The sequence below is a fragment of the Chanodichthys erythropterus genome, chromosome 22 (assembly GCF_024489055.1).
Source record: "Chanodichthys erythropterus isolate Z2021 chromosome 22, ASM2448905v1, whole genome shotgun sequence".
In the NCBI taxonomy this organism is placed as follows: domain Eukaryota; kingdom Metazoa; phylum Chordata; class Actinopteri; order Cypriniformes; family Xenocyprididae; genus Chanodichthys; species Chanodichthys erythropterus.
In genome coordinates, this window is record NC_090242.1 from 7,790,411 (window position 1) to 7,934,589 (window position 144,179).

Genomic DNA, 144,179 nt, shown 5'->3' on the forward strand with positions numbered 1-144,179 from the left:
TTAAATTATGAGAAAAAAGTTGTTAAATTATGAGAAAAAACTCGTTAAATTTCGAGAAAAAAAGTCTACATAAAATGTTGAGAATAAACTTGTTATATTACGAGAAAAAACACGTTAAATTTCGAGAAAAAAGTCGAGAAAATGTTGAGAATAAACTCGTAAAATTATGAGAAAAAAGTTGTTAAATTATGAGAACAAATTTGTTAAATTATGAGAACAAATTCGTTAAATTATTCTCATAATCTAACGAATTTGTTCTCATAATTTAACGACTTTTTTCTCGTAATTAAAATGAGTTTTTTCTTGAAATTTTAACAACTTTAATCTCGAGATGGTTTTATTTTTTTATTATTGCTTGGCCCTAATCCTGTTCCGCATGGAATACACCCCGCCTTCTAAGTAAAATAGCCAATTGCTGATTGATTTCCCATAGAAACTTCGTCTAGCTTTTTTAATGTTATTTGAGCATAAGAAACATTATTTATGGGACAGTTAATGTCAGATTTTGTTGCTGATTTTGAAATATGTTATTTAATTATGAGTTTGCCAAGCAGTTTTTGAGATTTCAGGATTCTCCCATTCGAATAGATAGGACTTGGATGCCCAAAACAACTGGTCGGAGGCGTTGCAAATGTGGCCGCCGAGTGAACAGATTTTCCTTGAAAGGGATTTTGGGGAGTAAATGATGAAAAAATATTCATTTTCGGGAGAACAGTCCCTGGAAGTGGACATGGCTGTGGCTTCCATATAATTAAATAAATTATTAAATATAATTATGTAATACAATTCATTTAAAATGAGTTTATATTATAAAACTGACCAGAGATCAGGTAAACCTTAGACTCTTTCATTAGTTCATTAAATTACTGCCATCTATCGACGAACAATCGGCATTCAAAATAGTACAAATCGTTTGCATAAATCATGTGAACTTCGAAACAAGCTCCAAACCACTTCAAATAGATTTATAAAGCATAAAAACACTTTCACAGCACCAACAATTGTAAGATTTAGATGTGGCTCTAACCCAAAATGCTCTCAAGGGTCATTCCTGGGATTCGGTAATATTCCAACTTTGATTTAAACTACATATAAGTAATTCATTTTCTAAATGCCACACATCATTAGGCACATATCACCTCACGCATTAAAGACCTTATTATTTTCTTTTTTTTTTCTTTCACATTTGATTTAAACACCTTTTATTCTCAACCCAACAGACAAAATTAAATTGTTTTAAAAGGATTTTACACAAAACTTGCTATAAAACATACATCTACCTACTGCTCATTATCCCTCATAACAATTTAATAACTACAAGAGTAACATTTATGATAATTATTTTCACATTTTTATGGGACTGAAGTTAAAAATAGATAAATTGTTGAAAAAAAATATTTTATACTAAAACCAAAATTTTATTGTGTTAGTCATTAACATGTCAGGTGGTAATCAGCAAGAAATGCCTTAATTTCTAATTTCTATTTTTTCTAAAAAAATATCTATTAATGTGATATGTTTGAGAATAGTGTGATGGGGTTGAAGACTGTAACAGGTTTGAAGGGACATATTTTATTTTGTCTCTCATATTGTGCCCAGATCTGCATAGACAACACAGTCTTTCTGCTGCTGATGGGCTGCCATTTCTGACATGCTTGTCAATGTTTAAGTGCACACATTACATCAAATATTCTATTTTGTATTCTATAAAATGAGTTGTCATGACTATGGTAAGTATATCTTCACTGAAATCATGACTGAAATCATGACATGGTATACGGTCATTAAAATAATAGATAAATGAAGTGAAATCTGTCTTGAGGTTTTTCGCTCAAAATGGCCACTGCTCCTCTTGCAGTGTAGGGGAATAGACCATAGATGGTAGCAATTAATTAAGTACATTGTATATGCGTATGGATTAAAATAAAATTTTGAAAAATAATAATTTTCCATCTTAATTTTATGTGATGTCGTTGAGTTGTTAAGCTTGACAGTACCCTCCCTGACTATAATACGCCTCAAAAATATGAATAAAAAGTATGATAAGCTTACCATCTGTTAAAGAGACCTGAATGATGGCATTTGTGGTAAATGATGTCACATACGGGTGAAGTGTAAATTATTATAGGCGTGACGGGGTTGAGTTCAGACTGAGGGATATAACTTTACAGTGTTTTTTACAAAAAAAATAACAGAAATAAACACAATATTGCCCAAAATTATAGTCACTTTGCACATTTTGTTAAATATTTTTTTAAATATAAATTCACTGCCTCAGGTACATGACAAAATGCTTAGTGTACGATAGAAATAAAACATTATTTTATTATAACAATGATTTAAATGCAATAATTATTTGTATGAATTATAATGGACATACCAAAGTATTGTTAAAAGCTTTTAACATGTATTTTTGGTGAAATTCATTTTGGTAAACCACCAAAAGTTTGGGGGAATAAAATATTATCGAATCCCAGGAATGACCCTCAAACGGACCCCCTGCCAAATGCCATCTTGTTGACAACACATACAGCAAAAACCTCCTTGAATGATTTATTTATTTTTCATTTATTTATTTTACAAATTGATCACTGCTTGTATAAAAGTAAAACACACAATTGTGCTGCTGTTTTGAATTTTTAGCATTGCTGTAGTTTAAACTGACGTATTTAAAGGACAAAATTTTAATACAAATAAATGAAATAAGTAAACTAATTAATTAAAAACATTGCAATAACAGTGCTTGTATTTTGACAGGTTACACTTTTTACGGAAGAGGATTAGGGCCAAGCAATAATAAAAAAATAAAACCATCTCGAGATTAAAGTTGTTAAATTTCGAGAAAAAACTCTTTCAATTTTGAGAAAAAAGTCGAAATAAAATGTTCAGAATAAAGTCATTAAATTGCTAGAAAAAACTCGTTAAATTTCGAGATAAAATGTTGAGAATAAAGTCATTACATTAAGAGAAAAAAAGTTATTAAATTATGAGAAAAAAATTGTAATTTAATGAATTTTTTCTCATAATTTATGTTTCTCAACATTTTATCTCAACTTTTTTTCTCAAAATTTTACAACTTTAATCTCGAGATGGTTTTATTTTTTTATTATTGCTTGCCCCTAATCCTCTTCCGTACAATTTAACATGTTTTTCAAGCAGTGAATATTTCATTTGAAAACATGTGAAAAATGTCAATTTCACATCATTAAAATTAATAATTTGCCTTCCAAAATTCAGTTGTGAAATATATTTAGTTTTTATTATTATTATTATCACTTTATTATTCCACATGTAATAATTGGTCCAGAATTTTTTTACAAATTTGCCTCCACAATTTTCACTGATTGAAATTTACGGAGCTGCGGACATTAGTAGGCTAAATCGAGCGCATGATTTATTAATTTGTTCCCTTGATTTACTAAAATGTGCGTGCGATTTATTATTTCGTTCCTTTGATTTACTAAAACTTGCGCACGATTTACTATTTCGTTCCCTTGATTTACTAAAACGTGCACACGATTTACTATTTCGTTCCCTTGATTTACTAAAACTTGCGCACGATTTACTATTTCGTTCCCTTGATTTACTAAATCGTGCATGTGATTTACTATTCCGTTCCCTCGATTTACTAAATCGTGCGCGCGATTTACTATTTCGTTCCCTTGATTTACTAAATCGTGCATGTGATTTACTATTCCGTTCCCTCGATTTACTAAATCATGCGCTCGATTTACTATTTCGTTCCCTTGATTTACTAAATCGTGCATGTGATTTACTATTCCGTTCCCTCGATTTACTAAATCGTGCGCGCGATTTACTATTTCGTTCCCTCGATTTACTAAAACGTGCGCGCGATTTACTATTCCGTTCCCTCAATTTGTAAATCATGGCATGATTTATAAATCGAGGGAACAAAATAGTAAATCGTGCACACAATTTCATTTTTTTTCCCTTGCATGTCATGTCCGGGACTCCATAGAAATTCAATTGGATTTTTTTTTTTTTGTAAAAAAACTAATTAACAAAAAACAAAAACAAAACACAACGTTTTCACTACTCTCAACAGTAGGTGGTGAATTCATGTATTGACTGAAGATAATAAAGGCTAAAAACAGCAGAATTACGTATTTTAATGTAACCCGAGTGCTTGTACTCACACTGTGCATTCAAATATATATAGTATTAATATATGTATATATGTAATATATTTAATTACAAATATATTTATATTTTTTTTAAACGGTGACTTTTATTTTGACATTAACAGTGATGAAATGCTGCTGAACTCACAGTTTTCACAGTGTTGGTGGTGCTGGAGTCTCTAGGCTGCTATGAGCGATCGGTTTGTTAAACCAGGTAAGAGCACAGAAACAACAGTAGTTCATGTATATAAACCATTTAATTTATAAGCTCACATATGATGACATTCGTGTGAGTGACAGCAGAAGTTAATGTTAACATCGCGGTGTCTTTCGTCCATCTCATTCATTCCCGGATACGTTAATTAGGAACTTTTCGTGACATATTTCCAGGGAGTTATAAACAAGGACAGGAGAGATGGCTAATGCAGAAAAGTGTGATAGAATAATAATCAACTTAATGCTAATTGACTATTAAAGAAATTTGTATTAGAGTGTTAGAGTGTTTGCATTTGACAGCTCGTGACGTGGCATCTGGTGTTTAATGTCTCTGTTAAAGATACACGACCATACAATGAAACTACAAACACAGCCTGAAACCAAACCCGACCAAAGTGATCTAACCAGCCCAACATTGTAAAGTTCAGTGCGATTCACCCTGAACACAGAAAAGTGTTGTTTTCTTCTGCTCTTTCTTTCAATGCATATTTTGCTGTGGTCCTGCATACTGTGTACTTATTGTGTTACTTTGTGAGGGTTAAAAATGTAAGATATAGTATGAATGTGTGTACTATGATTGTAATTCGGATGTACTACATCCGTCATGTTGTCATTGTCATGTGACTCACGTGTCACTTCACTGTAGGCGTGTGAAGATATCAGATATTGCTGAAGCTTTTATCATGGTATACGGTATTATCGCGGTATTGAAATAAGTTACAAAAATAATATAAAGTCATAATATAAAAGTATGAAGGTATCAGATATTGCTGAATCTATCTGGAATATCTTCCCTCAACAAGCTTTTTCATATATTGGAGGTATTTTTATTGATGTGCAACTGTAACTTATCAAAAATTCCTATCAAATGTTCAAATTTCCACCAACAGACTTTTGGCATGGGATTTAATATATAAACATAATTTAATTTCCCATAAATTCTTTATTTGGGACAATCAAAATATTTTATACAAAAACAGAACTTTATTTTTTGATCAGTGGTTTAATAACGGATTACTTTTAGTTTGTCAGCTTTTTAACAACAAAGGTTCACTAATGACTTACGTTGAATTTCTTTCTACAATGTACCAGTTACTCCCAAAGAATTTGCCATAGTTATGGGAGCGATACCAACAGTAATCTGTATGCTTTTTAAGAATTACACTCACTCTACTACTATAACTACTACTTTCCCTGAGCCTATAGACACTTCTATAGGTAAAATATGTTTTTCAGGAAAAAAAGATAGAAACAAGAAAGTTAAATACCTGTTTCTTGAAGATATTATCTCAGTATCTCCTGCAAGCTTTACAACTTTACAACAAAAATATTTTCTTACCAATAAAGTAAAAGAAGTGTGTTTCAAAATAATAAATATATTTTACCCTGCTAAATATTTTATGCTTAAATATAAAACCAATATTGATACAAGATGCTCATTTTGCCAAGTGCACACAGAAACTGTCTATCATTTATTTTGGTCATGTTTCTATACTGAACAACTATGGAAATTATGGATATTGAAACATTCATTAAAGTTAATATCCAACATGATATATCTGTAACTTTTAAAGATATTATTTTTGGCCACTTTGATTCTGATTCTAATAAAAACAAAGCTTGGTTTGTTATAAATTTAATTTATTTTCTTGGCAAATTCTATATCCATAAATGTAATTCACTAACAACAAAGCAATTTTTCTTGTTTTTTTGAAAGATTTTAAAATGTACCTTAACACTATTTCATCCTCTGTAAATAAGAAAGCAAGAAGAACAACCTAAATTTGTAATGACTTTAATTTGTATACTCTAATCGAAATGTAAATTAATATCTTACACTTTTTTTTCTTTTCCTTTCTTCTGATAATCTTTCTTTCTTCTTTATCTTTTTCTGTTTGCAATTAATGTCTTATTTTTTTTGTTCTATATTTTCAGATGACATTGAACGTAATGTTGATACATGTTGTATACTATATACAAAATTATATATCATTAATGTCATCTTTGTAATGTTCGCAACCATAATAATAAAAAAAAACTGTCTCTTAAATTTTGTTTCTAAACACTCAAATCATGACTAAAAACGGTATTCTTCAGGCTGGATCAGGCTAATGTGCATGCGCAGACCTAAATGCGCGTCTCTTGTGCCTCTTTTCGGAGGCGCACGTCTGACTGTTTCTATAGGAACCGGAGCTTCTAACGGCCACGGCAGTGACGCGATGACTTTACCAATTGGTGATTGGCTCTTATTTATAATGCGGGACTTATTCCGCCATATTGCGTGTTGCACTTTCTCCCATTCAAAACAATAGGAGTGACACGTCTTGTGTTATTCTATAGTCTTCGGTAACACTTCACAGTTAGGTCTCAGTAGTTAACTTTTGTTAACTAACATTAAAGATGAGCAATAGCTACATTTGTTATAAGTTATTCTTAGTTTTAGTTATTACATAAAAATACAACTGATCAATGTTAGTTCATGTTAGCTCAGGTCCATTAAATAATACAGATACATCCTTTGATTTTAATAATCTATTATTAAATGTTGAAATTAACATTAAGTAAGATTAATAAATGCTTTAGAAGTATTTTTCATTGTCAGTTTAATTATTTAAATATTTGGTGGTGATCTGAATGTTCAATTAAAACATTTGTTTGCGGAGGTTACGGGGTAACCGCTGCATTTCTGCTGTTCCGTCAGTGGCATCTACTGCCAGAGATTGAATGTGCATTTTCTTTCTGTGTGTCTCCGCTTGTTCCACCATGAGCTTGTTTACATCAGTGTGCACATGCCTGTGTATTTTGGCGCTCAAATTCAGTGAGTGAAACGTTTTTTGTGTTTTTTCTCTCTCACTGAAACTTTGATGCACATCATCTTGTTTTATTAAGTCAACACAACAAAAGATGTGATAGGCTACTCATCATAGAACACACAGGTAAAAAGGCATGCAAATTTTTTTTTAAAATTTGTAGTCTTTAACTCAGTCACTCTAGCACCACCAACTGTCCAAATTTGCACTCATGTTTATGCTACCTTTTTAACCATAAGGGCTTGAAACAAAATTTTTTTTTTTCTTCGATTCCTTGGCTCAAGATAATTCGATTGCAAAATTTTTCCGCCATTTTGCGTTTTCTGAAAAAACAACTTTTTTTAACTCCTCCTAGACCGTTCATCTGATTTTCATGAAAATTGAACCAGATTATTCTCACACCATGCCGACAAAAAGTCATGGAATTCAAGTTGATTCTTTAAACCGTTCTCTAATAACTTGCGAACGAATTTGACAAATTTGTGCACACCAAAATAGACACGAGGCTATATCTCCGCAACGCTTTAGCTTATTCTGACTAAACTTGGTTTATGTTATGACAGCGATGACCTGAGGGTACATGCACGACCCTAGTGGTCAGGAGATATGAAAAGTTTACATTTACATCTTTAGATTTGGTGCAGCATGCCAAGTTGAACGATACCCAATTGTCCCATATTGCCCATTTTGAATTTTGTTGTAAAATGCTATTTAACAAATGCATTGGCATAACATTACAAAACTCGGTATGTGTCTTTGGCACCATGCCCTGAAGTTACTCAAAATGTTTTGGGCTGTGCCACCTTGTGGTCAAAAGTTATAATGAAATTTACAAAAATGCTAATGACTTTTGCCTATTGTAATGAAACTGGTCTAACATAGATTCCTTGGGTCATGCCGAGAACAAAGATACCAATTTTGCCATAGTCGGCAAAACTTCCTGTCCACCATTTTGATTTTCGAACTCCTCCTAGAGCACTTGTCCGATTTTCACCAAAATCAAATTGTATCTTCTTCGGACTATGCTGGAAAAAGTTATGGATTTCGGGTTGATAGAAGAAATCGTTTTTTATATGCCGCATCAACAAATTTTATGACATGATGCCAAAATGAATCTGAGGCTGTATCTCTGCAATTCTTTGACACCAAACTATGCAAGTGTCATTGTCACCTTACTCTGACCACACCACATGAATTTCGTCACAGCGCCACCTATTGGTAAGAATAGCCATTTTGCCTAAAATCATTTTAATATGGCTTTAATTGCTCATAGTTGCAGTCGGTCTGATGCTCCCAGCCATGATGGCATGGCTTATCATGCCGCCTTTGTTCTTGGCCCCTTAATTGTTGCTTGCAGCTATATTTTTGTATTGTCGCCAGTGACGATCTTAGCAAAAATATCACTTGCATTAATATTTTTGGTCGCAAATGTGACCATTTTAGGCGTAGTCTGGAGCCCTGCTTAATACAGCATGGAGAAAAATCTTGTGAAAAATCAGGCAGAAGCAGTGGTGGGATGAGGGCACCGTAGCATGATGAGCTGGTGTTTGGGCTTGGGCTTTATTTTTTTATCTTTTTTTGTGAAGCATAGATGGTAAGATATGCAAGCCTCACTCACTCATCATGTTGTTTTCTGCACAGGTAATCAGGAGCATGGATGGAACGACCCACCGCAGTTTTCCTATGGCTTGCAGAAGGAAACAGGTGGACCGAAGCGGAATATTCTCAACAAGAGGGTTCATGCACCCCAACTTACAGGTCAAGCTTATCCTCCATATTAAATGTTGTTATCTACATCTTGATACACCTATTTACATGTTTGATGACTAATGTATTTTTGTTAAACTTTTGTACTGTATGAATTGTTTAATCTTTTCCAGGCCTTTGATTTGATTAAAAAATGTGACAAATTCATCAAAAATGTATCTGGTTAATCTTGATTAATAATAATATTATAGGTGCAATCAATCTCAATTAATCTTATCTTACAATAAAATGTGTAGGGGCAGTCCATCTCAATAATTGTATAATAAATAATTAAATTAAGAAGAATTTTTACTCTAACCATTACAGCTCAAAATATTAACAAAAATGTAAATTAGCTTAAAGGGTTAGATCACCTGAAAATGAAAACAATGTCATAAGACCAAAGCCATAAGACTTTTGAACACAAATGAAGATTAGTAGATGGTTAGGTATTGAGGTTTTGGTTAGTAGAATACGTTGACATGTAGTTGCAAAGTGTCTTATAGTCAGTAGAATGTGTGTTACGAGCATCAAAATAAAGTGTTAGATATTAAGCAGACAGTCTACTAATACTCTTATGAGAGTTAGTTGACATGTAGTTGACAAGTCACTAATTACTAATAGAAAGTCTAACCGAAATAAAGAATGACCTTCAAAATAAAGTGTTACCTAAATTATTTATGCCCATATAGGTTCAGGATCAGAGATGCAATCCACACCAGTGGCGAGTGTGACCCCTCCCCGGGGAATAATTCCTCCTCCGATGGACAGCGTCATTCCACCTTCCATGTGTCCAAGAATTCCCTCAGATGGAACGGCAGAGGCGGTAGAGCTGGAGACAGAGCCATGCATTGAAGATGTGCAAGAACCTCTGTATTGGGCATTGAATGCATGTAGACATACTGTGAAGGTAAACTCAATGGGAAACCAATGGGAAAAACAGTCAGAATGGAAAAAAAATAGAGTAAGAAATATTTATGGTTCTGCAGTTTCATAAGGAGGAAATTGATTGTTAGGGTTTCAATAATAAAAAACACGAAGTTTGGAAAAAGTGTAAATAAATGGAACAATTGTATCAATCACAAAACATATAGCAAATATCTAGAGTCTTTACAAGAAACAAACATCAAAAACATTTTCTCAATTTTGGTCCAATCCTGCTCTGGAAAACTTTAGCTCCAACCACAGTTGGGCTAGAAAACACTAGAAACATCCAGGCAGGTGTGATGGAGCTATGGAGATTTATGTTCCTGTTGTCTTTTTCTTTCAGAAACAGATCTGTGATGATGTAGAAAGGCGTCTGAAGCTTTTTGAGGACATGTGGAAAAGTGGGAAACTCTCTCCTTTGGTTAAACATAGAATGCATAGATTGTCCCAAGGTGAGTCAGAGTTGTTCACTTCCATTCACTGGTTCAGTCGTAAAACATTGCAGCACGAGGGTTGAATACTTAGCCAGTCATGTGTGCAGTAGTGGCCTAAAGTGATGTCTGGAGGGGATATTTGTTTTCAGTGACTCTCTAAACTTGGTTGAAGTATTCATCTGACAAATTTTTTTTAGTCAAAAGGCAAAATTGACTACCGCATGATCAGTTATTAATATTTTGTTGGTTCTCTCTTGTTTTTGCATGTGTTCATAATTTCCTTGTATGACAGCCTGGTCAAAAATGATGTCCGCACAATTTCTCATATTTCATTGCGTTATTATCACAAGCCAGTGATTATAGTTTATAAAGTTTTAAATATGGACATTTTTCTTACAAAAACCCATCGCTTCACTTCAGAAAGCATTTTATTAACCCCCTGGGCCTGGATTACTTTTATGATGGATGGGTGAGCTTTTTTAGGCTTCAAAAACTCTGTTACCATTCACTCCCATTATAAAGCTTGGAAGAGCCAGCATATTTTTAAATATATAACCTAGGATGGCTTGAGGGTGAGTAAATCATGGGATCATTTTTGGGTGAACTATCCCTTTGAGAAGTTTTCCCAGTGTTTTAGAACATTATTGAAGCTCATTATTCATTTATTTAGACTGCTGTTGTATAGCTTGGTAAAAGTTGACAAAATAGAGGAAAAACCTGCTAGATGTGCTTCGTTTCAGACCTGAAAAGAAAAAACTGGGATGCAGCTGATGAGATCCACAGAGGCCTCATGGTCGACCATGTTTCTGAAGTCAGTCAGTGGATGGTGGGAGTCAAGCGTCTCATCGCTGAAGCTCGGAGCCTGAACCCAGAACAGATCAACAACTGCACTGATCCAGGGTCTTGAGGACCGTATGATATCCAGTACTTCTCGGAAAACGCATGAATTCATTGGACAAGTTGCCGAAGTGATTTGTCTTAACTTATGTAAAGTTTTGTATTATCCATCTTTAAAAAACCGCCCATTACCATCTGGTTCATCAAATATTACATTTATTTTTGTAGGGTGGTGCTGGGGAACAGTTCTTTTTTCTTTTCTTTCTTTCTTCATCATAAATTTGCTTTGTATTTTGAGAGAAATTGAAAATGTTGGTACAGTAAATGAAAAGTATTTTACTACTATCTATAAAAATCTGCTTTTAAAAGAGGGTTGATTGGCATCTATTTCAGCCCGAATAAAGCCCATAGTTTCACAGGCTCAACTGAGATGGTATTGAATTATGTAAAAATATAAATATATACTGTAAACTGTATTGTATGCTTTACTGTATATAGGTAAACAGGATTTGTACATACTGTAATAGGTAAACAAATCAGTAGCTGTCCACAGATTTGATCAGTAAAGTTAAGATGTGCAATAAAATAGATGTTGAAACCTAGCCTCAAATTTTTGGCAAACTGCCTGTTGTAACCATTATAACACAATATCACTTAAAACACTTAAAATGTATCTCTTGGCATTATACATTAAAACAAAGAATGCCTTATTACAAAAAAAAAAAAGACGGTTTCATGATTTTAGACCAAACTATTAGAATATTATAAGCAAAGAGATATTTTTCATATTTTTTAACCAGTAGGTGGTGCTGTTCTGAAACTGCGTAGGGCTTGGCATATCAAAGAAACCTCTGGATCCATACATAGGAAAGTTTGGCAAAATAGCGGTCTAACATGCCATAGCTGATTTGTAGTCTACCACCATAATTATTTTATTTTTGAGTTATTGAGACTGCAAATTTGTTATGGTGTAAGATTAGACAGATTGCTAAATTCATAACTTTCCTCCAAAGAGTTCTATGGGCTGTCATAGACTTCAGTCCAAAGGAAGAAAAAGAATAAGAAGAAATTAAGCTGCATGCAGTAATTGAGTTTGAGCGCTGTAGGGTGTGCAATATGCATCTCAATCGGAGCCCTTGTTCAGTAGTCAGGGATTGATGATTGATCCCACAATCCTTCCAGTGCTGAAATGTTCACTCCCTAAAAAGTCCCTCAATGCATTGTGAAAACCAACAAGCACTGATACTCAATATGTTCCCTTAACGGAATTTCTGAAGTGCTAAGCGTAAATGAATACACACAATGACACGCAAAAGGATTAAGAGGGTCTTTACTGGGTCTTTACCAGTGTACACAAAAAAACCCAATTCGCCACCTAGGGAGCTCGCGAGCCGATTGAGACGCATTCAACGTTTATTGTGCCATCTGTTACCTCTGTTTGGAAACACATTTTAGTTACAGGGGCTGTTCACCATTTTCAACTAAAAACTGAAAAGTTTGTATGCGTTTTGGCCATTTGTTTACTCAACAACAGCATTTTGGGGGCCTGAAAAAGCATAAATTGAAAACCAGTTTCAAAGTGCAAGTTTCTCATCTTTCTGTAAACTACATAAAATGTGAATTTGTAAAAATGGTGTCCAGTCTATAGCCACGTAGTGTTTCTTTACAAAGTGACATCGCCAACTACTGGCCTGGCGGCAGAATACAACATTTTTAATCATTTTAGCAGATCCGTGTGAATAGGGATCATTTTGACAATGTTGTCATCTGTACGTGTTTTTAGTTTGTTTGTTTTTTGTTCAAATTTCATTCATACGGAAGAGGATTAGGGCCAAGCAATAATAAAAAAATAAAACTATCTTGAGATTAAAGTTGTTAAATTTCGAGAAAAAAGTCTAAATAAAATGTTGAGAATAAAGTCATTAAATTACGATAAAAAAGTTGTTAAATTATGAGAACAAATTCATAATTTAACAAATTTGTTCTCGTAATTTAACGACTTTTTTCTCGTAATTTAACGAGTTTATTCTCAACATTTTATTTCGACTTTTTTCTCAAAATGTAACGACTTTTTTCTCGAAATTTAACAACTTTAATCTCGAGATGGGTTTTTTTAATAGTCCACTGTGTCATTTTTTCGTCATACTGTTTCATTAAACTCACTATGAAATCAAAATCAACAATTCTTATTTCTATAGTATTCATTAGAAATTATTTATCAATGCACATAATTTAAAATAATAATAATGTGCACTCGTAATATTTAGCAAATGACAATAATCCTATTAGTTCCCAATCAAGTTTTTTTTTTTTTTTTTTTTTAAATAAGCAGTTTCATTGGGATGAGCATCACAATAGTGAAAAAAAGACAATTTCCTTTTCCGGTAACACTTTATTTTGACATGTTACACATTACATGTACTTACTATAGTAATAACAGTAAATAATTAATAATTACAAGCAACTAACCCTAACCTTAAACCTATTGTGAGCACATGACGTTACTTAATGTTGCTCAGTAGTTATTAGTGCAATTACACTGAAACAATGTAACTAACTAACACTTTAAATTAAATGGTTACAGGACATTGTTACAGTGTAATTACAAAAGTAAATACCGAGTAACATTAAGTAACGATGTGCTCACAATAGGCTTAATGTTAGGGTTAGTTGCTTTTAATTATTCGTAATTTACTGTTAATACTATAGTAAGTACATGTAATGTGTAACACGACAAAATAAAGTTAGTTGCACTTTATTTATGCATAATTACAAGCAACTAACCCTAACCCTAAACCTATTGTGAGCACATGTCGTTAATTAGTATTACTCAGTACTTAGTGTAATTACACTGTAACATTGTAACTCTGTAACAAACACCTTAAAATAAATGGTTACAGGACATTGTTACAGTGTAATTACACAAGTAAGTACCGAGCAACATTAAGTAACGACATGTGCTCACAGTAGGCTTAAGGTTAGGGTTAATTGCTTGTAATTATTCTTAATTTACTGTTGTTACTATAGTAAGTACATGTAACGTGTAACACCAAAATAAAGTGTTGTTACAGTTTATTTATGCATAATTACAAGCAACTAACCCTAACCTTAAACCTATTGAGAGCACGTTGTTAATTAATATTGCTCAGTACTTAGTGTAATTACACTGTAACAATGCACTGCAAAAAAATGCTGCTCTTACTGAGAATTTTCGTCTGGTTTCCAGTCCAAATATCTAAAAATTCTTAGATCAAGAAGCATTTTCTTGACAAGTAAAAAATATTTTCTTGTTTTTAGGAAAAATAAGTCAAAATTAAGTGAGTTTTCCCTTAAAACAAGCAAAATAATCTGCCAATGGGGTAAGCAAAATAATCTTAATCCAAACTGAAAACAAGATTATATACTTTATTTTTGGTTTGAAATAAGATTATTTTGCTTACCCCATTGGCAGATTATTTTGCTTGTTTTAAGGAAAAACCCACTTAATTTTGACTTATTTTTCCTGAAAACAAGAAAATAATTTTTACTTGTCAAGAAAATGCTTCTTGATTTAAGAACTTTAAGATTTTTTGACTAGAAACAAGACAAAAACTCTAAGTAAGAACAGCATTTTTTGCAGTGTGTAACTAACAAACCTGAAAATATAGGGTTACAGGACATTGTTACAGTGTAATTACACAGATAAGTACTGAATAACATTAAGTAACAACATGTGCTCACAATAGGTTTAAAGTTAGGGTTGTTTGTAATTATGCATAATTTACTGTTATTACTGGAGTAAGTACATGTAACGTGTAACTGAAACAATAAAATAAAGTGTGTTTACATTGTATTTTAAGGTCTTTGTTACACTGTAATTATACATTGAAGTACTGAGTAATATTAAGTAACTACATGTACTTACTATAGGGTTAGGATTAGGGCTTGGTTTAGGGTTAGTTGCATGTATAGTTATTACTATAGTAACTGCATGTAACATATGTAACAATGACACTGTAAAATAAAGTGTTACGAAATAAAGCATTTGCGGAAACATGATTGTGATTGTCTTTTCTTCTGAGACGAGTACTTACTATATAATTAGGGTTAAGGTTTGGTTTAGGGTTAGTTGCATGTAATGATGCATAATTCACTGTTATTAATATAGTAAATACATGTAAAATGTGTAATAGGGACACTGTAAAAATAAAGTGTTACCAAATAAAGTTTAAGGCCGTATCATCCACAACAAATACACAATATCAACAACAACACTTTGTAAAGCACTTTTATTTATAAGCCCGGTTGCATTAGAGCCAAACTGCAAAAAGTACATTTTACTCTGAAAACAATATCGTACCCACCCACTTTTTGACAATAAAAACAGCATGCCTCAACAAAACACAGTATATACGTCAAAAAACTATCAAAATGCTGCTATGCCTTTCATAAACTGTACTGAAACAATAGAGAAGACAAAAACATCAAAGAGGCCACAAAGCAAGTGTCTTTCAGTAGCCGTTTACAATGAAACATGTTACTAGAGGACATAGAAAAGGTTTTCCATGCATTTTATTTTTCAGTTCTAAATGTCTTTCTAAGAAGGTAAATAAAGAGGAAAGGGATTGAGTTCTGTAATGACAGTTGAATAATAATTCACTCGTTCAAATATTACGAGTGGATCTTTGTCAGATAAAATTGTGAAGATTGCAGGTGGTTTTCTGTTTATGGTAGTATATCACACAATCAAACCTGATGAATAGCGGTTTTATACAGCCATGGCCAAACATTTGTACACCTTGTTTTGATAAAATGAATCAAATAACCAAAAAAATCGTGCATACATTCATCACATCAACATTCTTGTTTTTCAAAATAAATACTAAGCATTATTTGACAAATCTGACTAATCAGCTCATACAGTATTACTAATAAAATGTAAATGGTTTAATAAATCTGAACATACATTAATCTGTGCATATAAGATGCAAAATGTGTTAATATACCTTACAAATTTTTAGATAAGACAAAAAGACTGAGTTGACTAGCCCAGAAACTGCAATAGTCTGAATACAATATCAACAAGTTAAAATGCTGAGCATCACTATGTAGAATTAGCAATGTCCACCTTCTTTCTTGAATCATTTTAACAACTGTGATTCCATTGTTCTTGATAATAAATATGAACGCACATTTGTGAGCGATGAGCGCCTTCTGTTGTCAAGCAAATAGAGCGTTTTAAAAACAACACCAGTAGATTAGCACTTCCCTCACTGGTTACAACACCCATTATTGAAAGCTCTCTCTCTCTCTAACAACAACATGCTTCCATTGAATTTGAATAGACGTTAAGCCTAGACATCAAACGTAGAGCTTCTGTGACTTCAAGAGACTTCCTTTTGTAGTGAAAAGAAAAAATCCCTGAATCCTAAGATACAAAAGGAAGAACAAATATACCAGCTCTACTGGAAGAACTTTATCAAAGTGCTCTGAGCACACCACACCAGACCCAGGCTCTGGAAAACAAAAAATCTTGGAGCAAAGGTCTCACATGCAGTTACTGTAGCCCCACAAAGCATAATGCCACCATCAGCATCATCTTTAACTTTAAGCAACAGTTCGTTGAGTGGGTTGCTCAGCCCCCTTGATCCATCTGTTCTTGCAGTGCAGATTTTTTTTTTTTTTGTGCTATCCGTGCAGCTTTGATTTCAAGGGCTAAACGTATACTGAAATTCATTGTTGTTCAATGTGCTTAACTACAGTAGAAAGAGTTCTGAAAATTGGTTGATATCTATTCACATGAAAAAGTCATTACAATAGTCTTACCTAGCAGTTAAACATTAAATGTAGATGTGGAATTGACTTTATTTCAAATATCTAAACATGTATTGAAGATTTTGTTGTCTCCTTTTCAATAGGATTGTTACAATCGAGTTTTATTACAGGCATAGGAGAGAGAGATTGAAAAACTAATGCCTAAATGTTTACTGCATTGAAGAAAAGTTAAAAAGAATATATCGAAACACCCGTGTCGTTTTTATAAAACACAGGCAACAGGATCTCTTTTGGTTGGAATGTAGTACTTGCTCCATGCTTGTCCCAAATAGCACGTTTCTGCACACTTATGGTCGAAACATGGTGGCTGATTTTGTAAACATACCCAAATATACTGAAAAAAATTAATACCACACAGCACAAAGTGGCTTCATCATAGTTTATCCATAAAAGAAGTGTTCTGAGCAATGAGGAATAAATGCTGATGTGAATGTGATGACACTGTAAAGCAGAGGGCCAATGAAGTTCAAGGAAAAGATGAGAAGCTCGGAGCTTGTACATCCTCAAGCGAGTGATCCTGCAACTCTGATGTTGACGACTGAGACAGAAACAGAGAGAAAGGTCAGTTCGCAAACTGTAATGGAGTCAGAATACTGTTATGTTTAGCCTCATCCCTCATCAAACACAGCTTCCTGTCATTTTTCCAAGTAATCCTGAAGACTTTGCTCAGAATTTTCAAGCATGTTTGATTTGGAATTGAACTCTGCAGAACCAGAATTGTCTGTTCACAAATAATAGTCTAATTTCTTCGCCATCAGCGACACCAAACAAGACATGTTAATATATGATGATGTTATCAAACCAGTTTCCCCAAACCCACCCTCCTCCTTTCATTGGTCAACCAAATAGATAGTCCCGCCCTAAACTCATGCCTGCCATAGTGTAGTAATTAATCTGTAATTTCTTTAGAATATCTGTACACGATCAGAGTATTTTTTACTTCACTATAATCAAAAGCATAAATACACTATATTGCCAAAAACATCCCATTCTTAATCCGTAGGGTTTATTATGGAGTTCGCCCACCCTTTGTAGCTACAACAGCCTCAACTCTTCTGGGAAGGCTTTCCACAAGGTTTAGGAGTGTGTTTATGGGAATTTTTGACCATTTTTCTAGAAGTGCATTTGTGAGGTCAGGAAGTGATGTTGGCGAGAAGGCCTGGCTCGCAGTCTCCACTCTAATTCATCCCAAAGGTGTTCTATCGGGTTGAGGTCAGGCCAGTCAAGTTCCTCCACACCAAACTCGCTCATCCATGTCTTTATGGACCTTACTTTGTGCACTGGTGCGCAGTCATGTTGGAGCAGGAAGGGGCCATCCCCAAACTGTTCCCACAAAGTTGGGAGCATGAAATTGTCCATAATGTCTTAGTATGCTGAAGCATTAAGAGTTCCTTTCACTGGAACTAAGGGTTCAAGCCCAACCCCTGAAAAACAACCCCACACCATAATCCCCCTCCACCAAACTTTACACTCGGCACAATGCAGTCAGGCAAGTACCGTTCTCCTGGAAACCGCCAAACCCAAACTCATCCATTGCCAGACAGAGAAGCGTGATTGGTCACTCCAGAGAACACGTCTCCTGCTCTAGAGTCCAGTGACGGCGTGCTTTACACCACTGCATCCCACGCTTTGCATTGCACTCGGTGATGTAAGGCTTGGATGCAGCTGGAAACCCATTCCATGAAGCTCTCTACACACTGTTCTTGAGCTAATCTGAAGGCCACATGAAGTTTGGAGGTCTGTAGCTATTGACTCTGCAGAAAGTTGGTGACTTCTGTGCACTGTTAGTCTCAGCATGCGCTGACCCCGCTCTGTGATTTTACGTGGCCTTCCACTTCGTGGCTGAGTTGCTGTTCCCAATTGCTTCCACTTTGTTATGATACCACTAACAGTTGACTGTGGAATATTTAGTAGTGAGGAAATTTCACGAATGGACTTATTGCACAGGTGGAAACCTATCACGGTACCACGCTTGAATTCACTGAGCTCCTCAGAGCGACCCATTCTTTCACAAATGTGTGTAGAAGCAGTCTGCATGCCTAGTGCTTGATTTTATACACCTGTGGAAGTGATTGGAACACCTGAATTCACTGATTTGGAGGGGTGTCCCAATACTTTTGGCAATATAGTGTATCTTACTTTATACTCTATGACAGTTCTTAAAACCATATTGTGCCTTGTTATTCAAAGCTAAAGAAACCATTTTTTTCCCCTTAATGAAGTATTCAAGGCTTTGTTACACCATAACTGTTTCTAAACATTTCAAATTTTCAATCTTCACAGAGCAAAATACAAAATTTTGTACCATTCAAATGAAGTAAAAAATTCGGGGGAAAAAACAAAACGCAAAAATTTTCAGTCCAAAATGGCCGAACAGCACCAGAGGGTTAAAGAAACATTTTTTAGATATTGAACATTTGTTGCCAATGAACATGAAATATTCAACGCTATGTCAAGACCAATTCGTACGGATTTTATGAGGTGGCTAATTTGTATGAATTCGTACGATACTAAACCCCATTGACGGGTATGTTTAGGGGCGGGGTTAGGGGTAGGTCATTCGTATTAATTCATACGAATTTGGCAACTCGTAAAAAACATACGATTAAAAAAAAAAAAAAAAGTACAAGTGAAGTCATACGAATTCGTATGAATTAGCCACCTCGTAAAATACATACAAATTGCCGTGAGATTGGGTTGAGAGATCACTGACTAAAAAAAGATGTATCATATAAGCCCACCTGTTTTTTTGTTTTTTTTAAATATAAAAATGTTAGAAAGCAGGAAATTATTTGTTTCCCAGCAACTGCACAAGCTTCTTACTGCTATGTTCGGTTCTATGTGCTACAGAAAAATAAGAAAAAGAACTAGAATACAATCATCTTCAATGATTTACTCCAATAATAAATGAATTTTAACACATCTTACCTGACTCTCTTATTTAGTGATGGCAGACGGAGAGCCTGACCGATGGAAATGGACTATCTGCCACTTGCCATCTTTGCGATGCCAGATTCGCGTCTCCTCTGACTGGGCAGTGCATGGCATTCCGTTCGTGTCCAGGTACTGCGTGATACGAATGTAGGCGATACAGGCGGCATCCTCTCCGATCAGATGGATATGAGGGTTCAGGATGGTAGTGTGAACTGGCTTGCTGTTCTTTGACCACACTGTTAAAAAAACAACAAAAAACATTACCTTTTCAAATAAATAGTGCCTCAATAGTGCTGTATGGATACAGATTCTTAGAGGATCTGAATCTTGAGAGTGTGCAATGTAAGTAACTTTAGCACAATACTCAGCAGACATTTTCCCAAACCACAGTTTTTTTCTTTAAATATCAAGGGGGGAAAGAGAACGCAAGTGCTTCCTTAATTGTAAAAATACCACTTGCCTTGAAGGTCTTTAAAATAATGCAGAACATTCAAAATGTGCCACAATGCATGTTTCAACAACATATGATACGACCAAAAAAGTCATGACTTGGTGCATAATGCACTTGATCTGACACGTGTCTGACTTTAGCTAAACTTTCAATGCAACTGTTGCAACATCGAAAAACTTAGTTTAGAAACAAGATATTGATGAACAACAGTGGCCTTTTTGGATGTGATCCAGTCATTTTAAGAAAGAAAGGCTTCTATACTTCAACATATGGTGATGCAGTATGTGAAGTATGCAAAAAGGCTGTCATCTGATTTATGTCCATGCTGGATATTTTCTTATTTTTCTGTATTATTTTGAATTCCCAAATGTTGTGAATCATTGTCTGGATGTCACGACTGAACACCACATCACATACTGCTTTGACAAATTAGAAACTTCACTGATATTTTGGATCACACAATAGCAACTATTTGATTTATAAGGTGAATATACAGAAAATATGCAGCCTTTGACACCAGTATGAATGTAACACCCTCTGAACGGGTTGCTTCCCCTGAGCACCACCAGAGGTCTCCAACCCCTGAGTTTTGACATCAGGCATGATTATTGGACATGATTATTTTTGCTTCTTCCCTTGATTTGGATTGTTTGGACTGTTTATACCCTAGCCCAGGGGTGTCCAAACTTGCTCCTGGAGGGCCACTGTCCAGCAGAATTTAGCTCCAACTTGCCTAATAAGACCTTGATTAGCTGTGTTTAATTGGGGTTGGAAGCTAAACTCTGCCGGACAGTGGTCCTCCAGGAGCAAGTTGGACAGTTTCACTTTCTCGTGCCTGGACTTTGTGTGTTGGAACTGTTACACTTTATTTCGCTGTATGCACTGATGTTTGTTGCATCACCTCTCTGCTGCCGTTATACGCACATTCTTTGTCCTTCTGATATCCGCAAACAATGATCTGCACTTTGATCTTAACTCTCAAGCCTCCTCGTCACGAAGAAATATAATGCCAAATATAATATAATTGGTGAAAATTAGGGTTGGAAATCCTTTGAATTTTCTTATTGATTCCGATTCTTAATTTCTATTCCAATATGGTAAAAAACAAACAAACTTGGATATTATTTACATTTCTTATTCTTATTGCAAAATATTTTATTGCAGCTGAATCCCATGAACAAAAAACAACAGGCTAAAGAACACTTACACAAGGAACTTTTGCCTATGGTTTAAGAACACCATAAATCAACTAGCCTAACTAACATAAATGTCAAGCATTATTAAAGAGAAGTAAACGCTAGAAAATTAGCAATCGCACAAATAGCCTAAATACAACCGTTCAAAGATACGATTGAAATAAAGTGTTTTCGGGTATTCAGGTTCAGAAACTGAAATCAAATGTAAAATAACATTGCACTTTATAAATAAAATATACATTACAAATATAGTCTGAAAAGTTATTCAGTCAAGAACAGCGAGTGAATTTTCTCTTTGTCTTTTGTTGTTTGATTAATGTTATTATAGAGACAGCAGCAGGAATATTAGGCTGCTGTCACTTTAAGAGCTGCACGGATTCAATATACTGTTACACATGCGTTTTCATGGTCAACTGGTTATGTTCACTGAAGACATAACCGACTGTGTTTATGAGGATGTTTTGACATATTTTTATGTGTATTTGTCCGTTCAAGTGCAAAAAGTCTGCAAACAAGTCTTCTTGTGCTTGAATGGTTTAAAGTCATATTAAAATGCAGACAAAGGAATCTATTAGAGGAATCGAAATTTTAATTTTATAACAAGTATCCGATTCCTGACCTGAAGTATCTGATTCCAGAATTGGAATCGATTTTTGATTCCCAACTCTAGTAAAAATGTTTATAACACACAGAATAGATTACTACTGATATTCAACTAGCGTTATAAAAATTGCAATTAGGCAGATGTTATTTGGAATTTTGCTTTTAATTCATTTGTGTGTGTGTGTGCCCGTTTTTGTGATTTATGAGGACATACATTTGTATAATGACATGGGTATTACACTGGTATTACGATGTAAACATGAAATATGAGGATATTTCATGAGTCCTCAGGGGTAGGGGTAGTGTAGGGGGATAGAAAATACATGTACATGTACAAACGATTGTATAAAAACCATTACGCCTATGGAATGTCCTCACTTTGATAGCAAAAGAAACCTGTGTGTGTGTGTGTGTGGGGGTGAATATAAAGCTTACAGTTTTCAAAGTAGAAGCGATGGAAATCCAGTCCCTCCACCAGATTGCCCAGGGCCTCAGGCTCAAATGCTGTAACGCTGGGATCACACATCTTCCTGCACACAAACATCACTTATTGGATCACTGAAAAAATGACACACTTCTAAAGCTCATTAGATTGACACTAATGAACAATGGTTCTTTTTTTTCCATCCAAGCATACAAATATACAGGATTATTTGAAGTAATTTGGTAGTCAAACTGGCTAAACCATTATCCTCCTGCTGCATGTCTCGGACACAGCCAATTAATATGATAATATATCTTATTGAATGAAGTCTTGGCATTGACTTATTGGTCGTGGAGCTCTTTAAAATCTCATTTTATAACCAGCCTAGGAAGTTAGGCTCACCAGCATTCAGACAGGAAAAGAGATGCAGAATATCTGGAACCTTGAAACGATAACTTACTCCCTCATGAGCATGACAGGAGGCCATCTGCTTTTTAAAATCACAATTTCCATTTCAGGGAGGCATTTTTTATGTAGCTGACAGGAAGTGAGGCTGTATCTTGGCATCACTGGCACCATGGCCTGACAAATTATACTGAATTTATTTTTGCAATCAAATCTATATGGATATACAAATGGTCCAGTTTGAAGGCGTCAGTTATTGAGTGAATGTTCAACCACAGTAGAAGGAGAAAGTTTGACTTCTGCTTTAAATGCTTTAGCTCTTCATGCAGGAGGGTCATGCAAGAGCTCAATCAGGTGGATTCTGTTTGGCTGTCAATGGTTCAACATCATTGGTGTGAACAGGCCTTTACAGACGTTAAAAAAAAGTGTTACAACCGTTCCCAGTCTCCACTACAGTACATTCATATTTAATGATTAGCAAATGCAAATGATGAAGGACTGGATGTAAAACAAATGTTGCCCAAACTCACGTGTAATTCTCAAAGTCTCCATTGCTGATGGCTTCAATGAGTTGCTCAGTTACTTTGATGATTTCTTGCTTCCTCACTGAAGATAAAAACAGAAAGATAAATATTTTAAAGGTTTTTTCAGTGGTGCAGATTGTGGTAGATACCACAGTATAAGGGTCATTTTTTTAAACGATTATTTTCACTTACTAAGTTCAACTTTTTTGTAGTAACCAGTGTAATCATTATCATGGCTTAGTATGTCACGTTTGATAAAAGTACCTGCTTAATAAATGTGTAACCAACCAATGGTCAATGGACACTATTTGCAGTTAGGACAAAAAGATACTAATATTTTCACTTTGCTATTTACACTCTGCTATGAGTATATCTTTTCTTATTCTTATTAAAAGTTCTGTCAGGTTCCATCAGTTGTTGGTCATCAGCAGTTGCCATATATTCTCAATGGGACAAAGGCCTGGGCTTTGACTGGGCCATTTTAAGACATTCAGGTTCAGTTTCAATACTTGTGCAGGGTTTCCTCTGGAATTGTCCTATAATTGACTCCATCTATCTTGCCCACTTTCCTGTAAAGTTTCACAGTCCCTGCCCATAAAAAGCATCTCCACATTAAGATGCTAACACCACTATGCGTCAATGGTGTTCTGATGGACAACATTGAATTTCTGTCAGACACTGTTTTCTACCAATGCTGAAAAGGTGCAATTTTTGACTCATCAGACCAGAGAACACATATGTGGACTCCATCCAAATGATGCTATGACAGGGCAATCACAGCAAAGGGTGAATACTTGAATAATAAAAAATGTTTTGTTCTTTTAAACGGTTAAGGCATATATAATTGTAATAATAAAAATCCCAATTAAATCCATTTTAATTCCAGGCTGCAACTCAACAAGTCAGGGGTTATGTGAATACTTAGATATGAGAGGAGATCTGGAAGTGGAATGGATGGATGGATATCTATTGGAGATGTGAAAGTGGGATGGACGGACAGATATCCAGGTGGATGGACAGATATCTATTGGAGATGTGGAAGTGGGATGGATGGATGGATGGATGAATATCTATTGGAGATGTGAAAGTGGGATGATGGATGGATGGATGTGTATCTATTGGAGATGTGAAAGTGGGATGGATGGATGGATGGATGGATGGATGGATATCTATTGGAGATGTGAAAGTGGGATGATGGATGGATGGATGGATATCTATTGGAGATGTGAAAGTGGGATGGATGGATGGACGGATATCTATTGGAGATGTAGAAGTGGGATGGATGGATGGATAAATATCTATTGGAGATGTGAAAGTGGGATGGATGGATGGATAGATATCTACCAGAGATGTGGAAGTGGGATAGATGGATGGATATCTATCGGAGATGTGAAAGTCAGATGGATAGATGGATGGACGGACGGACAGGTGGATGATATCTATCGGAGATATGAAAGTGGGATGGATGGACGGACAGATATCTATCAGAGATGTGGAATTGGGATGGATGGATGGACAGACGGATGGACAGAGATCTATTGGAGATGTGGAAGTGGGGTGGATGGATGGATGGATGGATGGATATCTATTGGAGATGTGGAAGTGGGGTGGATGGCCGATATCTATTGGAGATGTAGAAGTGGGATGGATGGATGGATGAATATCTATCGGAGATATGAAAGTGGGATGGATGGACGGACAGATATCTATCAGAGATGTGGAATTGGGATGGATGGATGGACAGACGGATGGACAGAGATCTATTGGAGATGTGGAAGTGGGGTGGATGGATGGATGGATGGATATCTATTGGAGATGTGGAAGTGGCGTGGATGGACGGATATCTATTGGAGATGTAGAAGTGGGATGGATGGATGGATGAATATCTATTGGAGATGTGAAAGTGGGATGGATGGATGGATGGATAGATATCTACCAGAGATGTGGAAGTGGGATAGATGGATGGATATCTATCGGAGATATGAAAGTCAGATGGATAGATGGATGGACGGACGGACAGGTGGATGATATCTATCGGAGATATGAAAGTGGGATGGATGGACGGACAGATATCTATCAGAGATGTGGAATTGGGATGGATGGATGGACAGACGGATGGACAGAGATCTATTGGAGATGTGGAAGTGGGGTGGATGGATGGATGGATGGATATCTATTGGAGATGTGGAAGTGGGGTGGATGGACGGATATCTATTGGAGATGTAGAAGTGGGATGGATGGATGGATGAATATCTATTGGAGATGTGAAAGTGGGATGGATGGATGGATGGATGGATAGATATCTACCAGAGATGTGGAAGTGGGATAGATGGATGGATATCTATCAGAGATGTGAATGTCAGATGGATAGATGGATGGACGGACGGACAGGTGGATGATATCTATCGGAGATATGAAAATGGGATGGATGGACGGACAGATATCTATCAGAGATGTGGAATTGGGATGGATGGATGGACAGACGGATGGACAGAGATCTATTGGAGATGTGGAAGTGGGGTGGATGGATGGATGGATGGATATCTATTGGAGATGTGGAAGTGGGGTGGATGGACGGATATCTATTGGAGATGTAGAAGTGGGATGGATGGATGGATGGATGAATATCTATTGGAGATATGAAAGTGGGATGGATGGATGGATAGATATCTACCAGAGATGTGGAAGTGGGATAGATGGATGGATATCTATCGGAGATGTGAAAGTCAGATGGATAGATGGATGGACGGACGGACACGCAGATGATATCTATCGGAGATATGAAAGTGGGATGGATGGACGGACAGATATCTATCAGAGATGTGGAATTGGGATGGATGGATGGACAGACGGATGGACAGAGATCTATTGGAGATGTGGAAGTGGGGTGGATGGATGGATGGATGGATGGATATCTATTGGAGATGTGGAAGAGGGGTGGATGGAGGGATATTTATCAGAGATGTGGAAGTGGGATGGATGGATGGATGGATGGATGGATAGATGGTCTCACCTCTAGTATCCTCATCCTCAATTGTGGTGTTGGTACTCTCCGATGATTCCTAAAAAGGATACATTGAGATTCAGGGTTTAATTGTTAATTTCAAAGCCAGGATCACATAATGCATGATCATAGTTGACCAGCTCCTTTCTCTGTGACTTCAAGAAAGAAAAAGTTAGTGAAAATCAGAGGTGTCAAGTTGGTGACTTGACATCAGTCCTGCAATAACGAATGTGTCAGATTTGCATCAACTTTACAGATGTGATGTAACATCAACATCAACAAAAAGAAAGTCCAGCTCCATGGCAGCCATATTTTGCTCATTGTTAGGTTGCCTTTAAAGGTTGCCAGTTGTGGCAGATTGTCAACAGGATTGAGCCTGTTTCACACTCACCATCAGCTGGGTGCTGGAACTGGACTTCCTTTTCTGGAAGAGAAATGAGAAGAGGTTAGACAGGAACAAACAGTATGAAACTGACAGAGGGAGATGAGAGGAACAGCCGTGAATATGTGAATAATGTGCTCCTGCTTAAAGTCCAAAACAGTCCTCCTCAAATAAGTCCATCTTAAATTAGGTGTCTATTCCTTGCATTAAGGAAGCATTCGTAGGAGTACCTGTAGAACTAACCTACCTGGTTTCTACATTTTTGCAAAACATGAAATAATCGACTGCAGGTAATATCACTGTAGTCTACATGTGAAATGACCACTACTGGCAATAAGTCCAAATAAAGTGGGAGATTTTCAGCATATTTCAGTCTGTTCCATACACGATAGCAACTGTATGGTTTTACCTGGAATATAGAACACAATTTGTATGGCAAAGAGAAGCCTGTGTGTAAGTGGATATGATGGATTTTACTTTGCATGGACTATTGCAGTAATTGCAGGTGATAATGGATTTCTGGGGGATGGAGGGATAGTCAGGTCTAAGGGACCCCCATGGTGGCACAGGAGGAAGAAGTAACCATGGAGGAACAGGAGGTATGACAGACGACGGTGGAGCCAAGGAATTTACGAGCCAAGGTGGAGCCAAGGGATCGAAGGATCAAGGTGAAATCATGGGCTTGGAGGGCTGAGGTGGACCCAGAGGGTCGAAACTCGGAGGCCACCACTCCGAAGACCATGGTGGATCTGGGAGACCAGAAGATAGTGGTCATGCCGGTGGAGCTGTAGGATTAAGAGCCTCTGGATCAGGAGGATGAGGAAGAGCCAGGTAACTGGACAGAGCCAGCGAAGGAAGTAGAGCAAGGGAACTGGACAGAGCCAGCAAAGGAAGTGGAGCAAGAGAACGGGACACAACCAGCAAAGGAAGTGGAGCAAGGGAACTGGACAGAGCCAGCGAAGGAGGAAGGACCAGGGGACCAGAGACTAACTAACTCCTGGGCAGATCAATGAGCACTGGCTCCAGGATAGACATAGTGGCTGACACTGACTCTGGAACAGACATGGCCTCTGCCTCTGGCTGAAGGTTCGTGGCTGGCATTGGCTCTTCAACTGCACTGTAAATGGTGTATGTCATGGTCCCTTCTGAGGTTGAATTTTGGATGTAAATAAAAAAAAATGTAGGGTAGGTTTGGGGGTGGGGTTCATGAAAAAAAAAAAAACTTTCTGTTGGTTGATAAAAGTTAATTTAGAGATATGTGCACCTTTCTCACTTGTGTAAAGCCTACTCTATTCTGGAGGACATAAAAGAACTTTAAGATATCAATATAACTGCGATCTGCAGTTATTCAGATTCAAGTGCTGTTGAGCTTTTATGTCTATGAATATCAAGGGAACTATGTGAAGATGCTCTTCATAGACTTTAGCTCTGCCTTTAACACAGTCATTCTGGGCAGATTGGTCAGCAAACTTAATGACTTAGGTTTTTCCAATCCATTTGCCATGGACATCAATTACTTTTTTTGGCAAATCACCCTCAGACTGTTTGGCCCTGTTTACACCTGGTATTAAGATGCATTTTTGCTGATTGGATCAAAAGTGGATGGCACTAAATACAGGTGTTAACTGGGTCTAAAACTTGGGGGGTTGTCCACTGTCGACCACTTCCAGAGGTAGTTGAAAAAGCATTCGACCGGTTTGCTTTCTTAGTGTAGACGCTCATGGTCGAATGTGTTTGAACAGCCACTAAAGACACCTGCTATCCACCTACTGACCTAATGCGTAAACATTATGGGAAGCGTTCTAGCCAGAGGGGAATTAAACTTTGTCGGCTGAAGATCCAAGTTTGGTTTGAAGATGAAAAACATACCAAGCACAATATTCTCACACCATTCCTGATTTTTAACACACACTCACAGCATTCAGTGTGGTCTTGTGGTTATCAGAGCAGAAACGATAGCTGATGCTCTCTGTATGTTTTTCTGTCATCTTTGTGCACGTTGATGTGTAAATTGAGTGAGCTAATTTTGTCCATTAAAGTGAAGTGACATGTGGCCAAGTATGGTGACTCATACTCTGAATTTGTGCTCTGCATTTAACCCATCCAAGTGCACACAAACAGCAGTTAACACACACACCATGAACACACACCCGGAGCAGTGGGCAGCCATTGCTGAGGCGCCCGGGCAGCAGTTGGGGGTATGGTGCCTTGCTCAGGGGTCTCACCTCAGTCATGGTATTGAAGGTGGGGAGAGCGCTGGAAATTCACTCCCATCACCAACAATCCCTGCCGGACCTGAGACTCGAACCCATGACCTTTGGGTTACAAGTCCGACTCTCTATCCATTACGCCACGACTGCCCCACGAAAGATCGAAAGATCAAAAGATTAGATCGAAAGATCTGAAAAAATCCATACATTTAAACGGGTGGGTATGTGTCTGCCTTGTCTACTTGTGATCCGAACAACACAACTCTTTACCAGGTGTAAACAGATCCTTAGACATCTCTCCTTCAGCCTCACACTCAGCACGGGTGAAGCTTATAGGGAAGAAGTCTAAGGATTGGCAGTGTGGTGCTCAGACAATGGTCTCATATTGAACTCTTTAAGAACAAAAGAACTCATAATAAAATTCCAGAGGAGCAGTGTAGTCCTCAAGTCTTTACATTATCAGGGACTGTGGAAATGGTCCCTGTTTTCTGGGCATGCATATCTCCACAGATCTCTCCAAGGCTTCCAACACCACCGCAGTAGTCAAGAAGGCACAGCAGAGACTCCCCTTCCTGAATACTCTAAGGAAAACAGCTGGTATCCTTCTATCATTGTGCTGTTGAGAGTGTACTGACGTACTGCATCTCTGTGTGGTATGCCAGCTGCTCAGCAGCGGACAGGAGAGTCCTCCAGAGGGTCATCAGTACAATCATCAGTACAGCCCAGAAGAGCATCGACTTATTCAGCTCTCTTTTTCTAAGTAGAGCAGCTAACATACTGAAAGACCCATTCCACCATGGACAACAACTGTTTGTCCGGCTACCCTGTGGTAGGCATTTCAGGTCCATTTTATCATGGACAAACATACTCAAGAAACAGTTTCTACCCCAGAGCCATAGGAGAAATTAATTCTGTCAAACACTGGCTTATGAAGTCTCAACTGCTCTTTGAATGGACATACCTGCACTAATTGTTCATAGGGCCACTGCAATTTGATGATGTGCAATATTCTAACATACAATATCTTACTTCAGTTGCCAGAGTTATTGTATTGTATTGTGCTATATTTATTGTGTAATAGTTATACCTGTTGCTGTTGTGCTGTTATGTGTGGATATACTGTAAGGTATGAATCTAATTTCATTGTACTCTATGCAATTACAATATAAGAGAATTGGAACTGGGATGTTTTGCAAAATATTAAAGGGCACCTTTTATGCAAAATTCACTTTTACATGGTGTTTGACCATAAATGTGTGTTGGCAGTGTGTGAGCAAAACCACCCTAGAATGAGAAAAATCCACCCAGTGTTTTTTTTACAATCTCAATAATTCATAAGCACTGTCTCAGAACGCCCTGTTCTAAGACTGCTCTCACTGTGACGTAGAATTGCGCTAAGCCCCACCCACGTGGTTTGATTGACAATCTGGTTTTGGCATAGACCCCGCCGTCGGTGATCTGTCAACCATCCTCCATTGTTTCAACGACAGCCGGTAATGTCTTCTAAGAAACATAAATGATCTGTTGTGGGATGTAATAATGAACATAGTAGTTTTCACTTACTTCCGACATCATTCCGTTTTCAGTGGATGAATCATTTTTGACTGACTGTTTTGAGAACGAGGGTCAATTCAAAGCAGGTCTTGCTTCAAAGTTAATCCTCAAGTGTGGATCGTTTGCCTACTGTTCGCGATCCAACGTCACCTCCAGAAGAAGTAAGTGTATTTAATGTTTTTTGAGCAAATAGTCATTTCAGTCGATGTCAGCCAATTCAATAACAAATGCGTCTAAAGTTGTTGTCGTCGTCGTAGAATGTCTTTGTATATAATTTAAACCTTGTTTGTATAGTGTGTATCTAACGTACTTAGCAAACGTTATCATAGTATTTGTGTTTGTAGTTTCAAAAAATTGCGCGAACGTTATCACAGTGTGTGTGTGTGTGTGTGTGTGTGTGTGTGTGTGTGTGTGTGTGTGTGTGTTGCACATCCATAATTGCAAAGGGGACGCGATTAAAACTCTATAAGTACATAAATGTATCAAATAACCATTCAGAGACGTCCTGCTCCATTCTCAATTGTGTTTCTTCTGCCGGAGTCTCTTCATCATCTGGGTCTGATTCCGGTTCAAACATGTACGGCTGAATGCCATACAAAACAGCGGGTCTCTCACTCTCAGCCATTCTGCTTCTACCGACTGTTTATTGCAATAGGTATGCAAGTTACGCCCTCATCCAAAGGCAGGGCGGGGATATGCAGCTCATTTATATTTAAGGTGGTACACACCAAAAGAGCTCTTTTTAAAACAGGCCCCAAAAATGACATTTTCAAATAGTTATAATACATTAACTGTAGGGTATTTTGTGCTGAAACTTCACAAATACATTCTGGGGACACCCAAGACCAATATTACATCTTGTAAAAAGGGGCATAATAGGTGCCCTTTAAGGGTTTTTCAAACAGTGTGCATCAAAAAAAGGACAATGTACCCTAAATTTAAAAACAGCCCAGACAAGGGAAGTACAGCATTTTTTCATGTTTATGCACTGTTTTTGTTGGAATGGAGCAAAAATATCAGGACTAGCTTGAAATGTTAAATATTTAAATAATACGACTAATGGAATTTTATCGGCTAATGTCTGCCATGTTTTTCAAGATAAGCTCATAGAAAATGATGGCAGCTTGGATAAATAAGTAAAATAACACTGCATGCAAATGTTCAAGGCAACTGAACCAATGGTTCAGTGGTCATTGACAATTTCTACTGTTTTCCCTATCATATCAAGCTACATTTTCCTCAGATTGAGCCCTTACATGAGAGTTAAAAAATTGGTGAAATTATCTCAGAGTTACAGGTATTTAAGTACAAGTCACCATCCTTAGTCGCAGGACTAATTCTCAAAAGTACAAAAAATACAATATGGCAAAACTCAAAACTGTCCAATGATCCAATGATTCCAGTGTTATAAGAATGGGCAAAGTTAGACTTCCAAGCCTCAAAAATTTTAATTACTTTCTCTTTCTCATTAAGTTTTCATGTCAGGTATTTGTTGTCGCAATCAAAACCATTCAGAGCAATTGGTTATGCTGCAAGTTGTAGTTTATTTTGGTTTAAGAATATCTTTTAAACGATTGAGGGAATCCTAGAAGATTTTCTGAAATGGTCCAATCTTCATCCAGACGAGCACATTTCACTTTTCACATTTCACTGACATCCACAGAAGTCCAGCCCAAATACCCACTGACCCTAGAACAGCCCTGGTCTCAAGGACGTACGGTTCAGGACTTATGGTCAAAAATATCTACAACTCTTGTTTTTTTCACAGTAGCAGCACAGATTTGCCAATCAAGTCCTCGTGACAGTGTAGCAAGCAAAAATACCAATCTTTCTTCACAGGCAGTGGTATCATTGTGCAGATAAGAGCTGCCACAAAAAGGCAGAAATCATTCAACAAACCAGTTTACCTTCGCAACAGAATGAGAGGAGGTCCAAAGTGGATGCATGGAGACAACAGACAGGCCCAGTGTCAAAGAATTGGAGGACTGGACTTTAACATGATATGACAGAAATAGTGAAAGTAGTATGCTATTCCAAAATCAGCTGTGATGTTTTGTTCCTGTGTGTTTTCAATGACTCTATTATCTGAATGATTCAAAGACTCACTCAAACACACAAAAAACAGTCAATTGTTGTCTATGATATATTATTATATAACATAACATAAAAAAAATAGGCTTAATCCAAATAGTATCAATTAAAACTATTATCAATATCAATGATCTTAACTGAAAATCTGATTTCACCCTACCTTCACACCATCTGTCTTCTTGCTGACGCCACTCTTTCCACCTGAATGATAGACAAAGAAAAAGAGCGAAATTGCTATAAGAAAGGGCACAAAAGCCCAGAAAAGCATAGTGAAAGGCATAGCACTGCTCTGCTCTCCGACTCAAGTTTGGCTCTGGAGATCTATTGACTTTCTAAAATAGGTGCTGGGAGTTTCCAGCATACATGATCACATACTCCCACACTCCAGGAACTGGTCACTCTTAATGGCCACTCAAAACAAACAAATAATCAGGAACAGTGAGTCAAATGTTAAACCCATCTAATTCAGAAATTCAAAAATCTAAAAACATTGGAAAATAAAGAAAAAAGCACACAAGAAATAGTCCACAAATTGATGATTCGTGATAGCAGTCTTTTATTGAAACTGTTATTGGATGGGTATTTCCTCATCCTCTATCGGAAACTTTGACATTTCAAATGTGTATAAACTTAAGTGCAGGCACACTCACACTGTGTGAGAAGCCATTCCCAAAAACACTGAGAAGTGAATTAGCTCTGTCACGAAGTCTGTCTTGATCTAAGCTTGACCTACATCTGTTAAATGTCCACATTGAATACTAAACAGAGGCAGAGGTACCAGAAACTAAAAGTGCACTGCTGACTCAAGCCAGTATGTTTCCGCTGAACATTATCTTAAGTAGTGGAGAATGACCGCTCTGGTAAAAATAGACAGAATGTGATGAATGATCAAGAGTGTTTGGGAGTGATAGAATGGTCTATGCAAAAGCTACGGCTGCTAAACTTGAACAGGTGGAGCAATCTATTTTAGTTTAGACATAGCTGACCTTTTACAGACCCTCACCCGCACGACTCCCCCACAAGGAACAGAATTCTTAAAAAAGAAAATAATTCCCAAACAGGATCGGATTGAGGTGGTGGCGCCCCTGAATCTGTGGAATGTTCTCCATGTTCACTCCAGCATGTCCTGATTTTGCCAAGTAAGACGCGTTCCTGGGTCAATCCTGGAACAACATTGCTGTCTAAAAATGTAGCCCTAACCCTACCCATAAGCTATCCCTAAAATCAGAGGGAAATGATGGTGAATAACACTGATGTAGAAGCACCTAACCCTGGTTGCAATCTTGACTGTGAACTTGACCCTCAAATCTGATTGGTTGACTGGAATGTTGTTTCAGGATCAACAAAGATGGAGGCTCAGGAACATGCTGCACTTAGTGAAATCAGGAGGGGACACCTGAGGCAAAAAATGTCTCTTCATTCTTCAAGTTTGTTGAACTCTGAACATGCAAACTCACTGTTTTTACCCATTTTACCCAAGTGACATCTGAATAAGTGGTGCTTATGGAAAAATTGTGAAGTTTGGCTAATCTTACTGTGCACTTATACCTGAAAAACTGAATGTAAATGTAAAAGAATGTAAAACGCAACATCTTGCAACTGCACACTGGCCTTCGCCAGGGTCATATTACATTTTTGGGTTTACATAAGGCAAGAGATGCTGGGGGGGGGGGGGGGGGGGGGGTTTGGATCGGGTGTCCCATGCACATTTAGATGCATAACCCTCATCTCACCACCAGAGGTCGCCTGTATCGCCTGTATATTGAGTGTTTGAAACATTGCATCTCACAAGGGTTTCTCATTCATTAATCTGTTTCTATATATAGTAGGTCAAGATGGGGTAAGATAATTACCCACACCTTCATTCCTTGAATATCTACACTGTAAAAAAGAATTGTTGGTTTAACCTAAAAAAGAGTTAACTGAAATGAAGGTGATTGATTTAATCAACAGATTAAACACATTAATTATCTAAGTTGATTTGACAAAAGAAAAAAAAAAGTGATAAATTATGAAAATAATTTTTTACAGTATGCTCTCATTCTCAAATTGTGATTTATGACATTATATTATGTTGTATATCAAATGTTTTTGTGTCTATTTGTTAATGAGGGATTATTATGATGATTTATGGACACATTCATGTTTTTTGATTTGTAGAGGAAAAAATATTTTCATTTTGAAGGGAACAGATAAAATCAAACCTTAGGGTAAGATGCCTAAAATTGGCACAGTATATGGCTCACTGTTATTAGTGTTAGTGTTTATTTATTTATTTATTCATTTATTTTAGTGCTGTCAAATTGATTTATTGTGATTAATTGCATCTAACAGTTTGCGTTTACATAATGTTTAATATCATATTTATATATTATGTGTATGTCTCTCTGTGTGTGTATATATGTAAGCAATAAGGTATGAAAGGCTGTGCTATATTGTGAATAAGTCACACCGTGCACCCCTTCAGCTGTGACTTATTCACAATACAGCACTAGCCTCGAGTACCTTATTGCTTTTTTTTATAAAACGGTTACTACACAATACAAATATTAAAGCCAAAAGAATGTATCAATGCAACTTTCATGAAGTAAACTTTCACTAAAACCTTCCTTCCGCCAGAAAAAAATAGTCCCTGACCATGAACCGCAACAGAAGTTACATTATTGCACCATTAGATGTTTTATGAGTGTGTCAGTCAGTAGTGAAGACTTTTACATTGAAAAGACTGAATTGTTGTGAACACGGAACAAGACGCAACTGACAAATGCTTTGACTAGTGCTGTCAGTCATGGGAAAACCCATTAACTGTTAAAAGGACAAGATAATACATCAGACATTTAAACAGATTTTTTATTATGAACATAGGACTGACCTGAATGAAAATGCTAAATCTGAATGCAGGTAATAAACTCGCTCACCGATCTCTCTCACAATACTCTTCTACATAATAAGATTCAATGAACAATATCAACCGAGAACAAACAGTTTACGTTGCTAAGAGTGGTTGCTGAGGGTGTTGTGTAGTGATACACAGAACCGTTGGGTGAGGTGGTCATGTTTTATCGTGAATAAAACACAGCTATTGACCAATCAGAATCAAGGACAGGAACTAACTGTTTTATAAATACATATATATATATATATATATATATATACACACACACATATATGTAAACAAACTTTTATGTTAGATGCAATTAATTGCAATTAATCGATTTGACAGCACTAATTTATTTGTTTTTTTTATTTTATACTTATTATAACTAATGGGGTTGTTTTTCAATAAATCCAGAGTTAGATTTACATTGATTTTTTATTAAAACATATAGGCCAATTGAGTGAAATAATTAAATTTCAAATCACAGTGTTGCTATTATGACATATCTTTAATTAAAACATGGGTGATTAAATATTATTAATTATTAAATATACTGTTTATATACAGTGGGTACAGAAAGTATTCAGATCCCCTTAAATTTTTCACTCTTTGTTATATTGCAGCCATTTGCTAAAATCATTTAAGTTCATTTTTTTCCTCATTAATGTATGTCTCTGAGCTCTTCAGGCAGTTCCTTTGACCTCACGATTCTCATTTGCTCTGACATGCACTGTGAGCTGTAAGGTCTTATATAGACAGGTGTGTGGCTTTCCTAATCAAGTCCAATCAGTATAGTCAAACACAGCTGGACTCAAGTGAAGGTGTAGAACCATCTCAAGGATGATCAGAAGAAATGGACAGCACCTGAGTTAAATATATGAGTGTCACAGCAAAGGGTCTGAATACTTAGGACCATGTGATATTTCAGTTTTTCTTTTTTAATAAATCTGCAAAAATGTCAACAATTCTGTGTTTTTCTGTCAATATGGGGTGCTGTGTGTACATTAATGAGGAAAAAAAATGAACTTAAATGATTTTAGCAAATGGCTGCAATATAACAGAGAGTGAAAAATGTAAGGGGGTCTGAATACTTTCCGTACCCACTGTATATATTCCTATACTTTTATTTAAGTCATTGAATAAATGTATTTTAAGATGAATCTCTTTTACTGTGATTCTGCCTTGTCTGTCATCAGCTATTCAATTATTCATCTAAATTGTCAAGACATAATTTTAAATAGAATAGTTGATTTAGTATTTTATATTAATGACACTTTAAAAACATATAAATATTAATAAGAACACAATTAATGCATTCTGTAAATGTTTAGCCAGGGGTGTTTCTTGCACTAGTTGTGGAATATTTTTACATTAATAAGCAATATATTTGGCTGCATTTAATAGTAGTCTGACCTTCATTCCTTTATTTATGGCTACGACATAAACACTCACAGACAAAAGATGCAGTAGAAAATATGCAGTTTCCTGGGAAATCCGTTGAAAGGTTGTTCATTAATAAACTGAGCTTTGAAGCAGCAGTGGCAGTGTGCCGAATTTTTTTTTTCAATCTTTTATGATGTACTCGCTCATTACTCGCTCGTTTATGTGTTATGCACACGCTAGGGTAAACGTAAACATTGTTATCAGCATGATGTATACGCACAGCCAGATGTCTCTGATAGTGTACGCTCTTAATATTCAGCATCAGCAATATTATTGATCAACTTAGCTGGACGATGTTTTCTGCAGAGCTGCTTTATAGATGAACTGAACTCATTTCATAATTGATGATCTTTACAGTTATTGAACTGAACTGAATCAACACTGAACTGACTTCAGCTGAACAATGACACTATTGTCTTTTAGAGATGCTTCAGAACTGAACTCTGATTGCATCATTGATCATTATTTTCCTGTTATCACTGTAAAACTGCTTTGAAGTAATCTGTATTGTATAGAGAACTATATAAATAAAGGTCACTTAACTCACAAAACCTTTACTGTATTAGAAATGCAATTGGAAATGCAAGTTTCTTTCAAGCTTGATCTTGGACATATGGCAGCATTGTTCAGCCTGTTTGGATAGTTACTACCTTCCTCTAGCGTCTTGGCCAGTTCTTGGACTGTGTTTGATCGGATGACATGGCTTGGACAGAAAAGCCAATGATTAGAATTTGTTTGTTCAATTTTCCAAATGCTTGCAAATGTTCAGACTCATAAGCATCAGCCATCTTTTAGTAGTGCACCTCAAACACAAGCATTTTGAAGCGTCTGTACAAACCTTCACTGCAACGTTAATCAACACAATTCCAGTGTATGATAGAGTGGTTCCTGATCATGACAGACTCATACAGATTTGCACAAAGGGTTGAAATAAAAACAGTAGAAATATAATAATTAAAGTCACCTGAGAAGTTTCTGGTGGCCAGCATAGTAGTGAGAATAGCACCCTGAAGACAAAAACACATAGGAAATGTTAGCATAGATTTCTCACATTTAAGACATGTCAGCTGTTTTGTGATAGAAATGTTAAAAGCCTGACAGTAACATCAAGTGATGCAAACTACTCGACTTTTTTTCTCAAATATGGGCATTTCACGTGATCATGTAATTCCAAACTGAGTGTGACGAGACAAGAAACGTTTTACGTTTTCGACATACTACATACAACATATTTGATTATTTCCCTACTAAAATAAGACCTCGAATTTCCTCCACTACGGTTTCTTTAGTATGCTTAATAAAAAATAAAAAAGGTCCCCTCCAATATTCAAGACATGGTTACGGCCTTCAAAATTTTATAGGGTTGGGTGATAAACGTTATCATATCGAGATCGTGATAAAAATTTACGTCGATAACGATAAGCTCAAGACATTTTTACTCACACATATCACACAGCAGAAATAAACACGAAAACAGCCAGTGAGTGCATGTCACTAATAAGTGATTTCTGCGTGTCTCTGTGTGAATGAACGGTGTGGTTTTGTCTGATACACAAATGTGACGCTCACTGCGATTTCAGCGTCTGCCGTTTCTAAATATGAGGACATGAACACATGAACTTCATCTCCAGAGCTGCTCTGAGAGTCACTTCACAAGATTTTCACCATTAATCAAATACACACTGAAACTGAAAGATCTTCACGACAAACCGTCAAAATAAAAGTTTGGTTTAACTTCAAGAAATGATGACAGAAATATATCACTAATGTATACTAAAATGTGCTTCTCAAAGTAATAATAATAAAATTAATCATAATATTTTTAAGGAATATCATACAACCAACATATGGTTTTATCCATGTTTTAAATGTATACAGTTCTGTTGTGCAGCATCTTATTTGACAAAAAATAAAAATGCAATGTTTTGTTGTAAATTAAGTGTTATATTTTCATTACATTGAATTCCCAAAAAATAGAATAAAATGGAAAATACAGAATTTAGGGAAAAATAAAATGGAATTAAAAGGTAGCTACTCTGTGGAGTTTTATTTTGAATAAATGTTTACATTCATTCTCAAGGTCTAACAAATATATGGAAAGCATCTCCCTCCCCATTCATAGTAAATGAAGATTGTGATAAATATCGATATCATATGAAATTGAAAAAAATAATACTTTTGGCCATATCGCCCAGCCCTATTTATGAATTGGCTCCCTTTTAATCCGCAAGTAGGAACGTGAATGGAATTGGCCCCACAGGAAGTTAAAATGGAATGACAGGAAGAATATAAACAAATAAATAAGTAAACTACACATAGATAATATGATTCCAAATGGCCTAGTTTTCACCCAACATGTATTAAAGTGAAGCGTGTGACTCGGGGAACAATGTTTATAGTTGATGGAACACATGTGGGGTTTAAACCTGCAACCTTTCAGGTATCAGTCCAGATCTTTACATGCTGCGTATCATTCTAAACAGAGTCACTGCGACCTCACAGCCTTATATAAACTTACCTTGAGCTTCCTTCTGGCATTGAACTTCTTCAAACATTCAACAGTCTCCTGTCTATGCATGCAAGATGCAACAGTGGAGCGATGCTAAAAGCAAAAAGAAGCAATGTTAGCTTTGCAGACATTTCCAGAACATGCAATCTCAACATTGAATTAATCATTCAATAAACATTCCCTTCAGACCTCTGTGGCTGTCAAATAGCTAAATCTGACTAAATTATTTAATTCCTTTTCTGCCTTCAAATACTGTATACACAAGATCCAATTAAATAATATGTGAATGCATTAATTAGGCATTTTTCCCAAGTCACAATAAAAGATGCATGTAAGGAGAGAAACTGCCTTTCAGTGGTGAACTCACTGAGATCCATGGGTGCTTGAGCGCCTCCGCAGCAGTGATGCGTTTGGCTGGGTTGATGGTCAGCATCTTATTAATGAGATCTTTAGCTTCAGGAGTGACTGTGTCCCACTCAGGTGAAGGAAACTGTGGGTGCAACAAAGTGATCCAAGTATGAATCAGACACACATCATTATTTCTGGCGTTATCATCAGCATTATATGAAGGATGCTTTAACTGACATCATAGGCGCCAGCTTTAATTTGCTGATAGAGTCTATGTTGGTCTTCATCCCAAAAGGGGGGGTATCCAACAAGCAGGATGTAGAGAATCACACCTAAAGAGGAAATTAAGATGGATGAGGTGAGCGAGAAGAATACTCTGTTAACAAAAGAACTTTCAGCTTTAAAGGTGCCCTAGAATCAGAATTTGAATTTTCCTCGGCATAGTTGAATAACAAGAGTTCAGTACATGGAAAAGACATACATTGAGTTTCAAACCCCATTGTTTCCTCCTTCTTATGTAAATCTCATTTGTTTAAAAGACTTCCGGAAAACACTCGGATCTCAACATAACACCGACTGTTACGTAACATTAATATGTATGACCCCAATATTTGCATAATGCCAGCCCATTCTACGCATTAGACAAGGAAAGGCAGTATTAATGTCTGGATCTGTGCACAGACAAGGTAAGCAAGCAAGAACAACAGCGAAAAATGGCAGATGGAGCGATAAAAACTGACATGATCCATGATATCATGATATTTTTAGTGATATTTGTAAATTGTCTTTCTAAATGTTTCATTAGCATGTTGCTACTGTACTGTTAAATGTAGTTATAGTTACCATCGTTTATTACTGTATTCACGGAGACGAGAGCCGTCGCTATTTTCATTTTTAAACACGTGCAGTCTGTATAATTCATAAACACAACTTCATTCTTTATAAATCTCTCCACCGTGTGTAATGTTAGCTTCAGCCCGTTAGCCACAGAGCATAGCCTCAAACTAACACAGAATCAAACGTAACCATCTAAATAAATACTTTACTCACATAATTCGAAGCATGCATACAGCATGCATGACGAACATCTTGTAAAGATCCATTTGAGGGTTATATTAGCTGTGTGAACTTTGTTTATACCATGTATAGTTGAGAGCTCGTGTGGCAGAGGAAGCGCATCTCTTAAAGGGGCCGTGCTGAAAAAAATCATGCATAGTTAATGATGCCCCAAAATAGGCAGTTAAAAAAAAATAATTTAAAATAAAAAATCTATGGGGTATTTTAAGCTGAAACTTCACAGACACATTCAGGGGACACCTAGGACTTATATTACATCTTGTAAAAAAACAATCTAGGGCACCTTTAATCCATGCAATATTGGTGCTATTGAGCAAGGCACTTAATATAAGGTATAAGGAGAGACCAAGAAGTGTTGTAATTATTATTTTTTTTTTTTACCTTGTTGAGAATTTAACATCTGAATTAATAGAGTGTTGGTCCTCTTAAACAGCATAAGTAATCTTATTGTGAATGATTCATCAGTGCATACACAACTAAAATATATCTTTAAAAAACAATGCCAAAGAAGAACCATTTTGGGTTCCCCAAAGATTCATTCAGAGAATAGTTATTAAAATAACTTTTTTTTTTCTTAGTGGAAAGAACATCTTAATAACCTTTCTCCATTGAATCTTTTATGCAAGGGAAAGGTTCCATGGATGTTAAAGGTTATATGTGGATTCCTATATTCCAATAAAGAACCTTTATTTTTAAGAGTGTGTGTTTCATTTAATGTTTAATGTTAATGTTCATTTTAAATGTTAAATATTTTAATGTAATAACTAAATAAAATGCAAGTATGCAAGACTTCCTCAATTATTTTGTGTGCTTAAACGCCACCTGCAAGCTCACGTTCATCTGCCTCCACTTTACCACATCTCAACATCCAATCAACAACCAATGCATAGAACCAAGTCTCTGCCCTACATTTTTCTTTTTCAATAAGCTGTTACACTCAGATGAACATTAAAGGGGACCTATAATGCCCCTTTTCACAAGATGTAATATAAGTCTCTGGTGTCTCCAGAATGTGTCAGTTAAGTTTCAGAGTAAAATCCCCCACAGATCATTTATTATAGCTTGTCAAATTTGCCCCTATTTGGGTGTGAGCAAAAACACGCCGTTTTTGTGTGTGTCCCTTTAAATGCAAATGCTTTAACAGCTCACGCTTCAGTTGCTCAACAACAACAAAGCTGGAGAATCTCACGCAGCCAAAATGAGGATTGTCAGTAACGGTGTTCAGCCGACACTGATGGAGAGTCGACACTGATGGAGAGACTCAGGAAGAAGTTACAACTTTTAGAATGAAACTGGACGTTTCTGAATGGTTAGTGGATACATTTATTTAGTTGCTGTGGAGTTGATTCAACTCATCCACTAGCATGTGCTGTCATGTTAATCTTTTGTGCAAATCCAGCATTGAATTGACCCTCGCTGACCCTCAAACCAGTCCGGCGTAAAATGACAGCATGTCAACAACACTCTACTACAACAACTCTTCCTCTCCTCTAAAGTTCTCGGGGGTGGGGTTTATGTAAATTTTAGGGTTTGTGATGTCACTAACCCGGGAAGAAGCCACTACAAGCCGTTTGTTGTAATCCTTAAAAAGTGATTTCTGTAAAAAAATAAATAAATCTCCCTTTGCATTGAACTTTGAGCGTCGTAACAGCAGATGTAGTTTATGGTCAAACAGCAACATCACACACTAACTGAAGTTAAAAAAGTGAAATCATAAGCAACCACCCCTTTAAAATCTGGCTGAATTTCTTGCCACTTTCATTTCATCGCAATTTTAAAGGTGCATTATGTAGAATTCAGAATCTCTTGTTTTTAGTGACACCGGTGGCTGTTAAGTGAACTGCAGCCAGCAACTTATTGCTCATGCTCGTGCACACAGTCCCTAGTGACGCAAGCGAGCCTCGGCCAAATCAGTGATGTATAACGTTCAAGAGACTGAATATGATTCAAGGCCCTGATAAGCGGTCTGTGAGTTTTTCTTTTTCATTCTTCACTTAGGGGCAAAAAGAAGTTTGAAAACCTTTGGCTGTGATATACTGTTCGTGAACATCCAGACACTGTCCACACTGCTGAGAGCGACGTTTAGATAAATATGTAATTATGTGCTACACGCTTTCCTCTCAGTAACAAAGTAAACAGAACAAAAATGACAGTGGTGAGAAAACAGCAGTTCAGAAAGCATCTGATCATAGTGATGTGGATGTGTTTGCACCAGCTCTGTAATTCACTGGCATCAGATGAGGTAATTTACACTGTTAAGATTTTTGATTATAGACTATATTTGGCTCAGTGCTGGAACAGGGCTAAAACAAAGTGAGGAGAAAGATCTGGCTATGTCTATAGCCTAAGAGTAATTTCTTTTCTTTGCATGACACATTGACATTACAGTACAGAACGGATCTTTTGGCATTATCGTGAACATTGTATAAGCATTTGTTTCATGCGTCATGCGTTTCATGCGTTGTAGTTGACCTTGCAGAATCATTATAGATATATCATTAGATCATTATAGAATATTATCTTACTGTTGCACACTGTTGTCACTGTAAAGGATAAATAAGGCTGTGAACTAGAGCAATACAGAGACCAAAAGACATTTAGCTAAGGTTACAGAAGTGCAAGCCAATATTCGCTGCATTTAGACCTTCAAAGATTAAACAGGTCATAAACACGTCAAAGTGAATGTGGCATTGCAATGCAACACACTGCAATGAACGCTTCAGTACCATACAGCATCATCATGCATCTGTTCAGTGTTTGATGCAAAAATATGAGAGACTAACCACATGCCCACAGATCTACAGCTTTTCCATAAGGGTCCTTCCGTAAGACTTCAGGGGATAGGTAACCAGGAGTGCCAGCAAACCCTGATGACAGAAAAAAAAAAAAAAAAAACATTCATAACCTTTATTTAAGCCTATATTTGAGATAGTCAGCATCATGCCCCCTTCAAAGCAGAACAAATTTGGAACCTGGTCCCCTTTGGAACAAACCATTCAAGCTTGCAGTAGTCTTAGAAACCCACATTATACACTGCATATTCATACTGTATCTTGTACATACAGTATGTATACTGAATAATAAAATGTATGTTTAGTGACCTCATTTTCTGCTGCTCTTTGTTGGTTATTTTCTTTTTTTATGTGCAAAACTGTTTCTGTTGCATATGTGTTCTCCATCACCCTGTGGAATATCTTGTTTATTAGAGTAAAAACTGGTTCAAAGATGCCTTCCTCAACTCTCCCTTCATCATCCCTGCTGCAGTGCACACATATATTACATAAGGATGTTTTCTCCCCATTATTTATCATGATTTTGATTGATTTGCTATGGTTTTTTCATTTCTATTATTTTGTAGTTCTGTCTGTTCCAGATTCTTGTGTATTTGTAGTCATGTTGTAGTTTTTGTTGTTGTTGTTGGATTGCCCTGTTATTGATTCCAGGTGTGTCTTGTTCCTTTGTTTGGTTCTGCCTTTATATACCTCAGTGTTCCCTTGTTCCTGGTCAGTTGTACAATGTCCTCCTCGGATGTTGCATGTGTTTGTGTTCGTTTCTGTTTTCCCCCCGTATTCCTTGTTTTTTCCTTGTTTGCTTGGTTTTCACATGTTTGTATGTTTCTTTGTTTGGTTATTAGTTTATTAGATCAATGCACCGTTACAGTCTCAGCGCTCCCTAGTCTGGTGATTCTGGTGGCATTTCCCTTGTCTATGTCTGTTTGTTCTGAAAATCCGGCTGGTTGTTGGGCCATGCTTCATCCGCCTGAGTCGCTAACCCTTCTCGACTCTCTGGCCTGACCGGCTTGACCACGGTTGTTGGGTCTGCCCAGCCTTCTATCGTCGATAAATTTGGACTTATGACTATTTGGCTCCACTACATGCATCAGGGTCCATCACTCCTCCTTGGCCTTTTGTCCAGTCAGCTCCACCGTGGCTCGTCACTCCCTTGACTCCACCGTGGTCTGTCATCCCTGCAGCTCCATTCGACTCCCTTGACTGCCTTGTTCAGTCATTGATCTGGTTCCACCACAGATGTATGGGATTCCGGCTACATTACCCTCCACCTCTTTGGCTTCACTGAGCTTCTCCTTCCTACCAGCTCTGCTTTTGTCCTTGCTCCCATTAATGTTGCCTTGGCCCTCTGATTTCTTGAGTTCCACTGGGTCTGCGGCGTCACTCTGGCTCTGCATCCCTTTGTCTTCAGCTGGGTCTTTAGTCATCAGGATGTCTTGGTGATCTTTCGGTCCCCTGGCTCTGCCTTGATCCATACCCCAGGGGGACACACAAGGGGGATAGTCCTGCCGGCTCCACCATGGCCTTCAGCTCTGTGTCGGCACCTTGTTTGTCTGGTTCGGTTATGGCTTCTGGTTTTTGGCTCTGCCCTGGCTCTTGTATTCATGCTGGATTCTGGTCCTGCAACCCAGTTGTGACAGTATAACGGACCTTATATAGATCTAGTGACAGTGAAGATTCTCCTCCTCTCGCAGGGGAGCCAGCCCCTCGAGAGACACATGCAGGCTTTCCTGGACTTGTACCCTTTTGTGAACTACGATGACGACAGCCTGTGTGTGCAGGCAGGTCTCAGTGTGAAGACCAGAGCGTGCCTGCCAGAGACGGACCTCGAGGGAAGTTTAGGGAGTATGTGGACCGGGTATTCCTCTGCAACAGTTTCACCTTTCCATCGGTAAGAGGGAGGAGAAAACAAGTGTCCCAGCCAAAGCCACCAGCCCAACAATGGTGAAACCAGAGCCCACTTCAGATGCAGAGCCAGAACGGAAAACAATCAATACGCCAGCATCAAGGACTGAGCCAAGGATCGTCCTGAAGCCTGAACCCGAAGAAACGTTTGACCAGGTGTGTGAGCCGGCAACATCAACTGTGCCCCTGGGATTACTGGTGAAGTTTGAGGGGTTGAAGTGGAGCCAAAACACCTCTACAGTGGCTGATGGAGATTTAATTGACTTTGAAAGTGATTGTATCCAGCCTGTTTTGTTTCCCTGCATTGTACCTGTTTCCCCAGTCTGCAATGATCTTTTAGAAATTGTGTTTCTGCCCTGCCTCCCACTCCCACCTCCTCTGCCTGTTTCAAGTCTGCCAAATATGAAATGTCTGCCTTTTCTGTGTCAGCCAAGAGGGTCATTCTAAAAATTATCTGCGTGAGAGTGGTATTTCTGAGAAATTTGTCTGTCCTGTGTCATCCTAAAGTGTTAATTTTGAAATTCCTGTGTGCACTGCCCAGTTCTCCAGCCCCGCTTGCACTGCCTCCTCTCAGCTCTTCATCTCCTCCTATGCTGGCTCCTCCTCCATGCTTTGGTGTGCCCTGTGCTTCGTGTTCGAAAGTCCAGCCCTGGAGTGTCAACCCACTAGCTCCACCCAGAACTTCTGTGTCCATCACTCCATCTCGGCCCCTCGGCTCCACCGAGCTTCCTCGTCCCTCTGGCTCCTCCTTGGTCAGTCATCACTCTGCCTGTTCTACGGACTTCCGGGCCGTAGCTACGCATAATCCTCTCTCTTCTATGGCTCCTTTGGGCTCCTCCTTTCCTCCAACTCCGCCTAGGTCCTCGGGTTGCTCCGCCTTCGCCTCAGTCCTTTGGCAGCCTTGATCCACCTCAGTTGCTCATTTCAGCCCTCCAGGACCTTCAATGTCATCCGGTCCTGTCAGCTTTTCAGTTCCACCTGGGTCCTCACCACCATCGATCGGTTCCTCCCTTGAAATCGCCATGGGCTTTCGTCCTGGGACTGTGGCTGGGGGTTCCACCCTGGCTCCTCCTGCCTCTGCCTCCACCCTGGTTCCTCTCTCCTTTGTCTCCACACTGGCCCTGCCTGACCTGTGTCCCTGCTCTGCATCCCCCACCTAAGCCCCCTCCCGCCCTCTTCTGTTGGACGTTATGAAGGCAGATAATGTAAAAGATAATTTAATGGATAATCTGGTTTTGGTTCTGTTTAGGGTGGGTTTGTCATGTATTTTTAGTTCTGTGACCTATTATTCAGTTTGTTTTATTGGTTGTGCATTGATTATGTCTTACACCTGTGATTCATTTCATTAATTGGTTTAGTGTTTAGTATTTAAGCCCTCTGTTTGGTTCTGTTCAGTTGTCCGTTATCATCATGATTAACCTGGTTGTTCTGTTCCATATCCTGTGAGTTTATTGTGCCTGTTGTTTTGAGTTGTTTGTTTAATAAAGACTTTCACTGCCAGCGATTAGATTCAGCACTTTTTGTTAAATGATTGCAACCCAGTTGTGACAGGTACAGTTATGTTATTACATGGATTGTATTACTCTGACATATATGGTACTCAATAAAATTCCATATTCAGGTACAGTAAAGCCTATTTATTAACAAGCCAGCCAGGTCACCAACCCCAACAGGCACTGAAAAATTAAGTGAAAGCCAAAAACCTAGCTGAAACAGGGTAAAGCACTGCCTTATGGTCATAATATGTATACTCTAAAAATGACCTGTCATTGTGACTAAATCAAGAGAAGATGACAAGAGAAACAAGTCAGGCTTGCAGAGTAACCACAGTTATTGCAACCTTGAAGACAGAAATCTGTACGAAATGGTGTTGAAGCCCACGTCAAAACACACACCCAGATGGGCAGGAGCAAGTGTTTAAGTGACTAATATGAAAGAGAAAACAAATTCATATTGTTTTTCTTATTCTCCTACATTTACATGTAATTGTGTCAAATGCATGAAGATTCAAATCAGCACCAAAATAGGTGCAAATATTCAAAATATATATATATTTTTTTTAAAGTGAATGGAACGACATAGCAATTCATATTCTTAATATTATGTGAAGACAGATTAATCAATGTTTTTTTTTTGTTTTTTTGGAATTTGTATATTATGCTGTTTGGTGGTAATAAATGAGTCATTACCAAACCAGGCCTGTTGGTCCCCTTCAACCTCAATGGCAAGGCCAAAGTCTGCCAACTTCACAGCTGCCCCTTTTGATTTGGAAGCCAGAAGCAGGTTCTCTGGCTAGAAACATGAAAACAAACGGGACAAAAAAGAAAAATATTAAAAGTGCTAATGAAAGTTTAGTAGTTGATTTTTTCTTTCAACATATTAGAACATACATATTGGAGTGGCATTTCACTAAAGTTAATTGATAAAAGGCTCTAGTGTTGAGCAATATCTGCAGAGCAGTAACTGTTCTGTCAATGACCATTGCTGTTATAATTGACCGTAAATTCTCAGACCAAACAGTTAAACGTCACTCTGGCTTCTTTACCACGCCCATTTGGAGACAGCATAATCAAAATGTTATAAGGTTATAAGGTCAAAGTTTATAAGCAATTGTATTTTTGTTTTTTTTAACCACTATTCGTAAAATGATCCTTGTGCGACCCCCAACCTTCTGAGTCTTGGTTGCTTTAATTGACTGCAAATTTCAAGTGTTTTATAATTACATTTTTTGCTATTTCTGATTTCCTGGTGTTTGTTTTCTAGAGTGGTCAGAGCTTCTGAAATTAGCATGAGTCGTACTGAAGAAAAAAAAAAATCCTCTGCGATAAAAATGAGCCACGTGTGGGATCTCACTGCATGGCTCTCACTCCCAGTGTGAATGTGTTAACCTGTTAAATAATGCCACTAAAATGAAAACGCACTGCTTATGCAGTATACTGTATGTGAAATAGTTGTTACGTCTCTGAACAGTGACATCAGTTGATATATTGCTACCTTCACACTGACAGAACATTTGAGAGCATTTAGATTAGCCGCTTGATTAATTGTTAAAAGATTGTATAAAATCAATTCAAACAAGCACATGATCTTACTCCTAAATGACAGTGATTCTGTTGTCTATTAAACCGATCACAAAGAACATTCAGATCTGAGCCAGAGAGAGCAATTATCATGTATCATATGAAACAGCTTCACAGACAGTCTTTTTATACATGATTTCTGTTACAATAATTCAAATTATTACAAGTACTGGATAAATGTTTATAGTTCTGATATAAACACTGATGTCTACGGTAGCGATCAAAATCAGCTTTTGAAAGTAACTTGATGCTTCAAATAAAGAATGTGTCAATTACATCATTTTGCCAGTAGGTGGCGACAAGTGACTGTTAAAAATGTATTTGTCATTGAATCATTCATTCAAGAGATTTATTCATACGCTGATTTAACAAATAATTAAACAAGTGAAGTCTTTATGAGTGAGTGAGTGATTGAGTGAGGGAGTGAGTGAGTCAGTGCTTGGCCCATTACTAATGCTAATGACAGACAATTAAGGTCAATCATAATAAAATACCTTTAAGTCTCTGTGCACGACACCCATCTGATGGCAATGAAGTACTGCCTCCAAGATCTGCTGTATGCAGTGGCTTTAGGCAAAAAAAGAGAAAACTTTTACACAAATACACTGGAATATATTGGCCACACTGGACTTCAACACATGACTATGTGATGTATATAATGTCAAATGTACACATTACAGTTTTTTTGTTTTGCTTACTGTAAAAATAATAATGCTGCTTACTAAAGTGAATATTATGCAGTCTGATGAAAATGAAAAATAGCATTTTTAGCAAGTTAAGCAAAACTTGTGAGTTATCTCGCTCGTTAAGGCAAGGAGACTTAACTTTGTACTAACTTAATTTAGTGTGTTTTTATTTATTTGCATATTTTACATTATTTGTGTAATGCTTTTATACATAGAGTCCGTTTGTGTTATGCTGATAGCCCACCCACCTGGCATCTGCTTCGCTGTAATATTCCCTGGCAACAATGTCTTCAAACAGCTCACCACCCGTTACTCTGGACCAAACAACAAGAAACAGCAAGTTATGGCACTAGTTAAAGGATTATTTGACTTGAAACAGTAGTTTCTGCAATGTCATCTTAATATAACAAAATGTTGGGTAACACTTCATTTGAATGTGTCCTCATTACATGGTATATTTACTGCATTTACTGTAGTATTAACAGGAAATAATGTCTAATTACAAGCAATTAACACTAAAAAAAACCAAACCCTATAGCAAGTACATGTTGTTAATTAATATTACTCAGTACCAATACCAGTGTAATTAAACTGTAAAAAAGTATTAAAATAAAGTGCCACCAAAAGCTGAAATTTGTTAGTTCTAATAAACTGTTAGATTGCTTGAAGTCTAAGAAACACCCTTATACTTTTCAACATCTGGCAATTGTAAGAAGACAATGGTTTTATGATGGTATCATATAGTAAGTGCTATAATTATTTCGATATGAAGAGATCTATTGTATCCACCCTATAATACAGCAAAAAAAGTCATTAGCTTTTCCCACATAAACTCTAGAAAGAATTTAGCCATTTCTGAAAACAATTCATGCATTTACTCACTTGGGCCTTTTTTCGGCTGGTTTATAGTTTGTACAAAATTATTAGATGCTTTTTAACTGGTATGATTGGTCAGAGAAACTTACAAGTCAAAGATGAGGTAATGGTGGCCTTCCTCTGAGATGCTGTCATGGAGTCGCACTGGCAAAGGATTGACGGTTGTGGTTTGCATGGAATTGGAAAAAAAAAGAGATAACATGATCATGAAGTCATTTTTGTTTCTTATGGTATTCTTACAGATATAGATTTTAGGATTCTTCTTTATGACAGATTGTGATTTTAAGACATTCACATTTTAAGACATTTAGGGCAGGCATACACTGTGTAATATTAGGTGTTGTAGGAACTAAAACGTTGTGGAAATTGTTGATGCTTCCTCCTCTTACTTAATTTATGGCACTTGTGAACAACCTTAAGTATAGCCATGTTGGAAATTGTTTCCACAAAATTTTCTTGATATGCAAACTGTTAGTGTGTCTTTTGCTGCCTTCTTTGCTAGGTCACTCTTAAAAGAATAAAAGGTTTTTATCTTGTTTGATAAAGGTCAGTAACTTCTCTGACTCCATGTTCAGTGCGATTGGCACCTCAACAGGTGGTACGGTCATGATACTTCATCCATTTTCCAAAATGTTTGTCAAGGGAAACAAGGGAATGCTGGAACGTATCCCAGTGCCTCAGGCAAGACAATTTAATTTCCCCAATTGACCTGTTCTGCATGTCTTTAAATTGTGAGGAATCCCACACCAACACATCGAGAACATGCAAACTCAACTCAGAAAGGCCTCCTTGGCTCAGCGCTACACACCTTGTCTCCACCCTGTTTTGGTACTAAAACTAAAAATTATTTTACACCGATCAGGCATAATGAGCACTGACAGGTGAAGTGAATAACACTGATTATCTCTTCATCACAGCTCCTGTTAGTGGGTGGATATATTAGGCAGCAAGTAACATTTTGTCCTCAAAGTTGATGTTAGAAGCAGGAAAAATGGGCAAGCATAAGGATTTGAGCGAATTTGACAACGGCCAAATTCTGCTGTCTAGACGACTGGGTCAGAGCATCTCCAAAACTGCAGCTCTTCCCGGTCTGCAGTGGTCAGTCTCTAACAAAAGTGCTCCAAGGAAGGAACAGTGGTGTACCGGTGACAGGGTCATGGGCGGCCAAGACTCACAGGGGGAGCGAAGGCTGGCCTGTGTTGTCCGATTCAACAGACGAACTACTGTAGCTCAAACTGCTCAAGAAGTTAATGCTGGTTCTGATAGAAAGGTGTCAGAATACACAGTGCATCACAATTTGTTGCATATGGGGCTGCATAGCTGCAGATCTGTCTGACTAAACTTGATGCGTTTTTTTGAGTGTCGTTGACTTTAAATAGTACAAGCTCTCCGTGGGTGTGGCCGTATCAGTGGATAATGAGGTGACTCACAAACGACTGACATTTCTCTCTTTTCAAACAGATTACATAAAAACATTCTATTTGTTTCTGATTTTACTGACTTTATTTAAAACTTGACATATCAACGTTTCTTTAGACATATGTCTCATGTTTGTGTGATAAGTATTCTCTAAGTTACAGTTCATTTTCTGAGGAATATCATAATGGACTTCATTTAGAGAGAGATGGCAGATCACATATCTTGTTAGTTTTCTTTATTTTGCAAAAAAACAAACAAAAAAAAAACACAACATTGTGTTTTTACTGTGAGTGTAAACAAATAAAAGAAGACATTTCACAGTTTTGAATGATGTATAACTCTTATCTGTATATCTGTCAGGACCACTATCATTAAATATGATTGATAAAGAATAGAGTTTGTATTGGCGGTATGGTTCTGTTCTGGGCAAGAACTCCCTGTGCATCCATGCAGCCTAGCATGGATAAGAGCAGGGAGAGCAGCAATAGGGTAAACAGAACAGAACCAACATATGCAGATATAATTAATGTTATAATTTAACATACACATATTTCAAGAATTAGTCTGATTCAAGGGAATCATAAGCCAAATCCTGACTGACAAGAGGAGGAGCTGGGGATGGAGGAGGGTAATTATTTTCTACTGACAAATGCAATAGCTGCTGATAATACAAAGGAGCTTATATATGAACGCTGTGATAGGCGTCATATTCCTAAAGGTTGACGCAAGTCACCTGGGAGTCAGCTGATGCAAGCTTGACTGACGTGACCTGCCAGAACTGACGCTAACGTTGGATGTCTAAAATCAACAAAGTATTTTGAGTCTCTTTTGCACTGGTAAAAAAAAAGAGGTGGTATCACCAGTGCGACCACCAACCCCAGGAAGTTAATAAAAAGCTGGATGACTTGAGTTGCTAAATGGCATAATTCATTTTAAAATATATTGTATTGTTGAGAAATGCTATATTACTGTTAAAGCTCTTTCTGATTATGCTATGTTTGCCACTAAACAAAAAAGTGTTGTCTCTGAGGCATGGTACAAACATGGTACCTGCAGTAAATCAAGAAAACAAGACATTCAAACAATAAGACTAACCGTGTTGAGCTATATAACAAAAGATTAGTTTTCTGTAGCTAAAGGTATCCAAACAGTTTCTTACCTGTCTAATAAAACACATAATATATTAAAGCATCTTTGTGGTTTCCATGGTTTATACGGAAATACTGTGAAAACGTAAATTGCACAGATATGACGTTACTGACAGGTGACGCAATGACACGTTATACTGATTAAAATTGCGCATTTCTCTGGAATTAAAAATCATTGGGAACATTTGGGATAATGCAAATACACAAGTCAACAAAATATATAACATTTTTGGACATTTATTCCAAAAATCTTACATATTGTACCTTTAATATGTGTGTGCCCACCCTTAAGGTGCAAATGCAAACCAAAAGCTGTTGTTTTTGCTTGAAATCTTTTTATTAGGGATTCAAGCAAAAATTAATTTATGCTTTTTTCAATGTTCAATGTTGCCTTGACTCCAATAACTTTAATAATATATATGCTTGGGTCGCATGCATTTACATTTACAAAGCCATTTTTTTTCAAACTGTTTGATCAAGGAAATTGTAATTTGATGTGTATCTACTAAGTACTATAAAAACTTTAAAAAAATTATTGTACAAAGCAACAAAAATGGCTGCCAGCAGCCAATCAAATTTCTTCAGTTAATTACTCGCTTTGTGCATGACTGATCATTATGAAATTTGTCAGATCCATAGAGGCTGTATAAGTTAGACTCTGTACCAAATCTGGTGAGAATCAGCCATGAGATAGTGATGTAATTCAAATCAACTCTGTAGCTATAGAGCTAGAATAAAAAATGTGTCCAGCCTCTGATCCCTTCCATGCCCATGTGCACATCCATATCAAACCAATTTGCCTGATGCACACAATATTTTAGTATGCACCTCAAGAGGCTCCTGACAAACTACTAGCAAAAAAAAAAAAAAGATATGGTCCAAAAAAATGTTTAAGAATCGAGGAGACATGCTCCACGGCTGCTACAGCCTTAATGCACCATACCATACCACATACTGTACAATGATCCGAAGATATCCCTCTAAACCATTTTCAGTGTCATGGAGACTAGAGTTCACTATATATTCACTCAGTTCAGCAAGTAGACAGTATTACCATGGAAACTGCCTAGACATGCCTTAGCAACCATTCAGAGCACCCTAGCAACCGCATGATAACATGACCTGGCAATGTTTCGGCAACAGAACGAGACTTGCGGTGGTCTCTTTTGACACTTTACTGAAACCCATACGCAACTGTTACATACACATTAAAAGGGAACAATATTTTCTTTAGGGAAACATATATATATACATGTTTGGTATCTATGAGCTACAATTTTAATTTCCTGTATGTTAATTTACATTATGTTTTACTAGCACTGTAACATGTTAGTATTATTAGAATTTTTTATGTTAACACCCAATCCAATTTCATATGCAAGACACCCTGCTAAAAGACAAAAGATAGTAAACTTTCCTTCTGAAAGTACAAATCCTTATTGGCTCACTCAACTCCTGTGACAGCCGCACACTGATTTCTGGCTAAGAACACATGTGGGAGAAGGAAGAATTTGAAATTCTGACATGAACATTGGGACGCTGAGATAGAAGTCTTCGAAGGACCCTTAAGTTTGTGCCAGGCTGCGGCCTTGTCTTTCCAACCATCAAAGACCTTCTGCATCAATCTGGATTTCTCTCATCAGTACAACTTCAGCAAAGATTAACTGGAGCCTCAACAAATTGCATCAACACTCTTTCAAACAGGCAAGATATGCAAGTATCAGACTTAGTGTTAATTATTGATACATTAAATATCACCTTTTCACAAGAAACCGATGTTTCCTACAGGCTGTATAAATACTGCCATAACTTCATGTTTCTATTTTTACTCTGCTTCAGTTTGAACTCTCTTCCTATACCAAATTGTGTTTGTGTTTTAGAATAGTTTAAGTTTTGTGCGCAATCTACTGATGACACACAAATTAAAGAACACAGATGCAGCCGGATCATTTCCATAATGACCAACTCAATCTACCAAGAGCAGCACAAATTAGTGTCTGGTTTAAGACATGCTTTTTTGGGGCGGTAAATAATGGTGCAAATACCAGTAAATTGACAGTAAATCACCTTGAAACTCCTACAAATGCATATGTAATAAGGTTAGCCGCAAAAACAACCATGTCCACACCTTTTCAGTGATAAATTTTCACTGTGTGTCTTTAGTAAATCCTGACAGTAGTTTTTTTAAGGCCAAAAGAGGGTTTGTGCTGCGCAAACTCTTAGTAAATCATGCCCTATGTGTTTATAGTCCCTAACACAGCTACAACACATGCTCTTTGAAAGTGTTAGTCAGTATTAGCATACTATGGTCTATGGTCAAGAGAGTAATATCCTACTATAGTCTATAGACATTCTCACTTTGTTGGTCGGACGTCTGAGACTGATTCTGTCAGAAATTCCCCAAATTAATTACTCAATCTAAATGCTTATTGATCATAATTAATTATACATATTTCCCATTTGGGCTAATTTGCTACAAAATGTTGCTAGTATTATAATTCCTTTCCCTTACATCTGCATTACAATATAAGGCAGTCCATTGAACCATATGATAAAAAGCTGTCTCAGATCCTCTAACAACTCAGATTTGCTCTCATGTTGATGCTGCTACACCACATTGTCAAATTCCATCTGCTTTTTTGGTACTCCTCCTAGAGAATTCCTCAGATTGTCACCAAATTTGGCATTCAAAACATGTTTAGACCATGCAGGCAAAAAGCTATTAAAAACGTTTTGATATAGGCCTACCAAACTGCTCTTGTATAATGCATCAATAATAAGAATAAACAGAATGTGAAGCTATATTTTGGCACGGCTTTGGCATATTGAAACTTGGTCATACCCAGCATGCCCAGAGGGTACCTGAAAAATGGCTTATAATTTCTAAATAGTTTGCTAAAATAATGAGAGTAGTCTTCTTAGAATCCTTAAGATTGGTTCATTAATAGCAGTTATATTTTGTGGCCAAGCACCGAAGGTGCGTAGGCACCTATTGTATACGTTGGCGTTCCTATTATTATTCTGCTTCTTCCACTCTGGAAGTCTATGGCAGCCCATAGAACCGCTTGTGGGAAAGTTGTGAAATTTGGCACACAGTTAGAGGACAGTCTGACCTTTGTGCATAGAAAATTTGGAGTCTCTAACTCAATCCCTCTATCGCCACCAGCTGTCCAAAGTTGCACTTATGTTTATGTTAATAACTTTTGAACCGTAAGAGATAGAAACAAAATTTTCCTCTGATTCCTTGGTCAAGACGGATCGATTGACGTCATTTTCCGTCATGAAAATTTTTCCGCCATTTTGAATTTTCTGAAAAACCTACTTTTTCGAACTACTCCTAGGCCGTTACTCCGATTTTCATGAAAATTGAACCAGATCATCCTCAGACCATGCCAACAAAAAGTTATGGAATTCAAGTTGATTCCTCAAACTATTTTCGAAAAACACGCAAACTAATTTTAAGAAGCGCTTGCGAAAATGGACGTAAGGCTGTATCGTATTCATGGCCAAACTTGGTACCTGTCATCACAAGCATGACCTGAGACACCATGCAGTGTTTCGGCTCAGCGCCATCTACTGGTGCAGAAATATGAAAAATGGCTATTTTTGCTTATAACTTCTGAGGGGTTTGTCCAAAAATCATAAATTTGGTCTTTTTGGATTTGGGGCATCAAGCCGAGTCGAATGATAACGAAAATTGAACCATATCATCTTCAGACCATGCCGACAAAAGGTTATGGATTTAAAGTCGATACGTCAAACAGTTTTCATGTACTGGAGCAACAAATTTGAGGCATGATGCAAAACCCAGTCTTGAAGCTGTATCTCTGCAATGCTTTGACATATTGACACCAAACTTTGCAAGTGTCATTGTCACCTCACTCTGACCATACCACATTAATTTGGTCACAGCACCACCTATTGGTCGAAAGTGATGAACCAGTAAATCCTCATTTTTGATCATTTTTAAAATGATCTTAATAGGTCTTTAATTGCTCACTGCTGCTGTTAGTCTGATGCTCCCAGCCATGTTGGCTGGCTTCTTGTGGCGTTTTTGTGCTTGGCCCCGTAATTGCTGCTTGCAGCTATATTTATAATTGGCTTCATAAGAAAGGTTTATGTTATGATCTCATTTAAATAAGCAAACAATTGTGTGTCTGGGTGTGTGGTAAACTTACCAATATTGGAGTGCTTCAGCAGTCTGCAGATCCTAGCCTCCCTGTCCAGCTTCTGGTGATCTAAAATATATATATACAAAGAGATTTTTCACATAGATTAAAAGAAAAGCATGACTACTTCTAGTTTTCAACATTCAAAATGGAAAATACAAAAGAGTAAATAGCTTCTTTTTTTTACTGTGCTGTGAAAAAAAATAGTACACCCTATATAAATGAAGTTTCTTAATTTTATATTAAAGTTATCATTTATATTAAAGAACATCATTAAAGAAGCAGGTCACACTTCTAATAAACCTCTATAAAGTGGTCTGTTTTGGTCATACGCATTGAAGTATATGGAACTATCTGTACTGTTCGAGTAAACTCAATGTAGAGCTGGACCCAAATGCAGTATTCATTTTTCATTCAATAATAACAAAAGAGCATGCAAAAAGCACAACGCCAACACATCCATAGACAAGACCTGACCCTGAACAGTGGAAACACAAGGGCTTGTGCTGCATTCCAGACAACTCAGAACTCAGAAAATAACACGTGGAAGGTCACTCGAACTGTTAACTCTGGGCAGATTGATCAACCCTGTCCTCAGCTAGTCCTGCCATTTGATATCTCTTCCAAGGTGGCGGCATCTTTAACAAACAAAGACTTTAAAGGGTTAGTTCAACCAAAAATGAAAATTATGTCATTAATGACTCACCCTCATGTCATCCACACCTGTAAGAACACAGTTTAAGATATTTTTGATGTAGTCCGAGAGCTTTCTGTCCCTCCATTGAAAATGTATGTACGGTATACTGTCCATGTCCAGAAAGGTAATAAAAACATCATCAAAGTAGTCCATGTGACATCAGAGGGTCAGTTAGAATTTTTTGAAGCATCGAAAATAAATTTTGGTCCAAAAAGAACAAAAACTATGACTTTATTCAGCATTGTCTTCTCTTCCGGGTCTGTTGTCAATCCGCGTTCACAACGTAGTTCTTCGTCCGTGTATTCGGGTTCAAATAAATATGGCTGAGCAAAAAAATGCAAGTCTTCCTCTGTGTCGAAATCCTTAGACATGTTTGCGAAGGTTGTTTTGATTACAGCGTGCATCTCCCTCAGACTGTAAACGAAGCTCGGGCGCACCGGATAACACGTCAGCAGCGTCACTGCTGAGTCGTGAACACGGATTGACAACAGACCCGGAAGAGAAGACAATGCTGAATAAAGTCATAGTTTTTGTTCTTTTTGGACCAAAATGTATTTTCGATGCTTCAAAAACTTCTAACTAACCCACTGATGTCACATGGACTACTCTGATGATTTTTATATTACCTTTCTGGACATGGACAGTATACCGTACATACATTTTCAATGGAGGGATAGAAAGCTCTCGGACTAAATCTAACATATCTTAAACTGTGTTCTGAAGATGAACGGAGGGCTTACGGGTTTGGAACGACATGAGGGTGAGTCATTTATGACAAAATTTTCATATTTGGGTGAACTAACCCTTTAAGTTTAAATAATGATTTTACTTTTTTTTTTTTTTCTTTCTTTTTTTTTTTTTACTTTTCATCAGCTCATGAAAGTAATTTCATCAGTAATTTGACACAAAAACACACAATGCACTTATTGTGTTATGGTGACATCATGTGGTCAACATGTAAATGTGAGGTTAGAAGTGGGATATTTCAAGCATTTAGGAAATTCCCATTGTGACCCTCGTCTCAAACACGGCATTAAATATAGAAGGCATAATCAGGGTAACAAGACACAGGTGCGAATAATCAGTGAATCACAAAGGGTAACAGGAAACAGGAACAGAACAACATTACAAACTAAAAGTCCATATACAAAGCAAGAGCACATGGAGCAGCATATTAGCAGAAACTTTCAGCACTCTCTGACTTTTAAATCACAATAATGACATATGTTTTGGGGATGGGTATATGTAAATTTCAACAAGGATGTGACAGATTTAAAACAATACATAAGATGCAGGGCCGTTTCTAGGTCAAGACGAATAAAGTTGGTCAATGAGAATTCACCCCCACTCTCCCGTATTTAAAATATTTGTATACAGGGCTTGACATTAATACCTGCCAAATGCAGATGTATTTCAGCAGTGGCGTGTAATGCAGACACTCCACTTTGGCGGGTTGAATTTTATATACAGTATATATATATATACATTTTTCAATTGTAGACTTTTAAAAAGGCATCTGAAATAATAAACTAAGCGCAATGTAGTGTAAAAAATATAGATTTTTTGATACATATTGATATCTGAAACACATCCAATAGTCATTTTCCACAGAATAGATTCACAATATCAGCTACTCTTTCTCTCTCATCTCTCCGACAGCGATTCGACACGCAAACCTTCCTCCCCTCACTTTCATAAAATATTGTTGGTGTTACAGGGTTTGAATTTTGGCATGGGATTGCATATATTTTTACCCCAGTTTTTGTTTTCACACCCAAAGTGTGCCACATAAAGCCGCCTCTCAGCAATAAATTGAATTCTTTTTTGTTGCTTATTGTGCTTAAACTGTCAAATACACACAAAATAATGTCAAAATGCCAGTCTTGGTGAGTATTCTCGTAAACACAGTCAGTTTGTTTTAAGTGAACGTAAACAGTCGAGAAAGAAAACGCATGTGTAACAGTATAATGGATCCGTACGTCAGGTCTTAAAGTGACAGCAGCCTAATAAACCTGCTGCCAAATTAAGAGATAATATAAAAAAATATCTATATGGCAGTTTTTTCCCAATGGAATCGATGTCAAAATTGTGACCAGAGAAAATGCTGAGTGGCTAGAAGCTTTGGAAAACCACTAGCTACAGTGGCTGATAAGCAAAAAAGTTAATGTCAAGCCCTGAATGTAGCCCAAAAGTGGCATTTCATATTCCCAATGTTAATAAAACAACTTGAGAGATAACAGTGGATGCCCATGAAATTATCTATACTTTTTTAAAAATACTAGTCAGATTCATACACATTAGAATTCGCTCAAGATTTTAAGACATTATGCTGGAAGTTTTGATGAATATACCCAGCATTAAGCATGACAAAAGAAGGAACTAAATCTGTTCAATCTCAGAAAATAGAGGAATCAATTAATAAGGCCCCAGGGCCATACGGTTTCTGTGTCGAGCTCTACAAAACTTTTCCCTCACAACTGACCTCACTGCTTCTTTAGCATGTTTAATTCACTATCAAGCCTCAAAGTGTCACAGTTCTGCTTTTTTATTGCCATGTTCCATTTCATCTGGCTGTGTTCTCATTCATTCATTCGTTGTCATGGTTCCTGATTAGTTCACACCTGTTCCCTGTTCTGTTAATGATCTTTCCTTGTGTATTTAAGCCCTCAAGTTTTCCTCAGTTCTTCATCTTGTGTCAAAGTTATGATAGATGTGTACATTTATCTTAACATTACTGGTTGCATCTTGAGACAAAACAATTGCAGTGACATATTTTAAGATATGATCCCACTTTTCAATTTGAAATAAAACAAGACAGAAAGCATAAGTAAAATATGTTTCACAGAAAATTCATGTTTTACTAGAAGTTATGTTATGTGGAATCTTCAGTTATTTGGAATGGGATGAATGTGTCTTAAAGCGTACTAAGTACATTTCACACTTTTCAGTTTAGGCAAAACATTATACCAGTGTTTAGGAAGAATATTCTAAGACTATATCAGTCTTTTTGGAAGAATATTCAGATATCTCTACTTTGAAAACAAACTTTGTTTTGGGTGGGCACAATAAGGTCATTTCCTCTAATTTTGTTGCACTTTTAAACTGCTGAAACACTGCACAGTCAGCCTACTCATTTGGATGAAGCACAAATGCAAAACTCTCCGGAGGATTAAATTTAGCCATCCTTTGAGGCTGTGTGTTCGTCAAGCGCTTCTGACACAATGTAATGGTTTTTAATTAATACCACTTTTCTTAACAGAGCAACAAAGTACAGAAATGCTTGTCCAATGGAAGATTAGGGAATTTCACTTCAAGATCAAGGAGATCAACAAAATTCAATTATTAACCCATTCAGTAATGTTTACGCAGCAAATTGCGTGCTTAGTTAACTGTCTGAAGTTGTGGTGCAGGTTACCACAGGTTTCTTATTATCAAGTTATAGCACTTGTCATACACAAAATTCAGCTGAAAGTGCTTCACAAGCATGCAATACAATTACACACAATATTAATATAAAACATGTGATAACAACTATTAAAGGTTCACAACACCCTAGAAAATGCTGGGTTGTTTCAACCAATGTTTGGGTCAAATATGGACAAACCCAACCATTGGTTTAGATTTTTTAATTACATTTGTATACCCAACAGTCCACATTTGACCCAAACATGAGTTGAAACAACCCAGTATTTTTTAGAGTGAAGGTAAAATAAAGAGATTCGCAATACAATTTCACACAATATCAATATAAAAATACTCCAAAGCAACTATAAAAGGTTCACAAGGTAAAATAAAGACATAAAACAAACGTTCACACAATTTCACAAAATATCAATATACTCATAAGCAATTTTAAAAAGATATGTCTTAACCTGCCTTCTAAAATATTAATGCTATAGCCTCTCTCACTTCATTTGGTAGACTATTTAAATTTTCAGAGCATAGTGGCTAAAAGAAGCACCACTGAATCGCTTAAGATTTACTGTATAATGTGCCAAAAGAGCAGCACTAGAGGACCTTAAACTATGATTTGAAACGTCCAGAACGACAGACAAATGACAGACAGTCGGTAATACAAAGGTGCCAGATTATGCAGTGTTTTAAAAATGAATACAAGAAAAATCAATCCTTTAGTGAACTGGCAACCAATGTAACTCCATTAAAACCTGTGTAATATGCTCTCTCCTCTTTAGTTCATTCATTAGTACTCTGGCTGCTGTATTTTGTATCAGTTAAAACCCTTAGGCAAGCCCGTATACATAGTGTTACAATACACTCTAAAAAATGCTGGGTTAAAAACAACCCAAGTTGGGTTGAAAATGGACAAACCCAGCAATTGCGTTGTTTTAACCCAGCAGTTGGGTTAAATGTTTGCCCAACCTGCTGGGTAGTTTTACTTAACTCAACTATTGTTTAAAAATTACAGTACTGCTTACTTAAAATGAACCCAAAATATCTTGAAAATTAACATTTATTAATATGTTTAATAAAGGAACATTTTAACTTCATTTTAGATTCATTTTAAGTCAGCCATATAGTCATTTTCAAACAATAGTTGGGTTAAGTAAAATTACCCAGCAGGTTGGGCAAACATTTAACCCAACAGTTGGGTTAAAACAACCCAATCGCTGGGTTTGTGCATTTTGGTAACACATTACAATAATGTTCTGTTAGTTAAGTAAGGGATAATGTACATCCAGCTCGTTGTTATCTCAGAATAAATCCCGACAGGGTGATCAGGTCCCGGACACGAAGCTACTTGGCACACAAGTATTTAAATAGACGCGAAATATTGATTTAAATCGAAGTATGTTATTAGCTCTTGATGCCGGAGAGAGCAGTTGCTATGCAGCAAGTTCAAACTATTTAAAGGGAATTTGTATGGCTTAATATAACGTAAATGATGTCTATGTTGTAGAAAACCCATGAAAGATTTATGTTATTTAAAAAATCAATGACATATTTGGACAATGGGGGGCGCCATTCTGTTTAGGTGCACAGTGCACAGTTTTGTGTCGATGACGTCAAATGGTTGCACTCCGTTAGCTAACACTAACCTTACCCTGTTGCTATTTTTACTGCAACACAACTCAGAAAATAATATTCAATGCCACATTGTGCAGCTTTTGGTTGTAATTTTCAGTCAATGAGCCACAAGAGAAGTGATGTAAGTCTTTACTGCTTTACTAACGATAAGAGGAGAAAAGAAAGGGAAGTTGTGCAGAATGTGGATGAATAAAACTTCCTAAAGAACCGCGTCTTTGTTCTCTTGACAAGCCCTGGTGCCTTTGGGGCTTTTAGCAGACCACAGCTGAAAGAGCTTATAGTTGCCAATGGATATAAGTGTATGCTTTAACAAATGCCGCACCTGTCATGGAGACTGACGAAGGCAGCCTATATGTTTAACTGTGTGTAATGCATTCAGGTGATCAGACGATTTTAACACGTCAATCATACAACAGTAGTTCGAATAGCCACAGAGACATTGTGGCATCAAATATTATATTCTGAGTTGTGTTGCGGTAAAAATAGCAACAGGGTAGTGTTAGTAGCTCACCGAGTGCAACCAGAACTGTACACTGTGCAACTAAACAAAATGGCACCACCCATTGTCCAAATATCTCATGGATTTTTTAAATAACGTAAATCTTTCATGGGTTTTCTACTACTTATTTCAGTAAGAGACATCATTTATGTTATATTAAGCCATACACAGTAAAATCCCCAGAGTTAATCCAGCTCTGCTCAGAGTACATATGGTCCCTCTCTAAATAGTGTTAAAGTAACAGTGAAGCACAGTTAAAGTTAATCAGATAATTAAGCAATTACAGTTACAAGTGATGATTGAGCATTATTGATGAACACCTGCTGTTAACAAGCAGAATCACTGAAGAAAAGAGAAACAGAAGAACTACAACTGACTTCAGCCACAGCCTTAGATGAAATCAACTGAAGATAAAAGACATTAAATCTCTGAAGATCTGATTAAAAGGTCTGATTCACTTATTACTAACCAGATTGACTTTATTTCTGTCAGACGCCTAAAAAAGTTCTTATTTATAGATGTTGGTGATTTATTGGTCAAAAAATTATGCCACCATCATGGTGGTCAGGGTTTGTTTTAGTTGACACTTTTATGTCTATAAAATAGTTTGTGTTTGAACAATTGCAATAGTGTTTCACAATAAACACTTGCACATTGCTGAAACAAAAGACTGAAGGAGCAGATCTGCTTAAATTTACTGTTTAAAAGCCCTTTCAAATGACCATCACAAAGATCTTCTCTTTGGTTTCTTGACTGAGATTCGGCTATTGCAAAATTGCAACAAAAACAAAAAAAATGCATTAAACGAATGCCACTGTAACGCTTCAAAAATTAGCAATTCTTACCGCTCAGGCTTATACATGAAAACAACGCATACAATCCTCAACAGTGGTGACAATAATTATTCATACTGCATTGCATGATAGGAGTTTTGTCCTATGGTGATACCCATCTTGCATTGCAGCGTGAATCGTTTTTTTTATCACCATTGTTGAGATTCATATGCTGATGTCTGTGTGTGTCTAAGTGATTAAGTAGTTCAACATTTTTTATGCACTACATGGTTTTAAAGCGGAACTCAGTAAGATTTGCGAAGCTCCCCCTACAGGTTCCTTCAGTGAATCACACTGTCGTAAATACTCCAAGCGCAGCTCTGGACTACAACGACTACAACACTCACCAACGCAGTAGTTTTGCAAATACAGTACAAGAAATCTCAATGGAGGTGGGTAATTTTCGAAATTGTCTTATAAAGTCATAATATATACATTGGCTGCGTCCGAAATCGCATACTTCCCTACTATATAGTATGCGAAAAACAGTATGCGAGGCGAGTAGTATGTCCGAATTCATAGTATTCGAAAAACAGTAGGCGAGAAGTACCCGGATGACCTACTGCTTCCCGTGATGCCACAGGAGAGAGGATTCTTCATATTCATAAATGGCGGAAAGCGGCGATATGCAGCTCATTCAAGTCCTTAAGTACCTCAGGAAAAAACGGTGTTTATTGTGATTAAATTGCACTTGTTTAACATTATGTAAGTAAACGGCTGACTTATTGAAAGTTTAAACAATGTAATGAGAAGATTAAGAGTTGGCTGTAAAAAGATGTTTACTCATTATTACTGACAGCACATCAAGCTAACGAACAGGTTGAGATAACGTTACATCCGCTTGTTAACACTTTTATTTAACGGAGACGTTCATTGTTAAGCAGTTTAATGAGATTAGAAAACTTAACGGACAGCGACATTCAGGCGGCAGTAGTTTATAGGGCTCACAGTTTGTAGTTTTTTTAGAATATGTAACGTATATCATTGTATTCATTTGTATATATTGTATGTAATATTTAGGCTATGATGTGTATTTCTCTTGCCCTCTCTATCTACATATTATTTAGTTATATATAATGTATTCAAGTTTGTTTATTGATTCATGTCTTTTTCTCTTTTTCTTCTATTTTTATATGTATTCATTTTTAACAATAAATCACTTAATTTCGTTGCTTCAAATCAGCTTCTGTCGTGATATTCACAGATGTATTTTTATTCTGAGGTAAAAATTTCCTAGCTAAATAGGTGATTATACTTTGACATATTTAAATTTTAGCGCTGTTGTGACGACGCATGACAAGTGACAACATTAACATGGCGGATGTAGTACGTCCGAATTCCATTCATACTACCCATATTCATACTATATAGAACGTACTGTTTTAACGTTCGGGAAGTACGGTCTGTATAAGGACTTAGAAAACTATTTATGAAGGTAAAAAAGTTACTTAAAATTATTCATGTTTGTTGCAACACTTTCTTCTCATGCTGCAGTTTCACAGGGTTGGTAATACAAAACCAAAATGTATAAATGACTGATCTCCTTGATGGTGGCTTCTTTTCTTTTCTTTTCTTTTCTTTTCTTTTCTTTTCTTTTCTTTTCTTTTCTTTTCTTTTCTTTTCTTTCTTTTCTTTTCTTTTCTTTTCTTTTCTTTTTTTTTCACGACCAATGAAACGATTCTGTAGATGTGTGAAAATAAAGTCAGTCTGGTTAGTAATAAGTGAAGCTGGCAATGCTGTTTGTGAAGTTGTTTAATCAGATCTTGAGAGGTTTAATGTCTTTTATCTTCAGCTGATTTCATCTAAGGCTGTGGCTGAAGTCAGTTGTAGTTCTTCTGTTTCTCTTTTCTTCAGTGATTCTGCTTGTTAACAGCAGGTGTTCATCACTAATGCTCAATCATCACTTAATTAATTGCTCTATTATCTCATTAACTTTAACTATGCTTCAGTGTTATTTTAACACTATTTAGAGAGGGACCATATGTACTGTTGATTTAACTCTGGGGATTTTGCTGTGTACAAGTCTTAATACCAGGGGTTCACTTTAAGGGATACGATACAGTCACACCACTTAATAAATGGCATTTCACCACATAAATAATTATGGGGATAAGAGATATTGATCTGAGATGTAACTGTTTATTATCTTATAATCCAACAGTGTATGAAATACACTGATTAAATTAAGGCGAGACACCCCAGGTGAATAGGGTAAAAAAAAACAAAACAAAAAAAACTAATAGATATCACCATACTACCCCAGGTGATTGATTACATTAAAAATTGCAAAAAAATTTTGTATTACAAGTTTTCTAAAATGTAATGTTTAAATATGCAAATGAGGCATTATCTAATTAAATATGCACTCATTTGCATACATTTCTAGAACCAAAATCTGAATATTGGATGACGTCAGGTTCAAAGTTCTCGTTTAATTTTTTGGACATATTAAATTCAAAGGTTTTTACAGAGGGAATTTTGGATATCTCTTTTTATCACTCCATAAATCAGAAAATACTATCAACAGCCAGAAAAAAAATATTTTCACCATTTTTTTAGGAATAAAACTGTAAAGTTTGGTGTCTGCAAGTTCTGCTGAAGTGGAGATTTCTGACTCAGAGCAGGAGAAAAAAACTCATTTTAAGAAAATGGCCTTTAAAGATATTTACTGTAAAAATCTATAGACGCAAATAGATAAAGTGCTATAAAACATACACTTAAAAGTGTATTTTGTATGTTTTCTTTCCACCAGTCTGAAAAAACACTTTATAAAAAGCCAAAAAGTGCAAAATCTCAAAATTGACAGGTGCCTGAAAAAACAGTGTTTTTGCCTGTAGTGTCTCCCCTTAAATAACTGTACACAATATATTGATTTGACTGAATTTTAATAGCTCAACAAATGCAAAACTTCGACAAAGAAAAAACGTTCCTAGCAAGCTTTTAGCGCTGCTGACTTCAGTAACCCGGATGAGCTTGTGATATCTGTTTCCAGCTGTTAATACAGCTGGATGGCGCGATTGACCAATCAGAATCAAGTATTCCACAGAGATGTGTAATAACCAACATTAAAGCATTAACTAACAATGAGCAATACATTTATTACAACAATGAAACAGTATTTATTCATTTTTGTTAAAAATACATCTGTTCATTATTTAATGTTAGCTCAGGTCCATTCAATAATATTAATGGAAACATCTATTGATTTGTATCATGTATTAGTAAATGTTGAAATGAACATAAACTAAGATTAAGAAATTATTTTGTTAACAAACTGGACCTTGTAAAGTGTTACCAGATACTCACAGGCCCATTTTCACATTCAGTTAAAACAGCTCAAACATGCATTTTAGTCTGGGACTAGCTTTACTTTACTAAACATTACTAAAAAATATTTAAGTATTAGTTTTAAAATAAAGCATTTTACTTGAAACGGTATTCCAAAACTAAACCTTACTTGAGAAATTCTAATTAAAGCCACCAAGAATTATGTTTAGACTTGAAAACATGCAGTTAAATTTGGAAAAAGCAATTTGGTAAAAAAAATAAAAATAAAATCTGTCTTGAATAAGGGCGTCATGGTGCCTCACAGCAAGAAACCCCCCTGTTCAAGTCCCGGCTGAGCCAGGAGTTTCCTCAAAGACATGCAGCATTGGTGAAGTGGAGAAACTAAATTGTGCTAATGTGTGTGTGTGTGTGTGTGTGTGTGTGTGTGTGTGTGTGTGTGTGTGTGTGTGTGAGAGAGAGAGAAAGAGAGAGAGCGCGCTGTGACGGACTGGCCATCTGTCTGGGGTATTCCCCGCCTGTGGCCTGAGATGCTGGGATATGCCTGAACCTACATGATAAGTTTAAAAAAGAGACTTTTTCACACTCTTGGGCACCCCAGCTCTAAGTTGCACAACTGACTGTGTGTAATGTGGACAGCTGGTTACTCTGACTGTACAAAGAAGGGGAAGTATTCAGTGCAGACTAAGTTTGGTTTGGTTTCTCTGGGCTACTACTACAGATCTTGCTGTCTGTCACATTGATGATGATGAAATTAGTTTTTTCTAAAAGATTTGTGAAACACTTGCTTTTCTATCACAGGAATAACACACACACACACACACACACACACACACACACACACACACACACACACACGCGCGCACGCACTCACTCACTCACACCCAGAGGCAAATCAGTAATTTTAAGATATAGAAACATTTATCACACAGATCACTGGCCAAATTAGAACAAGGAGTTGTGGATCATCTACAAAGTAGGGATGAGCAATGGAAAAATGGAAAAACAGCACCCCAGTGATCCATTTTCCATTTGTAGCAACCTCTTCAGAGAATGAACACCTTCAAATATGCCAGTCGCTTCCAATATTAGACCCCCATTAACCTAGAATTTCTTAGTTTTGTCTCTGCTAGGGAGACAAGTGATGCTATGAAAGCTATTCTGACATCTTTTCTCACAATTCTGACTTCTTTTCTCACAATTGCATGATAGAAACTCACAATTACGTGTTATAAAGTCAGAATGGTCCCACTTTAAGTGGCCTTAACTACTATGTACTTACATTTAAATCAACCATTTGACACAATGCACTTATTGTGTACATACGATCTTAAATTTTCTAAAAATACCTGCATGTAATTACATCTGTAATATCTATCTATCTATCTATCTATCTATCTATCTATCTATCTATCTATCTATCTATCTATCTATCTATCTATCTATCTATCTATCTATCTATCTATCTATCTATCTATCTATCTATCTATCTATCTATCTATCTATCTATCTATCTATCTATCTATCTATCTATCTATCTATCTATCCGTCTGTCTGTCTGTCTGTCTAGTCAGTTTTCCCCCGTTAAGCATAGCAATCCAATTGTTTTTAGTTCAGCCTGTTTGAACAGTATCATGCAGTAGGCACTGCACATCTGAGGATGTGGGGGAGTCACTAATTTCTTGGTTGCTCTTCCAGATTTAATTGCATAGATACCCTCTGTAGGTTTCTGTTTGAAGATTAGTATCTATATTAGATGTTTGAAGATTAGAATATTTAATGGCAGTAATGGTAGGTAGGGGATAACTGTCTGTTTCCTTCTCTGTTTCATTTGGCCAAGAGGAAAAAGGCTCATGATGGCACTGTGGGGATTTTTCCTCCTCTTTTACACTGACATTCACTAGCTCTATCCAACAGGAAGTTAGCCATTTTGGATTTCATTTACAGCATGCTTTATATTTATTCGAATCACGTCAAACTTGATCTGAAAAATGTTGAGACACAGCTGATGTTGAACTGCAAAGGGACTTTTGATGTCTTGAAGAGTGCTGCCGTGGTAATGAAAATTTTAGTAACTTTTTAGAATACTGATCCTTCATTAATGAATAACTACACAGGAACAAATGAGTAATACATTATTAACACTATAGTAGTAGCACTATTAACTATCAAGAAACTCTGATGAATGAATTAGTAAGTAATAGTGCTCAGTTGAAGATAGTACTTCACTATTAGCTAATCAGCAACTACTGTTTTTTCATTCCTCACAGAGAACTACTAAGAACTACAGGTTTATAATTAACGTGAATGATGCATAATGTATAATTAATTCTAAAGTAAAGGCCTTGGTAACCCACTAGTAATGACTGAAGAAGTATTACCAAATACTTAAGAAGGAATTACTAATTTTTTGGATCAGTATTCTAAAGTGAAAAGCATGATAACTCTCTAGTACAGGGGTCTCAAACTCAAATTGGCTGGGAGCCGTTGCTGTGATTGACACCTCATAGGAGGGCCATTTTAATATTCAAGCACGAGAAAGTGCAAAATTTCAGAAAATTTACTTTCCTTTGCAATATTTGTCATTTACTTCAAATTTAATTCCTAAAATGTAGATCTGCTCTAATGGATAGATCCGTTTAGATCCACTCTGACAGACAACAAAAAACTCCCTGAAACTTCCTAACTCTTCCATCCAGATAGTGGAATTCCCTGTTTTTACTGTTATTTCTATTTCTTATGCGTTCCATTATTATTATGTATTAGGTTCTTCTTTATGTAAAGCACTTTGAATTACCATTGTGTATGAAATGTGCTTAAAATATTTTTGCCATAGTGTCTCTATCATTGTTACAGTACATACAGTTAGTGCAAATATTTTCCCTTACTTTATTTAAGCTTAAATAGCATCAAAATCTTGCACTGAACAACACTGAACAAATGCAATCCCTGAATACATTTTTACACTATTATATATCTTTCCAGACACCTGGCAGCGCTTCTGCTCACACAGCTGAGACACATTTGTCCAAGATTCCATTTGACGCGCATTTAAACGCGTTCGGTGGTTTAAACTCGACGCTCGCGACTTGCGTGAGTGCTTTTACTGTAAGTTAGGCAAACGCACTCATAATAGAATCGCGACGTGCACATCCTCGTTTTTCCAGGAGCGCCTATGCCGTGGCGAGATGAAAATATCTCAACTTTTCATGTGACAAGAACCAACCGATGAGCTTCGGCCTTTCCTTAACAACACCGAAAGCTCAGCCGAACAGCTGATCATAGCTGTACAGGGCGGGGTTTTTTTCTCCTCTCCATAAATATATATATTAGTAGAGCTAATGCAAGAACTAGAAATCAATTTTTCTTTTGCTGAATCTTCTTTATCGTGGAGAGCGCAGTTCATGGTTCCATAGCAACGACAGACGCCCCGGGAACGCATGCGCTTTGGAAAGAAGGAGAAAGCGGCGTGGATATTTGTGAATGGCCCCTTAACGCCGACTTTTTCGTTGCATTTGGAATGAGACAACTAGAGAATAATAATAAAAATAATAATAATTTAGCGGGCCGGATTATGTTTTACTTGTGAGATCAGTTGCGTATTAGTATTAGATAGTAATTACTCAAGTGTTACCAAATACATCAGAAGGAATTACTGTACAAAACTGTACAAAAACATCAAACGTTTACAATGACTTCAGTAGTTACTAGAGAGTTATCATGTTTCTCACTTTAGAATACTGATCCAAAAAATTTGTAATTCCTTCTTAAGTATTTGGTAATACTTCACTCATTACTAATTACCAAGGCCTTTACTTAGAATTAATTATAGATTATGCATTATTCATGTTAATTATGAACCTGTATATATTCTTAGTAGTTCTCTGGGAGGAATGAAAAATAGTAGTTGATGATTAGTTAATATTGAAGTACTATCTTCAACTGAGCACTATTACTTACTAATTCATTAATCAGAGTTTATTGTTAGTTAATAGTAGTTACTAGAGTGTTAATAATGCATTACTCCTTTGTTCCTGTGTAGTTATTCATTAATGAAGGATCAGTATTCTAAAGAGTTACCAAAATTTCTACACTTTTAAGCACAAATGCTCGTCTTGCACTGCTCTATGATGCTTCACGCATTACATAATCATGTTGGAAAGGTCACGTGTGACGTAAGAGGAAGTACCGCGGTAGGGCGAAAGAGTCTCATTTCTCCTCCAACTCTAAAATTGTCCAACATCATTGTTTTCCTTTTTTTTTTGTAAAGGCCGTTTTGACACGTTCGCGTTGTAGACACTTACTTGGTACTTCACGCATGACCTTTCCAACATGATTAAGTAATGTGTGGCGAATCGCAGAGCAGTGCAAGACAAGCATTTGCAGTTAGAAGTATAAAAATGTTTATTTTTTTTAGAAAATTAGCGATGGTTTCTCTAGATAAGACCCTTATTTCTTATCTGGTATCGTTTAAAGCTCTTTGAAGCTGCACTGAAACTGTAATTTTGACCTTCAACATCGCGTGAAGTCCACTATATGGAGAAAAATCCTGGAATGTTTTCCTCAAAAGCCTTCATTTCTTTTAGAGTGAAGAAAGAAAGACATGAACATCTTGGATAACATGGAGGTGTGTAAATTATCAGGAAAATTTAATTTTGAAGTGAACTAATCCTTTAACTTAAAAGTTGTAATAAAACTGATTACCTCTTACCTCTGCCAACTTGTTCGTGTTTACAGTGCTGGGTTTCCCTTACCATCTTTTTTGATTTGGTGACGGATGGCACGAGCTGCTGTGCGAGTCTGCTCATGTCTAAAGGTCAGCTTGAATCTGGTGGCAGCTACCTAATGTACTTTCTTTACAGCAATCTTCTATCAAGTTTTCTCTCTTGGCCTCATCCAGTGCGGTTGGCTACAGTGTCTTCTTGCTAACGTTAAGTACATGGACACAGGAACACCAAGGTCTCTGGAGATGTGCTTGTAGCCTTGAGATTGTCCATGCTTGGCTATGATCTTGCGTATGACCTTAGATAATTCTCTGGTTTTCTTTCTTTTGTTCATGCTCATTGCGGAACAAACAGTAACACAAAACAGGGGAATGAGTCATTTTCTCTATTGAAACTGGTTGAATACAAGATTTTATACTGTAGACACTTTTAACTCACCACAAGAAAGTTAATTTCCAAAGTAAATAAGAATCACTGGAAACACTTTAGTATGGGCAACAATTCTCACTTTTAACTAGTTGCTTTTTAGCTTGCACATTGGCTGTTTATTAATACTTATAAAGCACATATTAATGCCTTATTCTTCTACATCCCTAAATCCTACTTAAACCACCTTACTACCTTATTAATAAGCACACTGTAAACCCTAATGCTCAAAATACTTAATTCGTTTGAGTAGGACAAACTTAAATTAAACAAATTAGTTCAGTTAAATTAACAGTTATGAGTATTTAAAACTTTCTTTTACTTTTGAGTTCACAGCACTGACATATTTCAAGTAAACTAAATTGTTTTAGTTGCAGCAGATTTCTAATTCCCAGCATGCTTTGCATCAGACTGTCTAAATGTTGAAATAAAGTGTTATTTTGTGTGTTTTTGCATAAGATTAACATAGGGAGACATAAGTTAGTGTTTAATGTTGTGTTATGTTGGGATTGACAGGGGGTTCTGTTATGTTAGTTTTGTAGGGTTACCATTCTGGTGAAGAGTAGACCGTGTGGTTAGGTTGAGGATGAGCTGCAAAACTTTTAAGACCACATATACTGTATGTTGTTTCATTATATACATGCAAGTATATATTGACAGTCTCTTTGATAATTATAATAGCATGTGTTTTTTGCTAACTAACATTTAACCAAGACTTGAATGTGATGTTTATGTAAATTAACTATATGTACTTGAGTAGGGCGAGGCTGAGAACTGTGGGAGCGAAGGAATGCCAGTGATGTGATTGTTAATGAGAGACACCTGTGCACCACACTAGCATTGCTCCACTTCCATGGCTCTCGGCCCCGCCCCACTTGTCACAAAAAAATTAAGTTCTACTAACTTAAAAAAAATAAGTTAGTTAACTTAAATGTTTTGAGGTAATAAGTTTCCTCAAATGTTTTGAGTATTCTGAACTTATTGAGTTTTACAGTGCAGTAAATGAAGAGTTTATTGAGGCAAAAATCATAGTTAATAATGAATATGTGTTCCCCATACCAAAATGTTACCATTCACTTCAATAATATTTCACATCAATAATAATGTTCATTTAATTTTAGGATTTCTCTGTGGAATTAGCTCATTTTGTTTTGTTCAACTGCACACGTTTTAATTCTGGAAGAAATTGTTTTGTTTTTTTAAGTGCAAAGATGTCACGTACTGAACAGGAACAAACAGAATGTTTTATCTTTCCCTCTTCTAGAAATTTTCACATGATTTTCTCACCAAATGTTACGACGACCTCTGTTTTTACATGCACAGAAACTGCTCCAAAATATAGAATAGAATATATCTTCACAGAATATGTATTGCTATTATAAAGTAATAAAATATAATTGGAGACTGATGGTGAAGCTGTTAGCAGCAATGAAGGATCTCATGCACACTGCATTGTTTAAAAACCCATTAAAACAACAATGCAAGTACAGTAGCTACTATTTGAAGCATATAATATGATGTGTGCTTGGCAACATGGTGTAGGAGGTGTGCGGCTGCCTTCAGGGTATATCACTGCCTCCTACTGCTCTACTTGACTTTCAGCTTTTACAATATCAGCTTCCAGGGAAAAAAAGCCTTTCTTTCTCAGCTATGACAATCATACCACAATCAGCATTTGTACTAAAATTTCTTTAAAAATGACAAACACATATATACCTACTCCAATATCTTCAGTCCTAGTCTAATAATTTAGTCGTCTAGTTGTCTGTTTTTTCATTCAAACCCTGTTTCGTTTCCAAAAGCTTATTTCCCTATCGCAAAAAGATTGGAACTGTTTAACATTCACATTAAATGACTGAAAATATACCTGACAATTCATATTTATGTAAACTAACATGGCACTGTTAATAAAGGCACCACAGCTGCATTTGAGCACTTTATGGTTTAATACTGAATTTGTCTTTGCACTTGATGACAACACTAGTCACCATTAGTGAATGTCATACGTGGGCAGGAAAATCCTGCCAAGAAATATAAATGAAAGTGAATGATTGTTATAAGGTAAAAATTATGATGTTAAAAACTTGTACAACTAACTACACTCTAAAAAAATCTTGGGTTGTTTTTTCTACCAAAGTCCTGGGTTGAGCCTTTTTGGGGGGTTATTTTTCCAGTGTTTTTGTGTTACCGAGATCCCGGGTCAGACGTAACAACCCAGTTTCTGTGTTAGCCAGATCATGGGTCACATATATAATACAACCCAGAGTTTGGGTAGTTTTTGTGTTACCCAGATCCCGGGTCAGATGTAATAACCCAGAGTTTGGGTAGTTTTTGTGTTACCCAGATCCCGGGTCAGATGTAATAACCCAGAGTTTGGGTAGTTTTTGTGTTACCCAGATCCCGGGTCAGATGTAACAACCCAGTGTTTGGGTAGTTTTTGTGTTACCCAGATCCCGGGTCAGATGTAATAACCCAGAGTTTGGGTAGTTTTTGTGTTACCCAGATCCCGGGTCAGATGTAATAACCCAGAGTTTGGGTAGTTTTTGTGTTACCCAGATCCCGGGTCAGATGTAACAACCCAGTGTTTGGGTAGTTTTTGTGTTACCCAGATCCTGGGTCAGATGTAATAACCCAGTTCCTGTGTTACCCTGATCCTGGGTCACATATATAATACAACAAAGTTTTTGGGGGGTTTTTGTGTTACCCAGATCCTGGGTCAGATGTAACAACCCAGTGTTTGGGTAGTTTCTGTGTCACCAGATCCTGAGTCAGATGTAATAACCCAGTGTTTGGGTAGTTTTTGTGTTACCCGGATCCTGGGTCAGTTGTAACAACCCAGTGTTTGGGTAGTTTTTGTGTTACCCAGATCCCGGGTCAGTTGTAACAACCCAGTGTTTGGGTAGTTTTTGTGTTACCCAGATCCCGGGTCAGACGTAACAACCCAGTTTCTGTGTTACCCTGATCCTGGGTCACATATATAATACAACCCAGTGTTTGGGTAGTTTTTGTATTACCCAGATCCTGGGTCAGATGTAACAACCCAATGTTTGAATAGTTTTTGTGTTACCCTGATCCTGGGTCAGATGTAACAACCCAGTGTTTGGGTAGTTTTTGTGTTACCCAGATCCTGGGTCAGATGTAACAACCCAATGTTTGAGTAGTTTTTGTGTTACCCAGCTCCTGGGTCAGACGTAACAGCCCAGTGTTTGGGTAGTTGTTGTGTTACCCAGCTCCTGGGTCAGACGTAACAGCCCAGTTCCTGTGTTACCCTGATCCTGTGTCCCATATATAATACAACCCAGTGTTTGGGTAGTTTTTGTGTTACCCAGATCCTTGGTCAGGCGTAACAACCCAATGTTTGGGTAGTTTTTGTGTTACCCAGATCCTGGGTCAGATGTAACAACCCAATGTTTGAATAGTTTTTGTGTTACCCAGCTCCTGGGTCAGACGTAACAGCCCAGTGTTTGGGTAGTTTGTGTGTTACCCAGATCCTGGGTCAGACGTAACAGCCCAGTGTTTGGGTAGTTTTTGTGTTACACAGATCCTGGGTCAGACGTAACAGCCCAGTGTTTGGGTAGTTTGTGTGTTACCCAGATCCTGGGTCAGACGTAACAGCCCAGTGTTTGGGTAGTTGTTGTGTTACCGAGATCCCGGGTCAAACGTAACAACCCAGTTCCTGTGTTACCCTGATCCTGGGTCACATATATAATACAACCCAGTGTTTGGGTAGTTTTTGTGTTACCCAGATCCTTGGTCAGGCGTAACAACCCAATGTTTGGGTAGTTTTTGTGTTACCCAGCTCCTGGGTCAGACGTAACAGCCCAGTGTTTGGGTAGTTGTTGTGTTACCGAGATCCCGGGTCAAACGTAACAACCCAGTTCCTGTGTTACCCTGATCCTGGGTCCCATATATAATACAACCCAGTGTTTGGGTAGTTTTTGTGTTACCCAGATCCTTGGTCAGGCGTAACAACCCAATGTTTGGGTAGTTTTTGTGTTACCCAGCTCCTGGGTCAGACGTAACAGCCCAGTGTTTGGGTAGTTGTTGTGTTACCGAGATCCCGGGTCAAACGTAACAACCCAGTTCCTGTGTTACCCTGATCCTGTGTCCCATATATAATACAACCCAGTGTTTGGGTAGTTTTTGTGTTACCCAGATCCTTGGTCAGGCGTAACAACCCAATGTTTGGGTAGTTTTTGTGTTACCCAGATCCTGGGTCAGATGTAACAACCCAATGTTTGAATAGTTTTTGTGTTACCCAGCTCCTGGGTCAGACGTAACAGCCCAGTGTTTGGGTAGTTTGTGTGTTACCCAGATCCTGGGTCAGACGTAACAGCCCAGTGTTTGGGTAGTTTTTGTGTTACACAGATCCTGGGTCAGACGTAACAGCCCAGTGTTTGGGTAGTTTGTGTGTTACCCAGATCCTGGGTCAGACGTAACAGCCCAGTGTTTGGGTAGTTGTTGTGTTACCGAGATCCCGGGTCAAACGTAACAACCCAGTTCCTGTGTTACCCTGATCCTGGGTCACATATATAATACAACCCAGTGTTTGGGTAGTTTTTGTGTTACCCAGATCCTTGGTCAGGCGTAACAACCCAATGTTTGGGTAGTTTTTGTGTTACCCAGCTCCTGGGTCAGACGTAACAGCCCAGTGTTTGGGTAGTTGTTGTGTTACCGAGATCCCGGGTCAAACGTAACAACCCAGTTCCTGTGTTACCCTGATCCTGGGTCCCATATATAATACAACCCAGTGTTTGGGTAGTTTTTGTGTTACCCAGATCCTTGGTCAGGCGTAACAACCCAATGTTTGGGTAGTTTTTGTGTTACCCAGATCCTGGGTCAGATGTAACAACCCAATGTTTGAATAGTTTTTGTGTTACCCAGATCCTGGGTCAGACGTAACAGCCCAGTGTTTGGGTAGTTTGTGTGTTACCCAGATCCTGGGTCAGACGTAACAGCCCAGTGTTTGGGTAGTTTTTGTGTTACACAGATCCTGGGTCAGACGTAACAGCCCAGTGTTTGGGTAGTTTGTGTGTTACCCAGATCCTGGGTCAGACGTAACAGCCCAGTGTTTGGGTAGTTGTTGTGTTACCGAGATCCCGGGTCAAACGTAACAACCCAGTTCCTGTGTTACCCTGATCCTGGGTCACATATATAATACAACCCAGTGTTTGGGTAGTTTTTGTGTTACCCAGATCCTTGGTCAGGCGTAACAACCCAATGTTTGGGTAGTTTTTGTGTTACCCAGCTCCTGGGTCAGACGTAACAGCCCAGTGTTTGGGTAGTTTGTGTGTTACCCAGATCCTGGGTCAGACGTAACAGCCCAGTGTTTGGGTAGTTGTTGTGTTACCGAGATCCCGGGTCAAACGTAACAACCCAGTTCCTGTGTTACCCTGATCCTGGGTCACATATATAATACAACCCAGTGTTTGGGTAGTTTTTGTGTTACCCAGCTCCTGGGTCAGACGTAACAGCCCAGTGTTTGGGTAGTTGTTGTGTTACCGAGATCCCGGGTCAAACGTAACAACCCAGTTCCTGTGTTACCCTGATCCTGGGTCCCATATATAATACAACCCAGTGTTTGGGTAGTTTTTGTGTTACCCAGATCCTGAGTCAGATGTAACAACCCAATGTTTGAATAGTTTTTGTGTTACCCAGATCCTGGGTCAGATGTAACAACCCAGTGTTTGGATAGTTTGTGTGTTACCCAGATCCTGGGTCAGATGTAACAACCCAGGGGTTGAGTTATTTATTTTGGTGTTTTGTACCCTCTTCAGGAGAGAGCAGTGCAGCTCCCTCAAATAGGTGCATGTCTTCAGTAAAATACAGGTTTGTGTACATTTTATTTTATCTAAAAATTCGCCATTGTTCTGAATATTGTTTAATTCTATGCAAAGAAACATAGAGGGGCTCGATGTGAGTAACCTAAACAAGTGCTGTGTCGGTCTTTTTGCGTGATGGTACACTGATTATTTATGGACAGGTTATGGAGTCAGTCACAGCATTTTTTGGCTACGAGTAAAATGAAGGATGGCGGTCTGAAGTTAGCAGTTCCCCCTCACAATTTCTTCAAAATTCTGACTTTTTAACTTGCAATTGCAAGTTTTTATCTTGCAATTCTGAGAAAAAAAGCCAGAATTTTGAGGAAAAGGTCTTAATTATCTTTTAAATTGTTTTATTCCGTGGCAGAAACAAGCTTCCATAATATTCTTATGAATGACTACATGTCAAATCCTTCCTTTAGGTAATTCCTGTTTCAGATGACACAGAATGAGTCAAGCAAAAAATCTCCAGTTTTGTAAATGGGGACTTTAGAATGACTACAGATCATCTGGCAATAAATTGACTGTAAATTGAGTCCAGTGTTGATGTTCTGTGGTTCTTAACTGCTGATTGCTTACAGTCGTGATCCTTGAGCGGGTCATATTAATGCATCATGAACGGATCAGTGCACCTACCCCGAGTAGACAGCTTCTTTGTGTTGATGATCTTAGCAGCGTACTCTTGCCCTGAGAGAACTTTCACACATCTTCGCACCACAGAAAAGGCTCCCCTAAAAATCAGAGAACATGGAAGGAATGTCTGAATGGTGAACATCGAGTGCAACATGGCACAGTGAATGTAAACTTCAAGAAAAAGGTGCAGGTTTACCTGCTAGCCAAGCAGTAATATATTGGATTATGCAATATTTCAATGTCTGAATTGAATTGCCACCCACAAATGTAATTATGTAAGCGGTTTGACTGCCCACAGAAAGAGATGTGTGTGTGTTCAGTATGAGGGTGTGTGTGGGAGTAGAGCAGTGGGCACAAGGCCAGATGGAGTTGAAGACCCATCTCTGTAGAGGTGTTATATGCTCTCAAATCAAGAAAACAAGTATACAGTGCACTCGCTCAGGAAAAAAATGCTGTAGTACAGAGTGGGTGGATGGAAAGAGGGAAGCAAGCTGATTTTTTTTGTACTTCTGCCTCAACATTTCAGAGCATTGTTACTGGTGCTATATACATTGATGTATGAGTATCTAAATTTTATAGTGTGGTATATATTACACTCACCAACATTTATGAACATAATTATTTATAATTAGAATCTGGCTCATTTTATTGTATTGGTTTGTGTGTGTAAGTGTGTGGTGAACCTGATTTATATGGTATATGGAGTATATATGGTGAACCTGATTTCACAAGTACAACATGTTCCTGAATCAACATTCCAATCAACCAATCCGATTTGAGGGACACGTTTATGCCAAGTTTAGTCTTACTACCAGGGTTAGGTGCTTCAACATTGGTGTTATTCACCATAATTTCCCTGATAGGACGTTTAGGTAGGGCTAAATTTTCGGATTGCCAAAAACAAATTATGTTGATCCAGAAACATGTCTTACTTGGCAAAATCACAGTGATCATATATATATATATATATATATATAATATATATATATATATATATATGTGTGTGTGTGTGTGTGTGTGTGTGTGTGTGTGTTGTTTTAATTTGGAGTTTAAATGTGAAATTATTACATTATAAAATATATTAAAAACATGTAAAATTGTGATTAATTGCGATTTAATTGTGATTAATCAGAAAACTGTGTGATTAATCTAGTTACATTTTTTTTTATAGATTTAGTGCACTATATATATATATATATATATATATATATATATATATATATATATATATATATATATATATATATATATATATATATATATATATATATATATATATATATATATATATATATGAAACCAGCCATAAGTTGCATGGGTATATTTGTAGCAATAGCCAACAATACATTGTTTTGGTCAAAATTATCATTTTTTCTTTTATGCAAAAAATCATTAGGATATTAAGTGTATTAAGGATATTAATGTTCCATGAAGAAATTTTGTAAATTTCCTACCGTAAATACTTTAAAAAAAAAAAAAAAAAAAAGATTTTTGTAAGTAATATGAATTGCTAAAGACTTTTATTTTCAAATAGTTGTTTCTCAGCCAAATATTGAAGATGGTCCTAACAGCAGAACACCAGATCCAGGGGGTGAGGTTGGATCCAGATCCAACTCCTCCCACTTTACATATCCCTAAACCTACCCGTCTCCACCCCCTGGATCTCGTGTGTGTTCTGCAGTGAGGGGTTACTGAAATATCAGTATCAATGGAAAACTTATTTATTCAGCTTTCAGATGATGTATAAATCTCAATTTAAAAAAATTTACCCTTATTACTGGTTTTGTGGTCCATGGTCACATATACAGTATATATATATATATCTATATATATATATATATATATATATATAGTATTTTATGACTTTCTCTTCTGCCATCTTGGAAGATGATGTTAATCTCGATGTTGTTTGTGGGTTCAGTCAGTACATCACTGACAGGGAAGTCACTGAATTTTGCAAAACCCAGTTGGGTTGCTGACTGCAACTTAATTAAGCTCTGACTACAATTCAATTTAAAAAGCGGCATGAGAGATTTTTGAAGAAGCGCAAACACTAGACACTAGACTGTGATTTTTTTCTTCAACATGCTCTCTCTGTAGGCATAAGATTGTAGAATCGATCATCAGATCTTGCGTCTGAACTTTTAATTCATTTCCTCAGTGAATCTCCTTCAGCCAGTGTCTGCTTGTTATGTTATGTAAGGTAAGTTGCGTTATGTGCATTCTCAAGTTAGTACATACCCATGGATCATTCCCACACGTTCTGACTGCACTGATTTCATAACATTCTAAAACATTCAAACCCAAATGCATGAATGAGATTTGCCTTTTAACTGTTTTCAATTCACATGAAGTGAATTCGCAGTCCTTTTACAATCTATCGTGGACATTTTCCAGATTATTCTTCAAGGGAAAAGATTTTTAACAATTAACATTAGCTGATATGTAAAACAAAATATTGCATTTGATTGAAAATAGCATCTTGGGGCATTGCGTGCAGCTCAAACATGTCACACTGGTTTAAAGAAATGTAGCCATTCCAACTTACTTTCCCAGTTCCTCAAACAGCTGGTATTCCTCTGTAAAGCGTGTGCAGGTGATGGTTGCCATCCTGGAAGTGCGTGTGTTTCCTGCGTCTGATGAGAGTGTTGTGAGGTGAAGCGTTTGAAGCGTCAGGCAGGAGGAACAGAAGCGCGATCAAACGCCTGGTCTGAAGATCGTTTTCTATATTGGAAAAGTGGAAGTGGAATGAGAAAAAAAAAAGATAGATCTTTCTGTGGCTGCCTGCGACTGGCTGCTGTCCTCCATACACAGCCCTCGTTACCATGGCAGCCGCATCCTCCTCCTCTCCTCACATGCTCACACACATGAAGCCATGCAGACAGTAAAACACACCCACACACCTTCAGTGTGCATCACACTGTTACTTCACAGCAGTCTGCTTATACTGTATGAATAGATTAGCTATTTTAAAGGCTCTCAGATAAAATGACAGCTACAGTACACTTCTTTATATCTGTATTCAGTTGAAATTCTTTCATTCAGATGCAACCATTGCAGCATATCTTTTAACTAATTCACTGAAAAAGATGTGACTAGGTTGGCCTGTTATTCCTTACTGCTCATTAGTGGAAATTCCCCTGCATGCAAAATTAATGATGTCTGTCTTTTAGGGGTGTAACGGTACATGTATTCATCCCGAACTGTTACGGTATGGTGCATACAGTCGGACGACAAATACAGCGATTCACACTCCAACCCAGAAGGGGGCGCATGCGGTAATGCAACGCTGTTTGCTAACCGCCACAAAAGAAAAAAGAGAAGAAGAAGAGACGATCTACACACCAACCCAAAACAAGAGTTCAGATGGCACACAAGAGATTGCTAGTAGCCTATACGCTGAGTTTAGATTAATTTTTGTGACGCGCTCCACAAACTTCATGGAAAGGAAACCGGGATGGCAGAAAGCGGCATCCTGTTTGTTTTCTTTATTTTACAAAAGCACAATGTTTTGATTTATTGTGATTTTCGAATGATGTCTTACTCTTATCTGTATGACCATTCATGACGGAGTATTTTAAGTTTTAAGTGTAAGTCGTGGAAGTCTCACTACAGTCCAGTGATGAAATATGCCTGTCCTGGAAATGGGAAACCTCAGGTGCCACTTTACTCGCCGTCTCCTCATGGAAAGGTGAAGGAGGCTCTTTTTCTCCTTCTTGCTCATCTTTCAGTGATTTCTTGAAAAAGCATAATATTGAACTCACACGCAAAGAAAACTAATTTCAGCACATTTTATTTTTCATTATTCTGTTTATTTTGTACTGTTATAACGCAAGAGATGCGGTCTCACTTTATATTAGGTTGCCTTAACTACTATGTACTTACATCAAAAAATAAGTACAGTATACTTAGTGTGTTCATATTGTATTGCAAAACACTTTTTCTTCTTTTGAGGTGGGTTACGGGTAAAGTTAGGGACAGGTTTGGTGGTATGGGTAGGTTTAAAGTTGGGTTAAGGTGTAAGGGATGGGTCAACAGTGTAATTATAATGTAATTACATGCAGGTTTTTAAAAAAATATATGTAAAAACATGTATGTACAAAATAAGTGCATTGTATCAAATGATTAATTTAAGTACATAGTTAATATGACCAATGCAAGAGTGTATTCTGTTTACTGCTTAGTGTACCAAAAACCTCAGGTGGACTAAATGCCGCTAGGTGGGACATACTCTCATTTGCACTACTATCGGTTCAAAATAAATGATAAGAAACCTAGCATTGGGGATATGCTGATTTTTCAAACTCTTATCAAACTGTGTCCTCAAAACTGAGGTACATACCGAAGCATGACTTCTGTGTACCATTACACCCCTACTATCTATATATTAAAGAGATAGGATATAAAGGGAAAAATAGTGTAGAAACAATACACAATTTACCCAGGGTGGCTCATAGGGTTCGGTTAGGGACTCAAGCCCTTTTCCTGCACATGTTGAATATCTCCTGTGTCTGACACACTCATGCAAAATGTGCTCTATTGAGAAGGGCTTCAGGAGCAGGGTTGGAAAATGCTGGGCTGGCAATTAGTCTGTGCAGGCATCCGCCTTTCACCAATAGGTAAAATAATTCTTTTCATGCTCTTCACTCTTTACAAAGCCACATTGCTCTTGTTCACACACAAGCTCAATGATTGAATGTGCTTTCCTTTATTTTGTCTGTAAAATTGGAAGTTGCAGGTCTCCCAGGGAATGTGTAAATGTATAAAAATGTATATGTAATTGCAATGTAAGTCACTTTGAATGAAAGTGTCTTCCAAACGCTTAAATGAAAATGATTCATTTTTAACCTGCAAAGACCTCTGCGACAAACACACAGATATAAATTATTACAGGGAACTATGCTGGCTATGTGACTATCTTTGTACAAAAGAAAAAAATAAGCCTTTTTCTGCCTTTGCTTTTGAGATCCAGCCTTATGGTCGTTTATTTTTCATCTCCGGAGGGGATACGCTTTATCCCCGCTTCTGGTCAGACTGGATGCATTTCCAACAGTATGGTGATTTAAGTTCTCCTACCAACATATTAAAACATTCATTACAGATTGTTCAGAGTGGAGGGGTAGGTAGTTTAAGGGCCTGTTGGACAGCTGAAAAGACCAGAGCTGCGTCTGAAATCACGTACTGTCTGAGTAGGTACTACATTTGAATTTGTTAAAAAGTATGCGCTATGTAGTATGAATATGGGTAGTATGAATGAAATTCAGATGTACTACATTCGGCATGTTGTTACTGTCATGTGACCTACCAGCGTCAGTTGCGTTGATTCACTGCCATTCATAAATCCCCTCCCGTGGCCTCATGGGATAGTAAAGTGTCCACTGACTGTGCGCTTCAGAATCTTCCATACTATATATTAGGGAAGTATTCGATTTTGCATGCAGAGCAGGTGTAAATGCCTTCCGAAATGCATTCGAGATGGTTTTAAATCTGATCACTCAAACCACTTCAGGAGGTGGTTTGAGACTTGAAACTGGACAAGCGTAAATGCAACGTGTATAATAATAATAATTTAAAAAAAAATACATGTGTATATATCTATCTATCTATATATATATATATATATATATATATAAAAAACACATGGAGAGCATCAGCTTTCGTTTCTGCTCTGACAGCCACAAGACCTGCCGAACGCTGTGAGTGTATGTTAGAAATCAGGAATGGTGAGAGAACATTGTGATTGGTACATTTTCATCTTCAAACTTGGGTCTTCAGTCATCAAAGTTTAAATCCTGTCTGACTAGAGCACTTCCCATAATATTTACACGTTAGGTCAGTAGGGGGAGAGTCTTTTTGTATGTCCTATGCCTTCCCTATTCTACTTACGGAACGAACGCGGCACCAGTTCCATTTTTTTCGTAAGTAGAATAGGGAAGTTGTAGGACATACAGCGTAAGCATTTTGAAGAATACGAAAGTCCGGTTTTGGCTGAAGCACTCGTAAGGCGATCATTTGTTTATATAAAGCATATTCAGTTGTAATTTTTTAGAAAATGACCGATTGTTTCTCTAGATAAGACCCTTATTTCTTATCTGGTATCGTTTAAAGCTCTTTGAAGCTGCACTGAAACTGTAATTTTGACCTTCAACATCCCGTGAAGTCCACTATAAGGAGAATAATCCTGGAATGTTTTCATCAAAAACCTTCATTTCTTTTCGAATGAAGAAAGAAAGACATGAACATCTTGGATTACATGGGGGTGAGTAAATTATCAGGAAAATTTTATTTGAAGGAGAACTAATCCTTTAATAGCAGGTGGAAACAGCACAGCAATTAGACTATTTTAAAAAGACATTATTAAAATAGTCCATGTGACCACAGTGGTTCAACCTTGATGTCATGAAGCGACAAGAAATTTTGTGCACAAAAACAAAACAAAAATAACAACTTCAACAATTCCTTCTCGCCCCTGTCAGTCTCCTATGCTGTTCATGTTGTAAACACAGTGCAGCACATCCAGGTTCTACATCAGAATGCCGACTCAGTATTGGCTGATGCCAATAATTAAATTGCTGGTAATTAAATTGTCAGAGAGCTCTCGGATTTCATCAAAAATATCTTAATTTTTGGGTTTGGAATGACATGAAGGTGAGTAATTAATGACAGAATTTTCATTTTTGGGTGAAATAACCCTTTAAACACAACAGAAATTATGTTTCATTAAAGTTCAGGAGGAGCATGTGCAAATGATCTATCCAATCAACTCATCATCAGCAATTACCATGTCTATCCTATCAGCATGAGAGGAAGCCTATATATATATATATATATATATATATATATATATATATATATATATATATATATACAGTTTACTCACTTACATTCCACGACCACCCTGACTCCTTATTCTTGGCTTGTTCCTACCACAGCCAGGAATACAGGGTGAGTACTCTGGCTTCGGGCCAAATATCGAGCTCAGAGCCTCTCCTTGGACAGCATACTAAATACGCATACTATATATTCTATACACTCTAAAAAATGCTGGGTTAAAAACAACCCAAGTTGGGTTGAAAATGGACAAACCCAGCAATTGGATTGTTTTAACCCAGCAATTGGGTTGTTTTAACCCAGCGGTAGAGTTAAATGTTTGCCCAACCTGCTGGGTAGTTTTATTTAACTCAACTATTGTTTAAAAATTACTGTATTGCTTAATTAAAATTAACCCAAAGTATGTTGGAAATGAACATTTATTAATGTTCAATGAATAACTATTAAACAATAAACATTTATTAAATTGCTTTTATTAATAAATTAATAAATTTATATTAATAAACTATTAAATTAATATTAATAAAATATTAAAGCTTATTAATCTACATTCACCTTTTGTCTATTATTGTTGTCTCTAATTGCATCTGGTTTTTAATTTCCCAACTATTGTGGGTTCATTTTAAGCTAGCCATATAGCAATTTTTAAATAATAGTTGGTTTAAATAAAACTACCCAGCAGGTTGGGCAAACATTTAACCCAATCACTGGATTTGTCCATTTTCAACCCAACTTGGGTTGTTTTTAACCCAGAATTTTTTAGAGTGTAGACTTATTTGTAAGTGTGAACTCATGAACTATAGACAGGTGCACAACATAATCAGAAATCATGGAAACAAACAAGGACATGATCAGTAACCAAAGAAACTAATAATGACTGGGAACAGGAAAACAGGAACAAAACCAAAACTAAAATACAATGAAACTTACATACTCCTGACAATGACATAATTAAGCGAAAACAGAAAACAGATGTTAACATGGGAAATTCTTAATGCCTCCTCAATTACAAAAAATTTCAAAAGACGCATTTAAGACAATTAATTGTTTATTTAAACAGCATGTAGATACTACATCTGATGTGAGACTGTATGATCAGATATGATTACCGTGAGTACACTGGTTACAGGTCATTATTTCTGAAGACATTTATTAATTTAGCAGACGCTTTTATCCAAAGTGAGAGATTTCTCCCATTTGGTTGATGAAAAAACACATTTGCCCATTGCAAACACATCTGTAATGTTTCATCAGTAAACCTTCTTCACTCTCAACAAAATGAAAAATAATGCCCACACTATTATTCACATCATTCTGACATGTAGTGTCGTCTCCATGACGACCAAGTCACTTACACCCAAGCTGCATCATAGCAACCAGTCACTGTCACAGACACACAAACCTTCCATTTAACATTCTGCTGTAAGTTGTCAGGTTGCATTCATTTTGTGATTCATAATTTTGTTTTTGTATTTTATCTCTCTCCTTTGGGGATTACATTAGCCATCCATAGAGTCAGACTGTACATAAACAATTTTAATTGATCCTTTATTTAAATAGGAACATGAGATATTACAATCTCTTCTTCCAGAGAGACCTGGTCAAGATGGCAGCACAAAAAGTTTCACAAAGAAAGAATCAGAGAATTACAACAACCAAAAACTACAATTACACATATACAGACAAAAAATCAAATCAAAATCAAATCAAGAAAAACAGTTACAGGTCTCCTTTAAAAGAGTTTGCAAAAGACATTTAAAAGTGCTCAAAGGTGGAAGTATGTCTGAGTACAAACCCAAGGAGCATGAAATGAAAAAAACAAATATACCAAAATCTCAGTTGGGATTTTCAACTGAATTTGAGATGCAGCTCTAGTGCAATAACTATTTGTGTAAATGGCAAAAAGATTCGAAATATAAGAAGGTAATTTACCTAAAAGTGTCTTCGTGATAGATAAATAAATAAATTTTTAAGTGATAAATGAACGTACTCGGTTACTAACGTAACCTCGGTTCCCTGAGATACGGAACAAGTACTGCGTATGGGGAAAAGTCTCCCTTTTCCCCCGTCACTGAAGCCTTTTTCAATAACGCAGTGTAACTGCATCGTCATTGGTTCACGCATAGACAAGTTGTTGAACCAATGACGGCGCGGCATAGCTGCGCGACCTATGGCGAGAGAGCGCGCAAACTTTCCCGCCGAAATGGGCGGGGCAAAGGGCTATATAAGCAGGCGTTTCGCCATAGGATTTCAGGCCAATCGACTGAAGCGACGACACTGAAGCCGCAGCCTCGTGGCACGGCAAGTAACGCAGTACTCATTCCGTATTTCAGGGAACCGAGGTTACGTTAGTAACCGAGTACGTTCCCTTTCGATACTTCACTCGTACTGCGTATGGGGAACGAATTCAACAGTGCCACGGCAGGGAACGACATAACTTGTTTTGGACACCGAAGGGGGACCAAGAGAACAAGTAGGAAGGCAAAGCCGTCGTAAACCCTTGTTACACTACAAGGAGGAGATAACTCCTGATTGGTGAGAGGTGGAACTCGAAGAGGCCACCTAGTTACACCGAGAGGACCGGGGCTTGTAAGGCCAGAACGTCCAGATGATAAAATCTGATAAAAGTGGACGGCGAGGACCAGCCGGCCGCCTCACAGATGTCTTTAATGGAAACTCCATTAGACCAGGCCCAGGAGGAAGCCATTCCTCAAGTGGAATGGGCCCTAACTCCTATGGGGCATTGAATATCCAAGGAGGAGTAACAGAGATTAATCGCGTCGACTATCCAACGCGAGAGACGTTGTTTTGAGACCGAGCATCCCTTGGTGCGGCCACCAAAACAGACAAAGAGCTGATCCGACTGCCTGAAAGGCTGCGATCGCTCTACATAGGTCCTCAATGCCCTGACAGGACAGAGTAACTCCAGCTCCTGTTCATCCGTGGAGGGAGGAAGAGCAGAGAGCGAAATGACCTGAGCTCTAAACGGAGTAGAGAGCACTTTGGGAACGTAGCCATGTCTAGGTTTCAGCACGACTTTAGAGTCATTAGGCCCAAATTCGAGGCACGCAGGGCTCACAGAGAGGGCCTGCAAGTCGCCAACGCGCTTGACCGATGCTAGTGCAAGTAGCAGAGCGGTTCTCAGTGTTAACGGCCTGAGGTCAGCTGAACTCAGCGGCTCAAAGGGGTTACCTTTGAGAGCCCTTAGGACCAAGGAAAGGTCCCAAGAGGGAACAGTAAGGGGACGAGGAGGATTTAATCGCCTAGAACCCCTTAGGAAACGAACCACAAGGCTTTTTCGACCCACTGACTGGCCAGCGATAGGAGCATGAAACGCTGAGATGGCTGCTACGTATACTTTGAGCGTTGAGGGGGCGCGCCCCAGATCCAAACGCTCCTGTAAGAAGGACAGTATCGGAGATACGTCACAATCTACGGGGTCTATGTTGCGTGTGGAACACCAATCAACAAAGACCGACCATTTCTGGGCGTAGAGGCGTCTCGCTGACGGGGCTCTCGCCTGAGATATGGTCTCTAGTACGTCCCTGGGAAGGTTAGTCAGCTCCCATCGAGGGACCAGAGATGTAGAGCCCAGAGCTCTGGCTGTGGGTGCCAGATTGTTTTGTTCGCCTGAGAGAGGAGGTCCCGCCTCAGGGGAATGGGCCACGGGGCTCTCGTGGAGAGCCTGAACAGCTCTGAGGACCAAGTCTGGCTCCTCCAGAGCGGGGCCACTAGGAGGACTCTGTGCCTGTCTTCCCTGACTCGCCTGATGACCTGCGGGATCAGTGCGATCGGGGGAAATGCGTAAAGGAGTGTGCTGGGCCAGGCGTGGGCCAGCGCATCGACTTCCTTTGAGAAATATGTTGGGCAATGAGAGTTGTCTTCTGAGGCGAAGAGGTCTATCTCTGCTCTCCCGAAGAGCTCCCAAATCTTGAGAACCATCTGGGGATGGAGCATCCACTCGTCTGAGGGGACGTTGCTCCGTGATAACATATCTGCACCCAGGTTGGTTTTGCCAGGTATATGAGTCGCCCTGAGCGACCGAAGCTTTGGTGTTGCCCACTCCAGAAGACGTTTCGCCAGAGCGCATAGGCGGCTGGACGAAAGACCGCCCTGGTGATTTATATATGACACCACAGTCATGCTGTCCGATTGGACTAAGACGTGGCGTCCCGTCAAGTGAGCCTGGAAAACTTGCAGGGCTTTCATCACTGCCAACATTTCGAGGCAGTTGATATGGAGATGGCTCTCCTCGTGGGACCACGAGCCGAAGGCCGGTCTGCCCTCGCACAGAGCCCCCCAACCTGAGTTGGATGCGTCCGTCGAGATCACCGTCCTTCGTGACACCGCCTGTAGGGGTACCCCAAGACTGAACCAAGCAGGGTTCATCCAAGGTTTCAGGGCTAAAAGACAGGCCCGATTGACCTTGAGACATAAGCGGCCGTGCCGCCAGGCATGTGGGGGGACCCGGGATTTCAGCCAGAACTGTAGCGGCCGCATCCGAAGAAGGCCGAGCTGCAGAACCGGGGAGGCAGAAGCCATCAGCCCTAAGAGCCTCTGGAAGAGCTTCAGAGGAAGATAGGCTTTGTTCTTGACAGAAGCCACGAGCTGCTGTACCGCCAGGGCGCGCTCTAGTGAGACTACTGCCGTCATGCGGACTGAGTCGAAAACTGCCCCCAGAAACGAAATGTGTTGGCTGGGGAGCAGTGAGCTCTTGGCTAGGTTGACCCTGAGACCCAGGCATTGCAGATGGCTGAGGAGCACGGATCTGTGGTGTTCCAGCTCGACTCGCGAATGGGCCAAAATGAGCCAATCGTCGAGATAATTCAGAACCCGGATTCCCATCTGTCTCAGAGGGGAAAGCGCCGCGTTCATGCACTTGGTGAAAGTGCGAGGAGCCAGAGACAGCCCGAAGGGCAGGACCGTGTATTGATATGCCACTCCCTCGAATGCGAATCTCAAGAATCGTCTGTGAAGGGGGGCTATCTGGATGTGAAAATATGCATCTTTCAGATCCAGCGAGCAGAACCAGTCCTCGTGACAAATCTGTGCGAGGATCTGCTTCAGCGTCAGCATTTTGAACTTCCGTCTCATGAGGGAGCGATTCAAAAGTCTGAGATCTAGGATGGGCCTGAGGCCGCCATCCTTTTTGGGGACCAGAAAGTAACGGCTGTAAAGGCCTGACTCGCTTTCTGAAGGGGGAACTATTTCTATAGCCCCTTTCTTCAGTAAGGTCATGACCTCGGCCCGGAGGACAGGGGCGTCGTCCGGGTTCACCAAGGTTTGAAGCACCCATCCAAAGCGAGGGGGCCGTCGTGAAAATTGGAGCGAGTAGCCCTGCTTTATGATCCCGAGGATCCAACTTGACACGTCGGGGATGGCCTGCCAGGCCTCGGCCCGAGTGACAAGGGGTTGAATGATGTCGGGTGACAGGCTGAAGAGGAAATTTGCTCTCTTTTTGAGGAAGTAAAATAGTGTTCGCCGTGAAAATGGCGTTTTGTTTGGGCGCAACAAGTGTGGGCCCAGCTACAACACAGAGCATTTGTCCCACGCCCGGAGGGGAGACTGCATGAGGGAGCTTTTGGGGTGGTCCGGTCGTAGCGAGACATTCCCCGACCCTCTTCCTTCCTGCTTTTGGATCTTTTGAAACTATCCACCGCTGGCCCAAAAAGACCGGAAGGGGAGACCGGGGACGTCCAGAAAGGCCGTCTTATCCAGGTCTTTGATTTCCGTGAGGTTGAGCCAAAGATGGCGCTCAAGCACAACCAGGCTGGCCATGGAACGCCCGATGGCCTGGGCAGTGGCCTTCGTGGCCCGCAGGGCTAGATCGGTGGCGCTGCGGAGATCCTTGAAGGCAGGTGCATAAGTGCCGGACTCGTCCAAGGACCGGAGGAGTTTGGCCTGGAACACCTGGAAGATCGCCATGGTGTGAAGCGCCGAAGCAGCTTGGCCAGCAGAGGTGTAGGCTCGTCCAGCCAGTGTAGAGGTGGTTCTGCAGGGCTTGGAAGGCAGGGCTCTCTTGGTTTTCCACCCCACAGCCGCGGGAGGACAAAGGTGAGCTGCCACCGCTTCATCTAGAGGCGGCAAGTGCTCATAGCCCTTTTCTTCTGCGCAGTCGACAGCAGTGAGGGCAGAACGGTGCGTTGTGTGGAGGCGGGCGGAGTACGGAGCGCGCCAAGACTTCATAAGCTCCTCGTACACCTTGGGAAAAAATGGAGCGGAACGCTGGCGAGGGGCTTGGCGGCGGCCTGGCAGGAACCACTCATCCAGGCGGCTGCGTGATGGCTCCTCCGGCGGGGCCCAGTCGAGGTCTAGCTCTTCCACTGCTCTGGATAGGATGCGGAAGAGCTCGGCATCCATACCCTGGCCGTGTTCAATGGGCTCCAGAGGAGGCGGGGGGCAGGTTCATCCGGCTCGCCAGCCCATCCTTCCGCTTCAGAAGCCGCAAGAGACATGGAGTCGTCGGGCTCTTCGTCAGATCCTCCAAACGAGACGAGGTCGCTCGCATCTGCAGAGGGACGCTGCATTTCGGCGGGAAAGTTTGCGCGCTCTCTCGCCATAGGTCGCGCAGCTATGCCGCGCCGTCATTGGTTCAACAACTTGCCTATGAGTGAACCAATGACGATGCAGTTACACTGTGTTATTGAAAAAGGCTTCAGTGACGGGGAAAAAGGGAGACTTTTCCCCATACGCAGTACGAGTGAAGTATCGAAAGGGAACCCCAATTTTGGCCTAAGCTTTTTCAACAAGCTATCAATGTGTACATTAAAAGCTAGTCTTTCGTCAAGCCATATACCTATTTATTAATAAAAACTCTTTCAATAATTCAAAATGCCCATATCTGTTGTCTTTGAGTGAAGACAACTTCATAGAAACACAGAGAGATTTCTAAAGCATTTCAGAGCAAATTCACTAAGACCTATAAACCTGAGTCTAACAGTACACTGTGATCTACAGAATCAAATGCTTTTGAAAGATCAATAAATAAAGCTGCACAAGACTGTTTACTATCTCAAAAATTAGATATTTTGCCTATGTTAAATACAAAATAAAACCCTCTGTTTTAATGTTTTTAAAACATGTAAGAGACATAATTGTTGCAAACATTGAGCTGCGAATTAATAAACGCTTGTTGATACAAACTGTTATTACGTAGATTTTTTTAATGGTAACATAAACCATGAGTACTCAAGTAACTTGGGCATTGTTTTGACAAGTAAATGACTAGGACTAGACATGCAACTCATCAGAGCTGTTTTTGCAGCAAAAGCGGGATCTACACAATATTTTTAATGTTGTGGCTGATCAGTGTTTCTCAGCCTTTTTGACTCTAAGGCCCCCACTGTTCACAACAATATTCGAAGGCCCCATGAAATTTCCAGTTGTTTGTGACTTGCTGGATAAGAATTAAGGAAAAGGATATCTGAAAATGTTTAATAAAATTTTATTATATTTTATTAAAATATTTTAGAGCTTGGCTAAAACATGTATTTATTATTAACTGACCATTTTATTAAAGGGGACCTATAATGCCCCATTTCACAAGATGTAATATAATAGTTGCTGAGGAGTTGATTCAACTCATCCACTAGCATGTGCCGTCATGTTCATCTTTTGTGTTGAATTGACCCTCGTTTGTGAAGCAGTCCGGCGTAAAATGACGTCATGACAACAACACTCTACTACAACAACTCTTCCTCTTCTCTAAAGCAGCCCAACATGGCCCCGCCCCCTTTGTTGCGCGTTCCCGGGGGCGGGGTTTATGTAAATTTTAGGGTTACTTAGGGTCCAACCCAGTAAGAAGCTCGTTGTAGTCCCTACCAGCCATTTGTTGTAGTCCTTAAAAAGCAGTTTCTTTAAAAGAAAATATCGCTCTTTGCATTGAACTTTTAGTGTCGTAGATTTGCAGATGTTGTTTATGATCAAACAGCAACATTACACACTAACTGAAGTTAAAAAAGTGAAATCATAATCATACATGACTTTTCCAGGTCTAGAGATCAAATTTTTAAAATTGGGCTATCTCATATATAAAGGTTTTCCAAGACCATAGAAACCCTGGTTCTTCAAAGAAAGAAAGAAAACAACAATAGCAATAACAGTTGTTCAGAGGAGTTATTTTCATTCTTGATTTATATTATTTTAAATAAGGCGCCCTTAGAATTTTGCTGAAGCACCTAATCCACCTTACTTTTCAGGTAGGAGCAGGTGTGGCCATTTGTAATTTTAATGTGTTTGGCTTCCGACGTCATTGGCTTCATTTGTCCTCTAGCTGACAGAAAATATTACATATTGCACCTTTAATTATAAACACGCTGGTTTGTAGCTCAAACAGTTTTACAGTTTACTGCACTTTGATATTCTTCTCGTCATTTCCCGATAGCGGCTAATAAAACAGACCTTACTTCCGCACTGAAAAATAAGGTGGATAGGGATAACGTAAATTTGTAGGCCAACCCGGAAGTTTGCATGATATGGTTCTTTTGACAAAAACCCAATAGGCTTTTGAATTATTGCAAAAAATAAGCTTTGTGATCAACAAAAGTTTGTGATACTTACAGGGGCGCTGTTGACACGGGGGACAGGGGGGTCAAGACCCCCGCAGTTTTGAAAAGAGAGAAATCCACCCCCGCACTTTTGATAAGGGCTTCAATCAGTCAAACTATATCATCTTTTAGCTTAGGATGCTTTCTTTCAAATGAGACCATTTTCACGTTTCTGTGAACTTTCGTTCATTTCGTTTTGTCACGGATGTGAACAGGAAATGCGCTCTTGAACGGAGAAACACGCGATCTCCAAACAATCGATCAAAGCGTGCTAACGTTTTAGGACAGGTTGATGGTATATAATTCTTGCCGTACGTTAGCGTTTGTCAATCAAGCCAAACCGTCCATTCAGAAACCGAGAAATTTGACAAGAGGCTGATCTCTCATGTTGACGCGCGAGATGGATTGACTGAAGTTTTCGTTAGGATTTATAGTTTATAGTTCTCCTGCGCCCCTGGATACTTACACGTTTTGTCCATCAAATGAACCTGTATGAATTTTGAAGCCTAAATTAAAGTAAAAAGCTAAAGTTAGGCTATAAATGGTTGCTTGACTTCAGCGTCACCGCTAAGCTTCTGACAAGTCTTTCAGTCCCTGAAATATCCCTGAAAGTTGAGTTAGAATAGTTTGCAAGAGCATGATTATAAACACAACCAGGCTGTGAAAGCGACTAGTGCGTAGATGAGTTTATCTATTCGGCTGATGACGTTTAATGTCTCTGACAACCTCTGTAGTGTAACTTAGATACTTGTTAGCCTTTTTGTTTTTATTTCAGGCTTTTAACCAAAATCCCATTCAGAAAACCCATTGATTTCCAGAGGATGGAACCGGAAGTGCTAAAATGCTAACTCGTTTCCAGCTTTTGGCCTAGAAATGTGCTTCATCCCTGCAATACTCTGTAGCAAAAGTAGAAAACATAAATGTTCTTATTGTAGCACCACCTAGAGTTGGACTAATGTCATCACACTTCTCTGAGTAGTGGGTGGAATTTTTCAACCATCCAGCCAAGATTATGGCTTGTGGACTTTCATGGTCTCTGACACTCAGACACTTTTAGGGGAAAGAAAACAAAACAAATAATACGATTTGCAATTATTAGTCCAAGAAGATGCAAAAGCATGCCCAAATTTGACAATCCATTCTATAAGTGCTGTAGACACTGTTGTGTTGGTGTCAAATTCAGTTCCTCCTAGTATCCTGTGGCTCCCTCTAGTGGACAATATTGATATTTAGTTCTCCTTCCATCCTTCTAAGTTTGGGATGTTGGTGACTTATGGTCACTGATGCCCAGACGCTTTTAGGACAGAATAATAATAACAACAACAACAACAACAACAACAACCAAACCTGTTAGAAGTCCAATAAAATAGTTTTCCAAAAAACTTACAAAAATTGTTAGTCACAAGGTGTGGTACTTTGTTTTTTGTTTTTATGGTGTTTAAATAAGTATTTTAAACACCTTTTTAGAGAAATAGATTTTTATTTATATAATAACTAACATTGTCTAGCATTGACCTGAGCCCAATTTAGTGAAGATCCAGCCTATGGGAGTTAGTTGGTCAGAAAATTAGAATGGTGGGAAAATGTACAGATGGAACCATAAAATTTGTGGGATGATTATAGCCTGTTGTTCATTTTAGGTCCATTTTATTATACTGTGTGCATTTACCATGATTCTGACAAACGTGTGCAATTCAACAGCCAGACATCAATTATTCCTTATTATAAAATGGATTCTCAAGACATTTGGTAAACAATATTCTTGTGGCAGTTAAATTTTGATAACCAATGATAACCTTGATCACATTACAAGCTTGACGTCATTGGAATTCTGCCTGAGTTATATGACAGTCAATTACTGTTTGTGGATACCATAGAAATGAATGAGTGCCATAAAGAGAATCCTACCTGTAATATGCATGTGAGATGAAGGAGGAGGTGGCACCAGGAACAGGGTTGAGAACCACTGCATTATAGTAATGAGAATAAATCATGTTTTATTCAAGTGTTGCAGTCAACATATTTTGTTGATTCTGGAACAACATTCTAGTCTGAAAATTTAACCTTAACCCTATTCCTACCCCTAAACCTAACCCTACCCAACAGTTATCCCAAAAATCAGAGGGAAATGATAGATGAAAAACACTGATGTAGAAGTATCAATTCATGATTTTAAGCCTAAACTTGACACAATCTGTAAACTTGTCCTTGAAATCTGATGGTTGATTTGAATGTTGTTCCAGGATTAACAAAAATGTTGATCCAGTAACATGTTGAACTCAGAAATATCAGGTTATGCGGCCTCTTTCAGCAAGATAATGCTCCTGCCACAAAGCAGGTTTGAGGAGCACAACAACGAGTTTGAGGTGTTGACTTGGCCTCCAAATTCCCCAGATCTCAATCCAATCGAGCATCTGTGGGATGTGCTGAACAAACAAGTCCGATCCATGGAAGATCCACCTTGTAACTTACAGGACTTAAAGGATCTGCTGCTAACATCTTGGAGCAGATACCACAGCACACCTTCAGGGGTCTAGAGGAGTCCATGCCTCGACGGGTCAGGGCTGTTTTGGCAGCAAAAGGGGATCAACACAATAGTAGGAAGGTGCTAATGTTACACCTGATCAGTGTACATACAAATATATACATTTAGACCACTTAACTTAGTGATTGCTATCAGGATTGCTTTAAAATAAGGTAATCAAAAGTTTTAAACACCTAAACATTTTTGTTATGTGTTTTGACCACTGAACGGCACTGTTCCCAACTTGACTTGTACCTTCAAAGGCTCTGGATATTCCTGTCCTCTCCCAAACTAGTCCGGTATCCTGAAGGAAATGGTGGTGATGATGACATAGCTTAGTAAGTACAGTAACAATTAAAGGTACAATTTGTGATATTTTTTTCCGCTAGAGGTCGCTAGAAGCCTATTCAAAACAAAGGCGTAGTTTGATGACGCCAAGTTTTAGAGCGGAAACTTGGGACATGTGGTCTCCATCTCAACGGACGGTGCAAAAGAATAGGGATTGGAGTCTGGAAGGACTCATGTTCGTGGATGTGATTATTAACGTTACTGTAGTATGAAGCAGAGCAGGACCGAGTGTTGTGGAGCTGAACGAGGAGCTGGAGCGATTGATCAACACACGCCTCACGAGCAGCGGGACTTTTATTATGACACAGTCGCTGGCGCCGCTTCCGCTTTTCCAGTCATGAGTTTACGGGAGCTGTCCTTGTCGACAGAACCAGCGGCAGATGGTAAACAGTAATTATATGTTCCATAAATAAGTAACACAATCCACCATAAAACGTGCAAGAAGTAAATAAGGAACTGCTTGAAGCAAGCTGGTGGTTTGCTGGACGCTAGACTCTACTTCCGCATTTGTCCACGGCACTGTTGTCATGTGGTTTCTACGTCAATAAAGGCGGTAACAAAGGTAACTGGCGTCATTGACAGGCGACTGCACTGCCCCGTGTCACTGTTTAGAAAGGGAATTTTCTCATGATTTACAAGTCGTTGAAAACATTAGAGATATTGTTTGTAATCAGCTGGACAAAATATATAACACTAGCTTAGTGGTTTTTTGATATTTTACTGCAAAAATGTTACATATTGTACATTTAAATGGGCCAAAGATGGTGATAGTACTAATTTGTTGATCTGTTTACACGAAAACAATTAGGTTTAACAAAAATCTTTTTAAAATTTTGGTGTCAAAAAAAAAAAAAAGAAAAAGAAAGAAAAAAAAGAAAAAGAAAAGTCACCTGACTTTTGGCTGTGTGATTTTGCAGGTCAGCGTTAACCAAACTTGAACTTTTGTATTCAGCAGAAAGCTGCAATGACACTTCAGGGTTGAAGACCTCTGATACAGTAGGAAAGGAACTTCCTTTATTACCGTAAATCAGAGGTCTTCAACCCTTTAAGGAAGCAAAATGAAGTGAAGAACGTGTCTGCTGCTGACTGCACATAAACGAGAACTCAGGTATGGAGCCTCCATAAGAGAAATATTATAGGGACATCCATCCCACTTTGGGAGCTGGGTTTCTCACATACGTCATAATATTTACAACCATCTCATACATTTATACATCACCATGACCGCTTAGGTCTCCGTATTGCAGACATTAACAAAAGTTAATCAGCCTATCCTCCTCACGCTTAATGAAAATAAAATGAAATTTATGGTAACAACTTATTTTAGTTGCTTATTAGCATGCATATTGGTTGTTTATTAGTACTTATAAAGCACATATTAATGCCTTATTCTGCATGACCATATTCTACATTCTTAATCCTACCTAAAATTAACAACTACCTTACTAACTATTAATAAGCAGTAAATTAGGAGTTAATTAAGGCAAAAGTTGTAGTTAGTGTGAAATACAGGTTCCCTAGTGTTACCAAATTTATTTGTAACCTATTTATTTGGTCGTCTCTGGTCGCCCGTTCTTTGCATTTATCTTAGTACATCCAAGATTATATTAAATATGTCAGATTTTCTAATCAAGATAGGGAGATAAATTAAACTGTTTGTGATAGGATTCACAATTTTTTCTCAATCGATTTGACACATTTCTACAAAGTAATGTACCTGCTCTCGAAACAGTTAACACAGATCAAAAACAGATCAGCTTTACTGCAAAATAAAGCACTGCATTTTCTTTCTAAAAAAGTAAATACTGACATCAAAACTACAAGTGTATTCTCTAATGATTTTACAACACTTTCAGCTGTAGATGTACAAATACACTAATGAAAACACTGTAAAATTGAACAGGTTTTCAAAAATGGTATTTAAAAAATATATTTTTATTTTTGAGTCTTGAACAGTGTGTTTAAACAAGTTTAAGCTGTTACATAACATTTCAAAATGTTTAAATTATTTTTTCCATTTTTTATCCATACTTTTTCCAATTATTTATCCATACTTGAAATTAGCTCTGAAATTAAGTATTTCAGAGATATCTACAACTCTTTTCACTCTTTTCACAATGATCTATTGGGTCCTCTGGATGTTGCATTACAGTATCAGGCCTAAAGTTATTACCTTGTCAGCTGATAATAAAATATTTGCAGTTGTGCCACCCTGACATTTGAGAAATACAAATTGCCGGGCTAAAGTTTTTCAATGTACTCAGCTCTTCTCCTATCCTCCTTTTTCACTTCCTCCTCTCTCCTCATATATGATCTCCTTCAATATGTTCCACTCTTCCCTTCCTCTACCCACACTTACACCTCTCTATTTTCCCCTTCTTTTGCATATTTCCTTGCTCCGTGTGTACTTTCCCTTTAATATTTTCCCTATTACATAATGCTGTTGTAATAAATGCGTAAACATTTGGGAAAACCACATTTCCTGTGTTGTGTGTTTTATTAATCAAGCAGATATCAGTTTGGGGCTAATTGAAAACATAGATGTGCATTTGGTACATAAATGTTTAAGCCAATAAAAATAGCTGTGATTGTTTTTTCCTGATATATTAAAGTTTTGGTTGGATGTGTGAACTATTATGAAAACATCTGAGAATTTTGTGCGAGTGTTTTGAGAAAATACATCACATGATTTGTAATTTGTGTGAAATGAAAGAAAACTTACAATCTGTTTAGGATAATTACAAAGAATTAACTGAGATTGGAGAAATGTGTCAAATCGATTGAGAGTTTGTAAATTTATTGGGGTGCGCCACTTGATGTCATTAAAGCCCACGGTTTTGTTGATTCTTTTAAAAAGCAGCTGAAGACACTTTTATTTTAGTTGATTGGGCTTTTATGTTTTACTATTTTGTGGTTTAAATTTTAATTTTTAATTTTTTCATTGCTTTATCTTTTTCTTTTATTAAGAGCACTTTGTGATTTATATCTGTGAAAGGTGCTATATAAGTAAAAGTTTACTTTACTTACTTACTTTACTTTACTTACATGACTTGAAAACCGTAAAAATCAAGAACACTTTTCGAATGGCGGATCATACAGCATGTTTTACCATGTTTTCTCGCTGTATAAAGCCATCCGCAAAGCATCTGTCTCTGTTCAAATGAATGCACAGCTAATGCAAGGCTCTAATAAAAATATGAGATAAGCCTTTTTTCTCCTGAATAAGTGTTAATAATTAATTCTCAGTGAGTATTTCAGCTGTGTTTATAAAATATAAGTAAAATGTAAAAGCATGTATGTGCACAATATTACACAAGATAACACTTTATTTTAGTGTCCTTGTTACATAGTACTAACTATGAATTATGCATAATTACTAACCCTAACCCTATAGTAATTACATGTTGTTAATTAATATTACTTAAATGTAAATTTGCACTTGAAAATAAAATGTAAAATAAGATGATGAAAAATTGATTAGAAATCGCACTACTGCACCAGCAGTGCTGTGAAAAATTATACTCAGAATGACAGTTGAAATCATACTGCAATTTTATTGATGTTAAAGTTTACTGAGCATTTTGTGTGGTTAATGATTCTCACATCTCAGGAACTGAGGTTTGTTTCTTGCACGTCTATCTTGGATTGCCAAACATGAACTTGTTTTGACATCGATACACTGTCGTGTTGAAATGCTCTAAATTATCAACAGAGGCAAAGGTTGATTATGAAGGTGAAGGATGAGACATTCAAAGCTGCCCAAGAAAATTCACTCATACTGCTATCAAATATCTGATATTTGATATCAAGGCATGTCACGATTATGCAATTTAACAAACCATTTCTCGGCCGTTCATCTGTTGGTACAAAAACAAAGGCCCACTAATTTTTTCAAAAATTCTCAAAAATATGAATAATGTTGATAGCTTCCACAAATAGGGTACATAATGGGGCCTTGCTTTCTTTTTAATATTTTTTAAATATTTTATATTTGACTGTTACCAATAAAATGAACCCTTTTGTATAGGTTTTTGTTTGAAAATAATAATATAGTTATTTTATGACACAGGTATTTCTGTGAGTAAATTCCGCCGGCTTCAATGAAAAGGTGTCATAGGCACTTAACCATATCTGCTATTTATAGAGTCACTAGAATCATTGCTTTACAGCTCCAGTGTTTATGTAGAATTATTCTCGCCATTATAGAGATTATTAGAGGGTATAACTATTGTAATTGAAAGTTTATGATACAATAGCCTCGTAAACAAGCAGCTATATAAGTAATACTAGACAGGTAATGAGTTTGTTTAGCCATTTTAAGTGAAGATAGACAAGGGTATTCGATGTTTTTACACTATTTGCCTTAATAAACTATTTCTAGATAGTAGATTTTGAAAATAAGTTTTAAGATGAAAAAAACAAACAAACAAACAAATATTTATCTTCAACCTTAAATTAAGTCTTTTTTGTTTTGTAAAAATCAGTAGTTCCATGATACTTTAACAATTTTTTTGATGGCGTTGCCTTTTTTAAAATTAAACACAGGATTCTTCTTCCACCTGATTAATTTAGACACACTTTCAGTTTCTATTATTAAATGCATCAATTATTTGGACTTCCTAATAAAAAGGTTCGGTTATTTTAAGGTGACGTATTTACATTGTACTTACTCAAGTACTGTAAGTACTGAGTAATATTAATTACATGGACTTACAACAGAGTCACCGTTAGGGTTATTATTGAAATTATGCATAATTTACTATTACTTATTACTATAGTAAGTACATGTACACTGTGAACCCAAATAAGTTGGCAAAACTCAAAAAAATTGAGGCAATCCATTAAGAAGTTAAGAAATTCAAAGTTTAAGTAAGCAGAACTGGCAAATATTTATTTTGTACTTTGTACAGTTTAATTGTTCTTAGCTTGAAATGTTTGTGTACACTCATGCATTTAACTTAAAATGATCATGCAACCTCAATGTAAACATTTTTATGAGTGCAAAATTAGCTATAACAAGTTAATTCAGAAAATGCTAACTTGCTAATTTACTAACATGTTAACAATAGTGTGGTATAGCACTTGCTGAATGAGTGCAGAAATATAAAGCATTTAATGTACTTGCTCTCAAACCAAACCTCATGCACCACTTGATGGACAGAAACTAATTTTTCTAAATTAATCACCACTGAATCTGCCACTTAACATAAATTTTGCACAAAAAACACTTAATTTTAACATTTACTCTCCCTTCGAGTGCCATGGGCAAAGCATGGAGGGAAATAGAAATCCCAGCCCAGTTTCAGTTGAATTCGTCTAAATTAAAAGAAATAAGTTCATAAAACTCAAAACAATCAAACAGTTCAGTTTACGTAAACTATATCAGTTCTGTGAACTTGAAAGAAAAAGAAAGTTCTAAATACTCATAAAAGTTAATTTGTTTAATTTAAGTTTGTCCTACTCAAACCAATTAATTATTTTTGAGCGTTAGGGTTTACAGTGTAAACGTCACCTTAAAATACAGTGTTACCAAAAGTTCTCTTTGTACTTTATTCAGTATTGTATGTAGAACACTGTCAACAAGTTTTTGTTACTGTGGTGAGAATATTTTTACAACATACCCCCAATAAACTTTATGACCTACCAGGGAGCTATCAGCAAGCTTGTTTATACACTCCCCTTACCAGAAATAGAGCAGTGATAAAGAAAATGGAACAATATAAGGTAACAAGACAGATTTAAAACAGATCTTTATTAAATAAAACAACTTGTAATTAGAATGTTATGTTACTATATTTGTCTCACAGGGTGAATTCAGGGTGATTGGGACACGTTTTGCCATTGAGATGACTTGGAAAAAGTGTCCCAATCAAGCTATGTATCAATTAATGTACAGCATAATCAGGATACTTAAGAGAACTCAAGAATATAATATAATGGTTTTGTAACCTATTATTATTTTAATATTATTTAAATGAGATCTGGTTTAGCCTTTAAAAGTTCATGTATGATTCAGAGATGGATATCTGAAATATCTGGAAAAAAACCCATATCGACCATAATGAAAATGTGAAATGTCTTCTTTCATTTAAAAAAATCATAGATAATACTGATGGAGGTTCAGTGTGGACATATGGACGCTCTCTGTGAATGGACATGTACGCAGGCAGATGCATATTGTTTGCTCAATAGTCCCTTTCGCCTCGGCCTTTGGACGCCACACCCTGGCTTTGTTAACGTGGTCATAAAACAGGTCCTGTTGCAGCGACGCGGTAGAGGAGATATGTTATGCCCGTCAAGCTGAGCTTCTCTGTCACATTATTGATAAGAGAGTCCAGAGTGTGCTTGATAATGAAATGGCTCGCAGTTTCTCGGTGTGCACTTGTCTCTTATCCAGCGATACCGTTACACTGTGCAAACAGCGAGAGCTCCTGCTCGAGTGCTGTCTATTCACTCGTTCAATGACAGGGCTTCTCCGAAGATGATGCTCCATTGGTGTTTTCTCTCTACATAAATTTCAGTGAAGTGTGGATGAAACGCGTGTAAACATCTGACATAATATGAAAACACTTTCAAAACTGACAAATCAATGCTTGAACAACACAATGTGATTTTGTTGATAGAGTGAAATTTGGCACTTTGGCACTTGGCACTGTAAAAAAAAAAATGCAGCTAAATTTACAGTAAAAAAATGTCATTTTAGGTTTTACAGATTTAACTAAAATTTACAGACGTATTTCATTAACTAATATAATGTTAATTTACCAACCGAATGAAATACTAACATCTGTTTTGAATCTTTGTAATACACTGAAAACCACCAATAACAAATGGTGTTGAGAAAGTCACGTGATGAATCAAAGCTCATCACAAGCAGCTTTTCTACAAGATGAGAAGGTAAATATTAATATAGAAGGTGCGCAGCGTCATTTACACAAACACTAAACACAATCATGGTAACAAACATGACACTAAAATGCAATAAACATTCATTTAACAACATTAGATGTAACATAAAACCCTAGTGTACATAACTGATTAAAAAACTAAGAAACATTATTTCAACAAAAATACATTAAATTTTGAAGTGTCACGCAGGGAATTCTGAATGAAAATTTATGATTTTTTACTGTAAATTATACAATGACATTCTTTTTCACTTCCAAGAACTGTAAATTTATCAGTCTTTTACTGTTAAATTACATTAAATATACAGTTAGATTATAGCTATTCACTATATATAGTACGGAAACTTTCTGTTAACAAATTAAAGTGATTTCTGAAACGCTGTTGAAAGTTGATCGGCTGAGCACCAAAACACAATTGTAGCCAATCAGCAGTAAGGGGCGTGTCCACTCTAATGAGGAGGAGGTGCCTGTGTTACATATCATGTTCGTGAATTTGTGGGTGGAGCTATCAAGATGGGGTAAGGGCGTGTTTGTTTTGGTGATTTCAAATATCAAATATTACTGCACCTTTAACAGTTTTTTACTGTAGCATTTTTACTGTCTTTTACTGTTAACGCACAATTTAGCAAATCGAGGGAATGAAATAGTAAACCATGCGCAAGATTTGATAAATTGAGGGAATGAATTAGTAAATTGTGCTCAGTATTTAGCAAATCGAGGGAACAAGATAGTAAAATTTAGTAAACTGAGGGAACAAATAAGTAAATAAATAAAAATTTTTATTTTTGTTGGATATCTGTGGGAAGGCACAATTTAACAAAGCGTACAGCTGATGGATAGAAACGCTGCTCTTCTTGGCAAGTCTGAAATAAATCAATTTGCCACAATAAAACATTTATTTTATTAATACAAATTACTTTAGAAATACACAATTATTTTAATTCAGTTTCAGAATCTCAAAACATCTTAAAGTTTACAATGATGAACAAAACAACAGCAGTAATAAAGTACTAGAATAAAGAAACCAACACGACCAGAGAATATTACACAACCTTTCAGATTTACTTGTGCTTAGAATGTTGCTTCATTACTTTTGGAATGGTTGTTGACTACTTTTTATTTGTATTTTTCAATAAAACCCCATGCAGCAGACAGTCTTTGTCACGTTTGTCACAGTTTTTTTTTCATTGCATCAAAGATATGTTGATTTTAAAGTACCATGTGTGTAGAAGTGTGAAAGGGCTCTGTTATAGTATAAAAATATTAACAGTCAAAGTCTGCACATCCTTCTCTCTTCAGTATTCTTCTTTGATATTCATTGGCATAGACGGCGATACCAGGCCACCGCTGCTACTTGACACCATGGGAACATTGCCTGGGAGAGCTGAACCTGGTGGGGTGGGTGTGGTTGTGGATGCTGGCTGCGGCTGTTGCATCTTCTTTTTATTGACTTTCCTCTCTTTAGCACGCCGGTTCTGGAACCAGATCTTCACCTATCAACAACATGCCATGAGTCATACTGAAAAAGCATTTCCTTTGAGGGTTATTGAGGTAAAAGTTGTGTTGTGAGAAGAAACATTTTCTTCTATTTCTTACATATGAACAGTGTTGGGGAAAGTTACTTTTAAAAGTAATCCGTTACAATATTGAGTTACTCCCTTAAAAAGTAACTAATTGTGTTTGGAAAGTAATGTTAAGTTACTTTTGCCTTACTTTTTTCTCACCTGGGCTTGCTTGTTTGTTTTTTAATTACAAAAAAAAGTTATATTTTTGGCAGATGTACAGAGCCGTGCACATGACATGCAGGAAAAAAATAGCATGCTAAATTGTCTGCACGATTTATAACTTGAGGAAACGAAATAGTAAATCATGTGCATAATTTATAAATGGAGGGAACAAATTAGTAAATCTCGTGCACAAGATTTAGTAAATCGAAGGAATGAAATAGTGAAACGTCCGCACAATTTAGCAAATTGAAGGAATGAAATAGTAAAACATCCACACAATTTAGCAAATGAGGGAACAAATAAGTAAATCATGCACATGATTTATAAATGGAGGAAACAAAATAGTAAAATTGAAGGAACAAGTTAGTAAATCGTGTGCACAATTTATAAATTGAGGGAACAAATTAGTAAATCATGCACACAATTTATAAATTGAGGGAACAAATTAGTAAATCTCGTGCATGATTTAGCAAATTGAAGGAACGAAATAGTAAAACATCTACACAATTTAGCAAATCGAGGGAACAAATTAGTCAATTGTGTGCAAGATTTAGCAAATAGAAGAAACAAAGTCGTAAAATGTCCACATGATTTAGCAAATCGAGGGAACAAATTAGTAAATCGTCCGGACGATTTTATAAATTGAGGGAACGAATTAGTAAATTGTGCACACGACATACTTTTTGTTGTTGCCTGTCAAATGCGGGGCTCTGTAGAGATGCAAAGGAAATGCGAATTCACGCCTGTACCATAGAGGGCGCCGCTCAAACAAACCTTTCAATGCTTTTGCGATTCCGACCCGATCTCACAGGAAAACGTAACTATTGTATGTAAGTGGCGATTCCGTATAAATTGAATTGTACAAAAAACGTATGAGTTAATGATGTATTAAAAACGGAAATGTTTTTTCTTCGTATAGCTGACAATGTTATCAAAACTATCCCTGTTCACATGGATCCACGAAAATGACAAAAAATGCTGTATTACGCATGCCAGACAAGTAGTTGGCGACTTCACTTAAAGAAAGACTACACACTGCATTCTTTAACAGGGCACTCACGCCAAACACTTATGCCTATCCACATTTTTTTTACAGTTTACTGCACTTTGATATTCTTCTTGTTATTTCCCTATAGTGCATAAAATGCATAAAAAAACTGCATAAAAATGTTTTCAGTTTTTATTTGAAAATGGTGTCGTATAAACAGCCCCTTAGAAAAAAGGTAATTATGAAGGACCACCCCTAATCCCGCCCCTAAACATACCTGTCACTGGGGTCTAAACAGATCGTATGAAAACATAAAACGAGATAAGAATTCATACGGATTAGCCGCCAAAATGTGAAAAGTTACGAATTGTTGTGAGATTGTGTTGGCCATGCTGCATTACAGAATTAGGATGCGGAAGAAGAAAGTTCAACACTCAGCAAAAAAAAACAAACAAAAATGAAACACAAATGTGATGTGAATGTTTATCTAAAGTCAATTTTGCTTAATAGCATGACTGAATTGGATCATCGATGGTCAGCAGCAAAATAAAGTGAGATTAAATACACAAAGTACATTCAAATTATTTAACATTTAAGTATCCCAGATTCACGTACACTCTAAAAAATGCTGGGTTGTTTCAACCCAAGTTTGGGTCAAAAATGGACAAACCCAACCATTGGGTTAAATTTTTAAATGCATTTTTTAACCCAACGGTTGGGTTTGTCCATATTTGACCCAATTTTGGGTTGAAACAACCCAGCATTTTTTAGAGTGTAATATTCAGCATTTTGCATATTCATTATGAGCAATGGAGATGAGTTTTAGTGCAATGGAGATGAGTAAATGCATTACAGTAAGTATTGTGTTACTTTACTAGTTACCTGAAAAAGTAATCTGATTGCGTAACTCGCGTTTCCCCAACACTGTATGTGAGTGATCATAATCTAGTTATGTATGCATGATCAGGCTAAGAATATGTTGTCAGATTTCTGTAGACTGTATTAAAGCAGCTAACCTGTCTCTCTGACAGACTGAGCGCTGTCGCCAGCTCTGCCTTTCTTCTTATTGTGATGTAACGACTGTAATGAAACTCTTTCTCCAGCTCCAGACGCTGATGGTCCGTGTACACTACCCGGTATTTGTCTTTTGTTCTGGTCTTTCCTCCTAAAAGAAAAACACCACAACAAATTAATTATTAATTAATAATCGATTACAAATGTAAACAAACAATGGTGAATAATTCATTCTACATGTCCCTTTTCTTTTCACGGCGCATAGCATCTGATGAATCATTTTCACTTCACATTATAGAAGAATAATTCAATGTAAATTCGTTTCATTTAAAGGCTTTTCTCCATTTTTATCCTATCTTATGGAGTACATCTTATGCTCACTAAGGGATGATTCGAAACTAAATGTTTTGTGAGAAATCAAATCGACTATAATTAATGATTATGCGATAAAAATAAAGGGTCTTTTTGAGTTAATGTAGTTATGTGTTTATCTTCTCTATTAAAAAGTAACTATGGGAACATAGTGTTTGCTCCCTTAATCAAGCCAATCGTTAAGAGCACACATATATAAAACACCAAGATGTCCATGTTATAAAGGTCTTTGGAATCGTGTCTCTATATTTCAAACTTAGTTTACCCTGTCAGTGGCAAGAGGGGACTTAAGTGGCCGCCAGGTTAAATATTAAAACATACACGGCAAAGGGAAGGACACCGCCTGTCTAGGGCAACAGCCGCAGAGGGAGGAACTCCAGATAATTAGGCTTCTCAACCATAGCATCTTCATCGAAAATCTCACTAGAGACCATAATCTCCAGTTATCATTAACTCAGCCAAGCAACTCTTACAATCCTCCATTTAAAAGTCATTTATTTCATTGTGATATAAAACACTTCTAAGCATTTAGAACATTAGTATAAGTGAGCTAATGGCTCCAGACTTTTGACAGTCATGTTACTGAGATGTATGTTAATGTCTACCATCTTTAGGAATTGCCTCAATATTCTAATGCAGGGATAAGAACAACCCAAGTTGGGTTGAAAAAGGACACACCCAACCCAGTGAAGAGGTTAAATGTTTGCCTAACCTGCTGGGTAGTTTTATTTAACTCAACTATTGTTTAAAAATGACTGTATTGCTTGCTTAAATTGAACCCTATATGCTGGAAACTAACATTTAAGTGTAATGAATAATAATTAAACAATAAACATTTATTAAATTGCTTATTAATAAATGTTCACCTTTTGATTATTATTGTTGACTCTAGTAATTATGTGTCTGATTTTTAATTTCCAACCTATTTTGGGTTCATTTTAAGCCAGTCATATAGTAATGTTTAAACAATAGTTGAGTTAAATAAAACTACCCAGCAAGTTGGGCAAACATTTATACCAACCGCTGGGTTAAAACAACCCAATCGCTGGGTTTGTCCATTTTTTAACCCAACTTGGGTTGTTTTTAACCCAACATTTAGAGTGTATGGCTTATCTGTATTATAGACTATGAGTGAAATAGTGTTCAAACAGAGATTACCACCAGTTTGGGTCTATGATTTCTATGTTTCTATGGCACAAAATTATTTAATGAGAGTGATTGCTGGTCCCTATCATGATAAATATGATACTGAACTAATTTTCTTCAACAATATGCTGAAATATCAAAGTTACACTCTAAAAAATGCTGGGTTAAAAGCAACCCAAGTTGGGTTGAAAATGGACAAACCCAGCGATTGGGTTGTTTTAACCCAGCGGTTGGGTTAAATGTTTGCCCAACCTGCTGGGTAGTTTTATTTAAACCAACTATTATTTAAAAATTGCTATATGGCTAGCTTAAAATGAACCCACAATAGTTGGGAAATTAAAAACCAGATGCAATTAGAGACAACAATAATAGACAAAAGGTGAATGTTTATTAATAAGCTTTAATATTTTATTAATATAAATTTAATAGTTTAATAGTTTATTCATATACATTTATTAATAAACAATTTAATAAATGTTTATTGTTTAATAATTATTCATTGAACATTAATAAATGTTCATTTCCAACATACTTTGGGTTAATTTTAATTAAGCAATACAGTAATTTTTAAACAATAATTGAGTTAAATAAAACTACCCAGCAGGTTGGGCAAACATTTAACCCAACCGCTGGGTTTGTCCATTTTCAAACCAACTTGGGTTGTTTTTAACCCAGCATTTTTAGAGTGTATTTTTAGTAATTGCAATACTATAATTTCAAATATCATTATCACCCATCTGATGGAAATATTAGGTCCAACTGTCCATGTAAACATATAAAAAAATCTCAATTTTTATTCATATTCACATTTTCATAATCAGCAAGATCCACATAATTTAAGTTTAAGCTGCATTAAATTTAAGATGCTTTATCTAACTGACTGCCACATTGTGTTGACCCATGAATTATTACATGACTTTTTTCAGTTTATTTTAAACTTACTGCTATGTTGTTACTGACACGCGCGCATCCGTGCGTTCAACAGACTTCTATAAAAGAACAAAGAGTGACTTCAAAGCAAAGAGACTCACAAGAATCACTATTAGCATGACAAACGCGTGAATACAGAAACTATTGTCCGCCGTAAAGCTTAGCGGTTTTGCCGCTACATAACTGGACTTATTTAAAGTGGCTTTTTGCGAATCCGATAGATATGTGTCTCTTTGATAATAATAATCATTATACTTTTGAAAGTGTAGCCTAATAACTGCAATCAGATTTTAAATGCACCTGAGTTTGTCGGCGGAGCGCTCCGACGCATCCAGTCGTACGGGTTCCGTCTCTGAGAGTTCGGCGACAGCTGACCGACTGACGAGTTTAATGAAGATGGAAGAAGGCCGGGCGCTTGGACAGATGAAAACTCTGGAGGACTAAAGCCCAGCTGACCAGTGCTCGAGGTTGAAGGTCCAGTTCCTGGCCCATAAGGTGTCCATTCCTCTCTTGGAGGAGGGTACGCGGGGTTCCAGGCTCCAGTTTGGCTGTGGTGAGGGTCGTTGGTAATTCCAGGGACGTGATGGTATCCTGTGAAGTCCGGATACTGTGGAGGTGCGGTTACAAAATTCTGGTTCAGGTTTAGACTTGGGTGTCTGACGGAATTTGGGTACATACTGGTGTCCTTCTCTAAGAGATAACTCACATACATCTTCCCGCCTGATAACTCCAGTGCATAATATGCACCCAAACAATTGATCTTGGCTCCTTAGACCCAGGTTTCCCTGTAACCTGACGGTTTCGTCTACCTGGCCAGATTCTCTGAACCCTCTCCAGCCTCGGTGCCTGCTAAAGGTTGCCACGCTGACGTCACTTTTATGATCACGAGTCGATCACCCTCCCACGGTATCAAAACTGCCCTCGGTCATGATCCAGTTCAGAGCGGCCCATGAAAGAGTGACATTCGGAATTTATGCTTATTACATTATTATCCACTGTAAACATGTTAGCAATTAGGAAAATGTAAAAATGCTACTGTAAAAATGTTAAATGCATGTAAAGAGACAATAAGTCTACATTCCTAAATGTACTACTATAATATTGTAAGAAATGTTTTTAAAAGTAAAATATGATTTAATTTAGAATTTGCGGATCAAAATGTATATTTAACAAGAAATGATCGCTGTTTGTAAGGTAAATTATTGTCTAAATGACTTTTTAGACGTAAAAGGGAAAGAGGCATTGCAAAATTGTGCGTTATCTTTTTTTAATTTTGTTATTCTTATTTTTGTTTTCATAACATTGGAGTGTTTGTGGTTTATTTATGTTTTTATAGTTTGGTGTTGTTACTTTGCTGAAGAAAATAATTATCATAATCTTTAAGTCATAATTTGGACTTCCATTTTGCCACCTGTGTTATCATTTTACAGTACAAAATTAGCTCAGATAGACATAGGCCTAGGTAAATTAACATTTTATGATTTAATAACATGAACTGTAAATATAGTGACCAAAATACCATGCCGTAATACAACTTTGTCACTGTTTTAATAACTACCAGTTTATACCATATTTATTTGCAATGTGCTATTTTAGGCCTATAGTTATACACACGCGACATTCGATTATCGTTTGATTTAAAACAGTGGCTGCAGTGTGAACAAGGCAAAGATCATGGCCATAATATAATCATTTACATTTATGTCATTTTAGATTTTATGGGATGTGCATTAAAATGCAGGCCTACATTTTTAAACAGCACTGATTATATGCAGTCACATTTTATATATTGATTATTGGATGTTATAAGAAGGTTATTTCAATGCTTTTTTGAACAATACATGGAATGTCTATTGGAAGCAGCAGAATGTTCTCAGTTAAACGGGCGTTCGATCGAACCTCGCCGTGTTCGGGTTAGAATGAACCAGCGCCAGACAAAATGGAGGTTTAGATAATCTTAATTATGGTAGCTATACAATACTAGGCTACATTTAATGCTGAATATAGCTTATAGCTAATGTATTTGTTAGTTCTGGTTATTGCAAATGTGATTTTTAACATTAGATTTAACTACAATCATACAGCAAAAAATCGAAATGTGTGTTTTTGATTACAGTGAGCAAGCATTGATGTAGCCTATAACACAATTATAGGCCTAATGAATATTTCTATACCGGAGTCACCAATGCCACGTGCACATGCACACAACTTGTTTTGCCAAGCCTTTTCTAAGCTACGTGTTTAAGAAGCGTCAATGTTTTCAATGAGAAATTGGACAGAGATAAAACTAATATAGCAAATTATATTTCCGGATGTTTCATATCAGTCTATCATCTTAAACATACGGCCATAAAATATGACCTGTACAAAAAAAATAAAAAAAATAAATAAATAATATAATACAATAGTGTTGAGTCATGCCAAGAGGCGAATGAATTCACCATCTGCAATATGTGTGTGAATGCTACACGCTGCTAAAAAACGTTTTTCGAAGTTGAAAATAAGGATTATGGAGTAGCTACGTTTTACAAGAAAATAGGCTATTTCGGTCTTTTCATTTCACGTTTAATTTAGTCGTTTTTTAATTAGGCTACTTGTGAAAATTGTTTCATTTTTACACAATTTTTTGAACACAGGTTATCCGCGGTCTTGGGCTATTTTTTTCCCCAGGTATATGTGTAATCATTGATATTTATGATTGTAGGCTATCGGCAGTGCATACTGTAAAGACAGTGTGCGTTTTGGGGGTAATTATTTTATAATCATGGTAGCTTTATTTCAGGGTTCGATTAGAAAAAAATGATAACACTGTAATTGAAGATACTTTCTTACTTTGCTTTGTTATTGCCTACTTGATATTAACTTTTTGAGTAGTTTAGACTTGTTTTGTATTCTTCCTATATTGTAAACTTAATTAGTTAATATGTACACAAATTATCAGGATATTCCCAATCAAAAGATAACAGGTAATTCTTCAGAATTTGGTGATTTATTATTGAGGAGAACTGCTAGACTGTCTATAGTTTGACTCATACTTTTCCTCTTGAAGTTTAACATTGTCGCTCAACTAAGATAGGCCTAAGGTCACCATCTGAAAACGTACAAACAGAAACCATTTACAATCCATAGGGCACACCAGTAAATAAACAAGTTTTATCCCAACCAAAAAGACTTTGAGGAAACAATAATGCAAAGGATTTTTGTCAGTTCAGCAGGATGAATAGATTTGAGGGGATTTAGATGTGTGGGATACATTTCACAACCAAGTGTGACTTCCTTGTGATTGAAATGGGAAAAGCTTTAGACAAAAAGGGTGAGAATATCTTCATCGACCTGCTGACTCTGAGAAAGAAACTGATGGAAACTCTGTGGAAGACTGATGATTTTAAATAGTTGATATAAATTACAAATCAAATTATATATTAACAAATATGTGTTTCAGTGTTGATTAAAATATAGTATGCTCTTTTTGTAGCTACACCGTCAATTATATATTTTTTAAAATGTATGTCTGTGAAAACGGACTTCTGTTTGGATCGAAAAACAAAGAGTGTAACAAATGCTGATGGTTGATAATAATGCGGGGAAAAAAAGCAAATTTCTCATGACAGAGAGCTCGTTGCCCTTGCAAACACCGAGTTATGTAAAATAATATTTTAATTTGTAGTCTAGGCATTACACTTTTCTCTTTCGATCATTCGAGCACGCACTTCCCAGCGCTTTCATATTTCGGCAATAACCTACTCAATACAATAAAAAACAAAAAAACTATACGCTTGTTTAAGTGGGTAAGAGAACAACATTGTATTTTTTCCCTCCTTACCAAGAGAAATATATTTTAAAAATAGCATAATAGCCTAAATAAATGAGGCCGATATTAGACCCGCTTTTATTACATTTATATTTTGTAGCCTAGCTAATTTAGCAGATAACAAATACAGTAGTTAGCTAGATAACACTGTTTTTTATAACAAAAACAAATAGCTACAATAAAGCATGTGGGTGATTTTTTTTAAAAGTAACGTAGGCCCTAATGACGCAATTTAACACATTTCAATTATCAATGTGTGACACATTTAATGTATTTAAGATTTAGGCTATAATTCAAAGCAATATTTTGCTTTATTTTCAGGCAAGTAATAATAGCCCCAAACAGGGCTGTGTTTCTAAGAAGCATACTGTATCCTACGCAGAAACGATCGTACCAATCATTTCAGACGGTTTCACAAAATCATCGTAACTTTAAAGGTTGAAAATCATTTCAGATCTCGGGAGTGCTCTGGATTATTGTGTCATGTGAATCTAGTGCCAAAGAAACAGTCTCATGCAGTCACCTGCAGGACATCCGCGAAATGACATCTCAACTTGATGGTTATACTCACAATGTGGCTTAACTCTTAACTCTCTGTCATGATTTAACTCTTAATTTTACTTAATTTATTTACTTTTAATTATTTTCTTAGCTAAAACAGTAGGCTATTGAATAAATGCACAACAGATGAAAATGAACAATGAAATAATTAGCTGCAACACAATTATTTATATTAGGCATACTTTAGTTAAATCAGCAAAAAAAGGAGGATGATACATATGTTCATGGGGAAAAAAGCATGAACATTCAGTGGTACAGCTGTAATCTGTGACTAAACATGCTGCTATGTGACTATGGCATGCAGGGGATGATAGGTATTACCCATAATGTTAAGAAGTTTCTGTAACTCAGTTCCAAGAGCAGAACCAGCTTTCCTCATGCATTTATTGAGTTTATTCTTGTCGCCTTCGCCATAGAAAAAGACATACAGTGTTCATTCATTCGGGTATAGAGTTGTCCATTTGTCCAGGGCATTGCAGAGTTAAACAACAATAGTTGAGTTCTGAAACAATTAAGTCTACTAATGAAGGATGGCACAGAAACTGTGCTTGTTAAAATTGCAAATGACTAACTTCTAGCTTCTGACCAAGGATGCATCGCAATACTAGTTTAACTCAATCTTGCTGCTTTCAATACTATAAATCATGACACACTCTTAGATTGATTAGAAAATGACACTGGTATTCAGGGACAGGCATTAAACTTGATTAGATCATACCTATCTAGCTGTTATCATTTTATATATACAGGGAAATATCCAAGTTAATGTCAGTAAATTATGGAGTGCCTCAAGGCTCTGTTTTAGGCCCTCTGCTGTTTTCACTATTCAAGCTGCTTTCCGCTTGGTAATATTTTTAGAAAACATGGAATTAATTTCCACTGTTATGCTGATGATACTGATGAAATCTCTAAATTATCCAAGTTGACAGTGTCAGGTGTAGGGAAGGACGAGGACTCAATAATGCAGGGAAGAGGGCTTTTTATTAATAATAAAAAATAAAACAAAAACACAACAAAAACTACCCCGTGGGGGAAAACAGACTTAACAAAAAACAAGACATGACTTGACTTGACTTACTAAAAACACCAGGGAAAGTATGACAACGAACCAGCACAGGACTGCAAACACAAGGAGAATAAATAGGAGAGCAAACAAGGCAGGTAACAAGGGAGGACAGGTGGGGCAAATCAACCAATAATAAGGTAACAAGGTGGGCGGGGTCAAGACAATAGACGTGAGAGCACATGGCACAAAGAAACACATGACAAGCCATGTGCTCACACCAAAACAAAACAAAGACACAAGCACATGGCCAATGAAGACAAATCACAAGCCATGTGCTTACACAAGACGAGACATGAACACGTGACTATGAAAACTCATAAGCCACGTGTTCACACAAAACAAGACAACATGAGAGCACGCAGCCCGTGAAACACAGACTGCGTGCTGCACAAGACAACACCACAACATGAAAGCACGCGGCAGGTGGAAATCACCGCGTGCTACACAAAACATGAGACAAGAGCGCACGGCAAGTGAACATACACACAAACCGTGCGCTCACAATAAAGACAGGACTGGGAGCGCGAGTGTCCGAATCCCGACACGAAACCGAAACCAAACTAGACACGAGTGCCGGGATCCGAACGCCACGCTCCCAACATGAAACAAGGCACGCAGACAAGAGAGCGCACAGCCCCGAGAACCCTCGAGACCGTACGCTCACACAAAAACCCGACAAGAACGGGAGTGTCAGAGCTCTGTCACAAAACCAAGAAATAAACAAGACTGAAGTGACAGAACCCTGACACTACCCCCCCTCTAAAGGGACGCCACCTGGCGAGGGACACAAGACAAACATGACAACATACACGACACAAGACAAAAAACACCAACAAGACAACATGACAGAACATCAGAATACAAAGACAAAGAGGGGAGGGAGGGAGGGAGGGGAGCCAAGTCAGCCAGCAAAACAAAAACAGAATGTCTTAAGGAAACCAGGGAGGGACGGGAGGGTTGAGCCAGGGAGGCTCAGGCAGGTCTGGGGTCCCAGCTGAGGGCCAGGGAGGAGCTGGAGGGACAGACCAGGGCGGGACCGGAGGGACAGACCAGGGCGGGACCGGAGGGACAGACCAGGGCGGGACCGGAGGGACAGACCAGGGCGGGACGGGAGGGACAGACCAGGGCGGGACCGGAGGGACAGACCAGGGCGGGACCGGAGGGACAGACCAGGGCGGGACGGGAGGGACAGACCAGGGCGGGACGGGAGGGACAGACCAGGGCGGGACCGGAGGGACAGACCAGGGCGGGACCGGCGGGACAGACCAGGGCGGGACCGGCGGGACAGACCAGGGCGGGACCGGCGGGACAGACCAGGGCGGGACCGGCGGGACAGACCAGGGCGGGACCGGCGGGACAGACCAGGGCGGGACCGGCGGGACAGACCAGGGCGGGACCGGCGGGACAGACCAGGGCGGGACCGGCGGGACAGACCAGGGCGGGACCGGCGGGACAGACCAGGGCGGGACCGGCGGGACAGACCAGGGCGGGACCGGCGGGACAGACCAGGGCGGGACCGGCGGGACAGACCAGGGCGGGACCGCGGGACAGACCAGGGCGGGACCGGCGGGACAGACCAGGGCGGGACCGGCGGGACAGACCAGGGCGGGACCGGCGGGACAGACCAGGGGGGCTTCAGCTGGTCCGGGGTCCTGGCTAAGGACCATGGTGGTACTGGAGGGACCATCCAGGCAGGCTCCGGCAGGGCAAGGCGCTCGGGACGCGCCGGCAGGGCAAGGCGCTCGGGACGCGCCGGCAGGGCAAGGCGCTCGGGACGCGCCGGCAGGGCAAGGCGCTCGGGACGCGCCGGCAGGGCAAGGCGCTCGGGACGCGCCGGCAGGGCAAGGCGCTCGGGACGCGCCGGCAGGGCAAGGCGCTCGGGACGCGCCGGCAGGGCAAGGCGCTCGGGACGCGCCGGCTGGGCAAGGCGCGCGGGACGCGCCGGCAGGGCAAGCGCTCGGGACGCGCCGGCAGGGCAAGGCGCTCGGGACGCGCCGGCAGGGCAAGGCGCTCGGGACGCGCCGGCAGGGCAAGGCGCTCGGGACGCGCCGGCAGGGCAAGGCGCTCGGGACGCGCCGGCAGGGCAAGGCGCTCGGGACGCGCCGGCAGGGCAAGGCGCTCGAGTGGCACAAGAATGGCCTCTGGGGTTGGAGCGGGCTCACGGGTTGGACCGGGCTCTGGAAAGGCCTCCGGGCCTACAGCGGGCTCTGGAAAGGCCTCCGGGCCTACAGCGGGCTCTGGAAAGGCCTCCGGGCCTACAGCGGGCTCTGGAAAGGCCTCCGGGCCTACAGCGGGCTCTGGAAAGGCCTCCGGGCCTACAGCGGGCTCTGGAAAGGCCTCCGGGCCTACAGCGGGCTCTGGAAAGGCCTCCGGGCCTACAGCGGGCTCTGGAAAGGCCTCCGGGCCTACAGCGGGCTCTGGAAAGGCCTCCGGGCCTACAGCGGGCTCTGGAAAGGCCTCCGGGCCTTGAGGGTTGGAGGAAGGCTTCTTCCTCTTCCTCCGTTTACGTGGGCGAGGAGGTGGCACTGTGCCTACCTCCTCTGTGGGCACTGCAGCTTCCTTGGTCAGCTCTGGGGGTGCTGCAGCGGTCACAGCAACCACTGGAGTGGCTGCAGTGGGTTCAGCCACCTCTGGGCAGATGGCAGATGAGGCTGACCTGTTCTTCCTCCTCCTCCCTCTCCCCGAAGAGGTTATTGGAGGACTGGGGACCTGGCAGCTTGTGAGGGGAATGGGAGGTGGACCAAGAGGGGGAAGGCCACCTTCTTCTCCGCGATTGTATACATACCCCACAAACTGCCAGAAAGACAAAATCCCCAGCATTCCCATCTCCCAGGCGCTGACGGGCTCATTAAGGCTGCTGTTGAAAATGTCCTTGAGCGCTGCGTCGTTGATGTTGAGCCCCTCCGCTGTGAACACGAACAGGTGAGCAAACTCCTTCACGCTGGCTCCCCCTTGCTGAAGAGAAAGGAGCTTGCTGTGCTGATCCACCATCAGCTGAGCGGAGGGGCTGGGAGATGGGAAAAGGAAGATGCCCATCCTTCTGCTGAGTCCTCTAATGGCTGGTTCGTTCTGTCAGGTGTAGGGAAGGACGAGGACTCAATAATGCAGGGAAGAGGGCTTTTTATTAATAATAAAAAATAAAACAAAAACACAACAAAAACTACCCCGTGGGGGAAAACAGACTTAACAAAAAACAAGACATGACATGACTTGACTTGACTTGACTTGACTTGACTTGACTTGACTTGACTTGACTTACTAAAAACACCAGGGAAAGTATGACAACGAACCAGCACAGGACTGCAAACACAAGGAGAATAAATAGGAGAGCAAACAAGGCAGGTAACAAGGGAGGACAGGTGGGGCAAATCAACCAATAATGAGGTAACAAGGTGGGCGGGGTCAAGACAATAGACGTGAGAGCACATGGCACAAAGAAACACATGACAAGCCATGTGCTCACATCAAAACAAAACAAAGACACAAGCACATGGCCAATGAAGACAAATCACAAGCCATGTGCTTACACAAGACGAGACATGAACACGTGACTATGAAAACTCATAAGCCACGTGTTCACACAAAACAAGACAACATGAGAGCACGCAGCCCGTGAAACACAGACTGCGTGCTGCACAAGACAATCACCGCATGCTACACAAAACATGAGACAAGAGCGCACGGCAAGTGAACATACACACAAACCGTGCGCTCACAATAAAGACAGGACTGGGAGCGCGAGTGTCCGAATCCCGACACGAAACCGAAACCAAACTAGACACGAGTGCCGGGATCCGAACGCCACGCTCCCAACATGAAACAAGGCACGCAGACAAGAGAGCGCACAGCCCCGAGAACCCTCGAGACCGTACGCTCACACAAAAACCCGACAAGAACGGGAGTGTCAGAGCTCTGTCACAAAACCAAGAAATAAACAAGACTGAAGTGACAGAACCCTGACAGACAGAGTATAGTAAAGATATAAAATATTGGATGACCAGTCATTTTATTAAATTCAGATAAGACCTGAAAAACCTGCAAAAACCTGTACTTTCATATGTTACAAAAACAGAAAATACCAAAAATATATGTTTCTGATGCAGAAAAGTTCATTAATGACCTCTAGACGGGTTTACTATAATGCATTACTAGCCAGTTGTCCTGCATCCTCAATAAACAAGCTACAGTTAGTTCATAATGTAGCAGCTAGAGTTCTTATAGGTCAGGAAAATATGATCATATAATCCATATTTTATAATCTCTACACTGGTTACCTATTAAAGGGTTAGTTCTCCCCACAATGAAGATTCTGTCATCTTTTACTCACCCTCAAGTTGTTCCAAACCTGTATGAATTTCTTTCTCCTGAACACAAAAAAAGATATTTTGAAGAATATGAGTAACCAAACAGTTGATCGACCCTATTGACTTCCATAGAAATATATATATATTTTTTTTTTCCATACTATAAAAGTCAATGGGGCCCATCAACTGTTTGGTTTACTCATATTCTTCAAAATATCTTCTTTTGTGTTTAGAAGAAAGAAATTCATACAGGTTTGGAATAACTTGAGGGTGAGTAAATGATGACAGAATCTTCATTTTTTGGTGAACGATCCCTTTAAGTTCCTTATCAGTTGCAAAGTATTGATATTGACTTAAAAGGCCCTAAATGGTTCAGCTCCTGTGTATTTAACTGATTTGTATTGTCCTACAATCGATCACACTCATTAAGGTCACAAAACTCTGGACTTTAGGTAATACCTAGGTTATCTAAGTCCACTAAAGGAGGGGAAAGCATTTTCACATTTGTCTCCTGCGAGGACTTCAGATGACACCAACTGCCAAATTATCTATATTTTGTAATCATCATGATCACAACTTGTAATAACTGCTTAAATGATTTCATTGTTTCTCCCTAAATGTCTTAGAATTGGACATTTTTGACATATAGACATTACTTTGACACGATCACCTCTGATAACAGATTACTCTAACTGTAACGTAGAAACATGCATTATATGTGGTTTCAAATGTTAGGATATTAAAGACTAGTTGCTGTACCAACAAAGGCCACTATGTGATACTCACGCCTCTTTGGTGATTCCTAAAGGACAGGAAGTGGTTACCACTTGATTTGATACCAGAACACACATTGAGATCTGTTTTATTAAACCATTATACACATACATACATTATAAACAAGGTATAAATAGTTTTTGACTTGAACATATGACTAAGACACAAATATACAGTACTGGTGCAATTATTTTCATCATGCTATAGCAAATAAAGACTGTGATGGACTGGTCTGTCCAGAGTGCTTTCCCCTGCTTTTGGCCTAGGATATGGGTTCAGCCTTATGACCCTTCAGCGATCGTATAAGGAAGTAAGGAAGTAAGAGAGAGCGATTTAAAGAAGTCTTGCTTTGCCAGGAAGCATAAGAGGCACATCACACACACTGCAGGTTTTCCAGTGGCACACTCTGCATGTTGTTCTGAAAGCATGTCGGGATTGTGCGAGTGGTTTTGGTTTGCAAAGTGAGCGAGAGGAGGCATCCAATCAACAAGCTTCAAAACTACAGCTTACAGACCACTTAAGTGTACTTAGAGACTACACTTGCTTACTACATTTCTTAACACAATGTCAGAGTACATTTGTAAAAAGTGTCCTTTGTAATAATCAAATTATTGATTCACTTTAATTCATTTTGTTTTAATAATCTTTTGTCCGTGCTTTTAAAGTACACTTATTTTGATGTGAATTATGAATTATAATATGCCAATATATTTTAAATGTACTAAATTGTAAGTTCGTCATTACAAATGTGTAATTAATTACAAATGTATTTAAATACATGACATGCACATTTCAATATAAATAAAATATATTTTAGTTTCCTAAAAAAAGCACTATTAAGTTCAACTAATAATATAGTATAGTAGTAAACTAATACATTTTCAATTGTTTATAACATATAGTTAATTGTCTGAAAAAATAGTACATTGTATTTTTTTCCTACTATGGTAGTCAATGGCGGTGAGATCTGCTGGGTTACAAAGACTCTTCCAAATATATTCCTTTGTGTTCGACAGAACAAAGAAATGTATGCAGGTTTAGAACAATACAAGGGGGAGTAAATGATGACAGAATTTTCATTTTTGGGTGAACTGTCCCTTTAAGTGCAGTATACTCTTTTAAAGTATTCTATATTATTTCTGTACTCAGTGTACTTGACCATTGGGTACATCCACTCCTCCCATGCTTCGGTGTGAAAAATGAAATATTTCAGAGTCATATATTGAAATGTAAAACATACCTCAAGTCAATACATAAAATATAAACACGTCTGAACAATCAGCCCAAGATGTAAAATAAGTCTCTGATGAGTGTGTCTGTGAAGTTTTATCTCAAAATACCCCACAAAAATTGCTGGGAACATTTGAGATAATATATTTGACAAAATATATAACACTGTGCTATGGTTTTAAATCTTACAATTTGTGCCTTTAAGGCCCTAGCCCCAGCAAAACATTCACGAGTGAACTTGTGGGCAGGATGGGTTAGATTTGTCAGATATGTCTGTGACAATTGAAACTATGTCACATATGCTGTTAGTAGAGCTCAACTTGTTTTGAAACTGCAACAGTCCTTTAACATAATTTTTGTAAATGATATATTATCTACATTTCAATAGAAATGACCTCTAAGAGTGTTTACCTAGATATAGCCTAAAAAGTTCATGTAAAGTCAATTATGAGAATTGTTTCTAAACATCATAAATGTTACAAATGTATTGCTGAAACACATTACAAAGACTGTGAACTATGAGTACTGAATTGTGGAGTTAGACCGTAAAACATTTTTTCACCAATTCTATGTTCAGGATTTTCCTAACACTATAGTAGAACTGTTCTGTGATGTATCATGCTGGAACTTACCACTAGGTGGAGCCCTGTATACATGTATAATTGTTGTAGCACTAAAGCCGGGCACACATTTAACAACTAGCTAAAACATTCTAAGACTGTGCTCAACACACAAAGACTTTTTCCTTCGACTGAAGCCGATTTAAATTTAAACAAACACTGACTGAACGCAACTGGCTCTGACTCGGCGGGTTTGGGCATGATCAAAGTATCAAATTACATTTATAATCAGCCTTACAGTCGTTAAGTGTGTCCCCGGCTTTAAAGGAGAACAAAACAGAGGCTGCGTCCGAAACCACCTACTTCTACTATATAGTAGTGGAAAAGCAGTAGGCAAGCGAATAAGTATGTCCGAATCCTTAGTATTAATAAAAGAGTAGACGAGAATTACCTGGGTGACATACTAATTCTCACGAAATTCGGACCTGCGTATACTTAAAGGGCACCTATTATGCCCCCTTTTACAGGATGTAAAATAAGTCTCTGACACCCCCAGAGTGTGTATGTGAAGTTTTAGCTCAAAATACCCCACAGATAATTTTTTATAGCATGTTAAAATTGCTACTTTTGGGGGGTGATCAAAAACACGCCGTTTCAGTGTGTGCCCTTTAAATGCAAATGAGTTGCTGCGATTGGCCTAAGAGGGCGGAGCTTCAAGAGCTCATTCTCCCCTGTCAGGATTCAGTCAGGACGCGCAATAATGGAGATAAAACAGGTATAGTTTATTTTAATTAACTTATATTGTCTTCTTGTTTGTATCCACTATATTACAGTTTTTTCCAATTGCTAACACACTAAAATGACATGCACAGCACAATTATTTAAACTGACACACAGAGAGCAAAACTTCTTCTCAAGTCTCCAAAAGTCTAAACACCTTTTCTGTTTTACACACATTTTGCATTTCAAAATAGCACTTTTTAAATTCACTAAATACAGTTCTCTGCATAAGACACAACAATCTGACATAAAGTCACATGTTTGCCATTTCAAAACACTGCCATTCAAAATGACACTACATGAGCTAATTGGCCAATTACATGTGCCACCTGGCCAAACACCTCAGTGGTTAATTGTTAACACTTCAATCAGGATGTAAGCACTATGAAAAGACCACAGGTGAGAACCTTTTTTTTTTTACAACAACAATGGAAGACATTGCAGAGAGAGGAAGAGGAAGAGGAAGAGGTAGGGGTAGAGCAGGTAGAGCAGGTAGAGGAGTTCATGGCCAAAGAAGACAAACACTTTCAAATGAAATCAGAGCAACCTTAGTAGATCATGTCATCAACCATGGGTTGACAATGCGTGAGGCTGGACAGAGAGTGCAGCCAAACTTGAGCCGTTTTACTGTCGCCTCTGTCATCCGGACCTTTAGACTGGAGAACAGGTATGTAACCAAAATTTCATGTAGTACACATGTAGTATACCCCATGTCATAGTGTATCAGTTGGGTGACACCTGTTTACTTAGTGTATGACATCAGCCATTCATGAACTGTACAAGTTTCCTGTACAATGTACTCTACTGTGGGGGAAAATATTTAGGCTGCATTGTCCAAGCCCTATATATATATTTTTATTTTATTTTTTCTAAAGGACTGAGAGACGACACCATGGTGGAGGAAGGGGCCAAATGTTCACCGGGGTACAGGAAGCTGCCATTGTAAACTTGGTTTTGGAAAATAATGAAATCAGATTACGAAATTCAAAGCCACATCATCCAAGACAACACCTTATTCAACAACATTCAACGAGTTAGTCTGTCCACATTGGCTCGCATTCTCAAGCGAAACCAAATCAGAATGAAACAACTTTATAAGGTGCCGTTTGAGAGAAACTCTCAAAGAAACAAAGAGTTCAGACGAGCATATGTGGATGTAAGTACTATATTGACTGCAGTACACTACACACAACATTGTTTCCCAGTGTACTGGATAACACCATATTGAGTGATTTTTGTTCTTTGTTTTCAGGGAGTACTGGAAATGGATGCTCATGCAATCCCACATGAGTTCATCTTTATAGATGAGGCTGGGTTCAACCTAGCAAAGACCAGAAGAAGAGGGAGAAACCTCATTGGCCACAGAGCCATTATAGATGTTCCTGGCCAACGTGGTGGGAACATCACAATGTGCGCTGCCATCTCCAATATGCATGGTGTCCTCCACCGTCATGCCAAACTTGGACCATACAACACAGCCCATATTCTCACATTTCTGGACAGACTTCACAACATTCTCATACCACCAGAGCGTATGAATGATGCAGACCATCAAAGAAACCGGTACGTTGTAGTATGGGACAACGTGAGCTTTCATCGTGCAGCCCCAGTCCAAAACTGGTTTGCTGACCACCCAACATTTCTCGTGCAATACCTCCCACCATACTCACCATTTCTGAACCCCATAGAAGAATTCTTTTCGGCATGGCGGTGGAAGGTATACGACCGGCAGCCCTTTGTGCGCATGCCTCTTGTGCAGGCCATGGAAGAGGCATGTGATGAGATTGATGTGGGTGCAATTCAGGGATGGATAAGGCACTCAAGGCACTTCTTCCCTCGATGTCTGGCAAGGGAAGATATTGCCTGTGATGTTGACGAGGCGTTGTGGCCAGACCCGGCTGTGCGGCAAGATGCTACCTAATTATTTTTCTTGCCTTTTTTTTTTTTTTTTTTTTTTTTTTTTACTGTAATATATTTTTTTTCAGAAATTTTCTTTTTCAGTTTACTTTTTTTGTAAGAATATTTTTGTTCAGTCCCATGTAAATATATCTGCTGTGCTTATGTTGTACTGACTTGTTTACTGTAGTGAAGGAAAAAAAATAAAAATGTTGCAACAGCATGTGTGTGTATCTGCAAATATTTCTGTGCATGTGAACAATCTGATACATATTTTAGTATTATGGCAAAGCATACTAAAGATGGGGGTGCTTTTCATTATGCCCAACAGTGTGTAGGTGGTTAGGCAAAAATCTGGTAATATGAATGAAGTGTGTGCCATTTTCATGCAAAAGTTTGATTTTGATAATGCTCTGTGTAGTTTTGGTTGCAGTGCTTCATTTTGCAGGATATATGAGGTATTTTGCAGTTTGGGTGTGTGGTTTTGTGAATTGTGTTAAGTGTTTTGATAAAACCAGACTAGTTTGAAAAATTGTGTGTTAGCAATTGGAAAAAACTGTAATACAAGCCTGTGTACCGCTGAGTTTTATAACATTTATTGTACTTCACACAAAATATGAAATGTCTGTTTTCACTCTAGAAAATCTCTGTAAGCGCTTAATAAAACACAGTGCAAGTGTGTATTAAAATATTATCCATGAACTCTCTCTCCCTTGCATTATCATCAACATACACAGCGAAGAACACAGAAACACGCATTACAACTAACAGTAAACAAAGACCTTATGCCTTTTCTGGTGGTACTTAATAAACTCAATATCCATAAATCAACTCTGATGAACTGTAATAAAGTGCTCTCACCTTTGTTACTGCTGTATCCAGAATCACTCTGGAGACTGTAAGCTGGATCACAAACAGTTTACTGATCTATCCTTGAGTAACACATTTTTTGCTTAAACCTAAACGCTTGGGAGACGTTCTCGTCAGTGCAGCAATGGCGGACTGTTTACAACTCGCTGTGAACTCGCTCAGGGCGGTTCTATGTTAACTCTGTCAACATTCGTGGGCGGGGCCTGTGGCTAATGTGACGTCACACTGCCAGGAACCTGCAAACGGCTTGTTCTGAGACACTGCTTATGATTTAAAGGGATTAAATAAAGGAGTGGTTATATTTTTATCATTATAGGGTGGTTGTGTACACTACCAACACACATTTATGTCCAAACACCATGCAAAAGTGAATTTTGCATAATAGGTCCCCTTTAAAGTGCGTCCAAATATGCCTACACTCTAAAAAATGCTGGGTTAAAAACAACCCAAGTTGGGTTGAAAATGGACAAACCCAGTGATTGGGTTGTTTTAACCCAGTGGTTGGGTTAAATGTTTGACCAACCTGCTGGGTAGTTTTATTTAAACCAACTATTATTTAAAAATTGCTATATGGCTAGCTTAAAATGAACCCAAAATAGTTGGGAAATTAAAAACCAGATGCAATTAGAGGCAACAATAATAGACAAAAGGTGAATGTTTATTAATAAGCTTTAATATTTTATTAATATAAATTTAATAGTTTATTAATATAAATTTATTAATAAGCAATTTAATAAATGTTTATTGTTTAATAATTATTCATTGAACATTAATAAATGTTCATTTCCAACATACTTTGGGTTAATTTTAATTAAGCAATACAGTAATTTTTAAACAATAGTTGAGTTAAATAAAACTACCCAGCAGGTTGGGCAAACATTTAACCCAACCACTGGGTTAAAACAGCCCAATCGCTGGGTTTATCCATTTTCAACCCAACTTGGGTTGTTTTAAACCCAGCATTTTTTAGAGTGTACCTACCTACTATTTAGTAGGAGAAAACAGTATGTGAAAGGAGTAGTATGTCTGAATCCTCAGTATTCATGAAAGAGTAGGCGAGAAGTATCCGGATGGCCTACTGCTTCCGCCCAGATTTTCGTGTGCTCATCCGATGGATACTTTTCTATCCCAGGAGGCCACGGGAGAGGATACGTCATAATCGAACACGGAGGAGAAAAGCGACGTGGGTGTTTTCAAATTTATTGAAAACCAAAAAACGGTTCCTTGTGCTAAAATTGCATTTGCTGAACTACTGTAGAGTAAACTACTGAATGTGTAAAGGTGCTAGACAGCATAGTATAGTTGCGATTTTGCAGTAAAAACACATTTTATTATATATAGATAACAGGGGAGCTCTAGTAAACACACACAACTTAATTCTCCAAAGTGGATTTACATATTCTAAACCATATACATCTTAAAGATGCTTAATAAATGTTTATTTAACATCTGACAGGAAAATCTTCAAGTATTAAAGATGAGCATCACAACATGAAATAGACATCTGAGTGATGTATGTGTGCTATTATAGAATTCACTCTTGTCGCCACTGCTTACATTATATGAATGTAAATAATGTAAATAAATAAATGTACATAGAATAAACATAAGTTATCTATTATATTTGTCCATTGGTCCTGTTGATAAATTAAGGAACATTTTGGGGGAGAGAGGCTGATGAAGGAATGATGCCATCAAAAGCTTTGAGTGAGGATACTACAGAAATAAATGCAAAGTCTGTTAAAATTTTAATTATTGTAATTAAAACTGAGTTATTACAGCACTTTTCTGATTCTTGATGTCTGTGCATTTGCAGAGCTTTTGTGGTGGAGCATGGTGGTGGTATTTGTGAAAAAAAGGGGAAAATCTGAACCAAAAATATGAAGTAAGATCATTTTTTCTTCAGATACAGAAATCAGATGACATTGTGCTGTTAAAATGACTGCTCTTGAATGATGTTTGTGCATTTTTGTAGGATGTGAAATGTCCGCAGACTGGTGTGAGCACTGAGGATGAAGAGCCACCTGTTCATTCACGGACTACATTTCCCACAATCCTCCCTGGCAATCACCTGCACTCACTTCACCAATCAGTAATCACCACACCTAGCTGCAGCATTTTATTTGGACTATTTAAACCATTCACACACTCACATACTTTGTTAACTTCTGTTACAATTCGTGATTCTTGTTTGTCTACCTGTTTCTGATACTGTCTGTTCCTCGTTTATGATACTCTGCCACCTGCCCTTTGGACCCTTTGCTCTGTTTTGGATTTACTTTGTTATCTGCCAGCCCCGACCCATTGCCTGTTCCTCAACTACGATTCTGCCTGCTCTCTGCCATACCTTTTTGCTGTTGTAACACCTTTGCCTGTCTGACAACGAACTCTGTTTAAATAAAGCTGCAAATGGATCTTACCATGAGTCCTGCGTCGTTACAACAATACTGTCTTTTCTCCATCTCGTCCATTCTAATTTTCACTTCCTGCCCTCCACCTGAATTTTGCACATCATCAGAATCACATGATTGCAAACAAGCTATACTGTTAATTTATTCAAGATTTTGCTAACTTATTTAATTTACTTGCCGTTTTTTTATCATTTAAATTTGGCTGGGTGGTTTATAACACATTTTTCTGTGGCGTGACAAACTCAGAACACATTGCTTTACAGGGACTTTAAGAAAGAAAATAATAAAAAAACGTTGTATGACATGACAAGTAAGTTCGATGACACATTTATCTCAGAGCATCAGGTATTTCACCTTTCTATTTATCTTGTTAGTAAACTTCAGACAGCTCTGACAACTAACACCTCACAAACGATTCCTGTCCTCCTGTATATGAGTGTGTATAATAATTCATAAAAACATAGGCTAACCACTTAGCAAAGTAGAAGTCATCCATTACTGAGATGGAGAGAGGAAACTTCCATTCAAATAACAATATAATAAAATAATAAAACAATAAAACTATTTGATTTTTAGATTAAAATTGTTGTATGCATGTTAGTAATTTGTCTTTTAGATTCAGATTGAGGATGGAAAAGTCATGCAGGTTGTTTTGATTATGAACAGTGATAATCTAAGGTTTTGCTAAGTTTTCATACAATAGCCAGTAAAATGTGAACATACAGGATTTGTTTAAACCATCCAGTAACTTGTTCATCTGGTTCTGTGTTATGTCCTGCTTTCTTTTAAAAAACATTCAGCCACAATGATAATTTATCATGTATCATTACTCACTAAAATCACTATTAAGAAATTACAGACCAATCAGAAAATATCTGTGAAAAATAAATGCAAAGGGAAGTGGTGGGTATAGCAATGTTTGATCAACAGAAAGTTCAAAATGTAAAACAAGTGCAGAAGAAAAGCTTTTTGTTAATATTGATGGGCCAGATATTGCAAATAATAATAATTTAATTACAAAAGCTCTTTAATTGCTCTTTGATTTGCCAAATTCAAAGATTTATGTGTTATATTTCTTTATTTAGATAATCATGATACAAAGACTGATATTTAAATTCATCTTTAGACAGATATAACTGAGCAAACCACATTGCAATTGAAACATTAACATTTGCAGACATTTTAAGAAGGATATCAATTACCTGTTGAGAAAGTTTTGGATGGTTGAGATCGATGAAATCAATGATGAGGTGCATGGCTTCGAAAGAATTTACAGATAAAAAAATGCAGAAATAAAGAAACATTTTACCATACGGTTTTTACTAGAACATACTATGTGTAAAATATGTTTAAAAAGTAATCTTTTAGAGTGTATTTTATAAGGTTGAATTTAATTCATATGTGTATATATATACATATATATATATATATATATATATATATATATATATATATAAAAAGATATAAATTTAATGAAAATCTGCTGCTGAAGAGGAAAATTCATATTCTTATACAGCTTGTCTCTCACTTTTTACTTTTAATAAGGTAGTCTGACAAGTTTGTTGGTGTTAAGTTATGTTAACATTTAGTTCTTATCTATATTTTGTTCGTTTCTAAACAAAAACTATACTGGTATCTAATTTAGGCCACCCAGCAGGTTTTGTGGTTTAAAAGAATATTGTCACACCCACATTATGCTTTATATAAAGAGAGCTGCAATAAAACCACACAGAAACTGGCGAGCACGAGAGGTCTTTACGGTAAACTAAATATTTGAGAAAACTGGCACTTAATTACTTTTTTAACAAATGTACAATGGCGTAACTTTGTTTTAAAAAGTTAGTGGGACAGAAGTGTGTGTGTGTGTGTGTGTGTGTTTGTGTGTGTGTGTGTAGAAATGTAGCCTACCTACAATAATAAATGCACAAAATGTATTGACAGAACTTGTGTTTAATGTGATAGTTTCATCCTTTCATCTACTGTAATACAATATATTGTTAGTCTCGAGATTATTTACATTAATAAATAAATATGTAGATCCACTTCAAAAAATACATAGAGCTTAATGGTCTGGAGGTAGAATTTTAGAATTATGTCTATGCAAATGTAAGCTATACATTATTTTTTTCAATTAAACATGCATAATTTTTCTCCACAGCCATGTTTTCACTGGTACTATTCTCAGGTATGGAACATTTTTACTTATTTTTTTATCCTTATCTTGGTTATTTAAAAAATATATTTGGGAGGAGGGGTCTTTATTTTTTTTTTTTTTTTTTTTTTTTTTTTTTTTTTTTTAATTATTATATTCATCATTATTTTTTTTTTCTTCAATAGTAGTCAAAATCTGACCACTTTGAACAAAAATATTCTACACATGTTGCTATCCAAAATTGTTTTGATGACCTGAATTTGAATTATTTGTCTGAAACATGTCCAAATGTTGTCCTAACTTTCCAAATTGAGTCATTTGAAAAAAAACCCTCTTAAGTTGACCAGTGTTGTGAAAGTTCTTGGCATGCATTGATGCTTGAAAAATGTTGTGGTAAACAATTAGTAGAGTGTGATCAATGCTTTACATTTTACTAGCTTAATGCATGCTGCAGATGCAGATATTATTGTTAGTTAACTGGCATATGGTTCAGAGTTCATATTTTCACTGTGTTTGAGATTTGTGTGTATGTAGTGGTGTAACTATCAGCATATCTGAATATCTTAGATATATATTTTTGGTTTATGGTATTTATATATGGTATTTATACTGATACCTATTAATATTACTTGATTAACCCTAAAATGAAGCCAGTCATTAAGGTTTCATGCCATGGCTGAATGGTTAGAGAGGCAGACTGGTAACCAGAAGGTTGCAGGTTTGATTCTCAATACCTGCATTTAACCTGGATGGATTAAATGCAGAAGACAAATTCTGAGGATAAGTTACCATACTTGGCCTTCACATGTCACTTTCATAAAGGGTAAGACAAATGCTAATCGATTAGTTGAATCAAGTCCACAGCAACTACGTAAATGCATCCACTAACCATTCAGAAATGTCCAGTTTCATTCTAAAAGTTGTAACTTCTTCCTGAGTCTCTCCATCAGTGTCGACTCCGGTTTGAACAACGTAAGACTGAACACCGTTACTGACAATCCTCATTTTGGCTGCTTGAGATTCTCCAGCTTTGTTGTTGTTGAGCTGTTAAAGCTCCGCCCTCTTCTGGAAAGGGGGCCAGGAGCAGCAGCTCATTTGCATTTAAAGGGACACACACAAAAACGGCGTGTTTTTGCTCACACCCAAATAGAGGCAAATTTGACAAGCTATAATAAATGATCTGTGGGGGATTTTGAGCTGAAAAATCACAGACACATTCTGGAGACACCAGAGACTTGGAGTTGTGGTCATAATTATTGGCACCCTTGGTAAATATGATCAAAGATGACTGTAAAAATAAATCAGCATTGTTTATAATTTTGATCTTTAATTCATAAAATTTGCAAAAATCTAACCTTTCATTGAAAGAAAAGAATTGAAAGTGGTGGAACCTCCTTTTCCCAATTTAACAGCTCCGAGTCTTCTTCTATAATGCCTGATGAGTTTGGAGAACACCTGACAAGAGATCAGAGACCATTCATTCATGCAGAATCTCTCCAGATCCTTCAGATTCCCAGATTCATGTTGGTGCTTCTTCTCTTTAGTTCATTCCACTCATTTTCTTTAGGGTTCAGGTCAGAGGACTGGGATGGTCATGGCAGAAGCTTCATTTTCTGCTCAGTGACACATTGTTTGCTTTGGATCATTGTCCTGATGGAAGATCCAACCACAGCCCATTATTGGATTTCTAGCAGAAGCGGTCAGGTTTTGATTTTTTATCTGTTGATATTTGATAGAATCCATGATACGATGTATCTGAACAAGTTATCCATGACCTCCAGCACAAAAACAGGCCCACAACATTAAATATCCAGCAGTAGATTTAACCGTGGGCATGGGGTACTTTTTATCCATGTGTGCACCAAACCCATCTGGTGGGTTTGCTGCCAAAAAGCTCTTTTTTTAGTTTCATCTGACCATAGAAGCCGGTCCCGTTTGAAGTCCCAGTGTCTGACAACTTAATATGCTGGAGATTGTTTCTGGATGAGAGCAGAGGATTTTTCTTGAAACCCTCCCGAACAACTTGTGGTGATGTAGGTGTTACGTGTGGTGCTGTACTGAAGAGGCAATACTCGGTAATCCACAGTGATAGGTACTTTAATAACAACAAAGGAGAGATATACACACAATACACGTTTAACACAACAGAGAACGGACAGGGAGTGAAGGGAGTGAGTCCATTATAAAGGCAGGGATGATAATAGAGTCCAGGTGCAGGTGATCCGTGATGATGGGGAGAAGACGAGGGAAGTGAGTGCAGGTGTGGAGAACAGGAGGATCATGGGTAATGGAGTCCGGGAGACACGGGAACTGTGACGGGGGGGTGGGCGCCCTGGAGACCTCACGCAGGTGCAGGGAGAGGAGTGGACGGACACTGAGGTCTCCAGGGCGGATCAGAGGTCGTGGACAACGGGTCGGGGGCCGAAGGCAGCCATGGCGGGTCAGGCGTTGTAGACGAATTGTAGACGAGCCCAGGCGGTGCTGAGGGTTCTGCGGGACATGGCAATGCAGGCAACGGCAACGGCTCAGACGACCGAGGCGCAGGCGGGGTTCCGGAAGGCCGCAGAGGAGCCAGAACGACGGACGACCGAGGTGGAGCAGGAGGGAGTGAGGAAGCCAACGGAGCCAGAGGGACGAAGGGACGAGGTGTAACCGGGGGAGTGCAGTCCTGAGGTGAGGGCAGGCTGACGAACGACCAATGCGGAACCGGAGGAAGGATGGAGTCTGGCAGAACTGGTGGACTGATGGGCCACGGTGGAGATGAGGGAGGCTGGAGCCAAGGAGGAGTTAATGGACCAACGGGCCGAGGTGGAGTCCTGATCGAGGATGCTGGAGGCGGAGACCTAAGAACCCCTGGCCTCATGGTAGATGTAGCCTGAGGGTGAGCTAATGGGCTGACAGGAAGGAGCGGAGATGATGTATGGAGGCAGATGGGAGGAGGTGGGAGAGGGAGGCAGGGAGGGGACACAGATTCAGCAGGGGCTACTAGCTCGGCGGCTGAGACTGGAGATGCTGGCTCGGCGGCTGGGGCAGAGGGCTCGGCGGTGGGGGCTGGAACCGCTTGAAGAGGGGTCCAGTCCATCCCCTCATTCATTACTAAAATCCCACACCGTGAATTTATTTTACATCTTTTTCATGTCAATGTTAATGTCAAATATGATCAAATGCTTTTGGGGAACTTTTATTTGACAATCTCTCAATTATCACTGAAATATGTAACATTAAAACCCTGATTTATGAAATATGATACTCAAAAACATGCATACACACACACACAGGGTTAAAAGTCAAGTATCGATGCCATTGTAGAAACTGCAGTCACCCATGATGAATGTGACCTTGTCTGAACTGGGAGATAACTGAAGTAGTATCATGTGATCTCTTCCCTTTTGTGTTTTCAACAGGTTTTTTTACCCTCACGCAGTGTGTCCCTCAGTATGTCTTTGTGAATGAATCAAAGACTTGGGCAGAAGCTCAGAGATACTGTAGGGAGAAATACACTGATCTGGCCACTATTGAAAATAATCAACAGACGATCCAGTTGATCGACACAGTGAACGATGATTTCATTGATTTGGCTTGGATTGGACTCCATGATGATCTGAGCACTTGGAAATGGACTCTAGAGGACAGTGGTTTCTTCAAGGAAGGAGAAAAAGACTTCAGGAACTGGTATAACGAAGGACCAAGTAAAAATGGAGATGGGTGTGTGTATATAAACAGAGGGATATGGAACACAGCAGGCTGTGCCAATGAAATACATTATCTTTGCTATGATGGTGAGCTGTTCCATTCAAATGTCTGGTAACACTTTATTTTAGGGACTTTTAACTAGTGAATATTACATGAAACATGAATATTACTAGAATATTGGCTGTTTATTAGTAATTATTAAGCACATATTAATGTCTTATTCTGCATGACCTTATTCTACATTCTTAATCCTACCCAATACCTAAACTTAACAACTACCTTACTAATTATTAATTAACTAATAGCAGTAAATTAGGAGTTTATTGAGGGAAAAGTCATAGTTAATAGTGAATACATGTTCCCTATACTAAAGTGTTACCAAATGTCTAAGACAATGAACAAAAATTGAAAAACAATCCAATCTCTCGCTAAACTTAATATCTTTCAGGAAGAGAAAACGCCAGTGATACTTATGTGTTTTACCAGTACTTAAGCTGGGCTGAAGCTCAGAGTTACTGCAGAGAACATCACACAGACCTCGTCAGTATCAGGAATGAGACCGAACAACAGAAGATTGAGTATTTTTTAGGGAATTATGATGGTTTAAATATTTGGATTGGACTGCACAAACCTAGATCTTGGTCAGATCAGAGCAACTCTTCATTCAGGAATTGGATGACAGGACAGCCAGACACTGCAGGATCTTGCACTGTAGTATCATTCAGTGACTCTGGGAGCTGGACAGATGAAAACTGCGATCATGCTTTTCCTTTCTTTTGCTACAGTGGTGAGTAGATCTTAAAGGGAAGGGAAAATGGTTCACCCAAAAATGATTATTCTTTCATCATTTACTCACCCTCATATGGTTCAAGACTTATATGGATTTCTTGAAGAAGATGTTTTGAAGAATATTGTTCACTAAAGAGTTTTAGTGCCTAATGACTTAAATTGCGTGGAAATACATATCTTCTTTTGTCTCCTACAGAGAGTATTATACAGTGAGGGGTCAGTAAATCATGACAAAATTATTCTTTTTTGTGTATTCCTTTATCATCTTTTCTATCTTGGATAGTAATCCATGAAATCTATAACATACAGCCTTAGTGTGCTCACACTGATTGCAAAAAAGCATAGACATGTTTACAGAATTATATAGCAATTCCTATATAGAAAAATCACTTCCTGCCCTCCAGCTGTATTTCGCGCCACAGCAATGACGCCATGTGTGAACAACCTATTGAATCTATCGCAAATATTTAGGATACTTTGATACATTTAAAAAACAAACAAACAAAGAAAAAACACTTTTTTATGGAAACATTTGTTTTCTCTATTGACAGCATTAGCATCATCCTGCCAGTATCACTTTGTGAATGAATCCAAGACCTGGACTGAAGCTCAGAGATACTGCAGACAGAATTACACTGATCTGGCCACCGTTGATAACATGGAGGAAATGAACAGGTTGATCAACACAGTTAACGGGAGTTACAGCGGCTCAGCCTGGATTGGACTGTATGATGATGTGAACAACTGGAGATGGTCATTGGAGGATAATGACTTTTATCAGGATGGAGAGAGAGATTTCAGAAACTTTTATCATGAACCAAACAACGTTGGGGGGAATGAACTGTGTGTTTACATGGATTATGATGGAAACTGGTTTGATGTGTCATGTGATAACACACTGCATATACAATTCGTTTGCTATGATGGTAAGGACATTTTATTTGTTTTAGATATTAATTTAAAGATTTTTTTTCAGTGAGAGCTAGTGTGCGTATATTTGTCATATTTCATATCTCAGGTAGCGAGAATGCCACAGAGACTTACATCAGAATCACTGATGAGAAACCCTGGTCAGAGGCTTATAGATACTGCAGAGATCATTACACAGATCTCGCCAATGTGAGAAATCAGACAGAGAACCAGAGGATCCTTGAGATTGCAGAAGGATATAAAGTCTGGATCGGACTGTACAGAAACAGGGTTTGGTCAAACAATCAGATGACCAGTTATCAAAACTGGAGGCCGCAAATTGATGTGTTACAGGCGCAACCAGACAATGGAAATTTTCATCAAGCTTATGAATATCCATATCAGCTCTGCACTGCAGTATCATTCAGATATTCAGGCCATTGGACAGATGAGATATGTGTATCCAGCATGCCTTTCTTCTGCTTCAGCAGTAAGTTCACTCGCTTTGTTGGAACCCTTTATTTGGCAGGAATGAGAAAGAATTTAAGCACCTGTGTCTAAAATGAGAGATCAACATGTTTAATTTAGGCTAAAGGCACCAGACCTGTAAATATATGAATTCAAATTATATTATGATTTTTTTTTTTACTGAAAAATCTAATGACTGAAAACCCTTAACATGTTCGTATTTAAATAAAAATAGACAAAGGAAACATCACCTTAATGGTGACCTAAAACAGAACTATTTTTTTAATTTTTTTTACCTTTACAAATTTTACAGTTGAGGGTTCAAGCAGAGATTTTATTCTTTTATTCTCCTAGATCATAAGTCAGTTTCACCTAAAATTCTGTGCATTATTCTGCCACAAATGGCTTCCACAGGACTCATTAACAATGATAAAACTAATCAGCCTGACAGTTCTCATTACCATTAATATTGACTTTGTATGTTCTTGCTTTTTTTTTAATTTTTAAGTTGTTTATACTAAAATAATCTTGAGTTTAACTTTACTCTTTTAAAAAAGGATGTTTTGTGTTACTTCACACCTGCTGTGTCTAGTTAAAGCTGCAGTCCATAACTTTTTGGTTAAAAATTATCCAAAAACAATTTTTGAGCAAGTACATAACGAGCCAGTGTTCAAAAGTATCTCCTTATCGTAGCTCAAATTACAACGGTAAGCTTATTATAGTGTTACAATAATAAGAGTGACCTGGTGGATTTCCGCGGGAAATTCGAGCATGCAGCAGTTCATCTGTGCGTCATTACATCACGTGATTTTCAAGCCAACTGAATAGACCAATTTCGTTCAGGTTTTCTTTCCTCCTTAGAAGTCATCAATAGTCCAACTGTTACAATGACTGGTACTGTGTTTTTAAGTCTGGGAATTGTAGTAATAACTTTTTAATAACAGTAAAATATGAATATGTAATATTGTGCTTTTTTTTTTTTAAAAATGCCCCTCTCTAGATTTCTTTTCTTTTTTTTTTTTTTTTTTAACTATCAAGTTTATGGTCATTGAATGGCTTTCCTGAGGTAAATGTTACATTTAGTGACATTTGTTTGCAAGCTGTTTTATTGACTTATTTCTGCGGTTAAAACTCTGATTAAGTGATTACATTACAGATGGATTAATTTCAGTAAGTTGTACTGTATATTTCAACATACTTTTTGGTGTTCATTCATGTTTATTTTCTGTATTTGCTGTAATTGCAGTGAGGAAGATAATAGGTTCACGTGCCGCTTGAGGTGTTACAGCGATCTGCCACACCATGTTAAACGGCGTCAAAACCACATGCATTGTTTGAATCCCCTATTAAAATTGACAATTTAAAAACTGAGACTTAGTTTTATATCAAAAGTAACCTGATCTGTCTTATCTGTCGGCACGTTGTCTGTGTCCTCTTTGCTCTGCTATGTATCTTTCAATGCATGAGAAAATGGACGTGTGGCGTGAGAACAGAAAGTTTGAATGAAAGTTGGTGGCCCTGTATGACAGTATTTTTTTTGTAGTTATGCTAAATGTTATGTTTGTTATGTTTATGCTATGTTAATCTACACATTTCATGGGTTCGACTTCGTTTGCACTATGTACTCCAAAATGATGACTTCTTTTATTGGATTGGATCCAAAAGAGCTGCATAACAGTATTGTGCTACAGCATCCCACTGGTCAAATTGCGTTATTGCAGGCCCTTAAAATAGGTTGAAAGAGATCAAGAGATTATTCGACAACAAAAATATTTGTCGACAATTTTTGATTGTCGACGCTGTCAATAATGTCAACTAATCGATTCAGCCCTACTGGAGATTTAGCCGTAGTTAAAAATCAAAAGACTTTGGACTGTGGGGTGGCTACAGAAATTGAAATCTACAGGTAACGCTAATACACACACTAAATACACATAGTCACGTAATGCTGATATTGTTAACATTAACAATTTGAGAACAAAGTATAACAGTAATAATAATTTGCATGGTTTGGCATGATCCGAGCTAGGCGATCATTTGTCACGATCATTACTGGGAGTGCCCTTGTCTGCCACCAGAGGGCACTCCAACCCTGACTGTTTCCATCCTGGACTTTGGTTTTCACCCCACAAACTACATTACCCATACTCACCTCCTGGACTCATTATCCTTGTTTCATTGCACCCAGCTGTCTGGTCTGGTAGCCGCTCCTTTGAGGGGAGGTAATGTCACGATCATTACTGGGAGTGCCCTTGTCTGCCACCAGTTTTGGTTTGCTTTGTGTTTTGTTCATGCCATTGTTTTGTTTGGACTGTCTCCCTGGATTTTTGACCATTGCCTGTTATAAGGATTACGTTTCTGGATTTCCCCAATAAATACCTGCAATTGGACCTACCCTGTTTGTCTTCGTGTGTGCCGTGACATTGTTAGATTTAATCATCATTGGCAGCGTGATTTATTGTAGGCCTAATGCTTTTTTCCCTCAGTTGGTCAGAACAAAAGTGGCAGAAATGTTACGTACTTGTTCAGATGATATTTTCCAGTGAAAATTCTTATATTGGTCATACTTTCAAGACATAGAATCTGTGATTCTACAGTATCCACATCAGTGTAGTGATTGACAGCAAACATTAGCTTCACCCGCTGAGGAGTCGTGCCGATGCAAAACGCACGTAAAGATGATAACTCCGCAAATAACTGCAATTGCAGGTTTCAAACAGAGATGGCGACAAAGAGGAAAAATGTCAGACTGCAGCTTTAAGAACTACACATTTTATGTTCGTTCTAACTCATTCAGTGTGTTATTATTATTAACACAGTATAAAAATATTTAACACACTGTGTCATAAATCACACAGGTTTGTGTAAGATGTGCTTTAATCAGATTAACAAAATGAATGCAATTCAAAACTTTTTTTTTTAAATATGCGATTATTAACTTGACTGGTAGGCTTCATTAACATGAAGCCAATATTCACATGTCATTTGAATTTCATAACATTTATAAATACATTTTTAAATATATATCTTGGATTAACAAAAAGTTTTTAGTTCGTAAGAATGTCGATGTCAATCAAAAGTTAAACTTACCGTCATGAGTCATGTTAATAATATTTAAAGGCATTTTACTCAGCATGAATATATTTTATTGTTTAATGAAACAGAGGCGACAGATAGCGATGAAAATGTACTCGGTTACTAATGTAACCTCGGTTCCCTGAGATACGGGAACGTGTACTGCGTCTTGCTAGACGATATGGAGAAAACTCCTTTTTCTCAGATAACTGAAGCCTTTTTCAGTCACGCAGTGAAATTGCGTGGTGAAACTGCAATATTGGTGAAGAAGCCCACCAGAGCCTGCCAAAAAGAGTGGGGCCATCTGGCTATATAAGCGGGCATTTCACATAGGATCTCTGGTTTAATTCAACTGAAGCGAAGACACAGAGTCATGCAGCGTCATAGCATGGCTAGCTACGGATATAATCAGAGTCATTGTAAATTCTAGCTAGTTCAAGCTATGGTCAAACTCTACTAAGAATAGGTCCCGCCCAGAGGATCGTGTTAGACTTTGGCACTGTCCGTCATTTTGATGGACAGGATAGTAAAAAATCCGTCATAATCAATTATTACCCGTCAGTTTAATTTTTATATTTTAATGATGATAAGACGTTTAATAGTTTCTTTTTTCGTCCACATTTTCATTTTTATTCACGAACTTAGACTACAGGTTAAGCAAATATGCCTAGGCTATGCATTTATATTATGAAAAGAAAGTTGAACAAAGACTGTGTGTCACTTTTCAGTTTTAATCTTGAACAGTTGTCACGGATCGTGAGTGAACGCGATCATCCCTTCCTCTTTACTACTTTACAGAACGAAATAAACATGAACTAACATCAGAAAATATGTTGAAAGACACAGTAGCTTACCGAAATCTGTATCACGTCTTAATCAGTTCAGTCAATGTTGGAAAAAAATGTCACGTAACATTATACCTCAGAAAAGCCATTCGTTGACCATAAACTTGATAGTCAGCAAGACAAATAACAAAACAAACTATTTAAAACAAAACTAACTGGATTAGAAACTTAATTTTGTAAGTATAAGTATTATAACTATTATTATAAAATTGACTTAAACTGGGTGCTCGCCTGTGTGTAATCAAATGCATCGTTCTCATTTTATTCTGGAGACTGAACTTGCACTCTGCTGCCACACTGGAGCGCACTTACAACCTACTGGACAGGGGTGGATCAGCCTTAGTGTAATATGTCAAAATGATGGACGGCCTTCAGATTTTTCCATCACTGCAAAAAAAATTCTGTCAATGACGGAAAATTTTCAGTTAACGTGACCTCTGGTGCCGCCACCAGGTAGGAGTGTTGTTCCCAGGGAGCCGAACTCTAAGAAGCAGTAATGCAGAAAGAATCTGAGCCTGCAAAGCAGGGATGTCCAGGTGGATGGCAAGGCCCAGCCAGCCGCTTCACAGATTTCTGCAATAGACACACCACTGGACAATGCCCAGGATGAGGCCATGCCTCTCGTGGAGTGTGCTCTTACTCCAGTGGGTCATTGTAGGCCCAAAGAGGAGTATGCGAGTGCAATCACATTAACATCCATCGGGATAACCTATGCTTCGTGACCAGATGCCCTTTGGTGCAGCCTCCGAAGCATACAAAGAGTTGTTCCGACTCTATATTGATATGCCACTCTCTTGAAGGTGAATCTTAAGAAGTGCCTGTGATGGGGCACTTAGTGCCTATCTGGATGTGATCTGGATGTGAAAGTAAGCATCTTTCAGATCCAGAGAAAATAACCAGTCCCCTGGGCATATCTGTGAGAGAATCTGGATCAAAGGGGTCATTCTGAATGAGCACTTCACGAGGGCACGATTCAGAAGCCTGAGGTCGAGGATGGGCCTGAGACCACCATCCTTCTTGGGGACGAGGAAGTAATGGCTGTAGATGCCTATCTCGGTCTGACTTTCTCTATGGCTCCTTTAGCCAGCGAATTTTTCACCTCGCTCCCCACTGAGGTAGGAAACATACTGCTGAAACATGGGGGTTTTTTTGAGCAAATTGAAGTACTGTCCCCAAAACCCATTTTGACACTCCGGGGATGGTCTGCCCGTGTGGCAAGGGGTTGAATTGGTTTGAGCGACGGGTTGTTGCGAGGGGACCCGACGCTCGTGATATGTTTGTTTTATCTTGTTTGCTATAAAAGTGATGAGTTGCATAGGTGCGGGAACATGAGTGGGCCCAGTGCTTACAAATAAATTGTCTCCAGCACCCAGAACTGAACGGGGTGTTAGGTGCCATAAATATTCGTGAAGAATGCTCTTTTAGAGAGAATAGTTATATGAGTATCCATTGACAGTCATAAGGGAGAACGTCATACATTAACGAGCTGTTAGCACTGCATTCAGCTGAGCACTGTCAGTATGAATGAGGCAGAACAGTCAATGTAGGTTCTCAAAACCTTGACTGGGCAGAGTAAATACAACTCCTGGTCCTTCTGCAAGGGGAGGAAGTGCAGAGAGAGTGATAACTTGTGCACTTCAGGTACATAACCATGCCTTGGCTTTAGGATGACCTTGGAGTCGTTGGGCCTGAACTCAAGGAAGGTATGACTCACAGAGAGCACCTGCAAATCTCCTACTCGCTTAACTGATGTTAAAGCTAATAGCAGAACAGCTTTGAGTGACAGGAGTCGAATGTCTGCAGACTGTAACAGTTCAAAGGGAATGCTGTCAGTGCTGTGCTCGCTTTCGCAACGTGCATAGAGCTAGGGGAATCCCCTTGGTGCAGGGAGGATGAGACACGTGGGAATAGACCGGCGTGAGCTCACCTAGCCTCATTCAATCAGTCTTGCAATTGCATTGTTCCTTTTTCTCATGCCAGAGATAAATAGAACAGTGAAAAACAAGGGGAAGAAGTGAAAGAGAAAGTGGTCTGTGAACGAGAACTTGCGCCTCGCTTTTATTAAGAAGGGAAAACAAAATCCAAACCCACATTGTCACGGTTTGCAGATCCAATGTGTCATTCTGTTGTCTGTGTGAGGGTTGTGGGGTGTGTCACCTGATTGTTCTGTGTGGGCGTCGCCGCTGATTACTGATCAGCGGCAGCTGTGGCTTATCAGATCTTGCCTATTTAATGCCTTGTCTTTCATCTCATGTTTGTCAGATTGTTTGTTTGGAGTCCTGGTGTTTGTCTCGTGTACCGTGTTTCTTGTTTCACCATCGCCCATCAAAGTCCCTGTGTTACCATCTCTCCTGCTGTCTGTGTTGTGACTGTGTTTGTGTGTTTATCTGACTTATCCTGGCATGAAGCACTATTAAAGTGATTCACTTGCTATTGCATCGAGTCTTCATTTCACGTGACACACATGGGCCTATGTGAAAAAATGCTTGCCCCCTAAACCTAATAACTAGTTGGGCCACCCTTAGCAGCAACAACTGCAATCAAGCGTTTGCAATAACTTGCAATGAGTCTGTTACAGTGCTGTGGAGGAATTTTGGCCCACTCATCTTTGCAGAATTGTTGTAATTCAGCCACATTGGAGGGTTTTCAAGCATGAACCACATTTTTAAGGTCATGCCACAGCATCTCAATAGGATTGAGGACATGACTTTGACTAGGCCACTCCAAAGTCTTCATTTTATTTTTCTTCAGCCATTCAGAGGTGGACTTGCTGGTGTATTTTGGATCATTGTCCTGCTGCAGAACCCAAGTTCACTTCAGCTTGAGGTCACAAACAGATGGCCGGACATTGTCCTTCAGGATTTTTTGGTAAACAGCATATTTACTGTTAGTATGATGTTCTTTTTCTGAAATGCTGTGTTACTTTTATGCCAGACGTAATGGGACACACACCTTCCAAAAAAGTTCAACTTTTGTCTCATCAGTCCACAGTATTTTCCCAAAGGTCTTGGGGATCATCAGAATGTTTTCTGGCAAAACTGAGACTAGCCTTTATATTATTTTTGCTCAGCAGCGGTTTTAGTCTTGGAACTCTGCCATGCAGGCCATTTTTGCCCATTCTCTTTCTTATGGTGGAGTCATGAACACTGACCTTAACTGTCAAGCACTTTTTCACACAGGGCCCTGTGGGTTTGGATTTTGTTTTCCCTTCGTAATATAAACCTTTATTTAAAAATTGCATGTTGTGTTTACTTGTGTTATATTTGATTCATATTTAAATTTGTTTGATGATCTGAAACAGTAAAGTGTGACAAACATGTAAAAAAAATAAAAAATCAGGCACTTTTTCACACCACTGTAAAAATAAAAATTTGTTATACATCTCTGCTCATCTATGCTAATTTTTAAACTAATTTAATCATAAGTGAAATGTCAAAAAATTTCATCAAAAGCTGGTTTTATATTATTATCAATAGCAAGCAGCAGGTGTGAATTAATTGACAATGAACACTATAGCAGTAGTTAATAAGTATTAGTACAGTGACAGTTTGTACACAATATCATTGTTTGTTGGTATATCATTGACCAGCTGATTGCATATTGTTTTTCTGTTCTGTAAAACAATTCACAGGAACCTGCACACAATCTTCATGTA

The 144,179-nt window shown here is 38.1% G+C and overlaps 3 protein-coding genes across 3 annotated transcripts; 1 reads left to right on the top strand and 2 right to left on the bottom strand.

Moving 5' to 3' along the window:
• The first annotated feature begins 4,281 nt into the window (after positions 1-4,281).
• Positions 4,282-12,942, top strand: sra1 (steroid receptor RNA activator 1). Its single transcript, XM_067376278.1, has 5 exons — positions 4,282-4,356; positions 8,810-8,926; positions 9,607-9,824; positions 10,185-10,293; positions 11,016-12,942. Exons 1-5 carry the CDS (start codon positions 4,332-4,334, stop codon positions 11,180-11,182), a joined length of 636 nt encoding a protein of 211 aa, XP_067232379.1. The 5' UTR covers positions 4,282-4,331; the 3' UTR covers positions 11,183-12,942.
• A 2,430-nt stretch (positions 12,943-15,372) lies between these two features.
• On the bottom strand, positions 15,373-81,606 carry camk2a (calcium/calmodulin-dependent protein kinase II alpha). The gene is made up of 19 exons (XM_067374951.1): positions 81,545-81,606; positions 79,000-79,094; positions 57,041-57,100; positions 50,385-50,439; positions 49,668-49,733; positions 49,228-49,300; positions 47,843-47,945; positions 43,743-43,826; positions 40,120-40,214; positions 39,902-40,024; positions 39,544-39,627; positions 37,990-38,032; positions 32,865-32,905; positions 26,859-26,891; positions 26,477-26,525; positions 23,470-23,545; positions 22,546-22,640; positions 19,855-20,096; positions 15,373-17,464 (listed from the first exon to the last, which is right to left on the bottom strand). The coding sequence occupies exons 1-18, from the start codon at positions 81,604-81,606 to the stop codon at positions 19,864-19,866; spliced, it is 1,470 nt and encodes a 489-aa protein (XP_067231052.1). The 3' UTR covers positions 15,373-17,464; positions 19,855-19,863.
• A 23,340-nt stretch (positions 81,607-104,946) lies between these two features.
• On the bottom strand, positions 104,947-111,147 carry cdx1b (caudal type homeobox 1 b). The gene is made up of 3 exons (XM_067376266.1): positions 110,631-111,147; positions 107,885-108,033; positions 104,947-105,646 (listed from the first exon to the last, which is right to left on the bottom strand). Exons 1-3 carry the CDS (start codon positions 111,040-111,042, stop codon positions 105,449-105,451), a joined length of 759 nt encoding a protein of 252 aa, XP_067232367.1. The 5' UTR covers positions 111,043-111,147; the 3' UTR covers positions 104,947-105,448.
• Positions 111,148-144,179: the final 33,032 nt, after the last annotated feature.

Coding starts and splice junctions, on each gene's coding strand:
- sra1 (XM_067376278.1), top strand. CDS start 4,332: ATGAGCGATCGGTTTGTTAAACCAG. Junction 9,825..10,184: donor CATGTAGACATACTGTGAAG/GTAAACTCAATG, acceptor TTTTTCTTTCAG/AAACAGATCTGTGATGATGT. Junction 10,294..11,015: donor AATGCATAGATTGTCCCAAG/GTGAGTCAGAGT, acceptor GCTTCGTTTCAG/ACCTGAAAAGAAAAAACTGG.
- camk2a (XM_067374951.1), bottom strand. CDS start 81,606: ATGGCAACCATCACCTGCACACGCTTTACAGAGGAATACCAGCTGTTT. Junction 40,215..43,742: donor TGTAGATCTGTGGGCATGTG/GTTAGTCTCTCA, acceptor TTTCCTCTTTAG/GTGTGATTCTCTACATCCTG. Junction 20,097..22,545: donor TCGCTTCTACTTTGAAAACT/GTAAGCTTTATA, acceptor TTTTTTTAACAG/TGTGGTCAAAGAACAGCAAG.
- cdx1b (XM_067376266.1), bottom strand. CDS start 111,042: ATGTATGTGAGTTATCTCTTAGAGAAGGACACCAGTATGTACCCAAAT. Junction 108,034..110,630: donor CGCTCCGCCGACAAACTCAG/GTGCATTTAAAA, acceptor TTTTTCTTTTAG/GAGGAAAGACCAGAACAAAA. Junction 105,647..107,884: donor TCAGTCTGTCAGAGAGACAG/GTTAGCTGCTTT, acceptor TGTTGTTGATAG/GTGAAGATCTGGTTCCAGAA.